The 144,179-nt window shown below is 39.8% G+C and overlaps 4 protein-coding genes across 6 annotated transcripts; 3 read left to right on the top strand and 1 right to left on the bottom strand.

Annotated features, from left to right (window-relative positions):
* Positions 1-13,737: 13,737 nt before the first annotated feature.
* On the top strand, positions 13,738-20,636 carry RND1 (Rho family GTPase 1). Its single transcript, XM_053455570.1, has 5 exons — positions 13,738-13,920; positions 15,271-15,358; positions 18,988-19,097; positions 19,454-19,588; positions 19,799-20,636. Exons 1-5 carry the CDS (start codon positions 13,801-13,803, stop codon positions 20,042-20,044), a joined length of 699 nt encoding a protein of 232 aa, XP_053311545.1. The 5' UTR covers positions 13,738-13,800; the 3' UTR covers positions 20,045-20,636.
* Positions 20,637-36,492: 15,856 nt separating this feature from the next.
* On the top strand, positions 36,493-47,717 carry DDX23 (DEAD-box helicase 23). The gene is made up of 18 exons (XM_053455569.1): positions 36,493-36,610; positions 37,582-37,639; positions 38,149-38,342; positions 38,458-38,523; positions 38,612-38,711; positions 39,065-39,130; positions 39,440-39,578; positions 41,525-41,658; positions 42,359-42,471; positions 42,998-43,141; positions 43,852-44,077; positions 44,340-44,485; positions 44,565-44,742; positions 45,336-45,578; positions 45,664-45,815; positions 45,929-46,037; positions 46,499-46,673; positions 47,112-47,717. The coding sequence occupies exons 3-18, from the start codon at positions 38,149-38,151 to the stop codon at positions 47,333-47,335; spliced, it is 2,409 nt and encodes an 802-aa protein (XP_053311544.1). The 5' UTR covers positions 36,493-36,610; positions 37,582-37,639; the 3' UTR covers positions 47,336-47,717.
* A 1,638-nt stretch (positions 47,718-49,355) lies between these two features.
* LOC128475186 (probable ATP-dependent RNA helicase DDX23) lies at positions 49,356-51,781 on the top strand. Its single transcript, XM_053457658.1, has 5 exons — positions 49,356-49,610; positions 49,696-49,847; positions 49,961-50,069; positions 50,531-50,705; positions 51,143-51,781. The coding sequence occupies exons 1-5, from the start codon at positions 49,467-49,469 to the stop codon at positions 51,364-51,366; spliced, it is 804 nt and encodes a 267-aa protein (XP_053313633.1). The 5' UTR covers positions 49,356-49,466; the 3' UTR covers positions 51,367-51,781.
* Positions 51,782-64,148: 12,367 nt separating this feature from the next.
* CACNB3 (calcium voltage-gated channel auxiliary subunit beta 3) lies at positions 64,149-141,197 on the bottom strand. Of its 3 annotated transcripts, none has more exons than XM_053455565.1 (13): positions 141,130-141,197; positions 84,780-84,902; positions 83,806-83,928; positions 80,140-80,255; positions 79,639-79,712; positions 75,922-75,941; positions 73,955-74,035; positions 71,014-71,072; positions 67,964-68,070; positions 67,489-67,640; positions 66,864-66,959; positions 66,007-66,165; positions 64,149-65,372 (listed from the first exon to the last, which is right to left on the bottom strand). In XM_053455565.1, the coding sequence occupies exons 1-13, from the start codon at positions 141,166-141,168 to the stop codon at positions 65,058-65,060; spliced, it is 1,464 nt and encodes a 487-aa protein (XP_053311540.1). In that variant the 5' UTR covers positions 141,169-141,197; the 3' UTR covers positions 64,149-65,057. The 3 variants fall into 3 exon arrangements, with proteins under 3 accessions (XP_053311540.1, XP_053311539.1, XP_053311538.1); XM_053455564.1 differs by lacking the exon at positions 141,130-141,197 and adding an exon at positions 132,705-132,895; XM_053455563.1 differs by lacking the exon at positions 141,130-141,197 and adding an exon at positions 111,607-111,848.
* Between the last annotated feature and the right edge of the window lie 2,982 nt (positions 141,198-144,179).

Raw genomic sequence — 144,179 nt, 5'->3', positions numbered from 1 at the left:
TCCCTAGCATGCAATCACTCCCAAACCAAAAAAAAATATTTGCCACACTGACTGCGGTCTAGGGGAAGACAGTGAGAGTCAGTGAAGTCTGCCCTCCTTCTGACCCTACCGTGACATTGAGAGGTCCTCTCCCCGTAATCATCCCCAGAGTCCATTTGTCCCTTCATTCACTAAGCCATGCCTCTCCTTTCTTTCCTCTCTGTAGTCCAGATAGAGATCAAATAAACAACACATGCAAACAGCACTTGCATGTATAGATCAACTGAATAAGACAAATCCTGTATTTGCAGGTATGCATAAATAATATATGGAAACATAGCATAGCAGATACAGAATAACACACAAACCCAGGTTTGCAGGTATAAGTCAACTGGAAATCACATGTAAGTGCAGCATTAAAGGTATAGATAAACCCCCTAAATTACAGGCATACATCATAGGTTGCACATCACAAAGGCCAACCCTAGCTTCACATTGCCCACATAGATCCTGACCAGCACCCAGATTACACAAACAGATTACAATCCAGAGTGAGCCAGCTTTGTCCCCAAACAGCCCAGCATGAGCCATCTTTGTCCCCAAACAGCCTGCCCTGACACCAGTACAGGCTCTGCAACATCGACAACCCAAACACACACACCAGGAAAGGCTCTGCCACATCGACACCCAAACACACACCAGGACAGGCTCTGCCACACCGACACCCAAACACACACATCAGGACAGGCTCTGCCACACTGACACCCAAACATACACACCAGGACAGGCTCTGCCATATCGATACCCAAACACACACACCAGGACAGGTTCTGGCACACTAACACCCAAACACACACACCAGGACAGGCTCTGCCACACCGACACCCAGACACACACACACCAGGACAGGCTTTGACACCCAGACACACACACCAGGACAGGCTCTGACACCGACACACAGACAGACACACCAGGAAAGGCTCTGCCACACTGACAACCAGACACACATACACCAGGACAGACTCTGCCACACTGACACCCAGACACACACACCAGGAAAGACTCTGCCACACTGACACCCGCATCAGTACGGGTTAATCTACATAGTTACATAGTTCATAATGTTGAAAAAAGACCTAAATCCATCAAGTTCAATCCTTGTACCTAACCTTCCTATTCTTGATCCAAAAGAAGGCAAAAAAATCCTAATTAAGCTACTTCGAATTCTGCCATCAAGGGAAAAAAATTCCTTCTTGACTCCAAGAGGCAATCGGATTTCTTCTTGGATCAAAAAGCTCTAAAATATTAATGTTATTCTATTTATATCCCTGTATGTCATGCCTTTTTAAGAAAATATCAAGGCCCCTTTTGAAGGTATCTAATGTATTGGATAACACCACCTCTCTTGGAAGTGAATTCCATACCTTTATTGTCCTCACTGTAAAGAATCCCTTCCTTTGTCGTCTATGAAACCTGCGTTCTTCCAGTCTCAGAAGGTGACCTCTTGTTTGTATATTTCTGTTAATGAACAGGTCACAAAGTATAAAAATGCTTTTCACACTGTTTTTTTTTCCTTCGCTTGTTATTTGATGCCCCAGCCAGGCCCCCCTTTGGTTTTAATGTATTCCCCCCCACACCCTTGTGTATTGCCCCATGTGTTGATTTATGTGATGTCCCCAACCAGCCCCCCTCCCTTGTGTATTGATGCCCCCTTTTGTACTGGTTAATGTACCCATGTGTATTGCCCCCAGCCACCCACCCCTCTTTGTGTATTGATTAATGTGATGCCCCAACCACCCTATTGTGTACGGATACCCCCAAGGCACCCCCCCCTTTGAATATGGGTCCCCTTCCACCTATCCCGAGTATTTTTTTTAATATTTACTTTTCTGCCACCTTTCTTCCCTGCAGACGGCTCTCCAACGACATGCTCTTTTAGCTGTCACGAGGAGCTATTCTGTGTGAGCCCCCCCCTTTAGCGGCATGTCATGTCTTCAAAAGGGTGGGATGGTGCAGGCACGCCGGCCGCTTAAGGATTTTAAAGAGGACAGCGTGTCTTTCCGTCACTGTAAAACACGCAGCTGCATCGGCTGCAATGGCATCTTGGTGTGCCAGCCCATGCATTAAAGACGGCCTGGCGCAGCCGAATTGGCCACTTCAGTTGGAGCCCGCCCCTGCTCCTGCAGCAGATTGGGTGTTACAGTGTATGGCCACCGGCCGGATATGCTCAGCCACAAGCTGCACAAGTTTAAAAATGTGGCACATGTGTCGTGAGCGGCTGTAGGCCTTAAAGTGCCAGTGACTCCTTGTCATCCCCAGTCCAGCCCTGGGCACCTCTAAACTGCTATGACAGCATATGGAAGAGGTTGATCTCGAGAGATCTGTGCCACTAGTTATATTGGCTGAAAAAAAGACGTGCGTCCATCAAGTTCAGCCTTTCCTATATCTGTTAATTTGTTGCTGTTGATCCAAAATGTTGAAGTGTTATTATAGTTAATATGTATCAATGGCTCTACAATTGCATACTTACTTGTGAGGACTGAGTTGGCACAGTGGTCCTGTGGATATGAGACAGCTGTGATTCCTAAGGGAGGAGGTGTTCCTTGAATTAAGGCCCTTTTTACTCTCAGAGAACGACAGCCCTAACAGATACAATACACACATGACTTGGGTGACCACATGTCTCGGATTGCCCCAGACAGTCCTGCAATGAGCTTTAAGTTCTGCGTCCCAGGCAGCCTCAATGAATTGTCCCGGAATGTGACTGTGTGTGTATGTGCTGTTTGTGTATGTGACTGTGTTTGTCTGTGTGTGTGATGTCTGGCAATAGATGGGTTAATTCTCTGAAACTGCTCATGCCTGCTAATAGAGGGATTAATTATCTGAAACTGCTCATATCTGGTAAAGACTGTATGTGCTGTATATTATAATATAAATATATTATTAAATCTGAAATCGACATGGTTCCCAAGGCTTCCTAATAATTCATATACAATGCATTTTATGTGTATGTGACTGTATGTGCATGTGAGATATGTATATATATATATATATGTGTGTGTGTGCATGATCTCATCCACTTTATAGTGTGTCCCTGACAGAGACGGCCTTAAGTATTTTGGCGCCCTGTGCGGACTAATCCTCTAACTAATAAAGTTAAAAAAAACTTTATTTAACTTGGAGGATGTTAAATAAAGTAAAAAAAAAACCATGCTTTAATTTAAGTCCCGGGCAGGCGCCCCTGTTGCCATGGCTCCCTGTGCGGCTACACAGGTCGCGCACCCCTAAGGCTGGCCCTGGTCCCTGAAAGGCAGAAATAAAATGTGGTCGCCCTACAATTTGCTGTACACAGAAATCAAAGGATGTGCGTGACATACGTGTGTGATGTCACAGGCTGGAGAAATAATGGGAATAGAGAATTAGAGTGTATGATTTCCTATTAACTTGTTATCAGCACTATTTAAAGTGGTTTCAATTGTCTTACAAACTTGAGTGCTCTTTAGTACTGTGCCCATAACTCACCATAACCAGCTGAATTGCAAAATGCTGGGTTTTTTTCATAAAGAGCTGCCAACTGGCAATAATCTCAGATTTCCATGAACAGTGCCTGGTTGTGGTTGCCTGTATTGCTATCCTGCTGTACCAGCTTTCTTACAAGATCCTGCCTGCCCCCCCAATGGATTTACAAACAAGCAATTAAAACAAAATAAATAAGCATGTTTATCATTGGACCTAAAAATAAAATACGTTACATGCGACTGGCCGCAATACATGCACCCTGCGGCTGAATACATGCAGCTAGAGTTTACACTCTCACACTTGTGCAGCATGCAGCCACGTGTGTCCCTGTCCAGGACAACACATTAATCACTGGATTGTGGTCACAGGAAAAATAGAGGATATATAAACTTTTGTGATCACATCCCTAATAATGATGGCTGTATGCAGTGGGGGATTATTCCTCAGGGATACTAAGCATGTGCCTGGTAGATTCCACAGGCCCCATACTAATAACTGCACTGTGCAGGATACAGTAGCCGACAAGCAGGCAGGCACTCAGGGGGTTGCATTATATGACCTTGGTTACCATGTGTGTCTAGTTATACTAAAAACTGTGACAGTTTCTCCTTATGGAACGTTAAGATTTGGAAGGCCCCTTTCCACTAATAGCTCCAGCTCTCCAGATTCCTCCGGTGCCCAATGTATTATGTCTTACAGTGTCTTGCAGTTTTGGACAATAAAATGGGGCTATCTGCTAAATGGCACACGCTGAAGGTCACACAATGTAAAGGGTGTAAGTTACAGTTTTCAATATAAAAAGAGCTGAGATAAAATACCATAATCTATGTTTCCTAATGATTGGATATTATTTTACTATTTAAACCTGTACTGACATTCCTCTTCTTTAAAACCAATCATATAACACAAAATGTTGCATCCCCAAAGTTGTGGTGATCCTTCCACATCCGCGGCTATGTCTTGGAACATGTGATTGTCCATGTGTGTAAAATCAGTGCTCTCTTATGTGCGGTTATACAAATTGTCAGAGTTGCACAAAAATAAGTGAGTGATATGATACATCCTGTAATAAATAATTACAAGCGCTATAAGCAACCAATGTCATCAGTGTCAGCGTCACAGGGTCTACTTTTACATCAAGAACCTTTGGTAGGCCCTTTAGACTTTAGATGTCCCAATGTACCCCAGAGGCATAAAAGACTTTTTGGGCTGTACCCACCAGTGCTTCCCTATGTGTTTTCAATCTTGTTGTTCTCCTCCCACTAAATCTGAGAAGTCTCATAGAACACAGTTCTATACAGTAAGTATTGAGCTATGTATCCTAGAGAGATCTAACTAAAGAAGTAATAAAGGTCACATTCCAATAGTTAGTGTATATGTGGTTCACTAAATGAATTTATTGTTTGGGCAAAAGGCGCATTATTTTAAATTCATGAATTTAATCCTAACACTGTTCCTTGTCACTCTCCGCCTACCTAGTCTGACCCCCCTCGCAGCCGAAGACACTGAAATAACAGTCTTCATCATTCTGTTTGTCGAATCAAGAGGGGGTATCGGGTTCCACAGAGATAGTGAAGAATTAGCAGCCTGTGTCAACAGCTTGATGGAGTATATAATGTGTGAGCCAGACAGCTCTCTCCGTGGGGGACAGGTGCTCCCTGAGTACCAGCCCATTTCTAACACCTTCCTACATGTGGGAACCCAGAGGCAGATGGACGCTTGCATCTGGATGGGTTGGTAGGTTAAACGTCTTACCAGCTGTGCTAGTCCTCCTCAGCTATTACTACCAAATATATGATTCTGTGACAGAGGACATGCTGGTTAAGAGTAAGATTAACCCCTTAATGACAAACCCCGTACATGCAAAATTCATTGTTTTCCATGGGTTTAGGGACCGCCCATTGTCTTTAAGGGGTTAATAGGACAACCTTATAGTAAATATAACAGCAATGTTTAGGAGATGTGAATAAAGTCTATATCTCCATATGACGGTACAGCAGAGAAAGCTGGTATAGTGTTCTCATTTAGATGGTTAAATGGACTACAGGCTTTTCAAGGACTGTAGGTGAAAGTAGAAAAGAGGAAGGACAAGAGAGGAGAGAGATGATAGGGTTACTGATACAGAATGTGAATACATAAAACAGATATACTGTAGTGTGTGTAGTATCAGAAAAAGACAATCACAAAAAAGCCAAATCTCTGTACAATCCCCATGATGGGGTTTCAAGCACAGAAGAGGGCATTGGGCAATTTTGGTTCATGGACAGCAAAACAGAAATTGTGAAATAACAAATTTTTAGAGATCATGAGTGACACATCATGCAACGTTGACAGTGTGGCTGCAGGTACTTTCTCTGGAGATTGTGTGAGATTACTCATACCCGTTATGCTCGAAATCAATTGTTATGCCCTTACAGGCTACAAAAGATGAACCTTCATGAGAAAACAAGTGTTGCTTTTAAAGGTATTATCATTCAGTGATGCTTGAATCTGCCCTATCTGAGCATTCTGAACACTCTTATTATGTGTTAAGTGTATGTTTCTATCCCGAGACAAAATTAAAACAAACCTGAACTCATGTGTTAATATATTTGCAAAAACACTACAGGTATCCTAATGCATGAAAAAGGTGATAAAAATATTTACCTTTTTAACATATAATTTGCCCTGGCAAGTAACAAAGTGTTCCTTTGCTATAATGCCTCTATTTATAAACAGCTAACTTTCTCCATACAATGACGTGATCTTATGCATAACAAAATGCTGATTTCTATATATCAATATCAAAAGACACAAGGACCCAACTGCAGGGAGCATACGATATAGGGATAGAATTGTACCATATTCAATTTTAATGCCTAATTATTGGATAACTATAAATATAAACTAATGTACTACATTTATGTAAGTTTATCTTTGTTATGTATTTGTTCATCGCTGCAGAATATGTTGGTGCCTAATAATATATATTTACAGAGTAAATACACACAGTATATATATATATATATATATATATATTGCAATTATATCAATATGTCCCCTGGATTTAGGTCCATACAGCATTTTACTCTACTACCTTCACCGGAAGGCTGTTTCCTGTATCTACTAATCTTACCCTCAGCCTTCTACTCTCCACTTTAAATCATGTGCTTAAGCTCTGCTGCTGCTTTTTTTTATTACTAAAAAAAATATATATATATTTCGCTCTTTGACTTTAATCCATATTAAAGACATATTTGAATGTTTCTAATTCTGTCATGTCTCCCTCTCGCTTTGCTCTCCTGGCTTGTAAGTATTAAGGTTTCTAAGACTGAGAGGTGTTCGTACCTCAAATAAATGCGCTTATCATCTATTTTGGAAGAACAATTATTATTTTTTGCCATCACAGCCTTAGTGGAACAAATAAAAACCCTGTGTTCCATCTACAACATATATGCAGATGAGCAATTAAGTTCCAGTCAACCTCCCTTTTTCTATTAAGGAAGCCCTATTTTTTATGTTCAGATCCAGCCAAATCAGTAAATGAAAAGTTATCTGTGACAATAAATATCTTGCCTGCTGGGCCTTTCAATACAAACCATAAATCCAAAATGACTAAAGCATTAAAGAACATAGTTTCCTGGAACATTGGCACAGAATACACTGACATTTACCTTTACCGTAACAATGAAGGGAAACTCCCAGCCAGATGAAATAGTTTTAAATACACTTCGACTTCCCATTATCTTGAAACTCCAAGTGCCCAGAATGTTGCCTTAATCCTTTGGAAAAAAGAAACCACTACAAAGAAAACTCTTTTCCGAGCATAACAGGAAAGTTATGAATGTTTACAGAAACTAATACATACTACAGCAATCAGTGTAATAAGTAAATCATACACTGTTCTTCCCAGCATGCCTGTTTATTCACACACAAATACAGAGAAACACAATCCATGCTTAATACACAACATACACATAAAACATACAAATGCACATATACATACTACTCATGTACATAGGAGGCTGGCAAAAAGGCATGCTTAATAAAGTGAGGAGGCCCCTGGTAGAGGCTTTTTTCCTTGTGTTAAGTTTCGCAATTCACATTTAGTCACCAATGTGTCTAGAATTAGTTCAGTTATAACTTCCACCATGACCAGATCCTTTCTGTGCTGCTGACAACGTTTTTCTGAATGTGTGTGAAAAATAACTAGATGCGTTTGATAGTGTTAGCGGGTTAAAAGTCTTTTTATGTATTCTTCTGTTTTGTTGATTGAAATCAAATTGAAATTGTTCTCCACAATGGGAAGAATAGACTAAAACCAGTATTCTTCTGTGTTGCGGCGTACTAATCAAACAGGGGCAGTACATAAATAGTACGGCACCAGGCTACGTGTGTCAATACACAGAATTCAGTTAATTAGGGCACAATATAAAATGACCATCCTGCACAATGTGTGTTTATGTTAAAAGGTGGTAAATCTCCCTGCCTCATTTTAACCATAGGCTTAGGAGAACTAAGGATGATAATGTCATCTGCGGCTGATTTTAATGAGGAAGCCGCAGTGCCATGCCGGCAGGGGGTAAAGTGAAACTGTATGTTTTGGTTACACTGTGGTGCCGTGGTGGCAGTCTGCATGGGATCACCAAAACCACAGTTCCCCTTTGGCCTAAAGCACCATTGGCCCGGCCAATTAGAAGTAAATAAAAGTTCTTGAATCCATATGGGACGTTATGACAAATTGTTTCTATGGTATTGAGCTGTGACCCTGTGGTCAGTTCCGCAATATTCGTCAGGACTACCTTTTGTGAAGCTTGGAGGTTAGAGGTTCCCATGAACAGGGTCAGAAAGCACCCTATCAGCATTGAAAAGAAGTAATGTTATATTTACATGTGAAAAGCCCAACATAAAAGAAGAATAGCCATTGTTTGTTTGTGGGTTTTTTCTCTCTGGGTGCTCTCTGAGCAACATTTAATATTGTCGCATAGTTTACTGTTCTAGAAAGGTGCCTTATTGCGAAATACAGTGTGCTTTTCTGCTGCACACTCGGTTTACTTAAATGCTTTAAACCCAGCAAGCTAGATAAACACATGAGAACTTTACTTTACTGCATTGTGTAAACAAAACAAAAAAAAAGAAGTCTGGGTCTCTGACACTTGTCGGGGGTCATTTGGCTAATGAAAGCCCTTAATTCAAAAGAAATGTGTGGCTGTTTTGAGAAGAATGTTTAACACAGTATCCTACATTGGGAGCGATGTGTCAGTAAATAAGGGAAAATGTGACAATATGTACAGTTTTTGTTACACATACAATGTGTTCCTTCCCTTGCATGTTTACAGTTGCGTAAACATAAATGGTCTAGCACATATTCCAAAATGAAATACCCTTAAGAAAACCCAGCTTTTGGTAAAATATTATTAATGTTGTGCGTGTGTCCTATATTGTGGATGTAGTAAATCAATTATTTCTGTGAATGTGTGGGCAGAATTACTTAGACACCAGGCATCTGATTGCTTATGCTGGCTTGTGATGAATAATAATCAGAAAGCAGACAATATTCTTGGTTTTGTTGTCAAACAAATATTGTCATGCTCCAAAATGAACAGTTGCTTCTACGCTCTTTCTCCTCAAAATCATCTGAAAAAAATACTATAAAATTACAAAATATTTACAAACACCACAGTTTGCAGCTGTTACTATAGTAACTACAGCCAGGATTTGACGTGCTGCATAGAGTCAGATTGGACACAATGCTCACAGTGTTCACATCATCTAACAGGTTTCTACCACCAAACTGAAGCGGCTCTGACACTAAAGATGTGTTAAGCTAAAATAATATATAGCCGTTTTCAATATCATTTGCAATAAAACAATAAATCTGAATTCACTAACGCAGGGCCGGGCCGGGCCAGGACATTGTGCTGCTTTAATGCCCCCACACAAAAACCAACACCCAGACACACACATGTACCCACACACAGAGACCCAGAGAGATACACACGCATAAGCAGACGCACACAAACCCAGACACATACACACATACCCACATACACAACCAGACATGCACATGTACCCCCCTCAGACACACAAACTCAGACACACACATACATAACCAGACACACACACAGACCTAGACACACATGTACCCACACACATGCAACTTACCTATCCCGTCTTCAGGTTGACTTCCATGCTGCTCGCTGCCAAGCTACTCCCAAGGGGTCACGCAACATTAAGTGACCCCACTCAACCTCGCCTCTTTTTTTAATATAGGGACATAAAACTTAAGAGGTAAGTGCAGGACTCAGGACTTACCTCTTTATCCCTACTTGTGAAGCATGCTGATGGCTTTCTTGGGGGGAGGGCAACCAGATCTGCTGCCTCAGTCTCATGGACCCACTGGGACCCATGTAAGGTTTGGCGCAGCACACACTCACTCGCATTGGGCACTCATCTGAACACACATCAACCTTAAAAAATTGTTAAATGAGCATCCACTCTGGAAGAAGCTATTCAGAGACAAGAGCACACCATTTTCTCAACATTAGAAACAGACGTGCGTGGTATGCGCTATTGAAAAGGTCCCTAATAAGTAAATGCAGCTTAGCGTCATAATGATAGCTTTAAAACATTTTACACATTTAACAATTATTCAAAAAGCGTCCTAGTATCATGTCGATTAATTTCATTTTTTTAATTGTAGGTACTAATGCGTGTCACTTGCAATTTTGTAAATAAATATTTAGCAAAGATTATTTTTCACAATGTTTTCACATTTTTGTGCACCTAGAGCTAAACTATATTAAAAAGGTATATAGCACCAGTTCAGGCCAGTATATTATATTTAAATAAAAACATAGCTGTGGTTCCACTAACAAGCTAGCTCATCAACAATTCTCAACATATTTAGATAATCTAATTAACATTAGTAATGATAGTATTAAAAGTTTAGTTTTAACTATGCAGATTGGGATTCTCGGTACATTTTGTAATATCCACAGTGTCCTACTCTGTTGATGTTTAAAGAGACCTATTTTAAGAGATCTATGTTAATGTCATGTCTGTGCCAGAGACAAAAATGGTTTGAACATAGATCAAATATCTGTTCCACATGAGAAATCCTGACATTATTATTATTATTATTATTATTATTATCTTTTATTTATATAGCACCAACAGTTTACGCGGCGCTTAATACAATACATATATTCAAGGGGTATGACAAGACAAGAATTGACAGACTAAGACAAACCGATACATTAGGTGGAGAGAGCCCGGCTCGCAAGCTTACAATCGGACATCCCTTATCACAGGATTCACAGGCAGTCACGCCTAGATTTTAATATTTCTTAGGTATCAGAAAAATAGAGCTGTTTTGCAGCTGTTTTTGTTTTTTCAGGTTACTTCTATGTATGGACGCACTTTAATTATACCTTACACCGGGAAACCGGATACAGTGCCTGGGGACATGGCTGCCTACATGCATTTAGGCTCGTTTGCATCAAACAAGGAATATTTCAGCACAGAAACGTTTTTGTACAATTATAATTATAACTATATTACACATTTTTATTGTATGCACAGGATGTTTAAATGTAAATAGTCAAATAAAAGTCAATTAGCAGCTCAAGTATTCACTGATCTTGGGACATCTATCCTGCAATGCAACACGTCGGGACATTGCATAAAAGAAAAAACAATATGTTATGTATAAAGTTATAAAATTCAAAAACACACACATAGCTCATGTGAATAAAGTTGTGTACAGATATAAATAAGGTTATACAACTACATACAATCCATATTCCAGATGTATTAGATTATGAATGGAGCATAGAATAGTCGATGTGTAACAAAATAAATAAAGTCATCAGTAACCTTTAAAATGCAGCATATTGATTCCATACAAAAATGAAAAACAGAAATGTTAATCTCTAAATTGCGGCCTGAGGGAAGTTTCCTTGGGTTTCTACCTGATACAGTGTACAACAAATCTGTTCAAAACAAAAGATGGACGGTAAAGAGTTCTATCCGTTCCTCACTATATTTCTAATCGATGCACGACTGAGTGGTTTGCTAAGTAATGGATATTTCAGTATGGTGAAAAACCCTTATGTGGTTACATGGGGCTTCATTTCGAAGCTTGTATGTAGTCTTACCGTGTATCTTGTATAACACGGGACATGGTACGATAAAAGCAGCGTAAGCCACTGCCTATGGCCCTCACTGACCTAAAGGGCCCCCATAATAGAGCATGTACTAGGAATTTGTTTTACACAAGATTTTATGACAAAAGTTTAACAAATATCATCAAGAATAATTTTTTCCTATTTTTGAAATACTGATATTAAATTTGTATTTACATATTGAATGTTAATATTAACATTAATGATTATTAATTGATTTATATATCACCATCATGTAAAGGGTTTTGAACAGGGCCCTCTTTACCTCTTGTTTCTGTAAGTCCTAATTGTTATATTATATACTGCTTGATATGTCCTGTTTACCCATTGTACAGCGCTGTGGAATACGATGGCGCTAAATAAAACAATAAATAATAACAAAAGGTGGAGAGGGCTCTGCTCAAGGGGTTTTACAATCTGTACAGTCTATGCTTTGAAGGGTTAAGGTCGTTTGTGCTTCATATCCCTAAAATGGTCTTGAAGTTAATGCAATATCTGCTTTTCCAAAGAGGAGTAATGCAACACTGTGATGTCATCTTTCAAACTATGCGTTGTCATTTTTTTTTTATGACAGCACATGGAAAATATACATGTCTGAATGACGGCACACGTACATATTTCTGTTCTACCCTTTTCAGACTTATTAAACCTTTAGGTATGTTGCAGTTACGTTTCAGTGCAATACAGGAAGTCTCTTTGGTATTCTGCTTATTCTCAAATAGAAGCCTTCTGCTATTAGACCTCAAAAACGGCATCCCTGTCCAATGTTCCTGTCTGGTTCCTCTCCCTGTCCGGGAGGTGTGAGGCACAGCCATTCTAAAAAATGTACCTGTCATGCAGGCTGGTTCTTCTCCCTGCCATTTCATCATTAGACACAGTTTGCCTGACTACATGGTGAAGATGTAATAATGTTCTCAGCATGGAGACTATTACAGTCAGATTGTATAAATGAATATGGACCTAATGATAATAGTGTCTGGATTCTCTTTTTTTGTTTCAGTTTGTCACCAAAGAAAAGCTCTGCTGAAATCTGATTGAGTTCACAGAATATAGGGAGGGGATCCATGGGGCCACACTACTGCCTATTGCCCCATGCTAAATCGGGGATCTACCATAGACCCACAGCTAGCATTTCAGGGTGTGCATGGTGACTGAAACCCCATAGCGTATGGATGCAGGAATTTGGGCCCCTAAGTAGGGCCTGGAGGCATCTCAGTTGGCTTCTAAAGCAATGACATCATAATTTACATATCATGTAGTAATGGCCACTGGCTTCTGCTTTCCAAACTAATATGCTTATTTGTGACGGTTTGTTACGTTTTATTTTCATTATTTACTATTCAGTGATAACGAATAGTTAGATAAAGAACCTTCCTATGTGGTTATAATACATCTTTATAGGATGAAAAGTGTTGTTGTCATATGTCCCACATGTTACTCAATATCACCATCTATATCTATTCTCAGAAAATATGAATATCTACAAACAGATATATTATATTAGATATCTATAAATAATCCACATTTATACATAGGAACATATGGAGAGAAGCAGACACGGACCACAAGTATTTCTGGGTGAAAAGAGTATTTGGAAAAAAAATATTTTTCAGTATGAGTTCACTGCGATGTCTGTGGATCGGTGTCTGTGGAGGCGCTACCTGCGCATTCTGCCGCTCTCTAAATACGATTAGCGCTAAACAAAAGCTATTACCGAGCCAGTGAATGGACGGGATAATAGAGTTAAGCAGCTGCATATCACAAGCTGCCGCTAATCTAATAAACAGTGAAATTCCTGCATTGCATCAGGCGGCCTGATCGCCTTCCTAGCCAGGGCGGGCAGACACAGACACGGGATCCATGACAATGCACTCAGCACATGCCGAAATAAGCAGCCCTTATTTCAGGAAAAGGGAGGGCTGCGGGACATACAACGCGGGACCGGGCAAAAGAGGCGGGCGCCCACTTCGCTCACACTCTAATTGGTCTCATGGCATGCGGCCCTCGCTCTGTGATTGGCTGATACATTTCAATATAAAAGGACGGACAGCTAGCGCGCTCAGTACTTACACAGACAAGGTATAAGGAACAGGGCTCTTTTGGAAACTAATTGTAACGCCGTGTAATTTAAATCACCATGAAGGAGAGAAGGACCCCCCAACCCGCAGTGGTCAGGTGCAAGTTGGTGTTAGTGGGTGATGTGCACTGTGGCAAGACTGCAATGCTGCAAGTGCTGGCAAAGGATTGCTACCCGGAGGTGAGTTTAAATGGCTACATTCATATATTTCATGATGCGATCCCGTATCTTCCCCTTTAACATATAACTTCCAAAGTACGATGTATATCTGCTTCGAACGCTTATAATAATGCGCTCGTACCATATTTTAAAGTTGTAGATCACTTGATTTCAACCAGAGTTGTTGTGCCTTGAACACCCCGGCGCTCCAAGAGTAAACCCCTATTGCCCCGTTTTCCCATGCCTGGTGACATTTCTGGGATGCCGGTGCGTTGGACTGGAACTGCATTATCTTCCCAGGCTACCTCTCCCCTCCTCCCTGTGTATTGCTGCAGTAGCCAGCCGTGGGCACACTGGCGGTGGTTGAAGCGCACGTTGTGTTCCAAAACGTGAGCCGGACTCCCTCATGTCCTCCCTCTCGGTCCCTGAGAATAGTGAGTGTGGATATAATCGCGTGTGCCAAAGGTCGGCACTGCAACACCTTTTTAGTAACTAACTTGCCATGTGATCGCAGGCTAGTTTTTGTAATCTGTCCATACAAAGCTGAATGGGAAATATATTGTCAGCTGGGAGAACTCTAGAATTTTTGGGGGGTGTCCCTTAACGTTTATTGGGGCTCGATCGTTGGCTTCAAAAACATAGACTAAGGGAACCAATATTTAAATAAATGTGATTTAAATACACTATTTGCATATAATCTGCACCAGGTTTCACCTCTAAATTGCTGCTTTATAAGCTTCTGTTTGCATCATCCCTGATTGCCCCAAACTGCTTCTCATGCAAGTTTGGACTGGCATGTCTGAGATCCCTTAGATGCCTGATCATATACAATAATTGGGAAATATTGCGCATATGATATAGTGCACTGTCTTGACATGCTATCTCATGCCATCCACATTGCCAATAAAAGCATCACAGTTACCAAGTTTGCTTATGTACAATAACATTTATGGTAAAATAATTCTATTAATTGCCATTAATTTTATTACTTCGGGGCTGTTGCTGTAGCATACATAGCCTTGTATGAATAATCCAGGAAATATAGGCTGCTTTTATGGATGTAAGAGACTCCAAAGTCTGACACTGTTTTCTCCTTTGTCTGCCTGTCTGGATTGTCTCATTGTGTGGCGCGTTTGCCCTGCGTGTCAATATCATCTGTATGTTGCAGTGGTGTCATCAAGACACGTGTGCTTGCGTTGGCCGCAGTGATGTTCGATGTGGTGCCTGCAGCTTCTCCCATGTTGCGTAGGTGTCCGCTGTCAGCCAAGGTTCCTCTGTTGTGTTGGCAGTATTGGTGTCGAGCAGTGTTTCATTAAACTGTCTGCAGTGTTGTCAGTAAGTCACAGCTATGTGTGTGTCTCTTGTTTCCAGACTTATGTACCTACTGTATTTGAAAACTACACAGCCAGCCTGGAGACGGAAGATCAGCGTGTGGAGCTCAGCCTATGGGATACATCAGGTGTGTAACTCGGTACATTTGCTGTATGCAAGTAGCTGCTACGTAACAGTCCTAATTGTATTACACGGTCTAACAAGCCTCAGTGTTCCTAAACGTGCTATTTTTGGCGTTTATATTAGAAGTCTGCGGTCTGATAACTGATTCTAAAGTCTTTCCAGGCTTGATGATATGTGTTTATATACTTCTATTAGGTGAAGGCCCATAACGGTAACAAAAAAGTCAGGATCCAGAGCTAAAAAAACTAGTTCATCTAGAGTTTGCATGTTAATAGTGATCTGCCCATGTAATGAAAGCTAGACATGTATGTGTGAGCAAAGGGACTTTTTTGTTATCTTTAAGCACTTTTTTTACTAGCTAAAGTTACCCCTTTAATTTATGCCAAGACTTGCATAACAATGTTATTGCTATGGGTTCAGTGGTGGTACTTCATTGACTGGTCCTTCTTGGTGCACTTCTGTTCAATGGGCTGGGTGATCCTATATCCTCAACCAGTCATTTTCCCGATATGGGGGACACTGGTGTTTCCAGCATTCCTATGTCATGTCCCTGTGTTCACCAGTAAGGGTGGCTCCAGAGGACAGTCCAGTGGCATTTCTGGAGCACTGCCCTAGGTCAGGCATAGTGCCAAAGATAATTAGATCACCAATCATCCAGTAGACTTCTAGATTGGTAACATCCCAGCCATGTCCCCAAATATGAAACTGGTCATCGTTATCTTAATGTGTATAATGGAGTAGAGTTCTTTCACCAGGTTATAAGAGTTGGCCTGGTTTAGTGCAGCGCAGTTGTGTTAAGAGTTGTATTTCAATTTCACTACAAATCTCCTGCTCCTGTTAAAAACATGCATTGGGGATGTGCAGGAGTTTAGCTGTAATATTGGTAAAGCTTATGTTGCTACTGTCTTACTTAGAATTGTGAGTTGTAGTTAACAAGCTAGCACACACAGCCTTATGCCTCGTTTATTCGCTAGTGTATCTTGTATCCTATTAAATTTATCTTCACGTGCAAAAGTAAAAATAGGTGTGAAAATATTGCTAAGTTACACCAATGGGTTTCCAATGCATAGTAACTGTAATTGTTGGGGGTTTTCTTTTTGTCTTGTAAAATATCCAAGTGAGACATGTCTTGTAGTGGTGGTACTGTGTTGCATTGTACAGCTGGTTTTTGCCACTTTTGATATGCCCCCCTCTTAATTTTGTTTAAATGCATGACTGTTGAAAACTGAGGGATTGGCCTTAAAATGTAACATTCCTCTCCCAAGTGTTGTATTGGGTGAAATGGTAATTGGACATGTATTGTGCTTCCTGGTGGGTCTTGCCTTACTGGTCTTTCAGGCCTGAAACTGCCCCGGGACAAACCTGCTATGAAAATTGCTGCAGGTCATCAATTATGTCAACTTCAAAAAGAATGCTGCAGCTGGTCATTAAAGGCAAACGGCTAATCCTAATGGGACTGCGTCCGTTCCTAATCTTGTTCCATAGCTAGTTTCTCCCAAAACAGCAATGTTTATTAGGGTCAGTTCCATGCTGCCTAATGCCACATTGGCAACACCTTATTCTGAACAATATCTTATAAAGAGTTAAACCCAGGTTATTCTTGCTAAAGTCAGGGTAGTGGGTAGATGTGCATTGGAATGGAAAAATGAAAAACATTAGGGGGTGTGCATTGAGCCAGTGTTGCTATTTGCTGTTCTAGTTTAAGAGTTAAGATTGAATTCCTAATTAGTATGTTGGGTGTCCTCTTTGCTTTTAGCTTTGCTGGCCATTGAATAGTATGTGGTGATTCTGTTGGCCACTAGCTGTGTAGGAATGACTGCAGACATACAGTAAAAATGCAGAGCCAGTGCGTGCCTCAGACTTCGGCCATCTACGCAGTAAAATGACAAACCCATGGGAAGGGATGCAGCACGCCAGAGTTGGTCCTTGCAGGGCAGCTATGCCATCCAGTTGGTCTGGGTTATGAGACTTGCATTGGAATTGCTCCCACCTGTGACTAGACTAGAATTATGCTGTAACTTAGGCATTCTATTAACATTTTGAAGCCCTTGGCTGGCTTGTTCACTGAAAACCCATAAAAAAGTGGCTGCAGCTCAATGGATACTATTGAATCCTTCATTTGGCATTAGATTGATACAGCTGGGAATCCGCCAGCATCCTTCTTGATTTTGAAATGCTGATTCTATTGCACTGAAGTATTTTGGCAGCCTCCGAAGGGAGTTTTGTGTGCATGCTTTTGAAAGAAGCCCTACAGCCGCCCTGATGGTGAAGCAAGATGTATCTCCAGCATTGCAGTGTCTTCGGTACACGTCTAACCAGTTAACCCCCTGTTCACTTTTTTCATATAATGTCTTGATAAATTCTGCAGTCTCCTGTCCCTTCCCATGATTGGCCTGGCTCTGTTACCATGGAAACTATTCTCCTAGTCAGGGAGGGGTTATTTGCTATTCTAAGCACGGAGCTGCTGAGCTGAAACCAGAAGGGGGAGGATTATGGGCATTTGCTGCAGTAGCTCCCCCAGTCTGAGTCCTGGGGTGGGGGAGAAGGTTGATCTATTCATGGTCCTAATAAATTTGCCCCAGTATTTTATGCATACCAACCACTTAGCTCCCTGCTGTATTGTGCAAGAGGCTGGAGTTGGGAAGGCACTAGTGTCTTCCGATGTTATACTGTCTGAACCTATGTGATTACACAACTGCTGCTAACTAAATTGAGATGCTGTCCCAAATCTTGCACAAGTAGGTTGCAGTGTTTATGTAAGGTCCAAACTGCTAATTGCTTCCTAGGGGACAGGATACCTACAGCGTTGGAAGGCATGTTAACAGGGGTCTGAGTGGCTAATTTCTCCCCAGGGTTATGCACTCCAAGGCTTCGACAGTGCAGCTGTTTCATTGAGATAGGAGTACTTCATACAGATCTACCTGAGCTCCTCGGGCTCATGAGTGTTTAGTGTGTGCGTGTAATATTTTCTAGAGCAACCTTCCCTTGCATTCAGTTTTATAAATCGGTTAAGTGGAGAGGGGTTGCCTGGCTAACATATGGGTTCAAATGGATATGTTATGCACTGCAGGTCTTGTGCTGGTCTAAAGATACTTTTAATGTGCAATAATGGAACACGGTTACCACCAGTGACATTGACTGCAACCTTTCCCGCACTGGCAAAGTGCAGGAGCATTAAAAGATGGTAATCTGAATTGTGCAAACCTGGAATGCAACATCACTGCCCCATAAATAGTGATCACTTAGTTGCTATGCTTCTATGAACTGAAGTCTTCAAATTACTGTCCTGGGGCAGGCAACAAGTTAATGGCTTAAAAGCTGCACTAAAGACTCTAATAAGGTCTTAAGTAGTGTTTAGATCGTTAAACTGATTTTGAAAAGGCTGTTGTCTTTAAACTTTCCATGCTTTAAAAAAAAAAAAAAAAAAAAAAACATGAAACCTTATTAGTTTTGTCACAGCGTAACTTCTGGAATTCCAGCAGAAGGTTGTGGGTTTTTTTGTTTTTTTTTTTTTTAATTCGGCTTTTTATTTGTAAAATGAGTCATTTTGTAAACCATTTATATGCAATATTGGGTAAGTTGCTATGCATACCACATTCCATAACTGAACTTTTTTTTCTCTCTCCACCACAGGGTCCCCCTACTATGACAATGTCAGACCTCTTTGCTACAGCGACTCTGATGCAGTGTTGCTTTGCTTTGATGTTAGCCGGCCAGAAAGTTTAGACAGTGCTTTGAAAAAGGTAAGTGCTAATTTCAAGGTTCTAGGCTATGCTTAAAAGGAATGCTAAGATTAAGGGCTGATCATTCGCCTATTGACCCAATATTGTGTCTCCATCTAGCTTCATTCAATGTTTAATTGCCCTGTGGTATCCTAATATCTACGCTTGGGCATGTAGCTCCAGCCATGCTATAATCTGCTCAGATGTTTGTTGTAATATGAAATTCATATGGCATATGTTATTGTATCTTAATGTTGTGTGTCATATGTAAAGTAGGAGTAAATATGAATGTCCTCCATTTATATTACAATGTGTGGCTCTGGTAAAAAAAGGTCTTAGTTTGAATCCTGTTTACAACTGTCCTTCTCTCCCACCAGTGGAAGACGGAGGTCATGGACTACTGCCCCAGCACAAGAATACTTCTCATTGGCTGTAAAACAGATCTGCGCACTGATCTCAGCACAATCATGGAGCTCTCTCACCAGAAGCAAACACCTGTATCATATGAACAGGTTTGTAAACTTATTAGTGAGACAATGTTTGCCTTGATCTGATGTATGTGTGAGAACATGTATCTATATACCTATTCTAACTCAATCATTTGGACATATAATTTACCCCATCGCAACAGATGGGTGGAGGATAACCATTGCCAAAGTTTGAGGGCTACATGACTGCTTAAGACTATATAGAATATATGTTTAATCTGTTTCTGTTTACAGGGTTGTGCTGCAGCCAAACAACTCGGAGCAGAGAGCTACTTAGAGTGTTCAGCTTTCACATCAGAAAAAAGTGTGCACAGCATATTTCGTGCTGCTTCCTCAGTGTGTCTGAACAAGCCTTCTCCACAGAGTCGCAAAAGTCCAGTCCGGAGCTTATCAAAGAGACTGCTAAATATGCCAAGTCGTTCTGAGCTAATTTCTTCAACATTCAAGAAAGAGAAGGCCAAAAGCTGCTGTCTGATGTAGGACCTTAGCTTGGTGTACAGCTCATGGACTCATTTATCAGACTCCGGACATTTCCCCTGCATTCTAGATCACCACTGGAAAAAGGCCTGGGCCCTGGGGGTGAAGCTTCTGGAGTTGGTAACCTCTTCCCCAGGATTGCGCTGGCACGGAGGCTTTGACGAGAAGGGCTGAAGAGATTTGCACAAAAGACTGACTGCACATGAAGGAAATGTAAACCTAGAAGTGGGTGGGGTTTAGTGACCACTTTAAAAAAAAAAAGAGAAGCTGCTTTTAATAGAATTATCCCATAACATATCTCCTGGTAAGTCTCTAGACTTACCAATAAAATATCATTGCAGTGTTAATCCTGTGGTACTCTTGCCTGTACTCCGATGTACGGGTCGCAGCTGCAGCGGAAGCTAACCGGTAAAGTAGCGTCTACCCCTTCCCTGCGTTGCAAGGACTTTAAGTTATATCTGACTTTTTTTTTTTTTTTAAATCAAATGTCTGTATGTGCTTGATCTGTGATACTAAACTTATTTATTGAACATGGAGGAAAAAACTATTTCAGAGACTCTTGGTATTAGGATATCAATAAACCAGTTTTACAAAATTAGTTTTTTTTTTTTTTTTTTCATCCTTCTGTCTCATTGAATGTTGGTTTTGCTATATGGGTGTAAACCTGTTTAACTAGTTGGTCACATTTGTTGACTTGCATATAATAGTCAATGTTCTCTGTTAACTAGTCAAACTGGCTTTGTGCTGGGCTTGGACTTAAGCTTCTGTTTCCATTCCAGGTAATCTGTCCTCTTAGAGTGACTGTAATGCGTTATCAAGCACATGGTGCCGTTTACATGGGAAAATTGCAATAGTAATATTGCAACCTTGCAAAAGGCTTTTCACTAAATTCACTACATTTTGCGCTCATCTTAACACCATGGACAAGGTAGCAAAGCCAGACTCTGTCCTGAACTCAATGCTGCCTCATCTCAGCATATGTGGCTTGTTGGAATGTTCTTCCTTCAACTTTTTTATTTAATTATATGTAAAATGCATTGTCTGTTTCTGCTGAATCAATACCCTTCACTAATCAAGGGTTATTTTCTTTGTTTTTCTAATGTTTGACTCCAAGTGCTTCCAGAAGCTGACTATACATGCAAGTGTAAGAATTGTTGGTGTATGCCTTCTGTGTTAATATTGAGGCAGTTTCTTCTATATCTATGGCTTGGCCTCATTTTAACATGACCAAGCCAACATTCCCATGGTGAATGCAATAAAGCGTGATGCAACTGAATGTCTAATTTCTGGTTTATTAGAAGGGGTTTTGATAACTTTAGATCTGCCTCGGAGGTCACTTTGCAAGCACTAGTCACCAACATACTCTGAACAATTAGGTGGGAACTGTAACACATGAACTTCTGCTCTGGTCTAAGATATCTGGGACGAAGTGTCCAACCTGATAATGTGGCACCCAGATTGCTACAAGTTTGCTTGATTGCGGTAAATGTTCCTTTGAAGTTGGAACGCTGACATTACCCAAAGCGAAAAATGCTTCACCCTAGAGCAAGGAGCTTTTTGAGAAGTTGAGATTCCTGAATAGTGTAAAAATAGCTATTTTGTTTGTACGAACACTCTCCTAACCATAAGATCTTTCCTCTGAGCCAAGACAGGTTTGAAGATTTAAATGCTACGTATGTGACCTTTGGAGCGTTATTATATTTCCAAAAAATTAGGCCGCAAAGTCTTTAGCAAGGAATTTTCAGAATTCTGTTCCCGTAGTTACCAAAGCAGTGTTTTTTTTTTTTTTTGTTTTGTTTTTTCTCCAGCATAATGGCAATATACTTACAGAACCTGTCATAACGATAACCTCTGAACTGATTAATTGAAGTGTTTTGATATTAGATGGCGATCATGGGTATTTTCACAATTTTTCCTGTGGATGCTGCAGATTGTGGTGCCTACAACTTTTTAGTACTTCTATAGAAACTGTGCCATTAGTTTTTAATAACTATTGCCCTGGTTTATGAATTCTCTGTTAATGGCATGCCTGTCTTATAATCCACCCCCCCAGGAGTTCTTAACAATTAGGGGGGTTGTGGGCAGCAAAGATTTTTCTCATATTTGCTATTAGAAAAAGCCCTTTATCCTTTGCAGCACTTCTTTCCGGTTCCACCTTGTGTGAGATACAGCAGGGACCCTAGCAGGGTCTGTACAGTGCCATAGCGTGGCCTCATCCGATGGAAATAGTGCGATCTGCTGAACCCTGTTGGGTCACGCTTACCACAGGCGCAGTGAATGTTAAAATGGAGGACATTCAATGCCATCTTCATTGGACTGCTGTTTTGAGGAAAGCATAGTACATCCTTTGTTAAAAACACGTTCCTTGCACTCGTGTTTCACCCAAACCTAATATGAACATGTGCCTATGGAACAAATTAAATATGGACTTCTTACGGTGAATACATCCCATTGTTTTTGCCCAGGCATATGCTGCTGCAGAAAATTCCTACTCTGTTCAGCTGCAAATCCATGTAAATGCACACAGTCATCATATGCAACAGCATGCTGGGGCGATAAGGAAAGTAATACCCCATTACCCTACACATCCCACCCTGAACGCCATCACAAAGTATATACTACATAGCACTGGGGCTGTAATAGAACTGTGGGGCAATTAATATTTCAGCGTCCCATAGTTTTAACACTGGGCAAACCCTTTAATATACAATTTTATTGTCCTTTCAAGGGACTAAGCCTCACAAAATATACAAAAGTCTCCTATAACAAAAAATGTCAAGATGTCACCATACACTGAGCTGGTGAGTTTAATTCATTGTCCCTCTTGTCTTTTGAGCCATTTCAGCTCATCAACAGACTCTTCTACATCACAGCTAAACTGTTACAACCTTCATACGTATACCAGTTATTTTATTCTATTTTCCATTAGCCTTAATCAGTCAAACAATTGTGATGACGACAGCCTCATAACCGCCTAATCATAAATACGAGATTACGAATGGCAATTAACCGTAGCAAGCTAAAAAAAAAAAAAAAAACACAACTATTTGGGTGGTTTAGGATGATGGGCAGTGGGATCATCCCTTATTTGGCTAGGATTGATGAAGAGTGTAATCTAACAGCTGGAATGTCACAGATTGTTAAATCATAAACCAAATCCATATGTATCAATGTATGATTGTCGAAAGATTCACTTTAATGTATTCTAATTCTTTGCAATTGTTAATTACTACCTTATATTTGGTTACTACAAGAGGGAGGTTAGCCAGATAAGGAAAATTATATGTATGTAGTCAGTGATTTTGCTAAAATGTATCGGAAACCTGCCATTATATTGGAATTTTCTGTCTGTGAGACAAGTTTGGAGAAGATTATGGTTGTGACATATTTGGGCTGAGCTGAGTTGAGTTGCCACTGGGCAGCTGTCCACATCCATTAAGTTCACGACAAGGACCAGGGATTGCAAATGAAAGTTAACACTTGTGGTTCAGGACATCAGGATAAAAAGAAAGGAAAGAAGGAAGGGAAAGGAAGAAAAAACAAACATTATTTGCACACTTCCAACACAGGAAACAATACATTTTCTTTGACATTCCACAATCTTTTATATTGAACACCAAAAAAATAGTGTTAGAGAATTCAAGAGAATTAAATCTGTTTTAACATAATTGACCTCATGCAATATTGTAATTGTAAAATATTTTTTTTTAAAAAAACATTAATTCTGCATTGTTATCCCAATGTGCAGATCACGTTTGGATAGTCTATTTTGTATTACGAATTAAAATTGCAAAACTGGTTTTGGTTACTACAACCTAGGCCCTTATGGAATTTACAGATTTTAAAGTTTGGGGTCACAGCTGTTTTCATGGAAAACAATGCAATTTCTAGCGGTGCTAATATAATTGCAAATGGATTTCTAGTGATCAATTAGCCTTTTAAACTTAGATTAGCAAACACAATGTGCCACAGGAGTGCTGGGAGTGATAAAGGGTACGTCTATGAAGATATTCCATCAAAAAATGAACCATCTCCAGCGACAATAGTCATTTACAACTTCTACACTGTATTTGTAATCCATTTCATATTATTTCAATGAACAAAATGTGCTTTTCTTTCAAAAAGGACATTTCTAAGTGTCCCCAAACAGTAGTGTGTGTGTGTGTGTATACAGATATATATAGATAGATAGATAGATAGATAGATAGATAGATAGATAGATAGATAGATAGATAGATAGATAGATAGATAACAGGCTGAATCACTCACTGTTGTTCTGCAGGATACCCGTTAAGACTCACTAATTAAAAGGGAGCATTCTGCTGCCAGTGAAACTGGAAGACTGATTTGTGAATGTATACCCAAAACTACAGTAATTTGATTAGTCTACAAACTTTCTTTAGTTTGATGTGATAATGATTCTATTCATCTGCATTCCATTATACCTGAAGTGTTAATCATTAAGCAAACTTGTCTGTGAGTGATGAAACAGCCAAGAGTTAAGCCTTCTGCGAGTTTCCATATGGCCAGGTGGGCACTGGTGAGCGAAAGCACACACACACGCTTTTGTATTATTCACGGTGATGGCTGCTATTAACACCCACTTACGATAGACACAATTATGCAATTTAAATTAAAACGATACCAGCAGCAACGCAAGTTGATACAACAGAAATAAGCAGTGGGTTTCATTCATAAATGTAAATAAAAACTCTAGTGGGTTTTCCATAGTTTTACAGAACATGTAAAGTGCCATCCAGAAGTATGTAGGATGTAATTTATACTCTTTAGTGAACATACTGCACAACAGCACTTTTTACACGAGGGTCAGCAATATGTGTAATGATGTTTTCAGGAAAGAATGGCCTATGTGATCACTCAAGTTTTCTGGATTTTCCTGAGATGTTAAATTATCGGGGGCTTATTTAATTACAACTTGTGAGACCCAGGGTAATAATCCGAGGATGGTGAATTCCCCGAGAAACAGCTTAGGTAGCACAAGGCCCCTATGATTACTCTTCAAAACCCACTCAGATGAAGAACACCATCACAGGCAGTTGTCTGCATTATCAGTCATAAACCCGCCATAAATTCCCACTTCAAAGACCTTTTGTCAGTCAAAGCAGGACAAGGAATTTGATAAATATGTACTCCCCCACCTTTTTTTTTAGGAAATAACATCCAAGGATCTTTGGACCTAATAAACCTGGATTTTAAAGAATGTACACATCAATTCCCACAGTGTTTCCACAATGTGATATTTTTCTGGTAACCTAGATCCTTGGAGCTTATGTGTTTAACGGAACAGTATAAAACGTTATAAATTCCATAGACTAATTCTTGTTAATTGAATGGGCTTTTTTGTTCGGGTTTAAAACTGGACCAGGGGGTTAGATATTTGACCCTGGTAAGCTATGCGAAGTAAAAACTGATAATGGTGTATAGGAAATTATCAAATCCATTGGTTAATGCCAGGAATGGAAATTCTTTTATATGCCATTGTAGAAATCAATAAAACCGGCAAGGAATAATTTGCACTAATAATAATTTGGAATAATGTAACATATAATTAACCTATCCATTTCCCCCTTTAGAAGAAACACTCCTATAATAGACAAGAGCACTTTATGAAAGTATTATAAAGTGCAAAAATTCTGTGAAACAGAAGCTTCACATAGAGAATATAAGGTTTAAATTAGTAATTATAGGGAAAGTACTCACTTCTCTACATACGCCTAGATCTCTGAAGTGAAGGTGCCAGATTTTGATTAAAGAATGAAATTTATTAGAATCTCTTAGTTCATATCAGGATTTTGATTTAATGCTGTTTTTAGTTTTTTTTTGTTATTTGGGTTTATTGTGCAATAACATTGTGATTTGTAAAATATTCCATGCAGGGTAAAATGATAATAATGTCTGGGTGTTAATTCATAACGTAAGATGACCCAATGGCCTCTTTAACCATATATATTATATGACTGCCTTAATATCAGTGCTTAATGGTCACTAGAACCATCTGGTCAAATCAGTTTAAAGAACAACTCGTCCCTTCTCATTGGGGTTTCATTCTCTGACCCTAGCACCATTCATGCACTGTTCAACTGGCACCTTGGACACAGTGACTTTATTCCTGACCTCCAAAATGTGCTTCCTAAGAAATCAAGGAAACTGAATGCTGAATTGACACTTGTGAGATGTCCTCAGGTTTTAGTGACTCCCAAACTGTGATTATTATTTTTTTTTTTATCTTTGATTTATATAGTACCACCTTTTACAGTACATGCATTCAAAAGGTATGACAAAATTACAATTGACAGAATATAAACAGAAGGTAAAAAGGGCAAGTTTAAAATCTTGACTTCTGTATCATTTATCTTTTTCTTCTCCGTTTTTTTTGTAATTCAGTTTCTCACTTTAAATACCCCCTCCTTCATTAGAATTGGCAAATCTGATTTCACAGGAAAAGAAAAAAATGCTGCTGCTTATGGCCCACATTTCCAGGCCCCTGTCCAAATTGCCAGAATGTCTCTGTTGTTTATTGCTTTTGAATTGTCAGCTGAAAAGGACCTTGTAACCTTTCATCTGCAATTGTTTTCTGGCTTTCAAGACAAGTCCCACAAAAAAAAACTCTCCAATCCCTTTCAGACAAAAAAACCTAAAACACTCTGTTCCATTTTCCCTTTTAATGGGTTATTTAATGCAATTTTACGATCTCTCCAACCAATTTTTAAAGCAAATTTTCACTTTTTCCAATTTGCTACAAATAAACCTATGTAAAATATTACAGATTAAAAATAAGCAATAGCACCAGTCATACCGGCCTAGGCTAACACAGCAGATCCAGGTAGTAGCAGCTCTTGCGCCACATAACTGAGGGCAGATCGTCCTCCTACTGGGGTATCAGGCTCCCTGCGGTGACACTTTCTACCGGTCAGATGGGGAAACCAGAGATCTCCCTTGTAACTGCCCCATTAACACTATGGAGCCCATAGGGCCATAGGGATCTTACTCCATGCCGTCAATGCAGTGTGACGACATATGATGTCATATTCTGGCACTCAGCAAAGAGTGCAATGGCTATAGAGGTAAGCGGTAATGGGGCGCGGCTCAAGGTCAAGCCTAGGACAACACCCAGCCAACATACATCTCTAGAGAGAAGCCATCTTAAACTCATGTTCTCAGATATCTCTCCCCTAAGAGGCTGACTTAGGGGAGAGATATCTGAGAACATGAGTTTAGATGGCGGACTTGTTGATTGGTTCAAGCAGCTTATGGTATGCTAGGTTTCTCATGTTTCCATAAATCTAAGCTTACCTGAGATAAAATAGTCCCATATTTTTAAATGAAATATCTCCAAACCAAAAGGGGCAAACAAGGGCCACAGTTTATTTGAGAAATTATGCTAGATCCCTTACCATCAGTCTGACTTCTCTAGTGCAGTGAATGCATCTAGTAAGTCGAGAGGACTGACTTTAATATATATATATATATATATATATATATATATATATATATATATATATATATATATATATATACATATATACATTTAAAAGCACTGAATGCACTGGCCCTATCCAACAACATAGAAACACGTACAACAAGCCGTGCTGTTGGTGTCAGGAAGCAGTGCTATAGTGCTAGAGATATCATTCTCCTAGACATGTCTACAGTACCTCACAAAATGGATAATTAAACTTAGTTCTGGTTTGAAAAAGTTTAATAAAAAAGCGCAACAGAGCAAAGTTCCGTGTTGACACTGTTAAAAAAGTACAGGGCTTATTGAACGATCACAGCTCATGTTGAGTAAAGTGTCAAATAAAGGACTCATCCAGTCATTGTTTCTGCCGAACCAAGTAATTAGGGTTTAAATCCCTCAGCTTTTGTCAATTATTGACCCTGGTGGGGGTGAGAAGATTTAGGCATTCACATCTCAGCTTGTGGTTAGTAGCTTTTCTGTAGAGAGGTTCAAAGAGCTAAAATAAAGTGGAGAAAAACTCTCGTGAAACAAAAGTGCAGTGACATGTTTACTTTAACCATTTGCATGCCAAAAAATGTGAACAACAGATGTGTAAACATTGTCACTGTCTCTCGATAGTCTTACCTTTGCCTCTTATGTGTATGTATATAAATATATATATATATATATATATATATATATATATTCGCATGCTTACGCAAGGATAATAAACAAACCAGGACGGACAGTCATATCTGCCGTCAATGTTTTGATTCTCACTATTGTAAGCTTGGACAAGCAGGGCCCTCTTCTCTTTCTGTACCATTATATATTGATGTGTGTTAGTGTTATTGCTGCATTGTATGCTAAAGTGTTATTGTTAGCTGTACTATTGTTGTTCTGTCAATGCGCAATCTAAGGAGCTCTATAATTAAATGTAATGTAGTGAGAGCTACATACCTCTTCATCTATGCATTTGACTAATATAGGACAAATTGTCATCTCTAACCCTTTGGTTAAATAGTGATAACAATCTAGACTTTATAGGCTACATTCTGGCACGGAACATTCTACATTATATTTTATATACAGAGCACAATCTTACATATCTGGTGTCAGTAGGGCTCTACAAGGCGGCTACTGCTGATGGTAAATAAGTACGCCTTTATATGATGCAACACAATGTTTATTAAGTTACAAGATTGTTATGACACAATAGCAGTACAGTTCTGTATCACATACCACCTGGTACATTTCCACCAGTTAATAGAGTTGGTCAAGATGGACAAGCTCTGCTGGGCTGGGGAGACCCTATTAGCCAGTGAACAAATTCCCAGTTGTCTTTTTATTTTCAGATCTGTGTTCCTTAGCCCTCTGGCACAAAAAGTAAATTGAATTCACTGTTTCTTTCAGATTAAAGTAGCAATGATTTTCATAGAAAAATATATTTTACTGTATGATTTACAAATTACAAATATGGAAGTTTATATTTCATTGTAATTATTATAGACGCTACGTCCAGGGTCTCTTCTCTTTTCAGATGGGAAAGGAACATTGTAGTTTCAGATTTCATATTTTATAATGATGCAATGTTTGGAAATTAGAATGGAATATAGAAAGAGTCACATAACCAGTTCAGGAACACAGAGGGTTTTCTTTTATACTTAGAACCCAAAGCTGACACCGGAAAAAGGAAATAAAAACAAAATATTTCATCAAATGATGAAATAATAATAACAATAATAATACTTTTATTAGCAGGTTTAGAAGAATACAATTAATTGTCAGAGTAACAAAAAAATCTAGTGCGCTCAAATTTATGTATTTGGAACGTCTGGTAAAAAACAAGTTTTATCTTGCTGGTTGAATTTCCATACTGGGAACAAGCATTCAATCCACTCTGACCCCACACAGAAACTCCAACAAACTACCTATTTCCACACAAACTGTGGGAGACACCCTCTGCCTAAACGAAATATGTGGTAACCCTGCACGGGAAGAGTATTTCCTTCTTTAGTTTTGCATGAGATTGGCCCATTTGGCTACAAACACAGTAAATCACAGTTTAATTAGATGACTGGGGATAAAAAATTTGGAGGAGACACTGGGTCTGTAATGTGCTAATTTACCCGCCATTTTCTCAGCTGAGTCTGTTTCCATTTCAGAAACAGACCTCTTTTTGCACTTCAAAAGACATCATAGACAATTGCGAGCCAGCAAGGTCTAGATGAGCGAGAATCCTCTTAGGAGAGAAGGATAAATCCACAGTCCCTGATTAGAGACTAATAGGAGAGATAATGTGGGGCTATTAACACTACAAGAACAAGATCATTCTCTCCGTGAGAGTCAGGAAGAAGAGAGTGGAAACATAATACTGGAAGTGATTGAGAGGTAGTCTTCCTTTTTTGTGTTTGTGTACAATTGTGTTTAAACAATGCTGCAACTCAGAAAGCCAATTAGCAGAAGCCAGTGTCCAGAACAACTCAAAAACTACTATATAACATCACTAGATTTATTGCAGTCATTCATTTTGTTAACACTACTTAAAGCGGAGATCTGTGGCTGCATATGGCAGAACCAGCATTATCTAAATTAGGGTGAATGCAGAAATTTCACACAGCTAGATTCTAAAATTGTTAAAAAATTCTATTTTTTTATTATATAGTAAAAAAAAAGTCATCCAAATCAATGGGGAAACAATGGTTTCAAAATTACAGTGTGGGCATCTATAGAGAGGACCAGCTCCACTGAGGATGAGCAGCAGGTCCAGCCAAGTTGGCCAGTGATAAAGCAGCCCAAAACTACGTTGGCAGACAACACTCCCAATGTGTGCGATACACACAGAAACGCACTGCAAAGAAAACCACAAAAGGTGCACAAAAAAGGATCCGACAGAGATGTACATGCTGCTTAAAGGCCTTCTTGATCTAAATACCCTGGTGGTTATATTTGGAATTACAAGCAAAACAATTGAAAAAGGCTACATGATTGGGGGTGGGGAAAGGCTAGGCAAGTGCCCCATGTGCCAGTACCAGAGGACACAAGTCACTTAACTGCACTGCTGCAACAGATCTGATCATTTAGAGTGTGTGCATGTGTGCGTGTGTGCGTGTGTGTGCAGTGACTGCAAGTAAGTGCGTAGCATGCGGATGTTTATATATCACTTACTGGCTGCTGACCTTCAAGTGCCAGGGACAATTTAAATGGCTAGTGAAGAGCCTTGAAAGAGCAACATACATAACAAGCAAAACTCAAGGAATGTTATTTTGGTTGGAAGGAATCAAACTACAAACTTGCTGTTCTTAATGATATAACATACCTCCCAACTTGTAGATTGGGAGGTATCGCTACTGTGCATGCGCACAATTATGTGCATGCGCACTATGCCTTCTCCCGTGTCCCAGACACCGGATAATGAAATCGGGATGGTGGAATTGCGGTCCTCCTTAGAAAGGGTATTCTAGGATCCAAGTCCCCCTGCCCCTCCTTGTTAGGAGCTCTAAATGTTTGCTAGGCAAAGTGTCCTACAGCCCTAAAGGTCACAAATTGTGTATGTAAACACAATAATTGTGTAGACTCTTCAAAATACTTGATACTTGATTACATAAAATAGCTATCAGTAAAGTCCTACAAAAAGTCTTGATAAAGCGGTGTCTCCTAACCTCACCTTTAATCTCACCCACTATATGTAAGCGATCCTCTTTAGCGATCTGAACTATTGGAAGGAATGATGGCATAAGAGCCAGCCAAAGGAAGTCATGGGTTCTTGGGAAAAGATTTCCGTCTGATCACAGTGAAATTTAGCGTACTCGCCATGTTAAGGAATATTGGTGGAAGTGCATACCTGGGAACTTTCTAAATGAGCTGACCCTGAGACAATTGAAATATTAACCCTTTAGGACCCCATCGAGAAGATTCTTTGTAGTTACTCACCAAATTAATTAACCAAAAGGCTCTAATACAGGCCCTCAAGGAAACCTTGACTTGCCATTATGTAAAGACACACTTAATTGAGTCAACTGCACTCAAGCAGGATTATCAGCTATAACATACTGGTACTAAAAGCACCAGTTGGGAGTCTTAAATATGATAATAGCAGAGTGGAATAGGAAAGACTCAGCTAGAGACTATGTGACCCTGAGGGGCTGCCCCTTCCCCCCCCGGGACTGGGTCAAAAACCCCGAGAACTCCCAGGTATGTACCATATTGTAATGTAATTGTATTGTACTAGAGGTAGTTAGAAATGAAAAGCTTTCACGAACAGGACCCTCTTCTCAACATGTCTCAACATGTGTTATGGAGGATTTTGTATCACTTCAGTGTCACAGATACCCCTAAATAATGCCCGCCTATTATAGTTATTATGTAAATACTTTATACTTATATATTTATCATTAATAAGCATTTCAAACCATTATTTTAATATTTTAATTCACAATATTCTTCTTTTTAAACCCAACCAGGGAACATGTTTTTACCAGCAATGTAACATATTTGTCAATACTGTTAATCTTTATGTGAACTAGAGTATTTTGTATGATATTACCAAGATAAACCCCATTGCTTGTTATGCATATCAGTGCACATGGATAACTCCCATGTTTGCCCGAGTTACACAAAAGATGATTCTGATAGAGATATGGGGAAGAGCAGTCTAAAAATGATTAACTGAGGAAAGAGTAACGTCAGTACCTTGTACCAGTGAGTGAGCATTAGGCTCCAGCTTCTGGCATTGGAACTTTACTCCACCTAGTGTCTATTTCAGCAAAAGAAGCCATGCCACATCATAGCAAACCAAAATTAGGAGCTGAAAGACAAGTTAACCTGTTAAAACTAATCAGCACATCTCATGTGCTTGATTGTTATATGTATTTGTTTCATTTTTAATCTCTTTAAGTTATTGGTAATATGGCAAAATCAGAGGAATGGAGGGGTTTTCGATGGGTGCATTTTCATAATGAGATTCGTGGATGCTATAGTTACAACTTTTATCAAATATATCTTAAAATGTGATGTTCCTCTTGGACCTGCTAAGGCTTATTGGCACACTGGATGTGTCTTGCATCTTTTATTCTTTGAGCATTAGTATCTACGTTTGAGTCACATGGCAATTAAGTGTTCCAAAGCAAAAAAATATGCAAAATATTACATAATTAAATAATTACTTCAGACAATGGCTAAGGTTAATTTTGCTTCTAACTCTGTATTTTGTTACAAAAGTTTTACGTTTAGGAAAGGTAGGGGGTACAACATCTTAATTGATTAACATTTTTTTGTAATCCCACCACTTTCTAGAAATGTGTCTTATAGTTTACTATAGTTTATGGTGTAATTATCTTTCATTCTGTGAAGTTATTTATACCACTACATTCTCCATAGCGGAGAAATGACACTCTGCTATAATGTAAAGTAGTGAGTGTATAGCTTGTATAACAGTGTAAATTTGCCAGCCATTAATGTCTAAACCTTGGCAACAAAAAAACCTCTAAGAGGAAATGTCCAAATTGGGCCAAAGTGTCAATATTTTGTGTGGCCACCATTATTTTCCAGCACTGATTTAACCCCCTTTGACATGGAGTTCACCAGAGCTTCACCCACTGGAGTCCTCTTCCACTCCTCCATGACGACATCACGTAGCTGGTGAATGTTAGAGACCTTGCGCTCCCCCACCTTCCGTTTGAGGATGTCCAACAGATGCTCAATAGGGTTTAGGTCTGGAGACATGATTGGCCAGTCCATCGCCTTTACCCTCAGCTTCTATGGCAAGGCAGGGGTTGTCTTAGAGGGGATCATGCTCTGCTTCAGTATGTCACAGTACATGTTGTCATTCATGGTTCCCTCAATGAACTGTAGCTCCCCAGTGCCGGCAGCACTCATGCAGGCCCAGACTATGACACTCCCACCACCATCCTTGACTGTAGACTCATCACCAGGTTGCCGCCACACACGCTTGACACCATCTGAACCAAATAAGTCTATATTGGTCTCATCGGACCACAGGACATGGTTCCAGTAATCCATGTCCTTAGTCTGCTTGTCTTCAAACTGTTTGCGGGCTTTCTTTGCATCATCTTTAGAAGAGGCTTCCTTCTGGGACAACAGCCATGCATACCAATTTGATGCAGTGTGCGGCGTATGGTCTGAGCGCTGACAGGCTGACCCCCCACACCTTCAACTTCTGCAGCAGTGCTGGCAGCACTCATATGTATTTCCCAAAAACAACCTCTGGATATGACACTGAGCGAGGCCTGTTCTGAGTGGAACCTGTCCTGTGAAACCACTGTATGATCTTGCCCACCGTGCTGCAGCTCAGTTTCAGGGTCTTGGCAATGTTCTTATAGCCTCGGCCATATTTATGTAGAGCAGCAATTCTTTTTTTTAGATCCTCAGAGAGTTCTTTGCCATGAGGTGCCATGTTGAACTTCCAGTGACTAGAATGAGAAAGTGTGAAATCAATAACACCAAATTTAACACACCTGCTCCCCATTCACACCTGAGACGAGTCACATGACACCGGGGAAAAGAAATGGCTAACTGGGCCCAATTTGGACATTTCCACTCAGGGGTGTAATCACTTTTGTTGCCAAGGTTTAGACACTAATGGCTGTGTGTTGAGTTATTTTGAGGGGACAGCAAATTTACACTGTTATACAGGCTGTACACTCACTAACGTAGCAGAGTGTAATTTCTTCAGTGTTGTCACATGAAAAGATATACCGTAATGAAATATTTTATTTCTTAAAAGGGGTGCGGCATGGCCATTGGGCGGTGCGGTGCGCGCACGCCGGCCGCTTTAATTTCATTAGGTGCCGCTTTCAATCTCGCTTGCATCCACTCAAGGGCTGTCAAGAGTTCCTCGTGACAGGGAAAAGATCGTCACGTCGGAGGAGAGCAGGAAAAAAAAACACAAAATTGTATTACCAAAAAATAGGGGGTTAAAGGAAAGCAGACCCATATACAAGGGAGGAGGGATTCCCTTGGGACATCATTAAAAATGTAATAATACAAAAGGGAGGGTGGCTGGGTTGTGGCATCACAAAATCAATATAAACAGGGGGTGTGTGGCTGGGGGTAATACACATGGCAGTGGTGGCATCAACAATAGACAAGAGTGTGCTTGGGCATCACATTAACCAATACCAAAGTGGTGGGGGCATCAATACACAAGGAAGGGGTTAGTTGGGGCATCACATAAATCAATGCTGGGGGGCAATACACAAGGGTGTGGGAGAATCAATGGACAAAGGGGGCAATACACAAGGTTGTGTTGTGGGGGGAAGACAGTAATCAATAATAAAGGTGGGGTCCTGGCTGGGGCATCAATACACAAGGGGACCAAAAATACAATAGGGGGAATGACAAAACAGTGTAGAAAATACATTTTTTATGCTTCAGTGTGGCAGAGCTTATCCTGGTGTGTGTCTGGGTGTCAGTGTGGCAGAGCCTTTCCTGGTGTGTATTTGGGTGTCTGTGTGGCAGAGCCTGTCCTGGTATAAGTGCGTCTGGGTGTCAGTGTGGCAAAGCCTTTCCTGGTATGTATTTGGATGTGTCGGTGTGGCCGAGCCTGTCCTGGTGTGTGTGTTGGGTGTGTCGGCGTGATAGAGCCTGTCCTGGAGTGTGTTTGGTTGTGTCGGTGTGGTAGAGCCTGTCCTGGTGTGTGTGTGTTTGGATGTTTCGTTGTGGTAGAGCCTGTCCTGGTGTGTGTGTTTGGGCGTCGGTGGGGCAGAGCCTTTCCTGATGTGTATTTGGGTGTCTGCGTGGCAGAGCCTGTCCTGGTGTGTGTGTTGGTGTCGGTGTGGTAGAGCCTGTCCTGGTGTGTGTGTCTCGGTGTCGGTGTGGCAGAGCCTGTCCTGGTATGTGTCTGGGTGTCGGTGTGGCAGAGCCTGTCCTGGTGTGTATTTGGGTGTCAGTGTGGCAGAGCCTGTCCTGGTGTGTGTTTGGGTGTCGGTGTGGCAGAGCCTGTCCTGGTGTGTGTTTGGGTGTTGGTGTGGCAGAGCCTGTCCTGGTGTGTGTTTGGGTGTGTCTGTGTGACAGTGTCTGTCCTGGTGTGTCTGTGTGGTAGAGCCTGTCCTGGTGTCTGTGTGTGTTTGGGTGTCGGTGTGGCAGAGCATGTCCTGGTGTGTGTTTGGGTGGCAGAGCCTGTCCTGGTGCGTGTGTCGGTGTGGAAGAGCCTGTACTGGTGTGTGTGACTGGGTGTCGGTGTGGCAGACGCTGTCTTGGCGTGTGTGTGTCTGGGTTTAAGTGTGTGCACTGTACTCAGGGCCGGCGCCACCTATAGGCAGAGTAGGCGCCTGCCTGGCTGGCTAAGCATCATGGGAATTGTAATTCACAGCTAACATCTGCAGCTTTATCTACTGTTAACTGCACTTCCCATGATGCTCAGCCAGCATCATGGAAGTAGTATGTCTGACTGAGCCTCATGGGAATTCAATTCAATGTGTTGGTTATTTTTAATATGCATGACAAAAATAAAGTGTGGCAATGCAAGCGTGCAATTGCTTATATTGGTGAGTTCCGCGAGAGCGATTAAAAAAAAAACTGTCCTTCTTTCACATTTTGAAATGTTGGGAGGTATGATATAGTAAAAATAGGGATAGGCCAATTCCAAGCTTTGCACCAGCCACTTTTTATATAAGTTGTGAACCTGAAAAATTACCAAATGTGTGTGCTTTAGCCTAAGCAAATACTGGAAATATATACTGTCACAGCAGGTGGGGGAAACAAATGAGTGGAACTATGGAGATTTTTTTTATTTGTAACATAGGTTAATGGGCGTAGGGTCCAAGTCCCGAAAACTATATTGCTTTCAGGAAACAAACACGCGTGTAAATAAAACAGACTGTTGCAAATAAAATATATTCCCACGCTCAAATATGTGCAATAGTGCAAATAAATTGTTATGCAAATAAATAAGTTATTTGCCAAACTTATGTATACTGTCGCTCGAATGACGTCACTGCCCCATGTCGCAGCACGTCGGGAGATTCAGTCGCGCCGCGCATGAATCATTACGTCAGCTTACCCGGCATGCAACTGTGTTAGTTAACATGGCGGCGTAGATGAAACGGAACCATAACGTACAAAACTGAGAAAAACGAAGCGATTGGTTGGTAAACGGGTTCAGAACGGGAACGGGTCAGGTATGTTAGTTTACGGGCGGCGTGTAATTAGAATGTGTAGTGTAGCCTGATAAGTAAATACTAATGTGACGCATTATGAGGGGAGTTTGTAGCTTTGGAACAAGAGCTGAAATGACCCCCTTTCCGTGCGCGTTTAACTGCTTGGAAGCAGGTGTTCTTTAGCATCTTAATATCGATCAGCTTTGGCGTATTGGGCTGTCACATAGTTTTAAATGTACTCAACAACCAAAATACACGATTAGCAGGACTGGTATTATAAGCAGCAGTGTGCGTGTCATCATGGGCACGAAGCCCACTTACTAGATTGCTCTTTTTGAAATGCAGTAGGTGGGTGCAATTTATATCTAGGGCAATAAAACAGTGAATGAACATCAGTGTGGATATGCAGAGTTGGTAAAGTTCTATGTAGAACTTTTATTACCTCGTATTACACATTTGTATTATTTGAGCCTGAGACTAGCACCGACACTTTTTCTTTTCCCAAAGTTCTATGTAGAGCCCAGCTTTATGGTTCAACTATCACTTTCTATATCTATAGGTAAGCAGGTAGAAAACATCTGTGATGCTAAAGCACACCTTTAACTTAGTTGATCTGTATTAACCGTAGTTCTTGGGTAGATTTACAGCTGTTGGGATAATGCGACATCTCTGTGGCTCAGTCGGCCATAGATTGGCCAAGCGCCTTGGAGGCTTTACCTGTGCTGTATAGCTACCTGTTTGCCCCTGGCCTGTAGTATGTTTGTGTTATGTACAATCACTGGATCTAAGTGACTTTAGTTCTTTGAGAGCAGTTCAAGCATGTATCTAAAAGTTATGGAGCTTGCCATTTATTCGTCCAAGAGCAAACAACTTTTATATGGGTTGCACATAGAAGACAGGAGAATTAAAGTTGGGTCCTAATTTGGTGATCTTCCTTGAACCTTATTCTTTCTCCTTCTCAGGTCTGTACTTTTGAGTTTGGGATTTAGAAAACACTGAAAAAGGCCAACCTTTTACAAAGTAAGTCCATGATCGTAGCTCTGTTTTACACTTTAATAATCGGTTTATTTTTTTTATTATGGGAATCTTGGTGAATTTAAAGTGGTTCCCAGAACAAAACTAAACATTTAACTAGAACTTAAAACAATAACCCCCATATAATATAAGCATATAAATGGTAGTACAGTTTCAAATGAAATTATCCAGAGTATTTAAAATGACATAATAAAAGAGGAACACTAAGGAGGAAAATGTTTACTTTCACCTTGAAATTCTGAAGCATACAGTAGAGTTGTTTAAATGCCTTTAAAAAGTCAATTTTGTTTCACAAATATTCCAGTAAATCACTATGCTGGAGATGTCAGTTGCAGTTTGTCAGTGTAGACAAATAACGGGGAGTAAGAGAAATGTGACAAGCAATTTTTAAGGACAAAAATAACACTGAAATTGATGAAAACTTCTACTATCTTCAGTAGGAACATGGTATGAAAGAAACATACATAGATATATAAAAACAAGTTTACTTTCAGATGGCAGGAGAACTGACTGATAAGAGGGACCGTGATGGGTCACCATCCAAAGAGCGCAAGCGTTCGCGTTCCAGATCTCCGGAAAGAGACCGTGATAGGAAATCTTCACCCTCTAAGGACAGGAAGCGACATCGATCTCGGGAGCGAAGGAGATCTCGCAGCCATTCCCGTTCACGCTCCAAATCCAATGAAAGGTAGTGTTTATACATTATATATGAACTCGCATAAAACATACTAATGACCTCTTTTCATGGTGAGTTCTACTTTAAGTTCTGGTTGACATTGTTAATAATGGTGTTCAATCCTTAGGGACAGAAGAAATAAAGACCGAAAAAAGGAAACTCATCGGCGAGACAAAGACAGAAAGAGGTCTAAGTGAAATTTAAATATTTGTACCATATATGATGAAATGTTTTATACGTATCACCCTATAACATGTGCATTCCCAAACTTCCTTGTTCAGGACCCCATCACCCAGCCGAGGGAAAGATTCCAAAGTGAAAAAGGATAAAGAGGTAAAGAAAGAAGGGGATGAGGAGAACCAAACTGAGAAAAAGTCAAAGGTAAATTCAACTTTTAGTGCGATGGTGGTAGATTAGTGGAATAGCCTTTTGGAAGTGAGGGATTCTTAAACACACCTGGGATAGGCATATGGCCATTCCCAGACGAGACCTAGAAAAAACGAGCAGGCTGGTTGTGCCGAATGGTTCTTATTTGACGTTTATTTTCTACTTTAGATGTTCTTGCTTGTGATTTATTCCTTGTGCTCAATTCTTCCTGTTCTATAGTAAAAGATCGGAAATTTGTACATAATAAAGGACATTGGCAAAAAAAAATACATTTTTGTACCTGTACTGCGAATGTTGCTTTCCAGACTGCGGTGATCATAACTTTTTGATGTTTTTATTCTTGTCAGGCGCAGCCCCTTTCACTGGAAGAGTTGTTGGCAAAGAAGAAAAAAGAGGAGGAAGCAGAGGCTAAGGTACTATTAATTACGCACAAAAACTCAAATCTAACATCGTGTGTTTCGTTTTCAGGATTGGTACATTGTAAACATCCACAGCTTATAAAAAATCCTTATAAATAGATGCAAAACATTAAACTTGCTAATGTATTTGAGGTAAAATGTTCACAAAATGTAATAAAGATGCTGTCATCCAAAGCAGTGGTTAGTGTCCCATGTTTATATTATAACTCATCCCTATTGGTGACATATTTCAGTACTCCTGCACAAAATGTCAGTAAAACATCTGTGGAATTTGTAGAGATTTCAATTTTAAATATTTTGCAGCCTAAATTCCTTTCTAAAGCTGAGAGGGAGGCTGAAGCTCTGAAACGTAGACATTTGGAAGTGGAAGAGCGGCAGAAGCATGTGGAAGAGGAACGAAAGAAAAGAAAACAATTCCAGGATATGGGGAGGAGGATGATGGGTAAGAACTAACAGGACAGGACTTAGTAGTTATTCCATTGTGTTCCTAGAGGGAGACATACAATTCATGGACCGTTGGTCTACATTGAGGCTTGAGCATGACGCTTCTGCTTTAGAGAGATGCAGAGCAACTAATTTTGCCCGTTGAAGGCTGGTCATCTCTGTCTGTTAGTATTTAAATATGTTATGTAAAGAATGGGGAAAGGTCTTCATTACATCATGTTTGCCTTCTTGCTGTTTAAAATTCCATTCCATGCTGATATGGTGTGTGTTTGCATTCAACTTGTAGAAAGTTTAAGCCCAGCAGGCACTCAAAGTTTTCATTAAAAATAAAACTAGGACACATGACTGTGTTTGGAGCAGCCACCAAACTTAACCAACATGGTCAACCTAACCAATTTTATTCCTATCATCTCCAACCATAAACTCCCTCCAGTCCTTAACTGTTCCCTAACAAAGGCTCTCCTCCTCGCTTATCACCTCTTCCTTTTCCTGTCTACAAGATTTCACTCGAGCTGCCCCATATCTCTGGAATCTACTTCTACTGAACTTTCAGCTTTCACCCTCCCTCACAACAGTCAACAAAAATCCCAAAACCCACTTCTTCAGAGAAGCATTCCACCTTAGCTGCTAGAACTTCCTTGTCATTGAGACAACCACCACACTACCTCTCACCCTTTCTCTGTACCTTATACCCCCCACCCGTCACTGATACCCCCGCACTACCTCTCTCACCCTTTCTCTGTGCCTTATGTTTGTCACCCCATTCCCTCAAGATTCTAAGCTTGCGAGCAGGGCTCTCTCCACCTAATGTATCGGTTTGTCTTAGTCTGTCAATTCTCGTCTTGTCAGACCCCTTGAACTTATGTATTGTATCAAGCGCTGCGTAAATTGTTGGCGCTATATAAATAAAAGATAATAATAATAAAATGACATCTTGATTGCAGCCAGACACTTCTAGTAAGTATGACAGAAGGTCATCTGATTCTAAACAACCATCGCTTTCTCCTCGCTTACCCACTGAGGTTAAGGACTGATGCAGGCCATGGAGCACATGTGAATCTCAGTATGGGCTATAGTGAAAGACTAAAACGTCATTCAACTGCAGCTTTTGTCAGGCTTTCAGTTTGGGTTGTCAACAAGGTGTGACCCTCATTAAAATAACCACTGGCCACAACTAAAAATGTGTTTTCTTATTAAAAATGGACTGTCCATCTTTAATATTTATTTGTATTCATCTGTTCCCAGAGTGCATATTTCCCTTTGTATTATCTGACATTTAATATTGGGCAAATGTATTATACTCCTGGGATCCATCTTAAGAATTGGCGCTGAACAATTGTCTCCTCTGCAAAAAAAAAAAAAAAAAGATTTGTATCACAGGTATCTGGATATGATATGTTAATTAACTAAATCGTTTTTTCCACATTGGTGTCCTAATTTAAGTGCAGAACACTTAATTTATATATAGGAAATTAGTTTAATGAAGCTCAATATCTATGATAAATTAAAGTTTTTCAGTCTGTCTCCCTTTGCCGAGCTTTTACAGAACTGAGCTCTGGGGTTCCCTATCAGCACTACTCCCAAGTGCTATTTGTTGTATTCACTAAAGTGGGAGTTTCCACGAGGCTTGTTAGGACTGATCTGTCCCTGTGTAATGTATAGTTAAGCCAATGAGAAATCTTCCCACATTTACTGTACATTGTGCTATTCCATCTCCGCTCTTCTTGCAGGACAATCCCACTAGGGTTCGCCCTTCATAATGCATATTGAACCTGCATGTCGGAATTTTAATTGCAAACTTTATTAAGTTCACCTGTGTGTGATCTCCTTATAAACTGGCTCAGAGAGAAGACCCACTTTCTCAAGGTGTTTTGGCAGCACTTTGTTTTCCTGTATTGTTTGTTTTATGTAATTCTATTGTGCTTTCCTCATCTCATGTGACAGAGGATCCACAAGAGAGAGAGCGAAGAGAGCGCAGAGAGAGGATGGATCGGGAGAACAATGGCAATGAGGAGGATGAGGGAAGGTTAAAAGTCCGTGAGGAGAAAGACAAAACTAAAGAACTCCAAGCAATAAAGGCAAGACTCATTGTATAGCTTCTGTTTGCGTTTCTTAATGTTTTTTTTTCTTTCGTTTGCTTGTGTTCTGTTAATGTGTTTTGAGGAGTAAATAATTTTCTTTCATAATACATTTTATATATTATTTTTTCCTTTAAAATGTATCCTTGAGCTTAACCCATTTGTGACAAAAGATGTACCAGTTACATCATCACCGAATGTCTCTTGAGGACAAATTACATACCTGGTACGTCATGGTTAATAACCCACGTTGGGACAATTGTGGCAATCTCAGGGGCAGCAGTGCACGACTTTCATATTTAAGCCCTGTAACCACAAATTTGATGAAAATACAAGGCATATGAGGTGTTTCCAAAATCAGCACATACTTAAAATATATATATATTTTTTTCATTTGCACTGGCTGTGTATAGTTTTTATACATGAATTTTCCCCCACAATTTTAGACCCCCCCCATACTAAATGATGGATTATATACAATTCTTTTAAAAGAAAGCCCTACTTTTCCTGGGGGGGGAGACAAAATATAATTTGTGGGGGTGCACTAAATGAGTCGAACATGTGAGTTGAACATAAAGACATAGCAAACACACAAACTATGCTCTAGTTTTTGGAAAACATTGTATAATAACCATGGTTCCAAGGGGTTTTAAACGATAATGTTATAGTTCATTAAAACAGTCTCTCCTTCCATGTGCAGGAACGTTATCTGGGAGGTATAAAGAAGAGAAGACGAACTCGGCATTTAAACGACAGGAAGTTTGTGTTTGAATGGGATGCGTCAGAAGACACCTCTATTGACTATAATCCACTGTGAGTAAAAAAAAAACCCAGGGCTCCCTTTTTGGTTGATTTGAGATTTATGACCTACAGTAATCCAGCAGTTGAACTACTGTTCCTCATATAAGCCAGACTGCATTTTCACAGTGTCACGGCAAATGACTAAACAACTGAGAATGTTTTATGTGAATCAAAAAGTACATTAATATTTTTTATTAAATATTATGAAGATAGACTAACCTCCAAATTGTGCTGGTGTTGTGGACAGGGGTGCACTGGAGTCATTGTTTAATTCAGCTACAAGGGAGAAACGGGGTCATTCACAGAACGTGTGAGGCCAGTTAATCCTGGCTTATTGTCGGAGACACATTACACACTGAATAATTGCCTTAACTGACCCCTAGAAAAAACCTTTGTATTTGACATCCCTTATCTTGTAACCAATTCCTCTTGCAAAACTAAATTTTATTTATTCCTACAAATTCTAACAACACTAACGATGCCCAGCAGGTAAAAAAAAAAAAAATTCGCAAAATCTTTTGGCAATCTGTGTTCTTAGGTACAAAGAGAGACACCATGTTCAGCTTCTCGGCCGTGGATTCATTGCTGGCATAGACCTGAAACAACAAAAGCGCGAACAGTCCCGGTTCTATGGTGACCTCATGGAGAAGAGGAGGACACTTGAAGAAAAGGAGCAGGAAGAGTAAGTGGAAATCTAATCTTATGTTTTTAGCTGACGCGTGTTGCCTACTTTTATTTTTATTAATTGACACAGATGTTTTCGTTGAGCCTCAGTCATTATTTATAAATAGCTGCAGATGCTCTTTCTAAAAAAACGTAGCCTGAAACAGGCCACAGTTTTGGAATCTCCCAACTTGAGCACAAGCATCTAAAATACAAAAAATCATAAAATTTCTTCTTTTCCTTCAGGAATATAGAATTATATGCCTATTTATGGCCCTTTTAATTACATTAAAATATTCTGCTGCTATTAAAGTCACGACAACACTGACAATAAGACGAAATGCCACATCTGCTTGTAACTATTTCATGGCCCAAGCTGAAAACATAGATTGTATTTAGTTGTTCAACTTTGCAAGACAATTTATCACAGGGTGGACAGAGAACCATAGGAACATACATTTAGGTTGAAAATCTACAAGTCCATCAAATGTAACCATAATAAGTTAGTGATTTAATACTGTACCGGAAATCTGATTTCAGAATCTCCAGTACGTTATATTCTAGGTGAAACCTACTGTTTATCATAGCATTTGCATGGGTTCAATACATGAAATGACTGGTGGTGTGTGATTGCCAGATGCTACTGCATCTGTAGGACATCTGTGTCCTACAGTAGGACACAATATTTAAATTACAAGCAATACAATTTGAGCTTTTTTTCTGCAACAGAGTGAGACTTCGCAAGCTGAGGAAGAAAGAAGCCAAGCAGCGCTGGGACGACCGGCATTGGTCTCAGAAAAAGCTGGATGAAATGACAGACAGAGACTGGCGTATCTTCCGTGAGGACTACAGCATTACCACAAAGGGTGGCAAAATTCCTAATCCTATACGCTCTTGGATTGACTCCTCTCTGCCCCCTCATATCCTGGAAGTCATTGATAAATGCGGATACAAGGTGCGTCTTAATGCTTGACTTTCCTGCCGTTTTGGCGAAGGAATAGTATTTGCAATGGATTTTTATTTCTGTAAATTAAGTACTGCAATGATAAATAATGAAGTTGCGTAATGGTGCTGCTATGGGATGTCTTAAACACGGCCAGATCAGCGTGTGTATTCTTATGCTTTAGATTTAACATGATTCTGGTTAACAATGTTTCTTTCAATCATTTTATTTTTCTTTTGATGTAAAGCACCTTTCTTTCTGTTCTCACCTTTAGGAACCAACTCCCATCCAGAGACAAGCCATTCCTATTGGTTTGCAGAACCGTGACATCATTGGTGTGGCAGAGACTGGCAGTGGTAAGACTGCTGCTTTCCTCATTCCTTTACTGGTCTGGATCACAACCTTGCCTAAGATTGACAGGTAAGAGAATGCTTATTGGTTTGGATGCTCAAAGGTGTTTTTTCTGAATTACATAGTTACTGTATGTTCTTTCTCTCAGAATCGAAGACTCTGACCAAGGACCATATGCAATCATTCTGGCTCCTACAAGAGAGTTGGCACAGCAGATTGAGGAGGAAACAATTAAGTTTGGAAAGCCACTGGGAATACGTACTGTGGCTGTCATTGGAGGCATCTCTCGTGAGGATCAGGGATTCAAACTGAGAATGGGCTGTGAGGTACCTAAGTCATTTTTGTCTGTCAGCATAAATCAATTTAACAGTGTAACACTGAATTTCCTCTGATTTGTGGGATTCCTTATGTCACATTAAAGTTTAGTTTTTTCTTCAGCAAACAAGTTTATCAGCTTGTACTAGCGAGCTTGGTAGAACATTGTATCAGGGGACAAGTGTCAGAGAAGGAGAAATACAGTGCTCTGTAGCTTATCCTTTAGTTTCACTCCTTAATAGCTTTTTGAATTGAGATGTGTTACACTTGTCATGGAAACGAAGTCTAATATGTGGTAAATTGAACTTAAACTTGTCAGCGATACCTCTGTGTATATACGTTTTTAGTCATTTTACTTTATCACTCTCAGGGCAGTCATCATTTCAAAAATGTAGCTCTTTCACTTAAGACAATTTACCTTTTTACGTAAATAAACACATATTTCAGTCTTAAAACTGGAATTCAGGGTCATCTATAAACAAAGAACCTGACAATAAAAAGTTCCAACTGTAAAAAGAAATCAATGGTTCAAGCATGCTTTCGCCTTGCATATTTGAAATACTTACTCTTACTTGAAAATAACTTATTTTAATCTTTCTGTAAGATTGTGATTGCCACTCCTGGACGTCTGATAGATGTACTTGAAAATCGTTACTTAGTCCTGAGTCGTTGTACTTATGTGGTACTGGACGAGGCTGACCGCATGATTGACATGGGTTTTGAGCCTGATGTCCAGAAGATCCTGGAGCACGTGCCAGTTACCAACCAGAAGCCAGATACTGATGAGGCGGAGGATCCTGAAAAAATGATTGCCAATTTTGAATCTGGAAAGCACAAGTATAGACAGGTAACTGTGTGTCCAGGCTCTAACATTTTTGTACATATTCAGTAAACAAGAGTAATAATATGCAAATTATTTCTGTCTTGGGCAGACTGTTATGTTTACAGCAACCATGCCACCTGCTGTAGAGCGATTGGCGAGAAGCTATCTCCGTCGTCCAGCTGTGGTTTACATTGGCTCAGCAGGCAAACCTCATGAGAGAGTTGAGCAGAAGGTGTTCCTCATGTCCGAAGGCGAGAAGAGGTAAGTTTGCGTGTTTTGCTGATCTAGCCAGTCCCCCTTGATTTACTTTCACCTCCTTCTCCAACCTCTCACAAGCTTGTGTTTAAATATCTGCTTGATTTTCCATTTTATAGGAAGAAGTTGCTCAACATCCTTGAGAAAGGCTTTGATCCACCAATCATTATCTTTGTCAACCAAAAGAAGGGTTGTGATGTTCTGGCCAAGTCATTGGAGAAGATGGGAGTAAGTAGACTGTGTCTTGTACCGATTTATTTTAACAATTCATTCTGGGTCTTACGTTTTCTTCTGTTTGTGTGACCTGTTACATGTAAGTTATTTTGTAGCAGTGGTATAATTTATAGACAATAATAAACAATGTTTTTTGTGTCCGTGATGATGTTTGTGCTATGTCTCACCTTGAATATTAGTAACATTGAAATTAATGTTTCCAATAATTTTTGGGCTGCTTGAACACTGGTATTGTATGGACACAGCTGGATTGAAGTAGCAAACACATTGGGTTTGCAAATTGTATTAAGAAAACAGTTTAAAGTGAAAACGTCACATACTTACAATATGTTTATAAAAATAATTTTATAAATGCATGAAATCCTCCACTATTGTCATACTTAGAAGTAAAATATTTGATTATTCTGCCTATTCTAGATTGTACACTTAACATGCTTTTTATTTTCTACCCGCAGTACAATGCCTGTACACTTCATGGTGGTAAAGGACAGGAGCAGAGAGAGTTTGCTCTGTCTAACCTCAAGGCTGGCGCTAAGGATATCTTGGTTGCCACTGATGTTGCTGGTAGAGGTATTGATATTCACGATGTCTCCATGGTTATCAACTATGACATGGCCAAGAACATTGAAGGTAGGTCCCTGGAGGGGAAGCGGGTAATTTGATGCTTTGGGAAACATAAGGCTGTTTCGAGGCAGTAGCAATATAAACCAAAGAGAATAAAAAAATGTGTGCCATCAGCATCAGAAAGCTTAATCAGATGCTAATTTTTTTTTATTTTTTTTAATAAGAATGTGTTACATTTTACATGATCAGTGACTTATTCCTCCAGTATTGTATACAGAGTTTTTATTTATTTATTTATATATATATAGAGCGAGAGAGAGAATGACAATTTGCAGCTCATCAGTAAATAACTGGCACACAGTTCCTAGCGTTTGCATAACTATTCATACGTATATCGTATAAAATCTGTATGGTTTTGTTTTTCCTTTTTACTGATTAAAACCGGAAGTTACATTATGCATTCCTATTACTTTGTGCTAAAATGTGCCTATTTTCTTTTTCTAGACTATATCCATCGTATTGGAAGAACCGGCAGAGCTGGTAAGAGTGGTGTTGCCATCACTTTCCTGACCAAGGAAGATTCCTCAGTGTTCTACGATCTCAAGCAGGCAATCCTGGAAAGCCCAGTGTCGTCCTGTCCTCCTGAGCTGGCCAACCATCCGGAAGCACAGCACAAACCTGGCACCATCCTTACCAAAAAGAGGAGAGAGGAGACTATCTTTGCATGAGCTCTTCTGTTCAGGGTCTTGAAGGGTTTTGTATTTGTAGTATTGTATGTGCTGCCATTGCCATCACTGCGTCACATTGGTACAATGCAATGTATGGTAAGGTTTCATTGGGATGGAAGGACTGTAGTTACAGTAACTGCAAATGTCCCACTTAATTGAATGGAGTGGCTGGAATAGATAATTCTTTGAACACAAGAAATCTAAATTGTGCAGGTAAGATTTTTCTGATGTATCTCTAACTACAGAAGAACAGCTTTCAGATTATTTATAAAAATATGGGTAACAAGATTTGTCAGCAGTGTTTGTCATCAGTATAAACCAAACTTTCCTCTGTGGACAGCATCATTTGTGCCAGCTAAAGTTTTTTTTTAAAAAAGAATTTCTTCCCTTTTTATTTTATTTTTTTTATACCGTGAACTGCAAAAAAAACTGTAATACTTGGGTATAGAGAGATTGTCTGTTCAAAAGTTGCTTTTATAAGAGTATAGTCTCAGTTCACTGGAGTATTCCTGTATTTTCAAGGTATGTCCCCATAATGTACTCCTGTATTTAGCACTGGAGGCTAATTATCACTTTGCAGAGCTGTGTTTTGAGCAGGCAGCCCTCCTGGTTTACAAAGCCAGTATAGCGGATTGTGAGATTTGCAGTTTGGATGCTCAGAATATATAGTCACAGAATCGGGATCCTTTTTACAGTCATACTTCAGTCAGGAAGCCAAGACATATTAAAAATGCTTACATTGTGGATTATTCACTAACAGTTGAGTTGTGGTGGGATGGTTTAAAGTGTGGCCCATTCTTCCAGAAAAAAGCTTGTTTGGGTTTTGCTTACAACTGTACCGAATCTAACACACAGTTGCAAAGTAAGTAAAGTTTTAAGAAAGTCACGTCTGATACCGAGACCGGCATGCCGCTGTGAGCATTTAAACTGAAACCAGTCTCGAGGTGGAATACAGCGAGGGCACATTCCCAAAAGCAGTGCGTGCATTTGTAGCATCCCATGAGCAAGCACAAAGCACTGCTCTCAGAACCATGGCTGATAATTCTGCCTGGTTAGTGATCACAAACTGGAAGGAAGGGAAAACAAACTATCTCCACCTCTAAGATCTGCAAAGTTGAAAAGCGTTTTTTTTTTGTTTTTTTTTATATATAATTTCCACATCAAACTGCAAGTTGTATGAAGGTGATTTATTTGTGGCTGTAAATAAATTTGTTGAAATTTGTGTTTTGTAGTTTTTTTATGTCAAAGATCTACTTAAATTTGGTGTCAAGCAAAGTGTTTAACAAACACTGATTTACATTCGCGGGCTGATGCAACCTGTTTTTCAGCTGCTTGATAGCGCATTAATTAGCTTTTATTAACCCCTTAACGACAATTGCCGGTCCTGGCACGACACGGAAAAGCATGTGCTTTACGACAATTGACGTGCCAGGACCGGCACGTCTTTAAACGGGTGCAGAAAGCGATCTGTTTTCGCTTTCTGCACCCAAAAAACGTTGCTGAATGCCTCGACCTCGAGGCATTCAGCAACGCCGCGATCGGAACGAAGGGGCCATCTCTTTATCAGCTTGTACTAGCGAGCTTGGTAGAACATTGTATCAGGGGACAAGTGTCAGAGAAGGAGAAATACAGTGCTCTGTAGCTTATCCTTTAGTTTCACTCCTTAATAGCTTTTTGAATTGAGATGTGTTACACTTGTCATGGAAACGAAGTCTAATATGTGGTAAATTGAACTTAAACTTGTCAGCGATACCTCTGTGTATATACGTTTTTAGTCATTTTACTTTATCACTCTCAGGGCAGTCATCATTTCAAAAATGTAGCTCTTTCACTTAAGACAATTTACCTTTTTACGTAAATAAACACATATTTCAGTCTTAAAACTGGAATTCAGGGTCATCTATAAACAAAGAACCTGACAATAAAAAGTTCCAACTGTAAAAAGAAATCAATGGTTCAAGCATGCTTTCGCCTTGCATATTTGAAATACTTACTCTTACTTGAAAATAACTTATTTTAATCTTTCTGTAAGATTGTGATTGCCACTCCTGGACGTCTGATAGATGTACTTGAAAATCGTTACTTAGTCCTGAGTCGTTGTACTTATGTGGTACTGGACGAGGCTGACCGCATGATTGACATGGGTTTTGAGCCTGATGTCCAGAAGATCCTGGAGCACGTGCCAGTTACCAACCAGAAGCCAGATACTGATGAGGCGGAGGATCCTGAAAAAATGATTGCCAATTTTGAATCTGGAAAGCACAAGTATAGACAGGTAACTGTGTGTCCAGGCTCTAACATTTTTGTACATATTCAGTAAACAAGAGTAATAATATGCAAATTATTTCTGTCTTGGGCAGACTGTTATGTTTACAGCAACCATGCCACCTGCTGTAGAGCGATTGGCGAGAAGCTATCTCCGTCGTCCAGCTGTGGTTTACATTGGCTCAGCAGGCAAACCTCATGAGAGAGTTGAGCAGAAGGTGTTCCTCATGTCCGAAGGCGAGAAGAGGTAAGTTTGCGTGTTTTGCTGATCTAGCCAGTCCCCCTTGATTTACTTTCACCTCCTTCTCCAACCTCTCACAAGCTTGTGTTTAAATATCTGCTTGATTTTCCATTTTATAGGAAGAAGTTGCTCAACATCCTTGAGAAAGGCTTTGATCCACCAATCATTATCTTTGTCAACCAAAAGAAGGGTTGTGATGTTCTGGCCAAGTCATTGGAGAAGATGGGAGTAAGTAGACTGTGTCTTGTACCGATTTATTTTAACAATTCATTCTGGGTCTTACGTTTTCTTCTGTTTGTGTGACCTGTTACATGTAAGTTATTTTGTAGCAGTGGTATAATTTATAGACAATAATAAACAATGTTTTTTGTGTCCGTGATGATGTTTGTGCTATGTCTCACCTTGAATATTAGTAACATTGAAATTAATGTTTCCAATAATTTTTGGGCTGCTTGAACACTGGTATTGTATGGACACAGCTGGATTGAAGTAGCAAACACATTGGGTTTGCAAATTGTATTAAGAAAACAGTTTAAAGTGAAAACGTCACATACTTACAATATGTTTATAAAAATAATTTTATAAATGCATGAAATCCTCCACTATTGTCATACTTAGAAGTAAAATATTTGATTATTCTGCCTATTCTAGATTGTACACTTAACATGCTTTTTATTTTCTACCCGCAGTACAATGCCTGTACACTTCATGGTGGTAAAGGACAGGAGCAGAGAGAGTTTGCTCTGTCTAACCTCAAGGCTGGCGCTAAGGATATCTTGGTTGCCACTGATGTTGCTGGTAGAGGTATTGATATTCACGATGTCTCCATGGTTATCAACTATGACATGGCCAAGAACATTGAAGGTAGGTCCCTGGAGGGGAAGCGGGTAATTTGATGCTTTGGGAAACATAAGGCTGTTTCGAGGCAGTAGCAATATAAACCAAAGAGAATAAAAAAATGTGTGCCATCAGCATCAGAAAGCTTAATCAGATGCTAATTTTTTTTTATTTTTTTAATAAGAATGTGTTACATTTTACATGATCAGTGACTTATTCCTCCAGTATTGTATACAGAGTTTTTATTTATTTATTTATATATATATAGAGCGAGAGAGAGAATGACAATTTGCAGCTCATCAGTAAATAACTGGCACACAGTTCCTAGCGTTTGCATAACTATTCATACGTATATCGTATAAAATCTGTATGGTTTTGTTTTTCCTTTTTACTGATTAAAACCGGAAGTTACATTATGCATTCCTATTACTTTGTGCTAAAATGTGCCTATTTTCTTTTTCTAGACTATATCCATCGTATTGGAAGAACCGGCAGAGCTGGTAAGAGTGGTGTTGCCATCACTTTCCTGACCAAGGAAGATTCCTCAGTGTTCTACGATCTCAAGCAGGCAATCCTGGAAAGCCCAGTGTCGTCCTGTCCTCCTGAGCTGGCCAACCATCCGGAAGCACAGCACAAACCTGGCACCATCCTTACCAAAAAGAGGAGAGAGGAGACTATCTTTGCATGAGCTCTTCTGTTCAGGGTCTTGAAGGGTTTTGTATTTGTAGTATTGTATGTGCTGCCATTGCCATCACTGCGTCACATTGGTACAATGCAATGTATGGTAAGGTTTCATTGGGATGGAAGGACTGTAGTTACAGTAACTGCAAATGTCCCACTTAATTGAATGGAGTGGCTGGAATAGATAATTCTTTGAACACAAGAAATCTAAATTGTGCAGGTAAGATTTTTCTGATGTATCTCTAACTACAGAAGAACAGCTTTCAGATTATTTATAAAAATATGGGTAACAAGATTTGTCAGCAGTGTTTGTCATCAGTATAAACCAAACTTTCCTCTGTGGACAGCATCATTTGTGCCAGCTAAAGTTTTTTTTTAAAAAAGAATTTCTTCCCTTTTTATTTTATTTTTTTTATACCGTGAACTGCAAAAAAAACTGTAATACTTGGGTATAGAGAGATTGTCTGTTCAAAAGTTGCTTTTATAAGAGTATAGTCTCAGTTCACTGGAGTATTCCTGTATTTTCAAGGTATGTCCCCATAATGTACTCCTGTATTTAGCACTGGAGGCTAATTATCACTTTGCAGAGCTGTGTTTTGAGCAGGCAGCCCTCCTGGTTTACAAAGCCAGTATAGCGGATTGTGAGATTTGCAGTTTGGATGCTCAGAATATATAGTCACAGAATCGGGATCCTTTTTACAGTCATACTTCAGTCAGGAAGCCAAGACATATTAAAAATGCTTACATTGTGGATTATTCACTAACAGTTGAGTTGTGGTGGGATGGTTTAAAGTGTGGCCCATTCTTCCAGAAAAAAGCTTGTTTGGGTTTTGCTTACAACTGTACCGAATCTAACACACAGTTGCAAAGTAAGTAAAGTTTTAAGAAAGTCACGTCTGATACCGAGACCGGCATGCCGCTGTGAGCATTTAAACTGAAACCAGTCTCGAGGTGGAATACAGCGAGGGCACATTCCCAAAAGCAGTGCGTGCATTTGTAGCATCCCATGAGCAAGCACAAAGCACTGCTCTCAGAACCATGGCTGATAATTCTGCCTGGTTAGTGATCACAAACTGGAAGGAAGGGAAAACAAACTATCTCCACCTCTAAGATCTGCAAAGTTGAAAAGCGTTTTTTTTTTGTTTTTTTTTATATATAATTTCCACATCAAACTGCAAGTTGTATGAAGGTGATTTATTTGTGGCTGTAAATAAATTTGTTGAAATTTGTGTTTTGTAGTTTTTTTATGTCAAAGATCTACTTAAATTTGGTGTCAAGCAAAGTGTTTAACAAACACTGATTTACATTCGCGGGCTGATGCAACCTGTTTTTCAGCTGCTTGATAGCGCATTAATTAGCTTTTATTAACCCCTTAACGACAATTGCCGGTCCTGGCACGACACGGAAAAGCATGTGCTTTACGACAATTGACGTGCCAGGACCGGCACGTCTTTAAACGGGTGCAGAAAGCGATCTGTTTTCGCTTTCTGCACCCAAAAAACGTTGCTGAATGCCTCGACCTCGAGGCATTCAGCAACGCCGCGATCGGAACGAAGGGGCCATCTCTGGCCCCTCCACGGGGCGTCAGCATCCGCCATACTTTGTATGGCGGCGGACGTCCGTTTTAAAAGCGTTTAGGAGGCGATCAACGATCGCCTCCTAAACTTAAATGGTGTCGCTGGAATGCCTCGATCAGGAGGCATCCAGCGACACCAAACACTTACCTTTCGATGGGCTGTGACCGCTCCGGAGAGCGGTCACAGCCGCAGCTGCCGATGATCTTCGCCATCAAGCAAGATGGCCGCTGCCCTGTAACAGGAACCAACAAATTTTAAAATTTCGCTAGATGGTCCAGACCATCTAGAGAACTTTGGCTCCACTTGCAGGTTGAATACAGGTACTGCATTCACCATGCAAGTCAATGGAGCCCAGCTTTCTAATCACAGTGTGATTAGTAAAAATAAATTAAAAAATAAAAAAATTAATAATAATTAGAAAAAAATAGTAAAATGTAAAAATCATTTCCCACTGATGTCACTATCAGGGGAACCTCCAAGTTGAAAAAAAATGTAAAAAAAAATAAAATATATATATATATATAAAAAATATATTTTTGTGAGCAAGTCCTAAAATTAGCATATTAGCTTAAAACAATTCTCGCATGGAAAGAGTTAAAATACTGGCATATTAAATGCCCGTGGGGTGTCTACTTTTAAAAAAGGTATGATTTGATGGGGTAAATTAAATTGGCCAGGTTCAACAACGTCCCAATTAACACCGGGGGAAGGATGGCCACACATCTAATTTCCAATTAGAAAAATGCACACGTACCAAATGTGGCCTTTTAGTTCCCACAAAAATGACAAACCCATGCATGTGGGGTATCACTGCACTCAGGAGATGTTGCTGAACACATTATGGGGTGTCGTGTGATAGCGGCATATACCAGGAGCTGTAAATTCATACATAAAGTAGGTGTGTGTGGGAAAAATACACACACAAAAATACTACTGCAAACTTTGAAAAAATGCTGGTGGTAAAATGTGTGCATGCAACGAGTTAAAATACCAGCATTTAAAATACCCTGTGGTGTCTAGTTTTGAAAAATATATGGTTTTGTTGGGCACACTGAAATGGCCCGGCTCAAAGATGTACCAAATAGGGCATGGGCAGTGGATCCCCAAATGCCAAAGTTCAACATTGAAAAATGCGCATGCCCCAAATGTGGCCCTTTTGGCCCCAAACAGCCAGGCAAAATCATTCATGTGAGGTATCGCTGTACTCAGGAGATGTTGCTGAACACATATTGGGGTGTTTTGTCATAGTGACATATACGAGAACTTTTTAATTCATACCTGAAGTAAAATGTGTGTGGAAAACCAAATGCAAAAAAATGACTACCACAAAGTTTGACAAAGACTGGTGGTAGATATGGTGCATGGAAAGAGTTAAAATACTAGCATTTGAAATACCCTGGGGTGTCTAGTTTTCAAAAATATATGGGTTTATTGGGCACACTGAAATGGCCCGGCTCAAAGATGTACCAAATAGGGCATGGGCAGTGGATCCCCAAATGCCAAAGTTCAACATTGAAAAATGCGCATGCCCCAAATGTGGCCCTTTTGCCCCCAAACAGCCAGGCAAAATCATTCATGTGGGGTATCGCTGCGCTCAGGAGATGTTGCTGAACACATATTGGGGTGTTTTGTGATAGTGACATAAACGAGAACATTTTAATTCATACCTGAAGTAAAATGTGTGTGGAAAACCAAATGCAAAAAAATGACTACCACAAAGTTTGACAAAGACTGGTGGTAGATATGGTGCATGGAAAGAGTTAAAATACTAGCATTTGAAATACCCTGGGCTGTCTAGTTTTCAAAAATATATGACTTGATGGGGTAAATTGCATTGGCCAGGTTCAAAGATACCCGAAATGGCACATGGGGGGAAGACTTACCAGATTTGGAAAAAATGGCTTTGAAATAGCAAAACGCTACCTGTACTTATTGCCCCATAATGGGTAGAAAAAAGCAAAAAAACATAAAAACATTGGGTATTTCTAAACTCAGGACAAATAGTAGAATCTATTTAGCAGGTTTTTTCATTACCTTTTATAGATGAGTAAAAGATTTTTCAACTAAAAGTTAGAAACAGTCATTTTTTTCTCAATTTTTCACCATATTTTATACTTTTTTAGTAGTAAATAATATGATACAATCAAAACAATGTCATCTAAAGAAAGCCCTTCTTGTCCTGAAAAAAACAATATCTAATGTGTGTGGGTTCAGTAAACGGGAAAGAAGAAAATTACAGCTAAACACAAGCAGCGCAGAAATGTTAAAACGGCCATTGTCACGAAGGGTACAAAAAGTAAAATCAGCCTTTGTCACGAAGGGGTTAATCATCTCTTTTATACACCAAGAGAAGTCACATGTACTGTATGTACGCTTTGTGTGTTGGTACTCGACATCATTGCCTTGAGAGTGTCCTGTATGAAAAACAGCTAGCTGGTACCTTGCAGACTGGACCTTGACCTGTAGGAAATTCTCAAATTATATAAGTTAAACATTTCTAGTGTGGCGGCCACCTAATGTCATAGGTGCGGTCAAAAGTTGGATATGACTGGCCACGGTACCAGCAGCCCCCAATCTGCCACCGTTGGTTAATATAGGGCACTATTGCTAGCAATTTTAATTTACCTCAGCTGGTGTTTCTGCAATATTGAGGCATTAAAACAAACAAACAAACAAAAAATATATATAAATAAATATATATATATATATTTAGCACTTTCAAAAGGTGGTCAGCCCTCCAGGTCTTTAACAATTTCTCTTTATTCAAACAATATATATAAAATGTTTTTTGTGGGTTTTTTTTTGCTTACTACACTGTTTTTACCTAAAGCTTCTCTAAGCTTTAGTATAATGCAGTGTGCAAGTATAGTGCTGCTGCCTTCTTGGCCCACATTTTGAACTCATTCAGTTCAGATACATCTAGTGATGTACAGTGCATTTCACCAATATTGGCATCCCTGGTAAATATGAGCACAGAAGGCTGTGAAACATTCTTTAAAGTTTAAACATTTGATCTTCTCTCATGTATCTCAAACTATTGCAAACACAACAGGTTTATCCAACATAAAACTTGTTTTGTTAAATATGTGTGGGACACTTGAACAGTCAAGTGTTCATTTAATATCTATTGATATTTATTGGAGTCCCTGATGCCATGTACCATAACAAAATGTTCAGGTCCGCTGGCAGAAAAATAGTCCCAAAACATTATAGAGCCACCACCATATTTAACCCTGGGCATGAGTTATTTCCCATATGGCTCCTTCTCTGTGCACCAAACACACCTCTGGTGTTTGTTGACAAAAAAACTTTTTTGGGTTCATCTGACCATAGAATCTGGCAAACCAAAGCCTGTTTTTTTTTTTGTTTGTTTTTTTTATTTATTTATTTTTTTTGGACGGGAGTAGAGGCTTTTTCTTGAAACAACTTGTGATGTAGGATTGTAGTTTTGGGGGACATTCTGACCCCAAGACAAAACTAAATTCTGCAATTCTCCAGCTGTGATCAACACTCAAACCATCAAACTTCACAGTGTGCTGAGACGATATAGGCACACGATGATTCGTAACCTGGAAAGTTGAGTGGAATTTCTAAATTTTTTTGCCCTGATGGTGGAAATGGGCATTTTCAATGCCTTTGCTATTTTCCTATAGCCGCTTCCCATGTTATGAAGCTCAACAGCTGCACATCACAGCTATATTCCTTGGTCTTACCCATTGTGATGAATGACTAAGGGAATCTGGCCTATATGTTACCTAATAATTATTTCCCTGTGAAACAGGAAGTCACATGCCCCAGGGTGCTGGCATTGCTGCTGAGTGCGTAGAGCCTAATCATAGGCCAACTACCATATTGGCTCGATTATAAGACCACCCTAAATTTGAATATTAATTTAGAAAAAAGAAGAGACTAAATATCAGACTACCCTACAAGAAAGTTTTACTAGTAAATATTCACGTGTAAACTATTTTTTCATATTTAATAAAAACTATGATTGAGAAAAATGCTTTTTTTGTTTTTATTTCCTTTTATTTGCCAACCTGTCCACCAGTTATGCACATCTGCCCCATGGCTTGCTACTCTGCCCCCAGATATGCCTTATACCCCCCTATATGCCACTCTGCCCCCCTCATATGCCTTATACCCCCTATATTCACATCTGCCCCCCCCCCGATATGCCTTATCCCCCCGACTTACTGATGTATCTTTTGACTTGTCCCCCCATGCTCCAGACTCCCTGGTGTCAAGCGGGGGCAGCCAGTGGACCTCTGTGTGATGCGTGGAGACAACCTCTGCTGCTACCCGGCACTTCTGCTGGGGCTTCTAATACGGGGCACCGGAAGGTCACGTTACGCCGGTGCTCCGTCACAGAAGCCCCGGCAGAAGTGCCGCCAGCAGCGGAGGTTGAGGATCCAGGTCCCCTGCACTGCTCTATTCGAGGTCTGATTATAAGATGACCTTGAATATAAAAGGAGAGGTGTTTTTCAGAGCATTTGCTCTGAAAAAATACCTAGTCTTATAATTGAGCAAATACGGTATATATTTTTATATTTACATATATATATATATATATAATTAATAAACACTCGCTTTCTCCTTTTTGCATAAAGCATTTGCAGGCAGCTGCATATTAGCCATTTGTATGTTTTCTAGCTCTGATATCTTAGCCTAATCACCTTGGCATACACTTTGACATACTATCGTACTGCCTGCGGTAAACAAAGGTAGATTACATATACACTGATTAATGAAAGTCTTTGCAGGCATGGATTAAATCACATTGCCATAAAGAAGCTCAGTGTGGTGGTTGTGCAGCAAACATGATTAACAACAATGGCTGCCTCCAGGTGTGCAGGTAAGGGACATTTATTGGAACACATGGAAAAAAACAAGGTTTTTGTCAATGCCAACCTTCATTACTGTTTGCTCAGGTTGAAAAATTTTTTTTTTCATGGGAGTCCCCTTTGAGACCCCCGTTTAGTTTATGATTTCCTTTAGCTGTATGCATGCATGGAACATGCTGACCGTACACAGCCTGGCCTTTTAGGGTAATTCTACACCATTTCTCAATAAATCACACCATTTTCTATATTATTTATTTATAACTCAACTGTAAAAGATTGAAGAGTTTTCTCTTGAGAAAAAGACAAAAGTAGCTGTGTTTTCTATGGTCCTTTGAACACCTCGTGAATGAGGCTTCATAGAATAACATACACGATTTCACCTGCTTGCAACTTGTCCACCTTATATTTTTATCATTATTATTATTATCTTGTATTTATATAGCGCCAACAGTTTACGCAGAGCTTAATGCACTACATATATCTAGGGGTATGACAAGATGAGAATTGGCAGACTAAGAGAAACCGATACATTCGGTGGCGAGGGTCCTGCTCGCAAGCTATATTTCCTTGCGATTATCAAAAAGGAAACCCAAGGTGGTCTTTCAAAATATAATTTCAATAAAGTTTTTGAATCTACATTCATAGTCGCTGTCAAAAGGTAGTTCAGTCATTTGTAAGGAGCAGATTATTTATTAATATAGTGCCATCATATTCTGTAGTGCTGTAGTTCCCCCCAGACAACTGTTCGGTGGGAAAGTAGTGTGTGAACATATGTTCAAAGGGTATATGTGAAAAAGATGGGTTATAAAGATCAAGAATAAAGAATATTTAGTTGCGTGTGCAAAATCATACCTTTCCTTTACTTCTCATGTGGTATTTTCTTTATATTTAGAAAGTTGTTTTTTTTTTTTTTACCAGGAATAGGAGTTTGTAATTTAATACGTGGTACATTCTGATTCTACAAGTTGGGAGACACTCATTTTAGACTATTGGCTATTGAGAAGCTCTGAAAGAGAATGCACCTTGAGCTGCTTCCATTTTGAAGTGAGGGACAGTAAGTAAGAGGCTGGTGCTGGATCTGAGATTGTAGGACGCGCAGGGAGTAAGAGTGAGCTTGCTTCTCAGGTAGTAGGGCGGCTTTCTGGGGAAGGCCAGTTCAGCTCTTTTATCATTTCGCAGTTATGTGTGTTATAATTACCTTTAGAATTAAATTTAATATCCTGGTACTGACATATAAGGCCATCCATAACACTGCTCCTCCATACATTTCTGCCCTCATTAGGAAATACTCTCCTACTCGATCCCTACGTTCTTCCCATGGGCTAAGGCTCTCCTCCTCACTTATCACCTTTTCCTTTTCCCGTCTACAAGATTTCACTCGAGCTGCCCCATATCTCTGGAATCTACTTCCACCGAACCTTCAGCATTCACCCTCCCTCCTGACATTCAAGAAACAGCTCAAAACCCACTTCTTCGGAGAAGCATACCATCTTAGCTGCTAGAACTTGGCATTGATACAACCACCACACTACCTCTCAGCTTTCTCTGTGCCTTATGTTTGTCACCCCATTCCCTCAAGATTGTAAGCTTGCGAGCCGGGCTCTCTCCACCGAATGTCTCGGTTTTTCTTAGTCTGTCAATTCTTGTCCTATCATACCCCTTGAATTTATGTATCGTATTAAGCGCTGCGTAAACTGTTGGCGCTATATAAATAAAAGATAATAATAATAACTTGACGACAAATCGATACACCGCGTTGTACAGAGTCAAGTTTACCGAGATGGGTCTGCGGTGTGGAAAGGTAAACTATGCCCCCAAAGTGTAAGACCGACACGAACATTTGCTGCACGACGCATTTCCTTAGGCTCGATTTGTTCCGGTATAGAGAGACAATCGTGGGATACAACTTTGATGATAGTTTGTTAACATGCAGCTCAAAAGATAAGTTAGGATCTAGCCACATACTGAGATATGTGTAAGAATCTCCCTGGGTCAGGTTATAACATTATATGGTATTAATGTTTGTTTAAGGATTGTTTAAGTAGTTTTGTCCCAAACAACACGGACAGAGTTTTATCAGTGTTAAGGAATAGTTTGTTGCTAGCTTTCTACTTTTCAACCTTAGAAAATTGATCCTGTAGCACAGTCAGAGCCGGCCTTAAGTGTTATGGCGCCCTGTGCGGACTACTCCTCTGGCGCCCCCCCTCCCAAAAAAATAGAAAGGAAAAAAATCTCCCCCCTCTGCCCCTTCTCACTATCTACCACCTCTGCCCCTTCTCACTGCCTTCCCCCCTCTGCCCCTTCTCACTATCTACCCCCTATCCTTACTTACCTTTTTACCGGAGTCCTGCGGTGGGAGCGGGAGGCGTCCGTCTTTCCCCTCTGCCGCGGTGTACGCTTCACAGCTGGGCGCCAGAATAATTCTGCCGCTCAGCATGAAACGCCGGCACCGCAACTGAGTCACGGAGAATGAGGGATGCTGAGCGGTTGCTGAAAAATTCAGGAGCGACCGCTCGGCGCCCATGCCTGGGACTTAAATTAAAACACCGGGGTTTTTTTTTGTTTTAACTTTAACATCCTCCGTGTTAAATAAAGTAAAAAAAAAAACTTTATTTAACATGAAGGATGCTAAATAAAGTAAAAAAACAAACAAACAAAAAAAACCCCAATGTTTTAATTTAAGTCCCGGGCAGGCGCCCCTGTTGCCATGCGGCCGCACAGGTCGCACACCCCTAAGGCCGGCCCTGACCACAGTTACCCCGTGTGATAGTTTTGTCCTGCCCATATAAGTGATGGTATTATCAGCATATGAGCGCACACCGCGGGTAGGTCCTTTATCAATAGCGAGAATAGCGGGGGGCCGAGGATGGATCTTTGAGGTACTCCAATGGCAACAAATTTGTCGAAGCTTCAACAACTGACACATACTGAGTTCTATCAGATAGGGAGGAACGAAACCTACCAGAGCATGTAAAGCAGTTTGCCACAAATTGTACTTTTATCCCGAGTCTCTGTAATTTACATTAACTTTTTTCCACTTCTTAAAAGAAAAGTACCAAACGTGATTTTTTTTTTTTAATCAAAAAAAAAACATGAAAGTTTTTACACTGATTTTGTAGAAAATAAAAGGGCTTTCCAAAAGTGAAGTGTAAACGCAGATCTATTATTTACAGAGTTAACCCTGTGAAAGCCAGGTAGGAGAAAATGAGCAGATCACCTCTCTAGCCTTCTAAGGGTTAATGGCAGAGAGGAGCTAACATAATCCTATAAAGCAATTTTTTTGTGTTTTTTTTTTTTTGCATTTGTTGCGTGCAGGCTCTGGTACATTAAGTGCAATTTATTTCTCACGATCGCATAGTGTGCAAATTGTTCAAAACATTCAAACATGCCATAAAAAGGAGGGATTTCTACAATGGTGTAAGATGATTTTTAAAAGCATTGTGTAAATCAGACAAAAATGCATTCATTTTCTAACTTCCAACCATTCTCTACAAAAAAAACACACAGTTCATCAAACATTAAAACGTGCTGCTGCCTGATCGTGTTATGTGTACACAAAGGATCATCATCGTACGGAGGAAATTAAACATGCGCAGAAGGAAAAATGACAACATGAAGAATATCTCACAATGTACGCTGGGCCTTATTAACACTTGTTAATGATACACAGGGATGAACAAACCACTTCAAACAGATATGGTGTACGCAACATTGGCATAAGCCAAATGGCAAAAAAGTAGCATCCCCAGATTTAATTGTATGGAAATACTTCTTTCCTGTATACATCAATTACTTTATATGCCGAGGGGGGTTATGTATAAAGTGGTAAAGGTGGATCGACCAGTATGAACATTCTATTGATTGCTATTGTGATTATCACATGTATAAATGGGCAATAAAGTTGCTTTTCATACACAACCCCCAATCTGTAATGTATAGCTCCTTCCCTCTAAACATAATTTCCTAGAGTAGACATTTGATAATATATTTGGGGAAATAGGGCATCTATGGCCTATGTAATGGATGACTGCACTAGGATATGTGAGTCTATCATATTCCTTCATTTAGTTGGCTTATTTTTCACTTTACATTTTTTTACAGCAATAAGTAACACGTGAATGTCCACCTCAAGAAAAATGTATACATGGGGGATGCTAAATACTTGTGCACACCTTACCCTACATTACTGTAATCACTTATCAAATATACTACCTTAAGTGCTAGGCTTCTAGCCCTTCCTAACACACAGCACCTTGTGCTCGTTAGCTGCAATTAGTATAGGGCCAGTGGTCATAACCATAACCTGTGCTGCAGGACCTTGTAATATCAGGTACCTGTTAACTACTATAGGGGAGTTCTTCATTTTGAACACAGTAATGGGTTAAGCCAAAGCGTATTCACTGGTTTACTTGTGTTAATTCATTATAAAAATATATATATTACCTCTGGTGTCAGTCCTTACTGCAATAATTTACCTTGTCTCAAGTAGGTAAAGAGGCATATTTAAGCCTAGGCTGGCCCATTGGGATTGTATGAAAGGACGCTGCTGGATGCTGCCAAGTAGTTTCCATGAGCTCTATTAGAGAGGAAGGAAATTCCAAGAGTTCTAAGTGATAGCGTTCCAGGAATGAGTGCTGAGACTGTACAATATGTTACCAGGAAGCCATAACACGTTCTGTCTCGCGAGTGAACATTGTGCATAAATAAAATGCAAAAACATCTACCGCATTTGAATAGTGACTGCACCAGCTTCCTTCTGACAAGGATTCCCTGTAATTCCTTCAACTCCCAGTCTTCGCTATACATTACTGCCCCAGTAAGCATCTCCTACTCACTGATGTTAACTATATACATGATGGAAGGCAAATTTCTGTAGACGTTCCTTGAGGTTTCCTCTTCGTATGGCATAGTGATATGTGTTCACATATGTATATTTATTATGTAAAATGTGTTTTCTGCTGAATTCCTATAGCATCAGGAAAAGTTTAGATGTTCAGATCTTGTGCTGAGCTGGAGAATGCCAAAATGTTGACCAAAGCAAGTAGCAGCATATAGCCGTAGATTATGAATTACCTTGACCAGTAAAATGGCATTCACAATTGTTACATTTTCTAAGGATTAAAAAAACCCATGATTTATTCTTTACCTAGGCTCAATGACTTTTTAGCAAAAAAGAATATACAGGAACATAAATGGCTATAAGGACAGTATTAGCTATACCTTGTTTATCCAGTGAGATACCAAATTGCAATTTGGAGTTCAGAACAACTTGATGCACTTGTCTAAGTTACTATGTTATCATTCTTACCTATATACTTTACATCTAATGTTCTCATACCACGGTGGATGGGCTACTGTGAGAGTAGCCATACCGTAGTTTAATAGCATGCTGTATTACTGAACAGCATTTTTGGCCATGAACATTTGTCTTAAGTTAGACCTCATCTTAGGGTATTCGCTAATACCTTAACCATTTTAAAGTATGTTTGGATCACTTGATATAGATTTCAGGGCATCCTGTTCAAACTGCATGTGAAGCTTCCCTAGTTGATTAGATTAGGTAGCGCAAGTTCCCCAAGCTGGGCCTGGATCAGGGAAACCTACGGAAGCTCAGAGATGGTTATATCAACAGGCACTTCATAGGTAACCTTATAGCCATCCCAACATCCATATATAAGGTCATGTGGTCCTAATGTAGCAAATTTAGTCGATCCAAATATGTTCTGTTTTAAAGCTGTAAAGGGAAACTCACTGTGAATTTATATAACTACTCATTATTCCTGTCTCCTCTCTCGCAGCTCCGCTTCTTCTCTTGCCACATCTTAAACTTGTCTTTTTTTCTTCATCCACTTCTCCTCGTTTTGTGTTTTCTCCTTCTGCTTCTCCGTGAAACCAGGCCTCCTGTAGCATTTCTGCTTTTTTGAGGAAGCACTCCAAGTGGGTAGAATAATGAAAACGCATTTGTGGAATTAGAGAAGCGTTTGGGTACCTCTCTTTCTCTGTGACTCTGTCTGCATTATTCTGGCCTCTCAGAATACTTCCGAAGAAGTGGTCTGGGAGGTCTGGTTCACCAAGTAGCAGACGATGAAAGGAGACACTGGAAGAAGCAGAAGAAGACAGAGGAACAAGAGCCAAGAGAAGAAGCATAGCTCCAGGAAAGGAGACAGGGACGCAGTAGCAGTTGGCAGAGAAGGTAGGGAGACATTGAGGGAACCCTGTGTGCCAGTGTAGCACCCCTCTGATAAGTGGGACCTGGGGCACACCACCCCCTCCGCCCAACCCTATGTATGCGACTGACTACGTCTATATTTAACATTGTATCTTGTACATTTAAAAATGCACTATATGTATCACATTCTAATTACATGTTTATATTTTTTTTCTCTGATCTTCACTGTCTGCAAAATGCCTATAGATTAATTTTGATGTCTGTAAAACTTGTGGAAACTGAGAAACTGAAACAAGGACACATCTTTTTTTCACAGTAGTTTCACTTCAACTAACAATTCTCATGGACCCATTGCAAGTATTTCCAAATGTGTTTGCTTCTTTGTTCTTAGGACCTGGACTTATTGATTCCATTAATCCCAGACTCTGTGACTCTAGAGGGACTGCTGTCTGCGGATCAGTACTACACAACAAAACTGTTGCCAGCAAACAAGCTTAATGCCTGAGGATGGAGCAGCATCATGGAATGCCCTCGACGAGCCAACCTGTATTAGGAGGACACAGAATGGCATCAGCCCAGAGCCTTCTGTCACTTTGGCAGACTGCACCTCTAGTCCACAACATCGATTCTTTTAGGACTTTCTTTGTAAACTTACGTGTATTGTATAGGTTTTAAAAATAAAATCCGAGAGACTAACATATGTAACACAGCATTAACAGAATAACATCTTTCACGTTAAAAACCATTGTGGATGTTTACGAATTGTTGCTTGTATCTTGCACCAAGTTGCCTTTAAATGTAAACCACAGGAAAAAACGAGTACCCTGGTTCTGCTACTTTGCTCATTTATTTTAAAGGCCAGGTGCTGTAGAGGTGCAACTACTCTTAAACTGCCTTATGATGCTATCTGTAGCCTGTATTGCAGCCGGTTGTTACCAAGCACATGGTAAATGATAACTGGGTTGCTTGCTTGCCCCTGACCGTGCATTTCTGCACCTGAAAGCTACCCTTAAAATTTACACTCATTGGTTCAGCCCCCTGACATGCACTGCCATGCAGGAGGAGTGTATCTATGTGTGTAGGACGGGTGGGTGCACAGGGGTCTCCATCAGTAGCTGTCCTTGGGCCATGGACGGTTACGCTGCCAGTTCCTGTCATTGTGGTTCTGCTCTGAGTCACGCTCCAGGAGTCGGTCCTGAGAGTCATGTCCATTCGTGCTGTTCAGTCCACTGTTGTGGTGCCGATGGGGCTGATACAGGTCTGGGTAGGTATCGGAGTACTCATCCTCCAAGTGGCGGGAACTCCTCTGCGAAGAGGCTGTCCAAGTCTTGCGGGAAGTCTCACTAGCCTCATCAGATTGCATCAAACTGTCGCGTTCCAAGGGTGAGTGCTCACTAGCTCGATCTGTAAGAAGCTGCTGGTTCTATGTAGGAGGGCAAAAAATACTTTTAGTAACCAACCTAAAGAAGAAACAAATTGTTGTAGAATAGCATAAGCCAATACAGAGGTTAGATTTTCTAAAATATTTATTGAAATTTACAAACTCTTCAACCCCTTGGAAAAATCCCCACACATAAATGTAATAATTATAACATTTTGCAGACAAAAATACCTTTTCAAGACCCATTATAAGCACTTTATAAAGTGGTTATAAAGAGGAAACTTCAATGTAAAACATGTATATGAATGTGCAAAAAAGTATAATATACACTATGTGGACAACCCTACCGAACACCTTTGGGAAGAACTGGAATGGAGAGTGTGAGCCAGGCCTTCTTGTCCAGCCTGACCTCACAAATGCTCTACATGATGAATCTTCCACAGAAACACTCCAAAATCTTGTGGAAAAGTGGAAGCTATTAGAGCTGCAAAGGAGCTTCATATTAATGTCTACGTATTTAGAATGCAATGTCATCAAAGTCTCTGTCAGGACACTTTTGTCCATATAGTGTATGTGTATAGATGACCTACGGCCCTGATAATAAAAATACTGTGCCATGAAATTATGACAGTGGAGTCATTGCATAATCTACATAATCTGTGTGTCAAGAGTCTACCTGTAATCCTGGAATGGCAGTGGGTGGTGTCATGAGGTTCTGGCCAGCATGTGGGTGCAGTGGATGGTGTGTGGCCCTCCAGTAAACCTCCATGTACTCTGCAAGGTGTTCACAAGCATCTTCCAGCTGATTCTCATCCAGTATCACATCAAACATTTCCTAAAGACACAAAGATCGATCGCATGGAGAGAGCCTCTCATACATCAGGCACAAGGGTAATGACCACAATCTATGACAAGGGGACAAAACTGTAATACAGAGATCAATATGTGCCGCCATATATCAATATGACATTATGTTTTATTGAGCAAATACTAGCCATGCAGTTAGGTTCCCCTAAACATCAATGTCTAGGAACTGTCACTTGAATGTATGGCAGGCAGATTCAGCTCATCATTAATGTAAAGTTATATTGGAAGAAAACTAACTGATAAGAGCTTTAAGCATTACAGAAACGGAAACTAACCTCATGTTAATCCGTGGTGACAGGTCTTCTTCATCAGAGCTGTCACCACACATTAACATGAGTTTACTTACGTTTTAACACCCTTTGTAATACAAGGCTCCAGCCTACCTGGTGTGAAGCTGAATATATAATGGGGATATTGGATCATTGATCTAAATTTTCTCAAATTTCCTGTATTCTGCCCCAGTTAAAAAATGAAAGCAATAACTGATTTTATTTAAAAAAAAATGCAATGAGTATAGTCATTAATACTTCATTATTGGCGATGAAAGCTGTCTTTCCACACTTTACATAATGAAGGTCTAACCCAAGTGAGGTTCTTTTAGCTTAATTTGGAATGTCTAGTGTTTTCTCATGTACCTCATGGTATAAGCTGTTACAGGGCTCTTACCGGAGGACACTGTATCAGTTTGTCAGCAGCCAGCATCTGGACATTAAGGTGTTTCACTTGAGATTTTCCCCTGGATTTTATTAGTCTCTGTAGCACCTGGAAAAATACCCAGATATCATTGCTGACATTGTCACTACATACTCTACACTTAAATCAGACACACACATCAGTGGATACACCCAACACAGGGGTTAAATCTGCTCTGGTATCTGCAGCACACCACGTATGGTGAAAGCTCCCATCAGAAATTATCAGTATTATCTTGGGGTCTGAAACCCCAGCCTGTCACAGTCTATCACATTAATTCTCTAAGATGCACTCTATGTTAGACAAAAAGACAACTGCTTAGACAATAAAATTCCACAATTTATTCATTGTAGTTTCTAATTTCAGAGAGCAAAGTGACAAAAGAAGAAATACAGGTCAATGGTGCACAATTTTTGATTCCTAGGAGATTTTTTCTACAGACATAGCTGTAAATTGTAAAATGAGTTTTAAAACATATAAGATCAAATAAGCTGTTCAAGGGTAAAAAGGGCTCCCCAAGTTAGCCGATTTGCAACATCAACTTAACTGATAAAGATTTGGTGGGTAGCATAGACAACATTGCCTTGACATTGCTCACCTTGGGAGAGGAAACTTTGACATACACAATGATGGGGGCCAAGGAGGTTTTGGAAAGCTGAGCAGGGTGATTGATTGTGTCGGCATCCAAAATAACCAGCTGAAGAGTCTTTGCCAACTCGAAGATTCTCTCTATCTCACTTTGTACCTCAGCTGAAACACATGAAAAAAAATCTTATTTCTCTATGTACAATGAAAGCCTATGTAAGTCCCAAACCTGCATACAGTAAGGTCCACAGAACATTTGTTTGTTGAGAAACACTTGGGGCCTTAAATTTACACAGATGAGGTGAAAGGAAATTCTTACTATATAAACTATGTTTGTATATTTGTGGGATAGTGAAATGTAAATGTTGTGTGAGGGGAATATCTGGGGTAACATTGATGTGTCACCCTCTTAGACAGCAATCTATTTGATTTTCCAATGCCCTGGAGCAATCTTCCAATCTTTGGTTCTAAGCAGATTGTAGACTCACCAATGTTTGAGCGGGTGGAACGCTCAATGATGGCTCTCTTGCCTGGGTTGTTAAGTACTGAGCGCTTCGCAAGCGATAAATCAGCTGTTACCCGAGTGATGGAGATCCTGGAAATCAATGGATACCACAACATTGTTATATCTAAAGGGACATGCTCAGGGTCACAACAGAATACCAGAAAACTACTGTCTGAACTTTATTAACATGACATAGGTATGTAGCACCTATTGATGTATAATTGTATAATTGGCAAAATTGGTTTTGAAATGTACTAAAAACAGACACCTTTCAAAACACAAGCAATATCTGAGCCAAGCAAACACTGCAATGGAATATCAGCATTACATGTTATCCAGTTGTCATCACAGCTATTGCTTTAAGTCCAAATGTATAAGTCTCTTTTGAACAAAATATTTAATTGGTTTTATTGTCTAACTACCTGTTGAATATTTCCCCCCCTATTCTGTTCAACATGATACAAACTTTTATTGTGATAGGAGCTGTAGTCAACAGCATTTACAATGCATATGTCCCCTAATACAGTTTTCTTTTTTTTTAAAAAAAAGGGATTACTACATACCAGAGAAGGTATTGCAAATACTATATTTGCTCAATTATAAGATGACCCAGGAGAAAAAGAAAAAGCCTAAATATAAGACTACCCTATAGGAAACAAGTTTTACTAGTAAATATTAATTCACATGTAAACTAATTTTTCATATTTAATAAAAACTGATTGGGAAAAAATGTTTTTTTATTTTTTTTTTATTTCCCTTTATTTGCCACTGTGCCCCAGTTCTGCACATATGCCCCACATATACAGGGCTCTCTCCACCTAATGTATCGGTTTTCCCTTAGTCTGTCAATTCTCGTCTTGTCAAACCCCTTGAATATATGTATTGTATTAAGAGCTGCATAAATTGTTGGTGCTATATAAATAAAAGATAATAATAATAATGATCATATATGCCTTATACCCCCTTATATGTGACTCTGCTCCCCAGAAATGCCTTATACCCCTGTAAATGCCACTCTGCCCCCCAGATATACCTTATACACCCTATATGCCACTCTGCCTCCATGACATGCCTTTTAACCCACTATTTGCCACTCTGACCCCCAGATATTCCTTACACCCCTATATGCCACTCTGCCTCCCTGCTGTGCCTTTACCCCCCTATATGTCACTCTAACCCCCCCCCCGACTTACCAGTGCATCCCTAGACTTGTCCCCCGTGCTTCAGACTCCCTGGTGTCTAGTGGGGGCAGCCGGTGGAGGTTTGTGTGATGCGCGTAGATAACCTCCGCTGCTGCTGGCCAGTACTTCCGCCGGGGCATCTATGACTGAGCACTGGAAGGTCATGTCATGCCGGAGCTCTGTCATAGAAGTCCTGGCGGAAGTGCCGACTGCAGCAGAGGTTGTCTGGGCGCATCCCGCAGCCAGTCAATGTTTGCGGGATGCGCCTCGGCACTTCCGCCGAGGCTTCTATGGTGGAGCACCGGAAGGTCATGTGATGCCGGTGCTCCGCCATTGAAGCCCTGGCTAGGGTCTTCCATTAGATCTTCTCTGAAAGCTGATTTATGTGTGGTTTTGTTTTGTTTTTCCTACTTTATTACCAGTAATAAGAAAAACACTTAATGTTGATTGCAGCCAGGGAAGTCACAAAAGAAGGCTGTTTTAGAGAGGAGAATGCCTAAAGTTCCTAAAGATGGATTTCTAGGTTGCAGGTTTAATAAGTTTACTGTTATGCTGTGTGTTATTTTAGATGCCACATGCTAGGGAGACAAGTACAGTTTATATGGCATTTCAACTCCCTAATTTCATATGGATTATCAAGAGTCAATTCCAGCACACTTCTCCTCCAAGAAAGCTTGAGATGACTCCATTTATGTCCCCACATTCTCAGCAATTCTTACAAATGCTCCATGGATTGATCACTCATAATAATGAAGACTGAAGTAAGGAAGCTGAAAAGCCCAACTGACATGACAATTCTTAGGTTAGTGAATAGACCCTATCACAGAATTAATACTGTATGGTAAAAATGTGCAAATGTTGCTTTGCATTTTAATTAGAATTCGGGGAATAGAATACAATTAACAGTCAATATTAAATACTGCACGGCAAACACTTTTCAAGGGATTCATGCATGTATTGCAGATTATGTCATTACTAAACCTGATCCATTATAATTAGCATTTGTGTTTGCTCTACTACCTAGAAGCATTAATTCGTGGAAGAAGCGTCTTGTGATCTGACTTTCCTGCCCTAGACACCACAATCCATAAAAGAGGTCTGTTATGTTATACATAAATGATGCTTTGGAAACCAAAGGTAGGCAGGTGGTACCAAAAACTTTAGGCATCTACATAATGATCAGGGGAGGCATGGCACCTGGCTGTAGGACTTCATCTCACATGGATACAAAGAAGCCCAGTGTTTACCCTTGTCACTTCTAAAAGTATGTAGACCATATATTCTTGCAGTAGGAGTAGGAACAGTTACCTGGTTCTTAAACGGGCATCTAAACATCCTTACTTTAACACATCTTTTGGGGTTTTGTCAGGAGAGTTCACACAAGAGTTGTGGCTTCAGCTCCATCACATACCTATTCATTGTGAAATGCTAAAACTAGAAACGGTCTCCAATGTCAAGGGTTTAGCTGGCCTGTATGATATATAAATCAATGGGTGATTTGGTGAACATTCAATGATTTAACTATACATTATACTTGGTCAGCCAAGCTCTTCTTGAAGCAGAAGCTCACTAGGGGCGAACCTTCTTAATGTCAATGAGATTAAATAGCAATTCTTCTGCTGGCCTATAGTATAGTATAGCATAGTAGGTTGAAAAAAGGCTTCAGTCCATCAAGTTCAACCCTTTACACATAACTAGTTCTAAAGTTGATCCAAAAGAAGGCAAAAAACGTACTTGGGGCAATTACCAATTATGCCACAAACTGTACACAGGCAGTACAATCTACAAACATCAATGTCTTGGTTGTTTCATTTAAAATGATCTTACTTTTTTCTACCCACAAGCATCTCACCTGCCATCAAATCTGTGCTTCAAGAAGTCAAACAGTGCTTTCTGCATCATGTCTGTCACCTGATGTTAAGACACATGAAAAAAACAGAGAAAGAGGACAGGAAATAAAGACTTTTTGAGAAAGACAAAATCGCTTAAGGATAGCATTCTGGAAATGAAACAGCAGTCAGAAATGTAGTAATTCCACCCAGCAAGCAGAAGTCCCCTTACTGGATAAAAAATGTTGAGAAGGCACTGGATGTATTTATGGGGGCTGCATTGAAGCTTGATATTAGTTAAGACCATATCCAACTTTGTGTGGTTTTTGGATAATTGTCAGGGTTTTGATAGAATTAATTATAATGCTGCAGACTACATGTGCCATTTGGCTTGGGAAAGGCTCGAACATTTGGAACAGTCTGGAACATTTCTTCTGCTTCAATATGTTAAGATTTAATTTACTTATAATAAAACAATATCGGGAACAGCTTTGTTGCCAACAGGCTACTCATAGACCAGCGTAACTCCTTCATTGTCTGAGTTACACATCAGAATATATCGTTGCTGGTTAGAGTGACCATATAAAAATTCTAACCCAAAATACCGTACATTGTAGACTGATTGTAGATTGCTGCTTTGTCCAATGGACACACTAGGCGAATACACTAAGCAACTGGACCCATACCCCACATACTTTGGAGGGTGTCCTGGGGACCTGCCTGAGATGTACACTACAACGAGGGACCAAGTCTTTGCAAACTTTTTGTTCTGCTCTTAAATTTTTCCAAACATGGTTAGGATCTGAGGTGGCTCACTGATAAAAGCTTTGCTAAGGGTTTAAAGAGCCCGGTAAAGAAATGTATTCTCTACAGGCATCACAGACTAAAATACAACCAGACCTCTGGGAGGCTGTTTCTTATGGACATTGTTTTACTCATGAAGCTGTGATTGCAGTGCGTCCTGGTATACAGCTTGTATAATCAGATGCTAACTTGAAGGAACACAGTCGTGCAATTTTAGCCATGATTACTTTCCCAGTGGCTAAGATGTAGTTACAAGATCTGACTCAGCACACGTGTCTGTAATATCCAATTGCTTATTGAACTTTTTGAGAACCCAGGGCTGAGTAAGTGCTGTATGATGGATAGACTTCAATTAGATAATTAAAGGAGGTCTGAAACAATTCTAGTATCATGATCAAGACAGCTCAATGCATATCCACTGAGAATAACCACAATGCCACCTACGAGGGTCCTTGACTGGTCCAGCTGTGAGCCAGCGCAAGCAGTGTTAGTGTTAAAGAGGACAGTGGCCAAGGATTAACCTTTCAACTAAAGCATACAAAAGGGAAATGTAAAAAAACATCCAAAATAGTCAAATGTATTCTTCAAACATACAAAGCTGTGATATACCAACTTAGCATAACACTAATAGATAATGAAGTGCAGTCACATAAAGATATATACTTAAAAAGCAGTCAGCTGATCTGCTCATACCAATTTACTTGTGTGGGTAGCTGGCTGCTCATGTGGATCCAGCTAAGAAGAACTATAAGTCCGTATGGGAGCGGCACTGATAAGAGAGCCTCCAATGTCTTGAGTGCCTAATTTTCTATCTGGTTTTGTTATCTAGCTTCCTGATTTTTTAACTGTTTTCTTTATTGAAGCCCCAAGGTTTAGTGGCTTCATTATTGGGAAAAAAACAAATAAAGTGAACGGTGCCAGTTGTGCCAAATAAATACCGGTACTCATGTGATAAAACTTTTATGCAAACCGCACACCGAGCATAAAAGGCTGGGGCTAGTGTACATAAAAATAAAAAGTGCATGGACGGGTCAGAGTGCTCAGTGCGCTTACCGACAGTGATCAGCATAAAAGGTGGTGTGCTAACCTCACACTCCCAATCAAACCCAAACACACGCCCCGGCTAGACTATAGGGCTCTAATAGAACATCGGGGCTCCATGCTTAGGCCAGAGAACCAAGCTTTTCCTCTTTCACAGGTACTCACTTGATCTTAAAGGCAGAGAACAAAAACTGATGGGATATAATATAGTAGCCTGCTTGAAATCTTAATTTTCCTCATACCAGTAAATTTAATTAGCGCTATTGTAGTTTCATCATTAAAGAGAGAGTTGGTAGGAAAGATGTGGTTTGAACTCCCTAAAGCATTTATAGAGTTGTCCCTGGCTAATTTCTCCTGAAGGATAGCTGATCTGCCTTGTATAATGCATACTGTACTTCAGATGATGTTATAGAGCTCTCACTGATTTGAATATGCTTTATACAGGGCCACCAAGCTATTCTTGGATTTGAAGCTCCCTAGGATTGTCCCTTTATAAAAAGTCAGGAAGACTACCAGATCATTCTTTAGTGAGTAAACACAATTGTGCATCTTATGGGGACAATAGAAAAAAGCAGAAGCCTTTTTAATTGAACATTCTACATATTACAATACACCCCCAGATTATTGCAGTAAGGCTGTTCCGGCTTATCTTTAAACAATAAATAAGTGATACATAAAATGGAACTGTGTCTTACTTACAGTCAGCAGTGTATTATGGCCTAGGCCATCTTGGACTAGGGTGGGGGGATCTGAGTGGGCCTTCCGCCATGAACCTGGAGCAGATCGTCCACTTGGGCGACGAGGCTCTTTAGTGTACCGTTGTTGAGTTGGTCAGTTGGGGAGGTCAGAGACTTCCCCTGTAACCTAGTTATTTATATTGTGGAGATCTGTGGCTGGCCTCATTGCGCACATCCTTCTGAAATGGAGCACTGGTTCTTGACAACATATCCAACACTTGGCAGAAAGGATGGCAGTAGCAAAGGTAATCCCTGAGGGTATTACCCTGGGTCAGGCCTAGACAATACCCAACCTACATACATCACAGGTTACAGCAGCTGACAAAAAAACAAAAGGTGTATCTATTAAAGATTACAAACCCATGTCAACCCATGAGTTTACCTCATATCCTTTCAGGGAAGGGCCAACCAGGACCACAGGTCTCATAGAAGGAACCACGTCGTAAGGTGCCACGTTCTCTGTCTGCAACAAAAATACTTTAGCAAAAAGAATAAACCACCAAGAAAAGGGGAACAGGATTTACAGGTCAGACAAGATGCCACTATATGCTTTCTGAAGACTTACAAACAAAACCAAAGCATTATTTTTTGTTTACTAGCCGTGGTTTCATTCTGCACCAATGATACTTAGAATGTTATATGATATGAAATGGTTAATTGCACTTATTAAGAGGCCCGGGCTGGTCGTTGGGTTCTCAGTGGGCCTACATCCAACATTGTCTCTGATCTACTTTTATTGCATAATGCTTGTGGTTTATCTGCGTGACAGGGTCGATTTTACTGCTCCAGTCTGGCAGAGAGTAGTAACCCCTTCCCTATCGTGGTCTTTATGTTTACTCTACTTGTGAAGATTATTAATATGAAGTATGCTCAGTATTAATGGTCACATTTATGTGTCACGTATAAAAATGTTCAGTGGAACTCATAATGTTTTTCAAATGAAATAATCAAATACTGTATGCTAGCTTACCAATGGTGCAATACAAGGAGTGTGCAAGTGGTATATTTATCACATATGGACAAACCTCATTATCTGTATAGCACACAATCCCCTGTGGTAATAGCCCTACTCAGTCAGCACTGGTAAGGGCACGGGATAATAGCTCAGCTAAGTAATATAGCATTATACTGTTCAGACTGGATGCCAGTGCAATTAACACAATACAATTTTCCGCCTGCCATTTTATTTACTCAGCCTCCCAAGGGTTACACCAGGCTGATACTATGTATTGTCTGTTTATCTTTTCAGCACCACAAGTATATCATGACAATAAACTATAACAAAAGGTTATATGGCTATGGTTATATGTGAAGGTAAGAGCCCCCCCCGCGGGATTGATATGAAAATGATCCCATTTGAGTAATTTTTTGTATATTGCTAGAAGTATGACAGTAATAACAGAGCGATATTAACACAAAGTGTAAATGCATAAAACGTTTAAGTGAGCTCTACAGTGTGCTAAGCAAATACACTCTAGAGAGAGATCACTTAAAAACACCAAGACTTTTAAGAAGCTTCCTCTGTTTCTATGGCAACAACCTATCACTGCCTGCTTTTGCGTTATGAGGACAGGCAAACGTACAGTGTTTGTGTATGAGGTGTGCAGTGTGTGAGTTGTCTTTGCATTAAGGCTTGAAATACCCATACCAAGGAAAGACGGACGTACCTACAATCCTTTAGACTACAGATGGGCACCAGAGGGCCAAAGTAAAGTGAAGAATTGGGAGTGGAAATTGACACCTCACACACATGTGTATGTTACACCAAAGAAAAAGTGACACGTGATTAGGTGTGTGTTTTACCTCCACTGGCCAAAAGGCTACCAGGATTCTGTTCTCCTCCGATACCAACATCCAAAATATTTACAATTGGTTTGGAGTAAAAAGGTATGCACATTATTATCACTCCAATGGGCTTTTTAAATCCTGAACTCCGTGCTAGCTCCAGAAGCAGTCTTTTTGGAGCAGATACCTTTCCTGGCAGTCATTTAACTTAAAGCAGCAAAATTCACCACAAAATAGCTCCCTGATGGGAGGCACCATGTTGACTAAATCTGAACCTGAACCAGGGAGGACTTCTGAAACAAAAGCTAGTTATTAGCGTTTCCATGCCATACGCTGCTAATTCCAGTTTGCCTCATAAAGAAAAAGAGCCCCTTGTATTTGGTTGTGCTTTTCTCTTAATAGTGCAGTTTGCTGCTTTATTTCCTTAACAGTTAGACTTGCAGGGGCATGGAGAACATATTTATGTGTTTGATAAAAGTGATGACAGATCTGCTTTCATTCACACTTGGGTGGTTACATGTAATGCTTCACCATGGCATTCTTACTTTTAACAAGAACACGTACCTGCTTTTGCTTCTGTTTAGCTTTAGAGAAAAAGAAACAGATTTTAAGATCATAGCATAGACATATGATTGATTAGGTTAGCTGACATTTACAGTACATTATTGTTGATAGCTGGACACTGGCTGTAGAAGGCGCGGAGTTGATGCAGTTTTATAAGCAGTTTTATAAGCACAATCACCTCCATCAGTACTATGAATATATTGAACATAATCATACTGACCTGGATTTGCTGAATTATGTTTTTTGTACAATAGAATCGTCATTTCTTTAGTTGCTGCAAAAGGCACTGCTGTGAAGCGTCCCAATTCATTACAAGATATATGTGTATATTGGGAAGCTGTCCCTGGATTGCGCTAATGGTTTTGGCCTACCTGCAGTTACTATTACTGCAGTTCTGCATATGGAACGCAAAGGACATTTCATAAAAACCCAATCAGGCCTTGTAGTGAGAACTTTTATCATGACTGGATCCATTTCCTGCAGCCCAGGAAAAGACTGACAACACCCCACTCAATGTCAAGCCATGTCTGACCCAAGACAATGATCATTCGGGATGCATAGGGCAAGTGGCCAAGCTGTTACCATACATGCAGTTGTTACTCCGGGCACTGTCCTAGGTGTAACCCAAGGCAGCACCCCAGCGGCTACCACTTTAGCCTCACTGTGGCGCATTGGGACAGGACATCATATGCCTGCGTTCTGTGTCTAAAAGGTACATGGCATCAAAGCATAAACACAAAACAATGTCCTTTGATACAGTTTATTTCCTGTAAAACATGAATGTAATCTTACTCCTAGTACTGATAAAATGGGGCAAAGTAAAATAGCCAGCAAATATGGCTGATAAAAGAACACATATCAGCGCACATGCTGTCCGGCATTGACCTATACACAAACACACTTACAGCCTTGGCTCTCCAGCTGTTTTTAGTGCACAATGTAATTAATGAGATGACACACTTACAGTACATGTGTGCGCCGTGCAAACTGCATAGCTCCATAGCTCCTGGAGACAGCAAACTAGTGAAATGTGTTTTTGTCAGCAAACACAGAAAAGAGGTCATGAACACAGAGAAGCCATCAGCTTAAAGGAACAGGCACATAGCATAGGGTCAGGCTTATCCAGCCAGTGGCCACACACTGAAGGACTCGAGCTTATACATCTCACTTCTGACAATAACTATGGGATGCCTGCACCAGGTCCCTCTTCTTATCAGATATCACTGCTCTAATTTCTGTCTCTCATGTATATATATATATATATATAAACAACGTTTCAAGACAAGCCCTTGGAATACCCTACCCTGGGGTTATCGGACTCTTCCCTTACTGTCAGTCTATACTTTTGTCCAATATTATTATTATTAATTTAGATACTCTTGGCTGTTCCACATCACACATTTGCCTTCTCAACTCATGTGTAATATACTACCACCTCCTTCTCAATTCTAAGATCGTTTGATCGTTTAAGGTCCTCCTTACTTTTTGTTCTGTAAGACCAAATTGTTATGTGACATGCTACTTGATTTGTTCTATTTACCCATGGTACAGTGGTGCAGAACATGATGGCTCAATAAAAATAAAATTCTAGTAATATTGGGTGCTGTTATAACATTGTCAGATTTATTACCATACCTGAGAACTTTTGGGCTCCGGCTACCTGGATCCTACCCTTGTGGGACATGGCTAGGACTGCCCACTGATGTCAGTGGGCATTCACTCTCACGTTGCAGGAAACACCCCCATTGTCAAGACCATGCGACCCGGAGGATTCGGGTGCTGACCCAGAGAACCGGAGAAGCTGGAGAGTTCCCAGGTATGGTTATGACAATGGGGAGTAAGAGGTACAAAATGAACATTAAATAGACATAATACTGTTATAGAAGGGCCCTGCTTTTGTGAGCCTATATTCTATTAGAATTATGAATTATTTCACTCTACATGTCTACAAACTTGGATGCATAAAAACTGCTTTTTACACACAACGTGAAATATGTTCAATCTTTATATCTAGCTTTGATGGATTCTGAGGCTTTGGCGTCTTCCCTGATATATCATGTACTTTAAGGCCATGCACTATTTAGCACCCCATCTTTGACTTTTAATTAAGAGAGGCAATGATATTTATAATGTTTTGGGAACACCAACTTCCTCTTATTGCTAATACCAAGGTAACTTGGTGTTAACTTGGCATCTTGAAGTTTCGGTTATAACTTATTTTATCCTTATTTATTATAACTAATTTATTTCTCAGTATAACATTACTATTTGTAATAAAGATGACTATGTGCCATGCCATGGTTTATCCACTAAAGAGAGTTGTGTTTTAGCTTCACTGTACGTTATGAAGAGCCAACGCCAATGAGCTTCTGCTGCAGGTAGAGCTTGGCTGGCCAAGTATAATGTAAAGTAAATCAGCATGATTTCTTCCTTACACATGACCAACTAAGTCCTTCTTGCTGGAGGAACTTATCAATGTTGGCCCTTCATAATAAATATTATGTTTAATTGTCAAAACAAGTCATTAGTTAAAAATAATTAAAAAAAATACAGAAAAGGGTTGCTATACCTAGTAGTGCTGCACTGATTAGGTTCTAAATTGTAGAATTATCACATCTTACTCATATTTTTTTTAAGAAAACACAACATATACTATAACATATGATGTTTGTAAAAAAAAAACAATATGGGTTTTGATAACAATTACTCATCTCATTTTCGGTCTACAGAGGTATACATTGTAGGTCATTTTTAGTCAAGCGTCCATTGGTTAGAATGAACACAGTTACAAGAGCTGCAGGTTGAATTTTGCAATGGCCAACATGAATTATTGTTGCATAAATATTCAGCTGTGTAAGTCAGTACTTGGCAGGGACAGTTTATGCAGCAAATGACTGCAGCGAACCATCTAGCGTAAGTCAGCACTAACTACTATATAAGCATATATTTTACAATTAAAATTTAAGATTGTGAAAATCCTTAGCATAACCATATATTTTACGTGGATAGCTAATTATCTAAATTGCTGCTGCTGCTTCCTGCATGTTGTATCTAACCCTTAGAATATTATGTTTCCTTGAATACAATTGTGTGACTGGTTATGTCCCTTAATTTACATTGAATTGGTCATTTGTTTAAAATGCCTAGGAACAGAGTGCTTCTGGTGCTTGAGCTGCAGTGGACTGACTCCTGTTATACATTTTGATTCACCTGATGTTAAAATTAATATCAGTTCTAATATCAGTGCCTCTCGCAAATATACTTCTGCAGTATAAATATATGCAGGACCTAAATACTAAGTACTCAAAGTACAACACTGGCTATGAACATGAACGATAACTAGGAGGACTTTGGAATTTGGTGGTCCACGTTCAACAATGGAGAAAACATTAAGTCATACCCTCTGCCTCCTGTGGCAGTCTGGGACAATCAGCTCAAAGTTGTGATTGAAGAAGGATATAGGGTTTTGAACCTCTAAGCACAGAAAAAACACCACCTTTAAGATAAGCAATGGATTTTTATAACGTACAAATTAGATAGGTGCTTCTCACCTTACCATCCTCTGAGCACAACCTCAAAAAACTTTGTGGAGCCCTAAGCAGCTGCTTCATTTGTTTATGGTTGTGTCACCACTGGCTGAGATGCATGAGTAAGCTTTGGCCATATCCGAACAGCTTTTATGGATGATACAAAACAGTGAGTCTCACTCTTACTTACCCATAGATGGGGGAGGTGAACGCCGATTTCCTGAGACCATGTCTCCCAAACCAGAGGTGTTGCCACCCATCCTCCTGCATGAACACATTGTTAATTATTTACTGGGAAACAAGCTTGTGTAGTAGGTTCACCAATGTGAAATGTTATACAACATGGCTGATTGTTAACTTTAACAATACACAATACACGGTTGGCAACATAAAATGGTTGCACTGATTCACTGTAAACATGTGTAGCCACTTACTGGCACAAGTAAAAGAAGCAATGTCAATTATTATTACACCTCAATGGTTCTTTGAATGGTACCCTAGTTCCAATAGGATATAACAATTTTAAGTAGCGGTCATGCAATCTATCCTGCTAACCACAGCATGGGGGCAGGGGGTGTGATGTTCAAGAAGAAGAAGGTAATAAGTGCATCTGTGCATCTGCTCCTTATACAGGGAAGCATCAGCTATCTCAACATGATAAAAGTACTTTATATTTCCAGTGATCTTTTACCTTGCCTTCTGCTCTTGTTTGAGTCGAATGGCCTCTAGCCTCTGGGGGCTTGGGATAAAGGTGATATCCCCCCCCTCTTTTACTAGCCGCCCGATCCACCAGTCATTGTTGTATTTCTGAAATACATGTGTTGAGAGAAAACACCAATATCACTTTTTTTCACTTTGCTTTCTAATTGGGCTAAATCTAATGTATCCTTCAAGTCCATAAATAACAGACATCCCTCCGCAACAGTGTAACTCCTCCATTAACACATACGATTCCAAACTGGACCTACCTTCTTCTATTGCTGTCTGACCATAACAATAGGAGATGCATTGACATACATTTAAATATGTGTGTACAATCTTCTGAAGCTGCAGAGCTTGGGATATCAAGAATATATATATATTTTGTATTTTAGTTCGAAGACAGTATTTTTTTTTCCAAAACTTTACTAATTGTATACTGATATAATGTCCATTAATGAGGTTAGTGCATGCAAACCTCAGAGATTAGCAGAGGAGAGCTGGAACCTTCTGGCCTGGGGCAGGTAAAGCCAAGTGGCCCCATCATCCATCTTACCTCGGTGGTAACTCACTCACTACGCACTGGCACAGGTCTGACAGGCACTTTGTAAACAATCCTGGACAGGCCCAAAGGGCAATTCAAAACAGCAATGGTACGTGGAACAAGCGCTCGATCATAATCTATGTTCCCTAACCATGGTTGTACACTATCATCTCCCCACAAGCACGTTTTGCTTCCTTGGTGTCACATACAAGTAGTAGGAGACACAGTAGTCAGGTAGGACTCCAGGACAGAATGAGTTCAGACAATCCGATGTCAGGATTCCGGAGAGCAGGATAAACAATAAACGAGCCAAGGCCATGATTCGGGAGATCAACGTAGTCAGGCAAGCCAAGGTCAAAACACGGGAAACAGGAATGTAAAACGCTATCTGAGCACTAGCACAAGGCAAAGACAACCATCAGAAGGCAAGGTATAGCAGGTCTGAGGAGCTTAAATAGAGCACCGCAGAGGAAGTCCAAATCTCCCACCAAAATGGTCATGACGTTACCTCCGGTGTCTAGGGATCGCGACCATCTTGAGTGTGGCGTAATCTGCCTTCATAAAGACCTGCAGTGCCAAAGCGGAATGCCGTGCGCTGTAGGTCTGCCTCTCCTGCGCGGCTCCTCGGAAGATGGAGGCAGATGTGGCCATGTGGTGGAGGGGGGTCTCCCTCTCCTTCGTGGCGGCTGCTGCGGAGGTGGCTGTGAGGTGGAGGGGGTCTCCCTCTCCTTCGTGGCGGCTGCTGCGGAGGTGGCTGTGCGGTGGAGGGGGGTCTCCCTCTCCTTCGTGGTGGCTGCTGCAGCGGCGTGGGAACCGGCGACAGGTGAGTAACACTTAGAACCTTTATGAAGTGTTGTTGTTGTGCAAATGTGTCTGTTTTTAAATCCTATGCCCTCCTGGATACCTGTAAGTGGTGACGTCACCTCTAGAATAAAGAGAACCCACTACAGAAACTATCGCTCTCACAGGTGGTTTTGTTGTACCCCAACTAGTTTCACACATACCCGTTCATCACTAAGTTGTCGGTAAATTTCTTCTAGATAATATTGGACATAATAACTAATCCTCCACCTTTATCAGCTGGCTTAATTACTATTCGTTCATCCTTTCTTAGATCTTCTACTTAATACTTTTCTTTCCTTTCAAGTCAGATTATTTAAATCATATTTGAATCTCTTAATATTATCCACATCTTTCATTATCATTTTCTCCAAGACCTCCAAAAGGCCTGACCTTTATGTCATTGGATAGAATGTGGAAGATTTTTGAAAAAAATGTGTCTTTATTATTTGGTTATTATTGTTTTGTTTGATGTTATTAGTCACCTGACTATCTTCATTAGTTGTATGCCTTCCCATAAAGTACCTTTTTAGAGTGGCTTTCCTCAAAAACATATTGATATCTATATATATATGTATTACATTTATTTAGGGTCTGTGTGGGGGCATATTATAAAGCTTTACTAAGAACTTGTTCCTGTAGATCATCCAATATGATGCCTCAGATATTAAAGATACCAGCTAAATCTATTTTTGTCTATCCTTCCTCTTTTTATTACAGATCTCTGCTGTTTTCCCCTAAACTTTGGATTCTTTTGTCCTCTCTTTCTCTTCCCTTTCCCTTTTCTTTCTCTAATATTCTGTAATCCTTCCATCTCCGTGGTCCCCATGGGGACATCTGGGCATTGTAGTCCTGGCCTAAAAACAATGGCAAGAAAGAGCATTCTTCTTCTATATTATAACTATTGGATCCATACTGCTCCCACAGGAGATTTATATCTATCCATCTTTTGTTTCCACTGGTTACTTTTTCTGTCTGTTCTAAATCTTGCCCCTTGGTTAACCTCCACCTTTTCATTCCTAACCCCATTTCTTTGAGATGTTATATTGTCTGAAATCCCCCTATTATACATTCTCTCCACCTAATGCAATATGTTGGCTGTACCAAAAGAAAATGTATGTGTATATATATATATATATATATATATATATATATATATATATATATATATAAGAAACGTTTAACTCATAGTGTTTCAAAACATGATAACAATCTTAAGGGACTAACCTTTATGGCTATTGCCAGATATTAAAACAAATGGAGGGGAGGAAATACCCTAAAAGAATTAATAGAACTAGAAATGAAATTGTTATATGAATTCAAAACAAGAGGTTAAATGCTCCGTTTGAATTATGATTTTTTTTTATAATATATTAGGATTTAAAAACGGAGACGGATCATCAGAGGAACGACACCTGATAAAGCTTCTAAGGAACCAAAACGTTTTTTGGGAGATGATAGTGTACAACAACGGTTTGGGACTTTAAACATCGACAATGATGGAGGACGTTTTGCGCATACCGGTGCTGTTGTTTTATGTAAGATACTTTATACTTTTTATAATATAAAACATATTTTTTTTTACTGATATCTTCTGTTATTCTGCCAGGTGGTGAAAAATATTACCTTTCAAGCATACACTGATCCTTTGGGTGTTTCCTGAGATGGATATATTGAGCAATATTGAGCAATATCTGCTCAAAAAATGTTAGTATGTTGGGTGTGGGTTAGCGCACGATTTCACTTTTTTTTTTTTTTGGTTAAGACATTGGTGATAGTAGTGAGACACCAAAAGATTTGGAGCAGCTTTCCAAAAAACACTAGAGGTGCAGCTTACTGTTTTCTTTTTGTTATTTTAAAAATTTCGAGAGTACCACATTATATTCCAATAGAGATGTTAAAAAACTTAGATTATGAGCCTTGTGAACATGGTTGGGAATTAATTCTTTACAGAACAGCTGCGAGTCCAAACACATAAGAAAACATGAGAATAATGTTAGCCAGACCAATAAGAAATTGTTAATCATTCCAGACTTATGCCATAGCATAGACAACATAGACTTTCTTCAAAGATCACCTCAGAGTCAAGACCCAGGTGAATCTATTGTCCCTAATGCGGTCAGGCTTCACCAATACCTTAGTACTGAATGTCAAAGCAGTTCCACTCTTTCTTTGAAATCCCATCTTAACTGTATAACTAATAATTCATATTTTGACACTGCAAAAGGGATTATATAAAGCATGGAGGTCACAGAGTTCGTCTTTCTCTCTCACCTCTTTGATATGTAGAAAATCTTTGGCTTCAAAGTTAATAGCAGCTCCCTGAACCGGACACTCCTCATCCAATGCTCCGCAGTAACTGACATTAGTCCGCACAGCAAATGCTACCGGCTTGAGCTGTGGGAAAAGTTTTAAAAATTGTTAGTAGAACTTAAAGACAGAAAGAGATTGTTCGACAATTTTATGTGGATACTGGGATTCATCAGTGCATATGAGACTGAGAACGCAGCATAGATCTATACATGCCACTGGCCCACTGGAAGGACAGCTAATGTGAACTACTCTGAAAAGTACAGGACAATACAGAGGTTGAATGGACATTAGAATGATCATATCAATGTTCCAGTGTTAAGATGCATTCATGTTTACTCACAAGTGTATGTTAGAATGGACGATCTAACCAGTAGGTCTGTCACCGCAAGGAAGAAATACAAACCCATTTAAAATTCCCTGAATTCCCATTTACGTTTTATATGATATCAATTATAGTGTGCGCTACTGGGTTTTGGGCTAGGATGTGCCAACTGCCACTATATTGCTGGTCATATAAAATATATTTGAAGTGTCCTTTTGTTATTAGGTTGGCAATAGCTCTATAAATGAATCACATACATACTTTATAAGGTTTACTTGCACGGATTTGGATGTTTTGTTTTAGTGGCATTCTTTGTTTTAATATCCAAAATTATTCCAAAGTGCAGATTATGTCATTTTCAGCTCTGGAGAGTAGTTTAAGTGAATTGTTGTAACCAACAATATTCACAGATATCCATACATTTAGGCATGTTGCCCAGTAAAATTCAGCATTTATTAGAATACATCAAACCAGGTAATATAGAAATCTATACATCTAAACATATATATCACATTATCCAGCAGAGTAACGCTTAGTCTAGTAGTGAATGAATACCCCAACAACAGGATTTAGTAAATAGACTGCAATATGGAAAAACTTCATATTAAGTTACCCTGGCTCTCTCGAGCTGTTCCTGGGCCTGCCTCTCCACCTCGCGGCGGGCAGTCTCCCGATCCTCCTCCAGGGACACGTCTGAGTCTAACGATGGACGGCTCGTGTAGGAATCAGCTGAACCCTGTAAAATAAAGGTTCTGAATTTAGATGCCTACTATTTTACACGTCATATGACATTAGTGGTGCTAGGAGAAAAGTTACAAAACAGAAAAGTGAGAGAACCAAAGAGATGTCTGGAAAAATAAACCTAAATTCCTAAAGTCAGTAGTATGAACCTAGCAAGAAAGCAACAGAAGGAAACTGTACCCTGAGGATTAAAGACCGTTCAAGCAATGATTTACTATTCCTCTTATCATTCCTAGAGGTTCCCATTCTAAGAATTTGTCTTCATGTCCTAGCAGCAGAAATGCAGGGGTCAGTTTAGGCTTTGGATACCCTACACCCCTTACACTACCTGGTTGCGGAGACTTGCCCATAGTATAATTACAGACACTTTATACAGTGTAATGTTTAGTGCTGTGATATTACATTCTATTTACAGCACATTCTATAGCACTACTACAATAGAGTAGAATAAAATTAACAGAACACAAAATTTACAATAATATTAACACACATTACGACTAATACTTCGATGTTGGCACAAAAAAAGAGGGTCTCGCTCCTTTAAGGTTTTCATGTTTTAGTTACATTTGTAACTAATCTCCTCTTCAGTCATTCTTCCTTTGCCTCTTTGTCCAGTTCTTATATTTCTTTTCTTTGACTCTCCCATCCTTCCCATGTCTATCTGTTACTTCACGCTTGTACCCTTCTTGACTGATCAACATCACATACAGTTCCTAAACTGTACCGCATATTATATTCCAAAAAATACAATTTTGTTGCGTCTTTATACTAAAGCAGATTACCCCAATTACACTAAAGTCCAACACCATGTCTATTTGTAGTGATTATATTCAGCTTCTTGCAAACAAATAGGAACATAAACTATTACACTAGGATGCTTCAAATTAATGAATACTTATATGTACTTATCAGATTAAATGGTTAAAATCATTGCAACCAGCCAGCTCATCCATCTCTAGTAATCACAGTTATAAAAGGAGCCAGATTTGACATACATGGCCTTTTTACCATAGCAACCAACAAAATGCTAACAGTTAAGGTTATACATTGGTTTATTACTTTTCAAACTGAAACGTTTTTTTTATATATATCACCTCCAATGTTTTATCTATATATATGGGCAAATGCCTTTAAAATGTGTGCACTGATTGACATGCCCACGATTCCTTTTGGAACAAATAAAAAAAAACATGAAATTTTTTAAAAATCACCAGTACGGCAACAGCATCATAACAGAAAAGTGAAATAATATTTTTTTTTTGTAAGCAATGTAGAAATAAAATAAAATCCATTAACTTTTTTTTTGACACTTCAATGTGGTTTTGTGCCGTGGACAAAAAATATTCAATATGAGAACAAAAAGTTTCCATGGTGGCTTTGTGATTTTTCTGGCACAGATGTATCTATTCTAATGTTTCTATACTCCACGACTGAAATGACAAAGACTAAGGATAACTTATTTTGTTTTATAAACAGCACCTTCCATTTATCATGCTTTCTTAAAAAGATACATTTCCCATTGGTATCTATGAAATTCACTTTTGTCCCATTTTTTCAGGACAGCAGCAGGTGAGTTCGACCTGATCTCATGTGCAGCGGGAGATGTCCCTGCCTCTTCAAAAAATTACAGGTACAAAAGGGGGGTCTCTCAGCACATCTTTTAAGGTCGTACTGGACAGTCCATAGGGGAATTAAGGGGTTAATATATAGGAAAAGTAATATGTTCTAGGGATCATCACATGATGCCACTCACTGCAGTTAACTGTAATGGACTTGTTAACTAGTTGATCAACTGTTCATCTAATAGACAGTAAGCTTGTAAGCGCAGGGCCCTCTTCTACTTCAGCACCAGTAAGTCTTAACCCGGGTTAATACTACAGTCAATTTTATTTGTCATAAATTTTAATGTTATTGTTAAGTTTTCGCCTCTCCTATAATAAAAAGCACTATGGACTACCAGCACAATGCTGGTGTATTGTAATGTAACTATGGGTGGGTGGTTGCATGCTTTTACCAAGCAAAAAGAAAACCATAAAAACATCCATTCAATTCAATTTTGGAATTTTTCAGTGTTGACACCTTTGCAGGAGCTACATAAATGCAGTGAAGAATCTAGGTCGGCATTTACAGCAAGCATTGCCTGCTGACACCGTCCAGCCAATTAAAGTCTCCTGCATCACAGTAAGAGGGGGCATTGTTTCCCCAGAGAACAGGGGGCGAATGTGTGTGGCTTTATACCATAGACGCTAAACAGCTGTGCTTGAGCTTGCTGTATTCATGCATTAACTCTCGCAGTAAGCACCAAATGAATGTGCATGGATACACATAGCCATGAATGTAGAAATGGAGTCATTATAATACATGTGTGAACATACCTATGTTTTATAAATTTGCAGTACTGGAATATTTAGAGCCAAATAGCACAACAGGGTCCCACAGGAAGGAATCAGTTTGATGATGTATTTCTTCACATGATCCGTACTGTCATTTTACCCAAGCAATACATAAATAATGCCCCCAACCTTTTTATGAAACATATAAAGGGAAAATATAAAACAGTATGTATGGATAAGACATAGATCAAATTATATTTCCTGGAAAAGTTTGGCCATTTGTATACAGATATACAAAGAGGAACTGTTTTACACAGCTCCTAAACAGGCCCAGGGGCTAAGTCAACTCACACACGGTAGAGGCCAAAGCATGGCTTCCTAATCACAGGCCCAATGGAAAAAAATCACGCTCTTCTTTGATCCAGGTCTACTTCTAACTCTTAACAATCTCAGAGAGTCACAATTTTAGGACACTGCAGTCAAGCAGTGGGGCCATAAGCCAACTGAGGAGATCCTCTGATCTCCCCTAACTTGGTTCAGGGTGCTGTAAAAATTGCAAAACAGACCTCACATCTCTCTTGTAGCCAGCTTGTGAGGCTATGAAGTTGGGCACTTCAAGGTGGCCCTTTGTGAAAGTTCAGTGGCCTAACCAACTGCCTCCAACCCTTTTGCACCTCTGGCCACACCAGAGTACCTTACCCAACAAAGTTGTCCTGGTGTGGATAGATGTTATAGATGGAATATTTGTGACCACCAATGTAACACATACACATATGCATACACATACAGGAAAAAATATCCTTGCAAATCACCAAATACAAAAAAATCTTGGGTATCTTCCTACAGGCAAATAATTAGATTAAATAAATTATACACATATTGAAAGTTCCTTCAAAAGGTATAAAACCAAACATGGGTTGAATGCTTTAGTTCCATTAAAGGGGTCCTGTAAACACACGTAATCTGCAAAATTCCAAAGCCAATGCAGATTCTGCAAGTACGGTATATACACAGCCAAAAGTAATGCATTGGCATAGCAGAAATATGATGAGCTTGAAATAGGTTCTTCAGCTTCAATCATCTTCCTAAGACGTCAGAAATGCATTTGGCAGATATATAAAAATAATTTTTTTAGAGCAATTTTTACTTTACAGTGTTTCTTTCCAACGCAACTGGCAAATTATACACCCAAGCACTGTGTGTATCTTCTCTAGAAATACATAAAATGCAGAACATACATTCTCTAACAACTGTGTGTTTGTACAAAGGGAAAAGCCAGGGCTATTTAAAATTAATAACTAAATAAATAAATGGAGACTGTACTATTGACAAAATATTGTATTTTTTTATCTTAATGAACCAAAACTGAGTCTTAGCTGGCCGAACCTGGGTTCATCCACTGCATAAAGAAAATCTCCATGTGCAAATTACTAAAGGAGAAGATACTTCAGGCTAGGCGACATCCCCAGATATTTATATATGTCATATAGTTAAATAAGAAATGTAAAGCATGCATTGTAAACTGAACTGCTCTTTGTACATAACGCCATAACTTTACATAAACTTTTACTATGGGCAACATTGAGAAACACTAAGCTTTGTACCTCTTTTGTACCAGCACAAGGCGGCTACCGCTGGATAACTAACATACGTAAAGGAATGCTTGATTATTTTTATCCCTGGGGGTGTCATGCTTCAGTGGGAGTGAATCAATTTCCATTTGGAAAGCTGTATCTGGATATTGGAAACAATGCCTTGTGCTTTCAGTTCATCAAAGTGCTACAAGGTGTAGGTACACAGTACCAGGTCATTAATCTTTGTCTTCTGGAGCCTGCACTCCTCATCAGGGAACATGCAGCCCCTTTCTTCCCTGCTAGACTTAAGTCTTAGGAGGGCTGGATCTTCTAGGGTCCTCCTGAAGAGGTATCCACTGAAGTCTTCAAGGGGGGATGGCGGCTAAAAGATTCAGCCCACCCCTCACCACAAACCAGATGTTTGAGGACCTGGATCCACCATGGCATTTGGCAGTGACCAAAAATCAAGTGTCAAATATCAATTCAAAACCATATGTGCACATAAACATGCTCTATAAAACACGTGGAGCATCTCTCTTTTCCTAAGCACATGGCTTTTAATGAATACAAAAACCAAATTGTGAATTGAAAGGTGCAAAGTGCTGGACAGTGCACTTACGCTCATAGTGAACAGTGCAAAAAAGGTTCCGTACCACTGTGCTTCTGGAACCAATGCTTGTATTGCAGTAACATCATTTGGTTCACTCATCTAAAAAATGAATTGTTACTGACGAGTATAAAATGAATTGTTACTAACATGTCAGTTGTGCTTGTTTGATCATCATCAATGCTTGTTTGATCATCGATGATTTATTGAAGTCATTGCTTTATAGCAAGCCAACTAATGCCCTTTTATTTAATCCACTAATGTGTATTTTTATTACAAATTTAGCACACCAAGTAAATTCAGGGAAAGCAGACTCGAGTGGTAAAGGAACCCCTGGTTTGAATATGGCCACAGTAAGGTATAAGCGGACAGACACAGTATAATGATTTCCCTAGCTGGTGTGCTCACTCTGCTTTCAGAGTTATTTTGACATCTGCTCGTTTATCACTTTAACTTAATGGCTACAAAAGTGTTTTGTCTCTAATTCTCTGCATTGCTGTGATGCTGAAGCAAGCCTGTAATCCTCCAGAGAGCCCACCACCTCAGGAGGAATGGTTGTAAGTAATGGGGGAGGGGCAGATACAATGTAGCTTTTCTTCGAGAAGTATCTTTAGAATACTGTGCGTTAAAGAAATAGCTGTCTGAAAAGCCAAATATATGTTGTTCATATACCTCAATTAAACTGTGTAAGAAAATATGTGTTGGACATATATGGTTTAATTAAAGACAGCTTCTTCTTGCATGAGAGTACACAGGACCATGTGTTATAGCTTGCAATCCAGGGACTCTATTAAAGACCCATAAAAAAGAAGACATCAAAACATTAAGATTGCATACTAAATAATACTGAAATGTAAGCAACTCAACTCCTAGGACACAAATCCATATATCAATCTGTTGTATTCATATACACTATTAGTAAGCGTATCACGTAATCACGGCACGGTGGGTGCTTGTTTCCACATCCTAGCCAATGTGAAAAATATCTAATAGATGTTACACCAAGTCACTGCTGCAGCAGAAGCTCATTACAAGCAATGTAATAGAGCCATTATATATATAAATGTGCTAATACCATTTTAACTTGTCAGTAGCAGCAGTTACAGACTGATGAAAGCTGGAGCATGAGACAGTGACAGCTTAGCAGAAGCCGAGATTCATGCTTACTTATCATATAGAATTGTGCAAGTTAATTATCAGTTTATTGTAGTGCCATTTTTTACCAATTTATTTTAGGGCAAAATAAAATATTGTGTATTATCTTTCTATCTTATTATATATTCTTAATTCATAAATATGGGTGACAACTAGACATATTACTACTGGCCTTGCGCAAAGTGTGACTTTCAGCTGTTTAAAATGTAAAGACAGTTGCCCGTTTACACTACCAGCCAAATCTCTAGTTTGTGGACAAGTTAGTTTTTTTCACATTATCTTTGTATCATATTGATTATTTTTGGTGCAGTGCTGCTGTTGCTGGTGGTCCTGCAGTGCAAAACGAGTGTGGATCTCTTTCTTACGCTTGGGATGGTGCTGCTGTAGGTGCAAGGTGAGTCAAGAAGGTTCCCGAATTAAAAAAAGCCCCTGAATTTTTTCCGAGCCAAGCGGCCGGAAAACAAAATTTGTTGCCCAAAAACAAATGTGGCAAAAAAATACATTTCGTCTGAATCTATTTAGCTTGCTATGCACAAGTGTAGGAAAGAGTCTTTTGATACAACCTATGCAAAATACATATGAAACTAAAGCAGTTAGAAGTATAATAAAGTATGTTTTACACAATTTTAACTTATATATGTTGTGACTTTTAGGGCCACAGAACACTTTCTACACCTATAACCACCAAACATTATGATTTGCCAGAAAAGGGTAACATCCAGGAGTGGATCCAGAGCCTGATCTCCCAGGGGCGCAATTCACACTAATAGACACATTAACACAACCAGACACTCACACTAACATACCCAGACATACTAACTCACATGCACACAGACACTCATACAACCAGACACTCAACATTAACACAAATGCACACAGCCATTGCTTCTTGGCATTTTGGCTAATATCAAGCTAGTACCTGTGACACAGGGAAAGCTTGGTCCTCTGGCCTCAGACCGAGGAGGCTTATTGCCCGTGATGAGTTGTAACGAGCCCCTTGGATTAGGCACCCAGGAAGGTCTCCACGTGTTTATGTGATGTGAAGGAGAGGACACATTCACTTACATGGGAGCCGCTTGCACATTTAAACCACCTGCTTTCTCGTTTGAGCCTCCACCATACCAAGGGCTGCCATTGGGCGTAATGTGCGTGTATAGCTAAGCACGTTAACAAACCATCAAGTCAAGACGCAATGATAAGTGGCTCTGCAAAGTGGTTCACACAGAAACAGAGCAAGGAGAGCCTAAGTGAACTAGCAGACATCATGCAAAAGAACATTCATGTCAAATACAGATTATAAACTAGCAAGACCATTCTCTGTCTGTACCAGTATGTCTTAACATGTGTTAATGTTATTCATTTTAATATTACATTCCAATCCCCCTATAGTAACAGTGCCATGGAATTTGCTACTTCTGTATAAATAAATGTAACATAAAAAGATAATGGTCAAAAATGTAAATGTAAAAAAAATCCTTAAATTATAGAACTTCCACACTAAAATAATCCTCCAGGAAACCTGACACTATCTCACTTGTCCAATTGTGTATTATTCTTAATGACTTAGCACCATTTTATTTTACATTTCTTTCCTAGCAATTTATGACCCAATTAGAGCACAAATGATTTGCTGAATCCACATGTTTATGTGGCTTACGGCTCTTCTTTCTCTCAAAGTTGTAATTTGCAGAATATTTTTACCGCAATGAGGTCAATAAAGTATAAGTATAAACTTAAAAAAATCACAGAGTGTGTTTCTGTTACCATTTCATGGCATACCTGCTATTTTCTGGGGGGGTATTTGACTTCCCCAGTAAACTTTAAATAAGCTATGGCCTAAGTGGAGACAAGAGCACATGTTTCAGACTTCTTCCACTCTACAGAATTGTAAAGAAATCATTGATTTGAAGGAAATTGAACCATATGATGTCACATGTCTATTTATTAGAAGGGGGCTGCACACAGGATCTTTTCCATGTTATTCTTCAGATCCTACAATTACAATGCTGCCATATTATTATCCAATATATCTTGGTGTTTTTGGTCACTGAATGGTTATATTAATACTAAGCCCAAGGCTTATAATTGGAGTGGTATTCAACATATCAAGGTAGGTGAAAGCCAAGCAGTCAAAAACATAAAGGCAAGTATCACAACTCTGTAAGCCCACCTAAACATGACATATATCTTAACAAAGATAGGTGCATTTACTGGGGAAGTAGGACCAAGGAGGATGAGCAACCCTAATGCGTATTGTGTATTTAATCTATCGTGTCAACAAAAAAAACATAATTGACACCACAATTATCAGATATAAGGTTCTTATTTGTGGGGACTGGTTAAGGTGGAGCACCCTTGTTAAATGTTGGTGGCAGAAAAACCTTTTTTGGCTCCTTCCACATGATCCATAAACCTTCACGGAGCCCATTAGGCAGTTTATGTCTAGGGTGTAATTAGGAAGGTCCTGACTGTGGGATGGGAAGAGCATAAACATTGAGTGCTATTTATTATTCATAAGCTCCTGCTGAAAGCTGCTAACATTAGTGCACACCACATCCTCATCTCCCAGCAAGCTCCCGGCCTCCACCGCTGCCACGCACAACCCTCACCTCAAAGAAAAGAGCTGACAGCTAAATGTCTTCTGCGCTTTCATCTCTGTCCTTTCCACTCTTATTAGAAGAGATAATTGCATTAACCATTGATGTTCGGTCATACCACTCAACTGCAAAGTTAGACATTTCAATCTATACCCTTATACAGAAGGCCTTTGTATAAATATTTTAAAGCTGCCGTACACCACATGGCTTTTTTGCACCGAAGCATAGAAGCCAGAACCAAATTCGTGTAGAGACCCACCTTGATTAATTACGCTTTTTTTTGGCCTGGTTGTCACCAATGAAATCCATTTATAATGACGTCAGACAATTAATTCATCCACCCATTGTCAGGCTCCATATGTGTTTATGCTCACTATGACATACCTCCCAACATTTCAAAATCTGAAAGAAGGACACTTTTTTTTTTTTTTTTTTTAATCTCATGGAACTCACCAATACAAGCAACTATACTTTAAAATGTCCCGCTTGCATCACCACCACTTAAAACACGCTTTATTTGTGTCAGCACAGTCATGCATATTAAAAATAACCAACACATTGAATTGAATTCCCATAAGGCTCAGCCAGACATACTACTTCCTTGATGCTGGCTGAGCGTCATGGGAAGTGCAGCAACAGTAAAGCTGCAGATGCTAGCTGTGAACAAAAATTCCTATGATTCTCAGCCAGCCAGGTGTCCAACCATAATGCTGGCTGAGCATCATTGGAAGAGTAGTCCACAGCAGCAGAGATTTTTTTTTATTAAAAAAGGCTAATGTTAGCCTCGCTCCCAGGACCCTTACATACTGCCTTTACACACACCTGCCCATAAACACACATATACACATACACTGCCTTTACACACACATATACACATACACTGCCTTTACACACACACATATACACTGCCCTTAAACACACCTGCCCATAAACACATGTATACACATTCACTGCCTTTACACACACATATACACATACACTGCCCTTACACACACTTATACACGTACATTACCCTTACACACACATATACACATACACTGCCCTTACACACACACACACATATACATGTACACTGCCCTTACAGACACATATACACTGCCCTTACACACACACACATATACAATGCCCTTACACACACATTTACATGTACACTGCCCTTACACACATGTACACTGCCCTTACACATATACATGTACACTGCCCTTACACACACATATATATACATTGCCCTTACACACAGACAGACACACACAGATACATGTACACTGCCCTTACACACACGCACATATACATGTACACTGCCCTTACAGACACATATACACTGCCCTTACACACACACATATACACTGCCCTTACACACACATTTACATGTACACTGCCCTTACACACACACATATACACTGCCCTTACACACATATTTACATGTACACTGCCCTTACACACACACACATATATGTACACTGCACTTACACATATACATGTACACTGCCCTTACACACACATATACATTGCCCTTACACACACACATATACATTGCCCTCACACACACACATATACATGTACACTGCCCTTACACGTATGCATGTATACTGCCCTTACTCATACATATATACACAGCCCTTACACACCAGCTAACAAATAACTATACTGCTCTTACACACACTAGCCCATACACATTCACAAAATTACAAACACATACACTGCCCTTACAACTCTTTCACCCCATCTCTTACCTTTTCCTCCAGCCTCCAGCCTCTATCCTGTATCCTGCATACTGTGGTGGAAGCGCGAGGTCGCTTTACTGCTCCCTCATCACTACGCGCCGGCTATTGCTGCAGAGCACAGGGATGATGTCATATCCCCACGCTCGGCATTATTTGCCGGCGCATAGTGATGAGGGAGCAGTAAAGCGAGGTCTGAAGAGACAGACCTTGGGCTCCATAATGTTGAGCCGACTAGAGGGAGATCGTGATCTCCCAACTAGTCCTGCAGGCTGCATCTGCTGATCCCCCCCCCCACAGCTGCACCTAAGGTGAGTATTGCTCTCGCCCTGCTCCCCGCCCATTTTTTCCTCTAAATGGGGGTGTTTCCCGCTGCGTTGATTAGGCCCCAACCAGCACAAAATGTGAATAAATCACTGGGTTTGGGGAATTTTTTTCACTTTTTTTTATTACCTCTGTAATAAAATTCACCTGCCTGATACAGATGCTGTGCTGCAAATGTACCAATACAACGATGGAAAAAAATTGCACCATAAAAACCATACATAGGGAGCACTGAAGCAGAGGTCTGAAGGAATACACCTCGTGATCTCCCTATCCTGCCCAGCACCCAATTTCTCCATGTCTTGGGACACTGAAGTATCGGGACAGGTGCCAAAATCCCAGGACTGTCCCGGGAAAATCAGGAGAGATAAAAAGAAAGGAGAGAGACAGTGAGACATGGAGGATATAATGAGAAACAAGAGATGAGGATAAAGGAAGGAGATAATAAGAAAATGGAAGAGATATTTTTGTGGGTTGCAAATGTTGCTGACTAGCACAAGTGCTGCTGTACAATACGTGGGATGTATAAACTCACAGAACGTAGTCACTTTTAACTTGCAAATGGCAACCCTGTGCTGGAAACGAGGGACCTATTCACATGAGATAAAGATTTATCACAGTTTTGCATCACATATTTTTTAGTGTTTTTTAAATGTGCGTAGATCATTCTAGATGTTACAATGGGCTACAGAATACCAATATTACTGCCTCTAAGGTGGGCAGGGTGTGTGATAGCAAACATGTGAGACATAACCAGAAATTATAAGGCTCTAGTGTATAGTTTCAAACCCTCAACAAACATGTATCACACATCCCTGCGTCTCACAATGAACACAGAAAGTGATTCAGAGCTGGCCAATTGTTTATCAGCTTCAAACGGGCAATAGGCCTCAGAAACTACAGTTGGACAATTGCAGTTTGTTCACCCCTGGCTTGATATTCCTCCAATGGGTTAATACTCCATTTTCCCCTTCACTACAGGGACCAGAGTCGTCAAACAACACTCACAACGTCTCCACAGAGAACAGAAAAAGAAAGGCTGGCATTATTAGTACTTATTTATTTACAGACTGCAATTGCTTCTTGTGGCCTGCAGAGCAAGCAAAAAATAGTGCATACTAATGCGCAGCAAATTTCATATATTTAGTTTTTTCTAGATTTCCATTCCACGTGCATTTCAGATTTTTTCAGTATCGCTATTCCAGTTAGGTCTTAACATAATGTTATGGTACACAACATTACATTTTGCATAATAATAATAAATAATAAAACAATAACATATTTACAGAGGGAAAGAACTTAACTCTATCAGAACCGATACAAAAACAATGTTGCTATCTTTGCTTTGTCTTTCCTTCTTTCTCATAGTACGAAAGGGAATCCTATCATAAAATAATTTCTAAAACTTACTTTATGTATAGATATACCGTATTTGCTCGATTATAAGACGACCCTGATTATAAGACAACCCCCCCAAAATCTGAATATTAATTTAGGAAAAAAAGAAAAAGCCTGAATATAAGACGACCCTATAGGAAAAAAGTTTTACCAGTAAATGTTAATTCATGTAAACTATGTGAACAATTGTTTGTTAATAAAAGCTATGATTGAGAAAAATATTTTGTTTTTATTTCCTTTTTTTACAACCTGCCCCCCCAGTTATACACATCTGCCCCCAGGCTTGCCACTCTGCCCCAGAAATGCCTTATACCCCCTATATGCCACTGTGCCCCATGATATGCCTTTTAACCCTCTAATTGTCACTGTGCCCCATGATACGCCTTTTAACCCTCTATCTGCCACTGTGCCCCATGATATGCCCTTTGACCCCATATGTGCCACTCTGCCTCCAGAATTGCCTTATACCCCTATATGCCACTCTGGCATTTAGGGGGTTAAAAGGCATATTATGGGGCAGAGTGGCATATAGGGAGGTATAAGGCGTTTCAGGAGGCAGAGTGGCGTATAGAGGGTTAAAATGCATTTCTGGAGGCAGAGTGGCATTAAGGGGGTTAAAAGGCATTTCACAGAGCACTCTGCCTCCAGAAATGCCTCTTCCCCCTCCCTCCTCCAAACTTACCGGTGCTTCTGAGTCCCCGGTTCTGCCCGGACTAAGCACCGGGGACTAAGAAGCACCGGTAAGTTGGGGGGGCATAACACAGGAGGATCCAGGTCCCCTGCATCTGAGTCCCCGGTGCTTAGTCTGAGCTGCAGCGGAAGTTGTCTACGCGCCAGACTAGGCACCGGGGACTCGGATGCACCGGTAAGTTGGGGGGGGCGCATACACAGGAGGATCCAGGTCCCCTGCATCGCTGCGGGGGATATGGCTCTTAGTCTCATAGTCAGACCTATTTGTGGTCTGATTATAAGACGAGGGGTATTTTTCAGAGCATTTGCTCTGGAAAAAACCTCGTCTTATAATCGAGCAAATACGGTAATAAACCATTTTCACCACCAGGAGTTTTTCACTACAGTACTTAATCATAAGGAGTCATAAGTCTCGTCTACTGACGTCGGTGGGCGATCCGCTGATGTTGCGTACGGAGCTAGCCCCACATGCTGAAAACAGATGTACATCAAAATAGAAATTGGTATATATTATTGGCCTCACTGAAGCCTACATGACCGAAACCCAAATATGAAATGTAGTATATAAAGAAAGGCCAATTTGTTTTATGGAGTATAGTTGGAGGCGCATATCTTCCAACAGTCCCAGTTTTCGTGGGACAGTGATGATTTTTGTGGCCTGTCCAGGGTAGCTGTCCCACTCTTCTGCTTTTGTGAGTAGTGGAGCGCATGGGCTGTGATCCTGTGATCTCCCATGTGTGGCTCAGGGAGAAGAAAAATTGATGAGGCAGCCCCTTTACCGCCTCGCCATGCTAGTGTTGCTAAGTGGCACCTCCTGCCCTGCCCATATCCACTCTTTACCCCTTTAGGGCTGATAAACTGATACACTCATACCAGCAACCATATTTAGCTCCTAGAGGGAGGAAAGAAGGAGAGAGGCTTTTGGGTGGCAAAGAGAGACTGGCCCTGCTAGCGAGGGGCACTTGGGAGGTATGATGATAGCTTCAAAAAAAACCTAAGCCCACAGTTTACTCCATCAGACACAATTAGAATTTTAGGCACACTTCCATTCTTATATAGCGATTCGCGTGGTAAGAGTATATATAAATTCCCCTTTAGCACTGTGCTTCTTATCTTTAAAAAAATGTATTTAGAATGTCATTACAGAAATTAGGGAGGCTTTGAAGTGTTGCCTGCCTTCACATCATAACCAGACTATTTAACTGGTGCTCAGCCTTGTAGGAAAATTATCACATAATTACAAGTTATGTCAGTTAAATGGAGCATGGCTTGAATATTTCAGTAATATGTGATAAAAAAAAAGAAAAAGAATAGATACAAAGATTACTTGAAATTCAAAGCGTGTGTATGTTTTTTATTTTTTTTGCTGGGAGCAAGTGGCTCTCTGCCGGTGAACACCTCTAGTCAGGCCCGGACTGGCCATCGGGCACACCGGGCATTTGCCCGGTGGGCCGGGCCACGGCAGGGCCGCACTGACTTAGGGGCTGATGGAGCTGCAGCTCCAGGCCCCTACCCTACCTACGGCCGCATTAACGCAGGGCATAAGGGGCACCTGCCCCTTAAGCCCGCCGCAACTGCGACCGGGTCCGCCACTCTAAGGGGCCGGGAAGTCCCCAGCAAGGCCGGCCTTACGGGTCTGCGGCCGCACAGGGTTTAAATTAAAACATCGGGGTTTTTTTTTTTTTAACTTTATTTAACATCCTCCATGTTAAATAAAGTTTTTTTTAAGTTGAAAAAAAAAACCCCGATGTTTTAATTTAAACCAAGTACGGCCGCAGACCCCTAAGGCCGGCCCTGGTGGGGGCTTCCCGGCCCCTTAGGGCAGGGCCGACCTTTGGGGTGTGCGACCGCACAGGGCGGCGGCGGGCGGTCCGCACCGAGTGCCGCTCGTCAGGGGGTGCCAACTTGCGGCACCCGGCACCCCTCCAGAGACGGACAGTAATGTCCACCGCTGGAGGAGCAGGCTCGCAAGGGAGCGGTATCGGAGGTCTGTTAAAGACCTCCGATACCGCTCCCTTGTGAAACGCGCGGCAACAGCTGCTGTGCGCCGGGGTTTGTTGTCAGATCCCGGCGCACAGCACTGAAGCCGCGCCCACCGCTGTCCGTGCCCTCTGACCCGGAAGAAGACAGAGAAGACAGAAGAACTGAAGAAGAGGAAAAGAAGCTGAAAGAAGAAAGGAAAGGTAGGAAAGCATTAAGTGAGAGTGGATTGGTATATGTGTGTGGATTGGTATATGTGTGTGGATTGGTATATGTGTGTGGATTGGTATATATGTGTGGATTGGTATATGTGTGTGGATTGGTGTATACGTGTGTGGATTGGTGTATATGTGTGTGGATTAGTATATATGTGTGGATTGGTATATATGTGTGGATTGGTATATATGTGTGGATTGGTGTATATGTGTGGATTGGTATATGTGTGTGGATTGGTGTATATATGTGTGGATTGGTGTATATATGTGTGGATTGGTGTATATATGTGTGGATTGGTATATGTGTGTGGATTGGTATATGTGTGTGGATTGGTATATATGTGTGGATTGGTATATGTGTGTGGATTGGTATATGTTGGGATTGGTGTATATGTGTGTGGATTGGTGTATATGTGTGGTTTGGTATATATGTGTGGATTGGTATATATGTGTGGATTGGTATATATGTGTGGATTGGTATATATGTGTGGATAGGTGTATATGTGTGGATAGGTGTATATGTGTGGATTGGTGTATATGTGTGGATTGGTGTATATGTGTGGATTGGTGTATATGTGTGGATTGGTATACGTGTGGATTGGTATATGTGTGGATTGGTATATATGTGTGGATTGGTATACGTGTGGATTGGTAAGTGTGTGAGAGTGATGGGTGTTATGCTGTACCATTTCCAATGTCTTTTTCATGATCTAATTATGCTCTAAAAGTACATCATAACTCCCATCACTCTATACTGTTCCATACAGTGGCAGAGCTGGGAGGCAGAGGCCTTGCACCCCCACCGCAGGACTCCTGAAAGGTAAGTGAACTTCAAAGAGGGAGAGGGTAGATAGTTAGGAGGGGGTAGTTGCGGCAGGCTTAAGGGGCTCTGCGTTAATGCGGCCATATAGTACCAGTCAGTCCGGTCCTGAGTGGGCCTATTTTAAGGTGGGGGCCTGGAGCTGCAGCTCCATCAGCCCCTAAGTCAATCCTGCCCTGCCACAGGCGCGGTCGCAGTTGCTGCTTGCTTCGGCAACAAGGTAAGTAGGGTGAGGGAGGGGGGTGCAGTGAGAAGGGGCAGAGGGGGGTTAGATAGTGAGAAAGGGGGAGGGGATAGATAGAGGCGGTACATATTGAGAAGTGGGGAAGGGGGTTACATAGTGAAAAGGGGCAGATAAGATGAAGAGAGGGGGTACTGTGAATGCGTATGAGAATGAATGAATAAATGTGTGGATGAATTGTGTGAATGCGTATGACAATTAATGAACTCATGTGTGGATGAATTGCTTGAATGATTTGTGAGACTGCATTAATGAACGTGTTAATGATTTGTGTGAATGATTAAATGCAAAGGTGGTACATGAAGGGTGGGCTTTAACAATAAATAAATAAATAAATATGGGCTGCTCAGGCTTAAATGCCCGGGCCTATTTTTTGTCCCAGTCCGGGCCTGCCTCTAGTTATTCTAATTGTGTTTGACAAAATGATAAAACTGCGTGCCTCTTTACCTAACTGCCACTATGTAAGGGGTGGTGTTTAAGAGACACACAGGTTTTTCATATAAAGGAAAAAGAATATTTTAAAAAAATGAACCTGGCACCCAGAAATACAGAAAAAATACATAAAAGTGGAAAAAAGAAAAATATATATTTAATTATCTTTAATAGCCTAATATTCCATATCTCCCATCAGCATCAATGCAACCAAAGTGCTATTATTTAGCCAAAATTACATTATTGAGCTTTTTTCCATGTTGATTCTCCTTTAAATTAAGTTAGCAAGTGTTAGAGTGTTCCCTAGAGGAATAAACGTACCAGTGTGAAGATAACTAGCTCCACTGAATCCCTCTGGAACAACTGCATTTCTATGACAGAGCAGAATTGTTCCTACAATGTGGGCTATAGGCTAATTTATCTACCATATCTTCATACATGGGAAATTCCCAGGGTAAATGACCCAGACCTTACCCTGGAAGGGTTAGTGGTGTACAGGGATGGGGCTAGCCATATGTAGGGCGGGGAGAAGGAGGGGAAGTGGGTGGGGAGTAGGCTGGGGCTGAATGGTCAAATGTTGCTGTTCTGCCCAGAAAAAGACGAAGTTGACCTGGAGACCAAGAAAGCAGATATTTATCTGGTAAGTTCCCTGGTATGCACATATATGGTGGATTTACATGAGCAGTGACCTATGAACTCTTCTACCTGAGACAGGGGCGTAAATAGAAACCAAAGGGCCCTGGTGCAAAAATTGCCCCGGGGCCTCCCAACTTCAACAGCTGGTCTGTGCCATCATTGCTCTCAAATAACTTGTCTGTGCCCTCTTTGCCCCCCTTCCAACATACACTCTGACACACATACATAAACACACTGAAACATACACAAATTACACACACTCCATCTCACACTCCCTCTCACCCCACTTACAGAATCATTCTAACACACACTCCATCTCACCCCACTTACACATCCATGCTTACACACACAATTACACAGTCATGCTCACATACATATATACAAACACATATACATACATCCCACCTCCTGCCCGTCCTACTTACCTCTCACCGCTCCTACAGCTTTCTGTCTGGCTGCTTTCACCGCAGGGTCACATCATTTAACGTGACCTCAAAACGCTCCTGTCTCCCCTTGCCGTGTGGTCCTGGTCAGAAGGGCCCTTTCTAAACTATTTTGAACTGGTACAAGGAGACAGGAATAAGGGGTCGCCAACGACTTGAGAATATAGGTTGTGTTGGTTTTAGACCATATGAAACAAGGTACAAGATTTCTGTGTATCTTCCCCCCTCCTCTTGTGTGTATTTGTAATGCACTAGTTAGCAAAGAACCATGCGGAAAAAACACCATTATGCATCTGTTCTCCTGCACCATGCACAAAATACTTACAGTGTCTGTTGCCATGATATGCATTAACAGTATATAACTATTTGGTATCATCATTCAACAAAGTGGGATACCTGCTAAAGATATTATAATTGTAAAATCATGACAGAATAAAAAGGACGAGGCCCGTGAGGCCAGTGTAAGCATTATTGCAAGGTAAAGATGCAGTGATTTAGCACCATAGTTCACAATTTTTGAAATGGCCAAAGAAAATCATTATGGGTAGGTGGTGCTGCCTATGGCGTAACCTCTGGATGGTGGAGTATTTACAGATTACCACATGACACAGATTTTTATTTAACTACAGAGTAAACACTGCAGAAACCCCCCCCCTCTCAATATTTAAAAATTATACCGCAAAAGATACTTTCAAGATCTGGCACATTTGCTGAGCCAATTCTTTTGTGTTCTTGGTCATAAATGATTCAAGCTCTGAAAACTTCATCTTTTCATTTTATGACAAACTGTGAAGAAAAAATGCTCATCTCAGCTGCTGTGACATTAAAACTCTTGGAAGGGAAATTCACTGACAGTAACAAACACAATTTATATCTTGTGTTGACTATTTTACCCTACAGTCCCATTACTAAAGGTGCAACACGAGAAATATTGTTAAAGCTGCAGTTTAAAGCAGATCTGTAAACCTATATATTGTCAAGAAAAATACATGCATTTAAATTAGTTGCAACACTTTCTGCACATGGGGCTCTCATTATACTTTCTCTCTCAAGCCAGCAACAGAGCTGGATAATGGTGAATATATAGGGCATGCACAGGGGAAAACAGGATAGATGGCAAGTGAGGGCAGGAAAAGAGACAAAATGCATGGGGGGATTCTGCTGACTCCCTCCATGCATTTTTAAGGGACAGTCAGGTATTACAGGCATTAATGCAATGCATATATGTATTAGAAATACACCTTCCATTTCTAAGCATGTGCATAATTATTTCTAACAATTATTTTGCCCTTTTGATAAACTATTTCACCTATTTTTTAATCTGATTGATTTGCAGCCTTTGTACATTGTCTTCCAAAGTGCAAAGATAAAAAATTACCTGACCTAGAAACTGCTGTGTTTGTGGAGCTAGTGGTGGAGCTCACTGGTAGCGAGTATCGGGTCCGCACTTGGAATTACAACCAGCCCTGCTTACGCAGCAGTGTCACGTTACGTCACTTATGAATGAGTATGTGTGAATAAGTACATTTTAACGGAAACCAAGTGCACCACTATTCCCTAGCCATTGTTACCAAAGTCCTCCACTGCTCCTTGGATTAACCCCTTAAGGACCGGGCTCATTTTTTCTTTTTGTACCCTGTGGGACCGAGGCTGTTTTAAATTTTAATACTTTTGTGGTGCTTGTGTTCAGCTGTAATTTTCTCCTCACCCATTTAGTGTACCCACATAAGTTATATATTGTTTTTTTCAGGACAAGATGGGCTTTCTTCAGATACCATTATTTTGATCGTTTCATCTTATTTACTATAAAAAAAAAAACATGGTGAAAAATTGAAAAAAAAAACACATTTTATGACTTTTATTTGAAAAATCTTTTACTCACCTAAAAAAGCAAGTAAAAAAACTAGCTAAATAGATTCTACTACTTGTCCTGAGTTTAGAAATACCCAATGTTTTTATGTTTTTTTGCTGTTTTTTGTAAGTTATAGGGCAATAAGTACAAGCAGTGTTTTATGATTTCCAAACCTTTTTTAACAAATCTGGTCAGTCTGCCTCCATCTCCTCTTTGGAACATCTTTGAAGCCGGTTAACTAAATTTAACCCATTCAAACCATATATTTTTGAAAACTACCCCAGGGTATTTCAAATGCTGTTATTTTAACCCTTTCCATGCAACAGTTATACAACCACACTTTGTCAAACTTTGTAATAGTAATTTTTTTTATTTTTTTTTCCACACAAATTGTACTTTAGTTATAGATATACAGGTTCTGGTATATGTCACTGTCAAACAACACCCCAATGTGTGTTCAGGAACATCTCCTGAGTGCAGTGATACCCGACATGCATGGGTTTGTCGTGTTGTTTGAGATTTAAAATGCCACATTTGGGAAGTGCGCTTTTTTTCTCCATTTTGGTCAGTCTGTACCTATGCCCTATCTTTGAGCTCGGCCACTCCAATTTACCCCATCAGCCATTTTTTTTATATTAGACACCCCTTGGGTATTTGAAGTGCTTTTATTTTAACTCTTTGTTGAGATTTTTGAGAAATTTTAGCACTTGCTCAAAATAATAAACTTTATTTTTTTATTTTATTTTATTTTTTTAATACTTTTTTTTATATTTTTTTTACACATTTTGCTGGTACTGGATGTGTACCACTGCATAATTATTTTTAAATGTTAGCACATTTTTCCATTTTTTTTTTATTATTATTTTTTGAATATTTTACTAATCACATTGTGATTAGAAAGCTGGGCTCCATTGACTTGCATGGTTGAATGCAGTACCTGTATTCAACCTGCAAGTGGAGCCAGAGTTCTCTAGAGGGTCTGGAGACCATCTTGCTGATGGCGAAGATCACCGGCAGCTGCGGCTGTGACCGCTCTCCGGAGCGGTCACAGTCCATCCTCAGGTAAGTGTTTGGTGTCGCTGGATGCCTTCTGATGGAGGCATTCCAGCGACACCATTTAAGTTTAGGAGGCGATCGCTTTTAAAACGTTTGTTGGCTGTTGACACCCCGGGGAGGGGCCAGACATGGCCCCCGATGCCGATCTCGGCCTTGCTGTAATGCCTCGACATCGAGGCATTACAGCAACGCCGTTTAAGCGAAGAAAGTGATCGTTGATCACTTTCTAAGCTTATTTAATTTTTTGACGGTTCAGGACCGTCAAAGGTCATTAAGTGACCGTTTTTCCATGACGGTCCTGAACCGGCAAAGGTCGTTAAGGGGTTAATAGCTCTTTTTGGTCTCAATCAGTATACATTAGTGGCAAGAGGCAACTAATCAGCTTGCCATGAAAGCAGCTGGGTGCCCCCTTGAATCCCTTTTATCAGAAGGGGAGTTACCAGACCCTTCATATACAGTTGTGTGAAAAAAGTACACTCTCTTCGAGTTCTATGGCTTTACCTATTAGGACATAATAACAACCATCTGTTTCTTAGTAGGTCCACAAATTAGTTAAGTACAACCTCAGATGAACAACACATGACATATTACACCGTTTCATGACTTATTCAACAAAAATAAAGCCAAAGTGGAGAAGCCATGTGTGAAAAACTAAGAACACCCTTACAGCTTCCATAGCAATTCAGATTCTAAGTAGATAGCCGGTGCTGGTAATCAAATGACCTTGATTAATTGATCATCAACAAGTGTGGCCACCTCTATAAAAGCCGAAGTTTTAGCCATTTGCTGGTCTGGAGCATTTGAGTGTGTAAACACAATGCCAAGGAGGAAAGACATTAACAATGACGGGTTATAACACCATTACCAAACCATTTAAAGTCCATCATGAGAAAGATTATTCAAACGCAGAAAACATTCAGTCTAAAAAGAACATGGCAGCACAGCTTAGTTTTGCAAAGTTGCATCTAAAACCACAAGACTTCTGGAGCAATGTCCTTTGGACAGACAAACCATAGCCGAGATGTTTGGCCATAATGCACAGAGCCACGTTTGGGCTGAAATGCTATGCTTGGTTTTCATATGAACGCCTCTGTATACCAAAGTATTCTAGAGTCAAACGTGAGGCCATCTGTCCGACAGCTAAATATTGGCCGAAATTGGGTCATGCAACGGGACACTGATCACAAGTGCTCCAGCAAATCTACAACAGAATGGTTGAAAAAAAATAGAATCAAGGTGTTGCAATGGACCAGTCAAAGCCCAGACCTCAAACCAATTGACATGCTGTGGCGGGACCTTAAGAGAGCTGTGCATAAACAAATGCCCATAAACATCAATGAACTGAAGCAACTGATAAAGTCATGCAGGAGACGATTACTTCAAGTTATTGCTGCTAACCGTGGGTTTACAAGCTATTGAATCATAAGGTGCACTTAGTTTTTCACACATGTCAGTTACCCAACTAGTCCCAAGATCACATCACTAACAGTAACATAATTAGACAGTAATGGTTTACTTTTTTGTGGAAAGAAATTATGATTTTCAGAAACATTACACCAGGGTTCCCTAGCCAAGAGAACTAGGAGTGTGCATAAATATAGGATCATTATTTATGATTTGCCTTTTTCTGGCAAAGCATCATGGATGGATAAGTAAGCAGCAATATTATTGTTTCTCTTTGTTCTCAGTTGGAACCACATTCCCAATTCCTGTTGGTGTTTCATATTAATTAATGTATTTGCATTCATTCAGCTAGTTTAATAAAAATGATTGGACCACTTGTTATGCCAGTTTGGTGATTAACCTGGTTGTCATGGTAGCCAGTAAGTGGGTTTTACAACAAGATTTTCATCTAGATCAACATACCTACCCTCATTCCAAGAACAACTGGTTGCCATTACCTACACCCCACATATTTACACAACTGGCTTTATCACTGGTCCACATTGTAGGTCTCCATTGTAGTGCCATTGTGACACTTGGTTTGTACAAAAGAAGGTTTTTGGCAGTATGTACTGCTTCTGATTTTACAAAAACACACTACTTTTACCTCTCATAATTATGTTGTTAAAAAATTATGGCATGTTCAGTACAAAATGTTAAAAGGTCTTATTACATTACTGCCTGCTCTTTCGTGTAAATGGGTTGAGAGACATAGCTCAGCAGTGTCAAATCATGACGCATAAAAACACTTAAAGGAACATTCCATCCACATATGGTAGCTGTGTTTCCTTTTAATTTAATGTTTTTCTCTCCTTTGCAAATACATGGAAGGATTCTGCAGATTTGGCCTCACCTAATGCATTTTATTCTTTTCCTGCCCCACCCCCATCTGCAAGTCTAGCAACAGATTAATTTGGCACAATACAAGCGCTGGCTTGAATTAGAGTACCAAGGAGTCTAGCAAGACACCCCCACATGCATGCACAGAGAGTGTTAACATTCAGGACCGCCATCAGGGGGTACAACTGGTGCTCACCTGAAAGAGCAGGGAGGCCAGGCCCTCCTGCTTGGCCACAGGGAAGTGAGGCCCCTGCAGGCCCCTATGTCCAGCTTCCTCCAAACCTATGACATACAGCTAGGAATATGACATCATCTCCAGGCGCTCAGACATAGCATGTGAGGATCTTATGGGAGTAAAAGAGCAGGCAGCGGCCTACTGCCTCCTGTGCCAACAAAGGTATGTTGTGTGTGTAAATAAATGTAAATATGTTGCTGTATGTATGTATGTTACTGTATGTGTGTGTGAGTAGGGATGTTGCTCTGTGTAAGTATGTTACTATATGTGTACGTTAGTATATGTGTGTAGTAAGTTACTGTGTGCAGGCAGGCCCGGTCTTAGGGGTTTGCGACTGCAGAGGACGCAACACCTAAGAGTGGTTGGACTTGCCCTTTGTGAACGCTAGGGGTCATAAAATGTGAAGTTACGTGACCCCTCAGTGAAAGCTAGTCAAAACAGTGTGTAATTCTGGCTAGATGGTTTTTGTTCTTTAGGGGTTCTTTCAGTTCAGGTATAGTGCCAATAGAATGGTGTAAAGCAGATGTGGTGTCCATGTTTAAAAAAAGAGATCAAAATCTTAGCTGGGCAACTACAGGTCAGTGAGCTTGACATCCGTAGTAAGGAAATAATTATTAAGGGTCGCTAAAAGCATATATTCAAGAATACATCTTGAATCAGAATATAATTAGAAGTAGTCAGCATGGTTTTATGAAAGACAGGTCTTTTCAAACCAACCTAATAGCATTCTACTGAAGAAATCAGTAAGATGATAGATCTAGGAGTGGCATGAGACGTAAGACGTAATCTATTTGGACTTTGCAAAGGCATTTGATACCACACAAAAGGTTACTGTACAAATTGTCAGAAATAGGTTTAAGAATAAAAGTATGTGTATGTATGTAACTATGAGTAGCCAGAGAGAAAGCTGTCAGTTCGGTAAAGGGGGTGCGAGAAGGAGGGAGGAAGTGAGAGGGTAAGAGAGGGAGTATGTATGAATGTATGAATGTATGTATGTATATTAGCATGAGAATGTATGTATAAGTATGTGTGTTAACATGAATGTGGATGTGAGCAGGAATGTGTATGTGTAAGTGTTAGTGAGCTTGAATGTGTAAGTGTATTTGTGTGTTAGCATGGATATGGATGTGTACGAGTTTGTGTGTTATGGATGTGTGTATGTGTGTTAACATGGGTGTATGTATGTGTGTTAGCGTTAATGTGTATGTCTAAGTGATGTGATAGGGAGAGTGTGTGTGAGTATCAGTGTGTATATGTTAGTGTAAGCATGTTTAAGCATGTGTATTAGCATGAGTGTGTAAGTATGTGTAAGTGTGTGCCAGTGTGTATGCTGGGGCGCATGGAGCCGATGGGGCCACATGACTTTATTTGCCCCCAGGCCAGAAGGCCAAACTGAAAGATCTCCCCTCACTAGCCCTGTCTCAGACAGTCCTCCCGCTTGAGAAAGAGGCCCAGTTGAGGAGATCATGGATCTCCCTCTAACTGGTCCAAAATAAAGAGAACAAGAGGTCTGTTCATACAGACCTCTGTTTCGCTGCTCCCTTGCAATACGTGCCAGCTATTGATGCTACAGAATATGATGTCATATCCTGGTTCTCAGCACTAAAGCCTTGTGCACCCTGATGAAGCACTAAAACAGAGACTTATATGAACAGACCTCACTCACCTATCACAGGACTTCAGAAAGGTAAGTGATAAGGAGAAAGGCAAAAGATATTGAGGAGGAAGAGAAAGGGGAGAAATAACGAGAAGAAGGTGGAGAGATAATGAGGAGAAACCAGAACAAAGGTTTTTATTGATCTATGTCACAAAGAAAAAAAATATTCATATGATCATATAATACCCTCCTGCCACACCAACATGTGTTTATTTCATGAGTGATAAGCAAAGGGAGGATTTTTTTATACAGGCAATATTGGACGTCTACATGCAAAGGATCCAGATAAATGCACGTTTCAATTGGACAAAACCCGCCATTTTTATTTACTAAAATGGATAATATGTCACAACAGTTGCATTGGGATCATTCATTTAGCACAAAGAAGAGTGATGGACTTGATGGGAAAGGGCAATTGTGAATTTCATAAAGACCCTATATTTAAAGGGGGAAAATATATTTTAAATCCCCTTGCCTATTATCACAAAAATAAGAAAATGTTGTTTTGTGTTTCATTTCTTTTGTTTGCTTTCTAAAAGTTCAGTGCATCTTAAAATCATAAATCTACAGAATCATATGATATCAATACTATGTCACGTGAGCAGTATTAGGCCTTTCGCTTTTGTAATTGCATGTTAATGTTACAAGCAACATTGTGTTATTAAGGACTCAGACCACATTTGGGGCGGAAAGTTAGTGCTTTTTTCTTGGTCAGTATCACTATTTTACATGAGGAAAAAGTTACTGTCTCCGGCAAAATGTCATATTGAAAAGAAGGGATCTATCTTTAATCAACAAGATGTCTTGAGTACTAAAAACTATTTAAAAAACAAACAAAAAAAAATATTACCCATAAATTAATTAGGATTTCACTGACAGCCCTAGTTAAGCACTTATTTAATTGCATATGGATTCAGTTTGGAGACTAACAGCATGTACAGTCAGCAGATGTTCAGGAAAATGGATAAAAAAGCAAAGGGTTGTGAGCGATCACTGGTTTTCCAAGAAACTGTGCTCTATGAATAGCAGGAAGCTTTATAGAAAATTCAGTTCATCTCCCTATATGTTTGGAATGAACAAGGGTATACACAAGCATTAACAATCTGATGTGTTTGGTTCCAGAATGTTAAGCTGCCATGAATTTCAAGCCTTTTGAAAATCAAGTGCAATAACAGCTGGCAACTATCCTGATTTGGTCAAGACAGTCGTGCCAGGAGCACAGCATACACAGGCAAGAATCACAGCGAACCAAGGTGGGACATGACAAAGCCATTGGATGTGAGGTTACTAGAAACCATTTCCGTTAGAAATGCTGCCACATATCCCACCTCATTCTTACGTTTTGATCTTAAAGAATGAAATTTGCTATTCAGCAAAAAAAAAAAAAACGTGGTTTGCAAGATGCTCCAACTCCCGTTACATTTGGCCCTGAATCATTGGCTCAGGAAATAGATCCACTGAGGCATAATGGCAATTCTAGCTTTAGACACTATCTCAAATAAAAATGAGCAATAAAGTAAAATAAAGCCAATCGGTTATTTGCATCAGGTTCACAATATAAAAAAAAATATGTTCCTTTAAGGCTTGTTAGAAAGAGGTAGATGATAATATAAAGAGGGAATTTATATTCATGGGATAGAAGCATGGAGATAGATGGGCCATAACCGCCCTATTGGTCATAATAGTCTATGCATTGATGAAATCTCTTTAAAATCTCTTTAAAATGTGTAAATTTCCCAGCATTAATATCTGAATACTAGAAGAAAAGCCAATGTCCCAATGGTAATAAAAATATAATGCGCTGCCATACAAAATCAGGTGGCGATCGATAAGGCACACATGAAAAATTAATAATTTAAGACCCCCTTATTAACCTGACATATGATACCCTTAAATGCTGTTTGATATTCTAATGCAATACTGAGCTGCACTACACACCAATGTGTCTAATATGTATCTATAGCATACAAAACACTCTCACCTGCAACAATAAAAGAAATACAAATATTTTTAATGTGAAAGTCCTGATTTTTTTTAAAAAACTTTACCAAACATTATTTATCACTTAATAAACTGGTGTTTGTGTTAAAAATGGAAATCTGTACATTTGGGGGAAATTATTACATTTATAAAGCCTCCAAAAAGCTTAGTCTTCAGCCCAAGATAGATTCCGATTTAAAAATATATACTATTTGGAATCAAAACACACAAAACTGAATTCCCAAAACTCCTCTACCCAGCCTCTGAGCTGCTGTTCATCCCAAGAGGATCGATGAAATCGTGTATCCCATATACCCCCAGTAACATTTCATTGAAATAACACATGCATTTCAGTGATCCACACTGTGATACTAGAATTATGGAGCACTAAGGATGCAGAAGAACACACTATATGCATACAAAGACATTATACAGCAAATACAACCATTGGAGAGTCAATTAGAACTTACCACCTCCGAGTCCTCAAAGCCATGGAGATACAAGTCGTCGTACATAAGGATTCCAGTGTGGGGAATAAGGAGAGGCAGATGTGGTAATAGATCCCAGGAAATCCCCTCTGGTTTGAGGACTTGGGGGAATCAGACACACAGGGATGAGGAGTGGCAGATTCTGCCTGCTCTTATTTGGTCCCACCCTAGATGCTGGAATAAGGAAGCCAGGCTGATGCTCTTACCCTAACAATCAGGCGAGGAACAATAGCACCCACCCACCATCCCTTCCCCGTCACACACACACACACTCACACACACACTCACACACGGATGGATCGCTCCTCTGATTGGCAGAAGCCCGTCCCTGGAGCATGAGGCTCTACAGCTGGGAGGCTGATGCAGACAGGAGATAAGCACCTGCCCACAGACTCACACACACTAACACACATACACACCCACAATCACATACACACAATCACACATACATACACACAATTACACATTTCCACACACATATACATACCCACACAATCACATAGACACACATCCACAAATATATACATACACACAATCACATACACACAATCACATACACACACATACATACACACAATTACACACTCAATCACACACACACACAATCACACACATGCACAATCACAAACAAATACATACAAACACACACATATATACACACACTTGCACACACAAAAACACACATATATACACATACACACATATATACACAATCACACACACATACACACATGACTTCCAGATGCATTAATGCATGTAGAAGAAACTGCAGAGGGAAGCTTGCCAAAGAGCTTACAGTCTACTTGGTGGTGAAGGCAGTGGTTGTATGTATTGACCATTTTTCTGCTATATTTAATATGACATTAGTTGGTGCAGATAATGTTCATGAGCAGGTAGAACATCTGACTAATGAATCTGAGCGCAAGCCAGTCTACCTTTAACCCTTTCCATCTCCCATGTTTAATTCAACAGGTTTGAACCAAATGCAACATTAAAAACATAATCCCCGGCACCGTTTAATTCCCAAACACTTATAACGTAACAATTTTTAATCATATGCAACTTTCAGTTTTGCTGAGGACACTTTCACGCGACACAATAGCAGACGCTGATAGACTGTTGCCATAGAAACTGAAAAAGCTTAAAAGTCTGCAGACTGCTTTTATGTGATTAAACCTTAACAGAAATGAATAAAATGACAAGTCTGCATAGGTTTATGTCCGATGCATACTGGAGACTGCAGGTAAAGAGGGTCAGCACCTTTAAGTGCCAGGTGGGTGATGTCCTATTATTATTATTATTACTACCGTATTTGCTCGATTATAAGACGACCCCCCAAAATCTGAATATTAATTTAGGAAAAAAAGAAAAAGCCTGAATATAAGACGACCCTATAGGAAAAAAGGTTTTACCAGTAAATGTTAATTCATGTAAACTATTACATTTTTTAATAAAAGCTATGATTGAGAAAAATATGTTTTTGTTTTTATTTCCTTGTATTTTCCAACCTGCCCCCCAGTTACGCACATCTGCCCCCAGGCTTGCCACTCCAATATGGCACTGTGGCCCATGATATGCCTTTTAACCCTCTATATGCCTCTGTGCCCCATGATATGCCTTTTAATCCCCTATATGCCACTCTGCCTCCAGAAATGCCTTATACCCCTATATCCCATTCTGGCATTTAGGGGGTTAAAAGGCATATTATGGGGCAGAGTGGCATATAGGGAGGTATAAGGCATTTCAGGAGGAAGAGTGGCGTATAGAGGGTTAAAAGGCATTTCTGGAGGCAGAGTGGCATTTAGGGGGTTAAAAGGCATTGTATAGAGCACTCTGCCTCCAGAAATGCCTTATACCCCTATATGCCACTCTGGCATTTAGGGGATTAAAAGGCATATTATGGGGCAGAGTGGCATATAGGGAGGTATAAGGCATTTCAGGAGGCAGAGTGGCGTTAAGGGGGTTAAAAGGCATTTTTTTACAGAGCGCTCTGCCTCCAGAAATGCCCTATGCCCCCATTTAACACCCCCCCTCACCCCCACACACACACACACACTTACAGGTGCTTCCAATTTCCTGTTGTATTGCCGGGGCAGCGGGTTGACGTCTACGCGATTCGCTGCAGCCGGAAGGAGGTGGAGTTGGAAGCGGGGGTTTGAGATCAGAGTTCCCCGCACCAGTGCGGCATCGGCACCGGTGCGGGGAACTCTGATCTCTGACAGTCGGCGAAGGTCTGCTAGCCACACCTCCTTCCGGCTGCAACGTAAATTGTCTACGCGGATCGAGCAGATACGGTATTATTACTACCTCTAGATTGTAAGCTTGGTTCAGCAGGGCCCTCCTCACCAGTTGTTTCTGTAAGTTTAATTGTTATGTTATAATATATGCTACTTGTCATGTCCTGTTTATCAATCGTGTAGCGCTGCGAAAAACAATGAATATTAAAATAGTTTTTAATAATAATATTATTTAAGTGTTAAAATAGGTTTTTATCATTATTATTATTATCATCGTTTATTGATTTATATAGCTCCAACATATTTTTCAGGGTATTGGCTTAAGCAGGAGTGTTATGGGTTAGGGTTGTCATATAAATGCTACTGTGTACAACAAGCATCATTTGTTTTCATAATTATTTCCCTTTAAATATTTCTAAAACTGAAAAAAAAAAACATGATCAACGTCAGTTTACAAAATTCAATAAAGGACGGAAATGTTTCATGTTAGAATTCATTTCCTTTATTATCTGGTTTTGCGCCAGTAGCTTTGCTGAGAATGGATTATTATGCCAAAAATGGCACAACAAATAACATAAAAGTGGAATCATAGCGTACAATGATTACAAATTTTGTTTTAGTAATTTCTGAGGATGATTAACCTTCATAGCTTTAGAGACAAAATAAATCATTCCCTAGAACTGAAGGGTTAGAATAAAATATGCATGAATTAATGTATATTTTTTATCTATTTAGAACTCATAGATGTGGTTAGTGCTTTCGAATTCACAGTATAATAAAGGAGATGTACAATAAGTATAGTAGTAGTATTATTATTACCGTATTGGCTCGATTATAGGTCGCACCGGAATATAGGCCGCACCCTAAAAGTTAGGTGCTTTTTTAAAAAAAAATTTAGATTCTTAGAAAAAAAAACAAATTAGTGGAATAGATATGCTGCCACTCTGCTCCCCCAGATATGCTGCCACTCTGTCCACCCCAGATATGCTGCCACTCGGCCCCCCCGAGATATGCTGCCACTCTGTCCTCCCCCCGAGATATGCTGCCATTCTGCCCCCCCGACATATGCTGCCACTCTGCCCCCTAGATATGTCCCCCCTAGACTTACCAATGCAGACTCCCAGGTGTCTAGCGGGGCTGGCAGGGGACATATGCGCTACGCATAGACAACTTCCGGTGCCGGCACTTCCGCCGTGGGAAGTCCTGGCAAGGGATATTGTTAAAGCACATCGAGGAGACGTGCCGGCAGCGGAGGTTGTTTATGCTCACATCGCCGCAGCCGGTGAACGTCTGCGCGATGCGCTTAGACAATCCCCGTGGAAAGTGCTGGCATGGGAGGCTGTCTCAGCGTATCGGAGAGTAGGATCCAGGTCCCCTGCAGTGCTGCAGAGGATCTGTATCCTAACCCTGCTGCCTGCCCGGCGCCCAGAACTGCATGTCCCGGGCGTCAGGCTCTATGGATTGCGCACTCCTGCGCTAAACCCTGATTATAGGGATTATATTCGGGCAAATACGGTATTTTTTGTTTTATATAGCGCCATCAAATTCTGTAGCACTGTACAATGGGTAGACAGGACATAACAAGCAGCATGTAACAACAATTTGACTTACAGAGACAACAGGTGAGGAGGGCCCTGCTCAAACAAGTTTACAATCTAGAGTAGTATAAGCAGCTGTGTGTTCTGTATTCTGTATTAGGTCTTGGGGGTGGTAGTCCCTCAAAAACGGTGTAAATTGCTCTACTGGCCCATTAGGCTCCCAAGTGCTCAGTGGCCTGGTTACAAGAGAGACCTGTGATCTCCTCAGCAGGCCTATTTATATTATGGAGGATTGTGCCAAACCAGAGCAGCCTCCATAGCATGCTGTCCCTGTGCTTCTTGTTATCTGCTTTTTATGTGCAGGCCTTGAAACCATTTTTAATATATCAACAACACTTAAACACCCCTTTATGGAGTAAATAAACCTAGTTTTGCATGATGCTTTTCATAACTAAATGTTTCTACTCTCATTGTTAATTGTGCAGTTGACTTAACAAGTAGAGCATCTAGAATTATACCCTATAGTACCCCTTTTTTGTTTAATGTGACACTTTTCCTCTTTAAAGACTAAATTCTGTTCCCAGAGATACAGTTATCCCTGGTAATATGATAACGATGTTTCAATGGACTGCAATAGACAAATGTAAAATTAAAAAAATCTAACTTCTTATGTCATGAAATAGAAGTGTCAGTTTGATTGACTGGTCAACATTTTGGCGATCATAGTGTTAAAAAAATAAGTGTGCGTGTGTCAATCACAGAAAGAAAGACTATAAAATATAAATGTATTTTACATTCTTACCGTTTGTATTAAAGCATCAAAAGTCTCTTTACATTAGTAAAATATCATCCAAACCACCTAACACATTTGAAGTTTACGGAGAAATATCAAAAGAACTTGCTAATGTGTTTGAGAATGTTAATTGCTGGGTACTTGAAGTTGCTATGGAAATGCTCAATTCACAGAATAAAGTTAACCATTACCTCAACACAATTTCAACATGTTCATTTTACTGGAACTCTACCCCACCTTGGTCCTACAGAACTGCCCTGGTTTACCACATTTGCTGGAGAAAATGGGGAGAGCTACAAAAGAATGTTTATGCATGTGACCAAATGAGACAGAATGGCGATGAGACATCTGCATGCACTTTAACATACAGGTGGACTCCATGCCTCCCAAAAGGATGAAATATAGTTTTAATTCCCCATCCCACTGTATATATCCCAACCAACATGCTTAAATAATATCACTTTACTTCCAACGCATTCAAGTTATGAATATAATATTCATGCATATAATATTCTTTTATTATAATATATATCATGCATATAATATTCTTTTATTCCTGGAAAATTGCATAATGTCAATAATGTCAATATCATTATAAAAATGAGAAACCATAATAACCAAGAGCAACCCTGAACACAGAGAAACAACTTAATAACATTGGGGTTTACTTAAACGATGAGGCCTTGCAAGAACATGACCAGATATTCTATACATCGCAACAATGTGGTTACCAACAACAGTACAGTGGGTTGCAGTATCTAAAGCACGGAGCACATATGTGTATACCCCCTGATGTGCTAGTTACTGCGTTAGATGTGTTATCCACATATACAGACTTTTGTGTCTACCCTACACTCGAGCTCTGTCTATTCTCCACACACATGATAATTGGCCAATAAAAGCAATGAGTGTTAGAGTGAGTGTGTGTGTTTTAGTGTAATGGTGCTTAATTGAATGTATGTTAGAGCACCCAAGCATCAGTAACCCTAGGCTCATCCTCAATTAACTGGGTAATGTTATATTTAGGATTTATGAGTGTCAGGAGTAACTTGAATTTTGTAAATGCATTGAGCATTAAGGGTTAGTTTAAACAAGTTTAAATGCTGTTGTAACCAATACAGAGTCATCTGCTGTTAGGCCAGTACAATCTGGAAGTGCTGCTAAAGAGATACACTACAACACCTGCATGATATATTGTACTCTAAGTACAGTAATGCAGATCACTGCATAACTAGGCACAATTGTGCTGATAGACAGATTTTTTCGGGAAGTGCTAAATTGTACCACCGCCACTGGTATTCAAACTAAAGGTAAATGTAAATTACAAAAATAACTGGGCATTTTTGTATGGGTTTGTGTTCCAGTGTGAAATCAGTCAAAATGCGTCATAATGTGCTTTTATTTCACAGGAGGGAAATTACTGCCTACCACATAATGCACATTGACATTAATCAGTAAAACCAGGAAGGACAGGACATATGAGACAAAACAAAGAAGTATTTCATTAATATAATACCACAATTAAGTATTTTATGCTGATCTATTTCTGCTAGCGTACAAACAGAAGACTGGTTGAACTACTGAATAAAGTAAGCAAGAATCTGTGTATGGATGCTAAATTAAAATTAGCCAGTATAATGTACATTTTATAATTGTACAACACCATCTACTGGAAATATGTGATATTGCAAGACTCTAATGTAGTTGCAAGAAGCATTACAGAGTAGAGCCCTGCGCAGGACTAATATTTAAATACCATTCCCGCTGAATTTCTGACCATTACCGCCCGCTCCCGCAATATATGTGTTCCACTCCCGCCCACTCCCGCAACATATGTGTCGAATCCCGCCCACTCCTGCAAATCTATGTGTCCAATCCCGCCCACCCCCTTACCTAAACTGCAGATTTCCTGCTTACTCCCGCAAGGCTGCCATCGTGTTGCTCCCTCACAGCGTCTCTTCACTTGTTCCGCCCAGGAACACAGTGGAGTCACGGGAAGTAACATAAATTCACGTGACTCCGCTGGGTTCCTGGGCGAAACAAGAGAAGAGACGCGCTGTGCGAGCCACGCGAAGGCAGCCTTGCAGGAGTGAGCGGGATTACTGGGACCTGCAGGTCAACAACACCCGAAAACCAACCGCACCTGCAAGAAATCTTAACAGGAGGTGGTGATCGTCTAAAACTAGAGAGTCAGAGGCTTAGATGTAATGTAAGAAATAAGTAGAACAGACTACCAGCAGTTGTGATAGAGGATAATACAGGGATGGAATTAAAACTCACATGAGGTTGGCATAAGCCTAACAAAAGAAAAACTAAGTAGACTAGGCGGAGTAGCTGAAATTTTCCCCCAAAATTATATTTCTGTTTTTGACAATCTGAAATTTACTTAACGATACAGTTCTGTAAATTCTCAAATTTCCAAAACACTGGGATAAATGAGTCCTTGATTGTACAGTTAGACAAGGTAAGATCCCATTAGCAACATCTTTGATTGTGGGAGGTATCGCCTAACTCACCAGACTGTGTGTCCATATGTCCATAACTGGGAACTCTCTGTGTTTCACCTGGAAGCTCTAGTTCTCTTTCTCCGGGACAGGGGTGAGATACGTTGCCACGTTTACTCCTGGCCCAATCCCCTCCTACTTCTAATTCATTTAATACAATGTGAGGCTAGACCATCGTACGGCATACCGTGCTCCTTGAATGAATAACTCTACCCTCGTGAATGACTAGATTTGCCCCTAAGACCTCTGTCCCAGAAGACAGCCTGCCAGGGATGCGTACCTCCCAACGTTTCAATTTTCCAAAAGGGAAACCTTTGTGTTAGTGTCAGTGGTGTGGCAAAGGAGCAGGGCCTTACCAAGGCATTTTATTTGACTTCTGATGTACTAATAATCATTTTAGATGATGAATAATGATCTACACAATTTTATTTGTAAACACATTTGCTGTGTTTTCTATACACATTAATGCTACCCTTTAGGATGCAGAACACCGTGATAAGACATAAGGAGAGGATTGACCCATTTCCTACCGGTACACTCCAGTCCTCATATTTGAATGAATTAGGTGCTGTTACCAAATGTTGTCTTGCTTTATGCTGGAATAAACCATCATTTCCACTGGAGAAGTGACCATTTAGAGCAGTAAATTGCCTAAGGGCTGTACAAAAGAAGGCATGATTGACAACCAACTGTATGCCAATGAAGTGAAATGGTTAGGTGTTCTGATGAAGAGATCCACAGCCTCTCTATACAAGACCTTAAAATGGTCTCAAACCTTAATGGAGTTTCTCCTCTGCAGAGCACATGGCAAATCAGTTAAGGCCTTTGATCACCTTCCACTCCCTCTCCCTGCGCCTTTCCCTTTTCTATCACCTTGGTCTCTAAGGGTCACTGGAGAAGATAGGTTACCAGGGGAGTGTCCAGCAGAAGGAGGACTTATCGTGTTTATAAAGTCCTGCTAACTCTCTCTCTGAGATGAACACAAGGGAGTAGTAATTGTATCACATGTAACAGCATATACTAATTTATAGCTTGTTTAGCCTCTCTTAATAAATATTGTTAATTGCAGAAAACAAGGAGTGTGGACTTTACACTCAATAGTTAGTGGTTATTGATAGCATAACAGTGTGTATGTATGTATGTATATATATATATATATATATATATATATATATATATATATACAGTAAGTGTTATTCAATAATTACAGTAAGATTCACAAAACACAGACACTGTTTTATAACAAGGGCAATTTAAGGACCAGGGGATTGATGCAGCCTATTTAGAAATGTTTTTGCAACGGTGCTCAACATTATTTTTGACTGTAAATCGAAGCACACATGTCATTTCATGGATTTAGCATCTCAAATAAGCAACATGTTTTATTAATTATAAATGACTAGATCAAAATATTCCAAATATTGTTTTAAATGCTAATGGCTTACTCAAATATGCCTATATATCCCCATCCCTGGCATTCTAAACTCGACAAAGCTGAGCATTTCCATTAAAGTTCTATGTCTGGAACTGTGTCTAGATTTACTGGAAGATATGGACTTAGAAGAGTAAGTCAAATATTGATCACTATATTTCAGTGACAATCAGATCACATTACCTACTATGCAGCAAAATCTATTTTAATTGATTAGCAAACAATCCCGATTAGTACTTAACTGTACTGGTTCATTGCAGATCAAACTGAATCAAATTAGAAGTATCTTTGTACATTGTGTCATCAGACTGCCATCTTGATAGTTTTATGTCAATGCTGGTGCTGATGTCATCAATTAGGTCATAATGGCGAAACAAAAAATGATTAAAACAAGATGTTTAACTTTGATGATATCATAATTCATGAAGCCATCACTGATGACACCATGAATTATATCATGAAGAAGTTTAATGTGGTACTGTGTGTTTCCTTTAAGGTAGTTTTTGCAGCTAGTATAACAATCAGCATTGTTTGAACGTTAGAGTTTCTACCTCTTCAGAAAAAGGAAAGGATACAAACAAGCAGGGCCGGCCTTTGGGGTGTGCGACCTGTGCGACCGCACAGGGCGCCACACTCCAGGGGGCGCCGCCGCGGGGTCCGCCGCCGCCGCGGGGTCCGCCGCAGCCAGTAGCGTACCTAGCGGGGGGGGCGGTCCGCACTGGGTGCCGCTCATCAGGGGGGCACCCGGCACCCCTCCAGAGACGGACAGTAATGTCCGCCGCTGGAGGAGCAGGCTTGCAAGGGAGCGGTATCGGAGGTCTTTAACAGACCTCCGGCTCCCTTGAGTGATTTTAAGCCGGTTCAAGGATCTCCCTTGAACCCAGCTTAAAATCACTCAAGGGAGCCGGAGGTCTGTTAAAGACCTCCGATACCGCTCCCTTGTGATCCGCGTGGCAACAGCTGCTGTGCGCCGGGGTTTGTTGTCAGATCCCGGCGCACAACACTGAAGCCGCGCCCACCGCTGTCCGTGCCCTCTGACCCGGAAGAAGATAGAAGAACTGAAGAAGAGGAGCGAAGAGAAGGAAAAGGAGCTGTAAGGAGAAAAGAGGAAAGGTAGGAAAGCATTCAGTGAGAGTGAGAGTGGATTGGTATATGTGTGGATTAGTGTATGTGTGGATTGGTATATGTGTGGATTAGTGTATGTGTGGATTGGTATATGTGTGGATTAGTGTATGTGTGGATTGGTATATGTGTGGATTAGTGTATGTGTGGATTGGTATATATGTGTGGATTGGTATATGTGTGGATTAGTGTGTGTGTGGATTGGTGTGTGTGTGTGGATTGGTATGTGTGTGGATTGGTATATGTGTGGATTAGTGTATGTGTGGATTGGTATATGTGTGGATTAGTATGTGTGTGGATTGGTATATATGTGTGGATTAGTGGATTGGTGTATACTTGTGGATTAGTGTATACGTGTGGATTGGTATACGTGTGGATTGGTATACGAGTGGATTGGTATATGTGTGGATTGGTATACGTGTGGATTAGTATATGTGTGGATTGGTAAGTGTGTGAGAGTGATGGGTGTTATGCTGTACCATTCCCAATGTCTTTTTCATTATCTAATTATGCTCTAAAAGTACATCATAACTCCCATCACTCTATACTGTTCCATACAGTGGCAGAGCTGGGAGGCAGAGGCCTTGCACCCCCACCGCAGGACTCCTGAAAGGTAAGTGAACTTCAAAGAGGGAATGGGTAGATAGTTAGGAGGGGGTAGATAGGGAGAAGGGAGTGAGACAGGGGAAAGGGGGTAGATAGGGAGAAGGGTGTGAGAAGGGGTAGATAGGGCAGAAGGGAGTGAGAAGGGGTAGATAGGGCAATCATACTCCTATCATGCCAAGTCTGCGAGTACATCCTGGAATCTGGGTATGCCTGGGCATGATAGGAATGTGATTGCTGTTAATCATATATATATATATATATATATATATATATATATATATATATATATATAATATTGTTATTTAATTGTTTTGTCCTATTTTGGTGTGTTACTTACTTTAAATAAAAGTGTTAGATATTTTTATGGTGTGAGGGGGTCATATTCGGTTTTGGCCAGGTAAATGCTGCACTTTCGGTTTCAGTCCAGAATTCGTTTCGGTGCATCCCTACTACTAAGCCAGACAATGAAGTGGTAGGCCTACACCACATCAATGTTTGGCGTAGTATATAGTGATTGGGGTTTTGTTACAAGTTTTTATTCCTTTCTTTTTTTGGGATGGGGGGGCGCCAGAGGAGTAGTCCGCACAGGGCACCAGAACACCTAAGGCCGGCTCTGCAAACAAGACTAATGTTTACTAGTGAGTGCCAGGTAAATGTTTACCAGCAAGGTGTCAATCCTGGATGGTAAATAAATGAGCAAACAGAAACATGCTGAGATGCATCAGGGTTTGAAATTTTCAATATGACATATCTTCTCCTGCAGACTGTAACTTTCATCATGCTAACCAAGACGCGGAAAGGACTGGCTCCTCTGCAGTACTGATTTCAGCAGGATTGTGTCAAGTTGATAACCCAGTTCCTTGCTAAACGACACTTTCATTCTTTACAACCCTGTAATAAATGTACAGTATGTGCGCTCATCTGCGTGCATTAAATCTTAGTACATACATGTGAGCAAACGTGGAAGCTAAACTTATGCAAAACTCAGTGAAGGCTGAAAATCTGGTAACTTGGTTTTGGAAAACCAGTCTTAAATACCCAGTACGTCTGCTGCTGTTGGCTACATCTTACAGCATTTATGGATGCCAACGTAAAATGCAGATGTGATTACGCATTCAAATTCTTTTACTGAATAACCATCATTATCCACCTTGAGTACCAATGTGCAGCACCAAATATATCCAGCAAAACGCTTGTTTTCAGCAAGGTCCCACCAGTTCAACAAGCTTCTTCTGTTTAGAGACAACATTATAATGGTTGAAATCAAATGATTTGAGTCTTCTCTGCATGTCAGAAGGATTGAAATGTACTCTTAAGGACGGATTCGATATTCACGCACATGTGACAATGAAAGAAGTGGACAATGAAATAAGAGCTGTGTCATAACGTGTTGTATTATCACTGATTTTGCTTGTGCATCAAGTTGTTCAGGTTTGTGCCTGTTATGACCATTTCATATAGGAAACGAGAAATAAATAATAATTTCTAAGTGACAATTGTCACATATAAGTGACAATTGTCACATATAAGTGACAATTGCTTCGACCAGAAATCTGCTGACAAGGCTACCCTATTTTGATTACATTTTGCCAACCAACCCCTCTACAAATGCAGAAATGGACAATTTTCCTTCTGCTACCTAGTAAGGTTTAGGAGTTGGTCAACCTAATAATGAGTCCACTTTACAGAAGAATTTAGCAACTAGGGGAATTCTCATAGTGCTCATTATATTACATTTATTTATAGAGCACCAGCAGATTATGTAGGGCTACTACAATTGTGGGACGGTTGACAATAGCATTAACATAGACTATATACAGTACAATGTGACAGTAAGATTAACGCACATTAAGATGTACTGGTACAAAAAGAGAGGGCTCTGCTCTTGCCATGACAGCCAAGTCCGCTTGATCTTTATTGAAGACACATAAAGGTGTCTTCAGTTTAATGAATTCGATTGTACATTTATAAGTATTAATTTCATATATTTTATTTATTTTTTTGAAATAATGTATTCATTTGCTTAAGTGAATACAGTGTTTATCATATCTCAGTCTTCATCACTTATCTATGTAAGGACCCATAGAATATTGACCTGCACATTCAGAATACCTTGTTTTTCGTGTGTCCCAGCATGCATGAGAACCTTAGGCAAACACCGAGCTGCCTTGGTAGATAGTTTAACCCCAGCTACACCTTGAAGGATACATCCTCCAATGTTGTCCAGTTGCAATTTTGAAAGCTAATCTTTTAAAGCCTTACCTAAATCTTAAAGTGCAAAACAAACCCAGAAATTGAATATTAACCCCTTAACGGCCGATGACGGTTCAGGGCCGTCACGCAAAAACGGTCTGAGAATGACCTTTGACGGTCCTGAACCGTCATGGGGTTAAATCAGTTCAGAAGGCAATCAAAGATTGCTTTCTTCACTTAGATTGTGTTGCTGTAATGCATCGACATAGAGGCATTCAGTCACACAGAAAAAAAACGTCAGGAAGCAGTTAGATCGCGTCCTTCACTCAGTTGGTGTTACTGAAATGCCTCGATATCGAGGCATTTCAAGAACAGCAACTGAGTGGAAAAAAACGACCTATGATAGTTTCTTAAACGGAGCTTCTAGCGGCAGGGCGCCGCCATGGTTAATTTACCTTCCAAGATGGCACTGCCCTTCTCCTGGCAATAGCCCTAGAAGCAATTACAAATCACTTTCATCATTCAGGGGATGTTGCTGGATGCCTTCAGCATCCAGAGATTGACACCCCAAACCTGAAGATCACTCTTGATTTGCCCAGTCAAAGGCAATGTTTATAAACATTTACTGGTCAAAGGTAAATATCTGCCTCATTTCATAACTTGCTTTTAGTGAGGGAGAGAGAGAGATCGTAATAAAGTAGGTATACTTTTATAAAATATTACAAAAAATAAAAAAAAATCCCCACAAAGGCTCTTATAAGAGCCCCTCTTTTCATTTTAACCCCTTCCTTAGGTTGATCACTGCCTAGGCAGTGATATTGCACATCGGCACTTTTTTGCTGTTTGTGCACTTTTATTTTTATCCACATTTTATTATACTTTATATTTTATATTGTTTTATGTTGTTTTTAGGTACCATTAACTGCTCCTTTCCTGTAGATCAGTCCTTAGGGATTGATCCCATAGCAGCAGCACCTTTTTGCTGTTTTTTTTAGCCTTTTACCAGCCAAACAATCTGACAAACCCATGCATGTGCAATGTACTCAGGAGATGTTCCTGAACACATATTGGGGTGTTGTTTGACAGTTACACATACCAGAACCTGTATATGTATAACTAAAGTACAATTTGTGTGGGAAAAAATACTATTACAAAGTTTGACAAAGTGTGGTTGTATAATTAGTGAATGGAAATGGTTAAAATACCAGAATTTGAAATACCCTGGGGTGTCTAGTTTGATGGGGATACATTGAGTAAACCGGCTTCAAAGATGTTCCAAAGAGGAGATGGACGCAGAAAGACCAGATTTGGAAAAAAAGGTTTGGAAATCATAAAACGCTACTTGTACTTATTGCCCAATAACTTACAAAAACCAGCAAAAAAACATTAAAACATTGAGTATTTCTAAACTCAGGACAAATAGAATCTATTTAGCTTTCTCCGAAAGAGACTTAATTCCTGTTCCATCATTACCTGTTAAACTTTATGTCAGCATCACTCAAGGATAAGTTCCTAGCAGGTGATGCCCAAATCTACCTGTCTTCCCTGGATCTTCCTCATTCTCTCACGTCACATATTACTGTCTGCTATTTCTACTTGGACTTCACAATGCTACCTGAAATTTAATCTATGAAAACTGAGATCACCATCTTCCCTCCCTCCACTTCCACTCCAGAAACTGAATTCTCAATCCCAATTAACAACATGACTATCTCGCCTATTTTTGACTCAACCTTCTCCTTTATCCCTCACATTCAATCACTCACCAGATCCAAATATTTTTCACATCAGCCTTTCTTTCACTCAAGAAGCCCCCAAAAAATTTGTGCAGCTAATACAACTCCAAGATTCATCTATGGCACTATCTCTCCCTCTTTCTCTATACCTTCTGTCTTTCTACACCAAATCCCTTCACCATTGTAAACTTGCATGCAGGGCCCTCTTTACCTAATGTACCAGATAGTCTTAGTATCTCAATTCTAATTTTTCTAATATTGTAGCATTGCATGTACTGTAAGAAGTGCTGTATAAATTGTTGGTGCTATATAAAATACAGTAATAATAATAATTCTTTTGACTGTTAATCCATATATATCAAGTAGTACTATGGAACAGAAGCGTTACCAGTCAAGAGAATTGAAACATCAGCTCCAGAGCTAGTGTGAAAGTAGAAGATGAGCTCCTGGGACTTATGAAATTGATGGATGATGTCCCAGGGATAGGCAGTTTTCAGATGAGTAAAACTAGCTTTTTTGCCATGAGCGTGGCACTGAACTTGGGAGAGGACAATCACTCCATTGAAAACCTCAAAATGGTTGTAGCTATAGCTGAAGACTTAGTTACATCCAGACATAGCCGTACTTTTGGTAGCTGGTGGCACTTAATTTTGCATTTCAAATTGTTGATTAACGCACTTTGCGTGAAAAAGTTGTGAGTAGTCTCAATAAATATATTTGCCTGGGCAGTGGACATGAGCCCAGCTGTGTGGCTAGAGAGAAGGGCTTTACCAAGTGATTTTATGCTACTAATAGCTTTATGTATATTCAGTAACAAATTTAAAATACTGTAATTACCAGTATATGAGGATTTAAGGCATCATCTATACACATTACACTCCAGCAAACCAAGATCCTACGAAAGATGGACATCAGCTGAAGAAAGAGTGACAGGAGGATTAGGGTCTCAAAGGGGGAATGGCCCATTTAAATAATTGGAACATTTTGGAAGGTATAAAACAAAGGTGACAAAATGTATGTGTACAAACTCATTGATTAGCAATCAATATAATATATATATATATAGAGAGATGTAAACACATGTATATAATGCATTTTCTCTAAGTAATCCGTTGTTTATTTTAAACGTTTGTTTTAAATAATCACCATATAACTCCTATGGTCTCGTTGAGTTTTACTGCATGATAGCTGGTGTTAATTAGGAGAGAAAACATCAATAACTAGATAATGATAAGATCACAAGCACATGAATTATCTCTCTAAGAAAGGAAATCTAGTTACAGGCTTAATAGCTTATCTTCTTATTTGCAAAGACCATGCATTCATCATACAGACAACAATAATAATGAGAGCTCAGCTGGCTTAAACAAATGTCCTCTCCTACTTTTTTTATCTTGCAGAAATCACTGGTATCATCTGCCAGCCCTTGACTAGGGATAATGTGAAATGAGCTCCAACCAGTGGCAGGTTGAGCAAGGAAGATTAGACCCTTGTGATCTGTGGGCTGCCATAGTATTTCAATGTGGGATAATGAGCGTTATCCTCTGCAAGCTTCTCAGATCAAATTCCAGTTTAGTTAGAGTTTCCAATGGCCAATTTGGGCTAGACCCCAGCAAAAGCTGGAGATTCAAGGGCTGGCAGCTTTCAGCCTAGTGGGTACGAGTATGTCCAAATGGCCCAAAAATACTAAAAGGTGTACGCTTGTTATTTAATTCAAGAAACAAATCACTCCTCCCTTTAATTTTACTTGGAATAAGGTACTATGTGCTGCAAAAACATATACAGTCAATAAATATGGGTCAGCAATACCTAGATACCTATGTTCAGAGCACGAATGGAAAATACAGCCTCGGTACAGGTTTATTTAACCATGTTGTCCAGCGAACTGGCCCCATCAGCATTCCATTTTGAAAACTTTGTACTACATCAGCTTTAATAACCCCTATATTACATAAAACATTACATAAAACAAGCTCAAGCACATAAACAAATAAATCAGTCTATAAATGTTGCCTAAATACTAGTGTGCATTTCTACTTTAGATATACTGTGGCCTTACGTGGATTTTTTGGTTCAAAAACAGCTGTGGCCTTTAATCCAGTTTCCAAAAAATAAGAGGGGATGGTGTTTACAATGATGTTTACATGTGAAAAGGCACTTTTTATCTGGCTTTAGTGGGAAGAATTTCTGTCACAGTTCTACACATCATTAGCTTGAAGAATTTTATGGCCAACAGCCAAAAAAATCACTGGTATTTGCCAGTGAAACGCCTGGATTTCTTTAATGAGGTGTGTGGGGCCATTTTTAATGATAATGATAATTAACTCACTCGACTCTTTAATGATAATGGGGCCCTGGGCAAGCTTCATTTATTGCTTCTGCCACACCTCAACCCAACTACATCTGCTTCAAGCAACCCTTGGCAAAGTTTAATCCTTCATCACAAAGCACTGGGCCCTGGGCAGCTACCCATTTTGCCCTGGATTAAGGATGGCACTGGAACTGGAGTACCATCTTTGTTTCCATGGTGTTCCAGTTTCTTCGTAATGCAAGGGACATTTTAAACATTTTGCTCCATCAGCATTATGTAATTTCATATGAATGTAAACGGTTTCTGTCACTTACTAACAATCTTTCAATTCTTTAGACATTAGTACATTTCAAAAATGTACTTCAGTTCAATCTTTGAATCAATTATTCAACAAGCCTGTAAGCATGTACTGAAACTACTCTTCTAGATTGTTCCAAAAAACATAAGATAACTCTTAACGGGAAACCTATAGGGCAGATTGTATGCATACCAATGTCACCTCAGGTCAAGAACAATTCAAAATGTCTGTATTTTAATGATATGAGACAAAAACAAGCTTTATAAACTGCTACACTGCTTTGTTTAGTTTTTTGTTGCTTTCTCCCTTATAGTTGAGGTAACAGTTAAATAAGATTCTCCATCATTCAGATACTCTTGCAAAAGTCTTAAGTGGATGTGCGTATTTCCCTGCAGGAAATCTCAGTACTCGAAATGGTGGTTCACATAAAGGAGTCTGTATATCTTAATATCTTCTAGAAATATTTTCCAGGAAGTTTTCATTGAACCCCATGAAAGGAAAAAAAAAACACTTTGGATTCTTGACATTCGAAAAAGTATGCTTCGAGACACCTCATGTTTACCAAGTCGTCTAAGAGCTGTGACAATTTGAAAGACGTCCGTGTTAAATGGATTGTAATTGACACTACAATGACCTTGTCCCTCTAATAACCAAACCATCCAAGTTCATAAGAAAAAGGGCAGATAACTGATGGATTGTGCCAAGCATACGCCAGCTTGGAATCTCCTGTGTTTTCTCCATTTACAGTCTTATGAGTTTTGGATAGGCAAGGTCACTTAAAACGCAGCTTTTTGCCATAGTGATATTTACAGTAAGTAAGAGCAAAAAGCCAATTAATCCATTAATAATACCCCCATACTATTCAGCTCAGTTTCTGTTATTGCAAATGCCGGTGCCAGAGTGAATGTTTTTATAATTTTTAAATTGTCATTGTCCCACGATCATTAACTCATCCCAAATATTTTTTAAACTAGAGTAAATATTCAAATATATATTGTATTTTAAGTTTTTATGCATAAAAAAAAGAAAGTACCAAATAATATATACTCTTGCAAATAAAATAAATCAAGTAGCACCTGTGCCAAAATAATAGGCAAATATTGCAATTGACCGATACCCAACAAGGCCCCCCTATGCTAAAAAAAAGAAAAAGAAGCTCCAGCAACAAAGCAACTTTCAACTAAAATTAATTGTATTGCTTAACCTTTTATTACTCAGAGGATAGAGAAATACATTGGAAATCAGGGGCTTCAGCCTATCATAATATACAGCAAAAGCATATACTGTAAATTACAAATGATGGCAGGCATTTTCCTGTATAAGAGCACATATCTTTCTTTATTTTTAGTACATCTAATGAAAACACAAACTTTGTATGTAGTTACTTATTTATATATTTGCTTTGTCAACATTTTCACACTAAATTTAATTCCAGAACTAAAAGGTATTGCATAACAGTTAGAATGGTTATTATTAGTCTATCAATGCTGGAGACCAGGCTTTTTGCTCAATTTAATAAAACAATAAATTTTTTGTCATCTTTATTTTACTAAAGTAAGCCGAAGCATGTCCTCTTTCCAATATGACATTTCATTTTTCTCTCCCAGAAGGATTTTTAAAATTATTTTGTGAAATTTAGTTTAATTAAAATGCCTAAATAACCTGTAATCAGGCTTAAAAAAAACCTTTAACATTTCAGATGTGATGTTATCTTGCTAATAACCAGAATTTTAAATGTTGTCATTGCCTGCATAAGAAAATGACATTGTTAAGGCTAAATTCACGTATCATCACAATTATTTCAGTCAGATTCATATATGACAGCTGATGGTTTGTGTTCTACAAATGTTTTTCTTACTTTCAGAATGAAATTAAATTACACAAAAATTATTTTTTTTCATGCCTATACACTTGCGTAAATGTAGAGTCTATAATATTTTTTTATATATATACCTTAATATCACTGAGCAGTGCTCAATAAAATAACATGACTGGTGGGGGGTTTTATAATGCAATGTTCCTTGGTAAATACTTAATAGCATTTGAAATAGTCTGTTTTGCCCTTTGGTGATGTCACAGCTACACAGCTATGAGGGCATCCATAACCATTGGCATAAATACCATGTGACAGGGGCAAAAGCTCACTGGAACCATTTTGAAGACAGACTTAACCTTAAAATTGTCGAGATCATTATTTGTAAACAAGTACATTTCAGAGGCACGGAAGAATAGAAGATGATGCCTCACATGGCCTCCACATAGGCCTCACTGAGTAACTAGATTGTAAGCTTGTATGTAGTTTTTCATAAAATACCCCTCATTGTCTTTTCTTTATCACAAGTCTACATTTCTGCTTTGTGTCCAACGCTAACTCACATTTTTGGTTTCCATAAATTGCATTTTACAGGTCATGTAGCATAAGATGTTTTTCAAATATACAATATGGTACGCTACTCATTACAAAGTAAGTAGGATTCCATTTGTAAGACAAAAATTGCAGTTCACGCAGGTTGAGACTTTTGAGACATATTTGGGAAACCTCACAGATCAGCTTTTTCATGAAAGAACATATGAAATCAGCTAAAACCTTATGTAGTAACAAATGATTAATATAACATTTCAAATCTATGGCGAAATTATTGTAACATCACGGTTAATAAGACTGAATATTTGAAATAGATCATAAATATTATTATTTATGAATAATTTTGCATTTTTCACATTAATAGTAATATTAACAAAAACGGAAATGTTAGCATAATCTGCAATTTCAACGGAATTTTCTCACAACTGCTATAAACAAACATCACAGGATATATATTAGGTCCTCACATTGACTATGCATTATTCAGGGAGTTACAATGTGTGAAATACCCTTTAGTATTAGGTTTTTTTACAAAGATTCTACAAAACTAGTTGGCGTGTGGCAGTGTGTATGTAATTTTAAACATGGATTAGTAACATGGAGGATGACCCTGGAAAAGTCGGGTGTGGTTTGATAGGGACCATAGGAAACGCATGGGCCTTATTTTGGGAATTAAGTTTTATAATGCAATCATGATCACTCCTAATTTTATATGCTGTCTGGGGCCTGGTGGCAATTTAGTTCAGATTTACTCCATCTTCGGCTTTAAATCTACTGGCCCCGTCTTCAGTAGATTACTAATTTCCAAGTAGGACATCTGTTTCAAATCACATGTGATGTGTAATTGGCATTCCTATCACCCAAGTGCAAATTAATTGGCAAGGAACAAGTCAACCTATAATATGATGAAGGTGCGAGCCAGTTAAACTACTTATTATTATTATTTTTAAATCGCCAACATATTTAGTCTTGTACTACATGTCTCAAAGAAATAGACATGCCATAAAATGACTGATGATTGCAATTGAGAGCTCATAATTTGGGAAAACTATTAATATGAAACATTGTGGAACCATTCATCGCCATGGTAGGAATGAAAACAAAATAGCGGCAGGCAAGCATAGAATTCTTCATTTGGTTCTCTTTGGGAAACACAAAGGGGATATCATGGTAGTTACTGTAAAGGAGTCAACAAAATAAATCTGACATAAGCATATATAACTGATTCTGTCCTCGAAAGCTGCTCAGCCAGAGTCAGTCATGCCTGCTAATATTTCCCTGCATTCTCCATCAATCCTGCGCTCAGGCTAAATCATGTTCATTTGTTTTTCATCACTGCTTTTCTCAGTTGCCTCATTATCGCCTTTTTACATGTGTTAAAAAATGTTAAAAACCACACACAAACAACAATATACTACATACGCCCATAAAAAGGCCCGTAATTAATCACATTCTGTCCATCAAATGTAATATTTTTTTATTTTATACTCAGAATTCCTTATGCTCCTAATTATTTAGCCTTTCACCTACATTTCAGACTTCCTGAGTGCTTATTAACCCATTAATTCTCATAAAGGCATAATCATATCAGCGCCCTAACAGTAAATGGTTTAACTGTTTCAGTGCCACATGATGTGGTAAGCAACATATTGCAATGTGTTGCACAACAACTGCCCACATACATTTTTGCTGGTTACCTCGATTTTTTAATAGTTCGCCCTTTGTATACGTACGTTATCTTTCCATAGGGCTCTATGTATCCTAGCTTATTTCTTTTATTTTGTTGTTTGCATGAAATCGAATAGCTTTTTGTAAAGCACTCAGCATTGTATGGTTTAGTGCACAGCCTGAAAAGGATGCTTCATTTCTTGAGCTAAAAAAGCCCTCTGTTCAAATAAACCCCATAAACATTCTCATTGAGACAGTGACAAAAGACAATGGTTACCTCGTTCAGGAGAAATGTTGCACTGGAGTCAGAAAAAGACATAGAAGGGGCATGTATAGCCCAAAGCTGCACTCTCAAAATCTCTTTTCACACTGAAGATGGACTTTGCATGCTCTGTTGATGTGCCTCCCTCTGTTCATCATCCTCCGTCTTTCTCTCCATTACACACAGTCTAATTTTCCCTTCCCTCCCTCTCTTCGGCTCACTCCTCCTTCCATCTCCCTGGTTTCAGTTCCACCTCTCATTGCTATAGTGTGGTTGAAAATATGGATCCAAGAACATCTAAGTACCAAATAATTGTATTAATGGCTCGTGGCAACAAACATGAAAGCTTCTCGCTGTATATGTACAAAAATGGATTTCATTTTTTATTTAACAATACAAAGCCCCTGGCCATATAGCTGTTCTTGTCCTTCGATGCCAATGAAAACAATCTTACAAACCTTTCTAGAGCCCTTTTTCATATTTTTTTAATAGTTAGTGATACATTGGACTGCATGAAAACTATGTAAAATAGACATATATCAACACATGTTAGGACATGCGCAGCATGTACATGAAAACAGTACAATAAAATTCTTACAGAATTTGGCTTGGATTGATATATTGACTGCTTCAGCCATGCTATTTTTGTATTATTTGCACCAACCAACACAGTCTTTATGTTGGAGGAATGTGACCATCATCACCATCAACTACCCTCTCAAAAACATAATTACCACTAGAATTAGATTGTTTAATTGTTTTTGTATATTTGTGTTTTGATTATTTGATTCTGATTTGTGGTGACTACAAAAATGGATGGGAAAAAGGGTGAAACAGGGTCTATATCGAACAAGACAATAATATCATGTAGACTAATTGTGCTCTTTGGCTTTAGAAGAGCCATGTTGTTAATTCTCATAAGTAATTTTAAAAATGAGAGGAACATACACATGAATAGAGGTGATGTATGAAGAACAAGGGAATCCATCTGTTTGAGCAATCATCATAGTACCAAATGGAATTTTCCTGCTGATTGCTCCATTTTTACCACTGTGCACAAATTACTCCTTATATATAAACCAAACTACACCCATGATCGCATCATTTCACCCCCTTTTGAGTTTTCAAAAACGATTGATGCATATTTAAAAAAAAACACAACAAAATAATATGCTACATAGTTGCTATGCTAAAATTGTAATCAGCCAAAAATGAATATTCAAATTGCACCGAATAATCATTGCTGCCATAACTACCACCACATCACAGTCTTCATAATTTACAGGGCGCAGTATAGCGAAGATTCCATTTTCACATCTTTCACATTTTTCCCTTATTATTAATGCATAAGCTGAAGATCTGATGAAATTTAAAGGAGTGGTACCTCAAGCTCACTGCTTGTTTACCAGTAAAGGAAATTATCTGAAAGCAATATCTGACTACCAGGGTTCCAAAATAATTGAGAAATCACTAACTTCACATGATGGGTGCAATTTTTAAATGGTCAATAAATGATCATGTTACAGTAAAACACAGACAAAGAGACGTGGAGACAAAAGACCAAAGCGTTATTGAACACTGTGGCAATTCATTTGAAGGCAAACTAATAAAATAGATTAGCAACTTCTCAAACTTGCTAACTGATGCAATCTTGATGAATGGCTGGGGTCCCTGAGAGCACTGACAAATGCATAGCACCGATACACCCAGTGACTCTGTTTCTTAAAGAATTCCCAGGTACTGAAACAGACCTGTTAGGTGGCAACTCCTGGGCTGTGAAATCACAATATACAGCAAGTTCTAAGTACCCTGACACATTAAATGTATCTTTAAATTGTAAACAAGTATGTGTGATTGAGTGAATAAATGAGTATTTGTGAATGCATATGTGTGAATGAGTGAATGAGCACTTATTTGTGAATGAGTATCTGTGAATGAGTGAATGAATGTGTATATGTGAACGAGTATCTGTGAATGAATACTTGTGAACGAGTTAATGAATGAGTATGTGTGTAATAGCATGAATGTGTAAGGGGAGCAAGGATGGCACATGCAGGCTGTTTGGGGCAAGCATGGCACAGGGAGGCTGTATGGCGCATAAATGGCACAGGGAGGCTGTTTGGCGCATATATGGCATGCTTTTTGGGGAAAGCATGGCACAGGGAGGCTGTTTGGTGCAGAGATGACACAGGGAGGCTGTTTGGTGCAGAGATGACACAGGGAGGCTGTTTGGGGCAGAGATGACACAGGGAGACTGTTTGGGGACAAAGATGGCAAATGCCATGCATCCAATCTGGGTGCTAGGCAGGTCCTGTGGAAGCAATCTGGGGGGCCACTGCTGGTCTTTGGGGTGTGTGACCTGTGATCTATATCTGCAATTTAGGATTTCAATGCATTATTTGATATATACCTTCAATGCTGAGTTTGCTTGTGATTTTTCACTTGATCTTGTAAGGATGGGTTTGTGTGTTATTTAGTTGCTTTGGGTTTCATGTGTTATTTATTAATATCTGAAAATACAGCGTTTGTATGTCTTATTAATTTGATCTATACCTGCAATGCTGTGTTTCCATCTCTTTATTTGATCTATTCCTGAACTACATGAGGGTGGAAAATTTGTGTGGCACAGTGAAGGAGGGGACAAAGGAACATTGGGGTAATAACAGTGGAGGGGGCACAATAGGGGTGGTCCACACAGGTGTGTGAACAACTAAAGCCGGACCGGGTTACGACTCACGCGTCCGTTTCAGGTCACTCACTGTACCCGCACTATTCATTTGCTATGCAATCGGCATAGTATTGTGCTTGTCCCCTGCCCTGCTTGTGTGATGTCTCACGCAGAGTCACATTATGGTCATAAGGAGGGATGGCCGCACTGACTCAGACAGTCTCCTCCTAATCTGTAGAGTCAGCGCGGCAACAACTTTTGTCTTTTTGTGGGTTATTTTGGTGTTGTAGTGGAGGGTGTGATTGCATGCCAGGGAATGGGGGGGGGTGGCAAGCAAATATTTGCCTAGGGTCCAATCAATATTAAAGGTGGCCCTGAGACTTAGCACTGTATCCATCCTTTTATTGTTGTTTTGTATTGACAATGTTTTTGTCGACTATCTGCCTTTTCTAGCACTGAATGAGCAGGTACAGAATGAATGCATTTACCTCTACCTTTTTAATAATTATGTCTATATTGTGTAATGATTTAGTCACATACTTATCTTACTACTTGCACATGGCGGACACCCTTCACACATCTTCCACAGTTGGTCGCATCTTCATCGTTTACAATCAGGGCCGCCATCGGGGGTACAACTATTACTGTTGTAAGGGGCCTGGCTGTCCCAGGAGTCCCGCTCAGAGAGGCAAAGTCAGCAGCAGTATACACCTGACTGCTGAAGTCATATCCCCTCCTCCAAGCACTACACACAGTATGGAGCAGAGAATCGGGGGCAGATCTGTGCTGAGCATCATAGAAACTGTACTTCACAACAAATATGCCATTTCATCTACTGTTGACTACCTGTCCTATGATTCTCAGCCATCATAATGTGAGATATTTGTCTACTGAGCTTCATGGTAACTGTAGTTTACACCAGGTGAATTGACAAGCAACTGTGAACTACTGTTCTTATCATGTGCTTGTCAGTGACCCCAAACAGCTTATCTGCACCATCTTTGTCCCCAGTTGGTCGGTACCCCGAAACAGCTTCTCTGTGCCATATGTGCCATCGTCATCTCCAAACAGCTTGTTTGTGTCATCTGTGATCCCAAACAGCTTGTCTGCGCCCTCTTTGTCCCCAGTTGGTCAGTACCCCGAAACAACTTGTCTGTGCCATTGTTGTCCCCAAACAGCTTGTCTGTGCATCTTTGTCCCCAAACAGCTTGTCAGTGCCATTTTTGTCACCAGCTTGCCTGTGCCATATTTATCCCCAAACAGCTTGTCTGTGCTATCTCTGACTGTAAACAGCTTGTCAGTGCCGCCAGCTTGTCTGTGTCATCTGTGCCCCAAACAGCTTGTCTCTGCCATCTTTGTTCCCAAACAGCTTGTCTGTGCCATCTTTGTCCCCAATCAGCTTGTCAGTTCCCCTAAACAACATGCCTGAGAAAATCATGGTGGTGTTGGGGGTCATCTGGGGAGGGGGGCCCATACCATTTGTTTTGTAAGGGGCCTCAAAATTTCTGATAGCGGCCCTGTTAACAATACACATTTAGTTAATAATGTATATGCCATACACATTTGGCATCTTCACGCTATTGTGCTCTAAAGAGACACACCATATCCCATAAATGTACCTTGTGACAGACCAACATTGTCTATTCATTGAGCCAATTCTGTCTGTGATTGAGTGTGATTTACTTAGTGTTTAATTTCTCAGATTCCTGACTCGGCTTGCCTACTAACCATGTCTGCTATCGCCCTTGTCAAACTTGGCCTGTAGCTGTATAAATTTCTGGACTTTTCCATGGTACTGCGAGATCTCCTTGGGCTTTATAGCACCAACTAACCAGGAAAAAATTGTATGACAAAACTTGTGAATATTTTAAATGTAGCCAGGAAAAAAATACGGTAATGTCCTCAATATAATTCCCTATTTTATACTTTGCCATACTAATGTAGTACTTACATAGAAAATATCAAATACTATGTTTTCTAAGCCATTTAGTACATTTGTATGTAAACATGCTGATTAAATTTTATTTTCTTGCACCAACAGTTACCATAGAACTAATATGCACAAACACACATACACATAAAAAAAAAATAATAAGATAAAATTTATGTATCCAAACAACATGAGAAAATGATATGAATATCACATTTATTAGATTATTGTATTTGGCATTTAATGCATACTGGGAGTTAATTTTGCTTTCTTTAGGGTTACTTGTGTCCCTATTTATATTTTTTATTTTTAAGATGAATATCTCCATTAAAAAAATATCCTTCTAGAAATATGAATGAGAACTCTTCTTAAAGAAAACAAAACACACTAGGATATGGTAACTAAAACCATATAAGAACATTAAAATAGAAAACATACAGTACAGTACAATTTGGATTTCACAATGTATACACCAGATTATAGGAGCAAGGGTGTTCAGGGCATATACGCAATGAAGTGGAGTAAGAATGTTATAGCTTTTATATATATATATATATATATATAATATAAGATGCATTTTGCATTTACAGATGCTTCACAGTTCTCCATATACCAAGGGGGGTAAAATAAGGGCAGTCATATACTAAGTACAGTAGTCTTTGGACATTTTGATCGGGGTACAATAGGTAGGAATACATTAGGAACAATGTTTCCTGCCCTGTGCAGCTAAGGTGATATAGCTGGTATAATATACTAAAATATAATATACACATTTTCTGGCCTAAAATATCTAAAAAATAAAAATAGTGTAAAATACCTTTATAGAGAAGTTTGTTTGCTGATGTCACAGCTAAATAATTTACTTAGAGATCAGCTATGTAAGGATGTAAAATCCCTCACAAGGTGTATACTGATAGCATACTTCCCAAGCGCCCCTGATCACTCTTTTATTGGTGCTCAGAATGTTTGGCTGGGAATTAGTATTTTACAGTGTTCTACATGTAGAGTAAAAGTAGTAAGTTGTTTGTAAATGGAATTACCTAAATAAAACACATTCTTCTTTTAAATACTTTGCTCAGATACATTAATATAAATAAATACAAATAGCCCATTTTTGGGACAGCATTACAATTGAGATTTTGTATACACACACAAATACAGCATCATTAAAATGTGTATACAGTTGAGTGATGATTTGTAAGCCCAACATTAAATGTGTACTTTAATACAACATTGGGTTTTGTCTTAGTTTTTCCTTATTCATCTCAGGTTGCAGTTTTTTCCTCCCCATCAACATTTCTTCATTAGCATCCATAGAACATTATATTGCTCTCAAGAGTTTTTTTATTTTTTAATTTTGACTTATTTACATACTTGTGAATTCAACTTGTGACTACAATGGCACAAATACCGGTACATAGTTATGGTAGATGAAATACATCATAGATCTATTTCAGTGTACAAAACTATAACTTTCCATTTAAGACAGGATTTCCACTTGTTCCCATCAATCAATTGGAATTAAAAATTCATATTCTCTTTAATGCATCCAATACTACCAGTAAAGGATACTTCTTGCATCACCACACTTCCCCTAGTTTCTACAAAGAAATGTTTATGACACCTAAAAGCTTTCCTTACTGCAGAATCCCAGGATAATATACTCCATTTGCACCAATTCCCAGCAAAGATCCATTTTAAGGATGATGTCAGACAACTAGATAAAGGCTAGATTTCAGAGGGATTGCGAGGGATTGTAATATACAGGATTGATGCCAGAGATGACAATACCATATAAACTAATACCGCTAGGTAGTTGTATATTACAGGGCTCTCTTCAAACGATTGTCATTGTGCATGATGCTTTTTCATAATAATTAAAAGGACTACCTGTTCACCATATTGTTACAGTGCGTGTGCGTCTTGGAGATGTTCCTGCAGAACATGCCGTCTAAGGTCAAGTGTAGTACCTGAGAGTGAGGGAAACACTTGGTCCTCTGGCATTGAGAAGGAGGCAGATTGAAGCCTGAGTTCCTCCATTGTATTATTTGGTAAGAAGTACACCTGCCATTACACTGGGTATGTTGCTACATGTATTTTTCTTTTTTCATCTACCCTAGCCTTTTGGTTGATAGGTTAAAGCAACATTTTTTATAATGCCAACTTAAAAGCTGGGTCCGTAATGGCACTTTTTTGATTTTTGGTAGCATGCGTATTTTGTAATTCGTTTTAAGCAGTGCAATATTATTGCAGTACACTTGCACTGAAGTGATTGCACTGAAGACCCATCTTTATGGTAGGTAGAATTGTTTTTTTTTTGGTCTGCCAATTCTCCTTGAAGACTTCATTGTTTTCCTTCTCCAGAGGTGAATCATAAAGATCGGTCTTTCCTGTAGTCCTTTTGGCTCGGGAATAAAGGACGGTGTCACCTGTCCCTTTGTTGAGTGCAAACCCAGAAGAGGAAGACTATTTATCTATTATGTCTTGGGACTAGGATTTCCACCTCATGTTCTTCACTACAACACACCAGGCTTCAATCAAAATGGGAAAACAGTATAGGGAGTTTCCCCAGCCATGACAGATGATATCACAAAAGCCTGGGGATAACGGGAAGCCACTGCTCCCAAGCAAAGTACCGCAAAAAACACAAAGATATTAACATGGCACCTCCGAGAGATATGACATTGGAAAAAAAAACATTTTCTATCAATGTCATAATGAGGAGCCTAAACACAAAGGTGTAGTAGTAGTACTAAGTAAAAAAGCTAAACATTTTATATCCTATTTAGTTATGGCTATACTGGATTCTAATATGTTTAAACATAAGTCCGTGTCACCAAATGCCATCAGATCTTTTTGACATCAGTCTTCTGCTTACGAACGAAGGAATACATTATTTATAAAATATAGCTATGCTTGTGTACAAAAAAAGAAAAAACATTTAAATAATTGAAACTTCTTTATAACAGTAAATTCTGTGTACAGAAAGCAGAAGCATTTTCTGGACATGTAATAAATGGCTGGCTCACCTACCTTTGTGCATAACCTAGCATCCTGTTTGCATTTTACTTGTTTCTAAATGGGAATAAATGTACAGAGGATGGTGATGATGCAGACACTTATTGGAGTTTGCACATGTACTACTTGAATGGAATATGTAGTTTTGTTGGGCATTCATTAATGTCAAGGTAAAGAATGACCTGCAAGTGTAAGGGAATAGCAAAGGGGTTAAATGTTTGAAGCTCATTTTATTACAGTGGGTAGCTAATTGTATTACTTTGAGCTGAGCTACTGATAGCACATAAAAGACACCTCTAGCATTCCAGTTGTTGCAGGCTACCACTCCTATCATGCCAAGTCAGTGGTAAACTCTAGCACCCCAATATCCATGCATTCTTACTATGATGAGAGGGGATGCCATAATAAGCTGTACCAGACCCTTTGTAACACTTCCATATTATAGATTTTACTGGGATGCTACTCCCATGACCCTCTTCCAACACAACATAACAAGAATGCAACATAACATTCCATCATTACAAAGCTAACCGTACAACCCAAACACTTATAAAAATAAATACTATCATTTTATGTGGACAAATGTTTAATGAGATCACTACTTATTTATCAAACAAGGCGGGAGCACCAAGATAAACCCAAGGTTATTTTCAAATGATTTTCAATTTTTTTTTTCTTTAAATTCCCACCAGACTCTTGTAATTACAGTAGTATTTTTCTGTCCCCGAAACTTGTGTTATTTTTCTCAGCAGGTATTGCTCCACATACCCTACATGGAGCTGCCAGACAATAAGAAAAAACCCCCATATGGTGACAAGAGTTACCTCGTTTAACAGGAACACACTAGAGTTGGACAGCGACATGCATGTAGAAAGCTTCTCTGGCAGGCGGATAGCAGGGGAGAAGAAGCCCAGTCTGGAAGCAGAGTATGATTGCTCGGAAGGACAGCAGGCTTGTGGAAACCCAGCCTACTGGGTTTTTTTTGTCTTTGTAAAGTGCTTAGTGAAGCCCCAGCCCACAAAAGCATCATCACTTCACATTTCCCTCTAGGCTGATCTAGAGAAATTGAAAGTTTTAATTAACCCTTTGAAAGACACTACAGCTTGATTACTGAATTCCTTCCAGGAGTAGGATGTATCAGTGATGTATTTTTGGCCCTGGACCTACCTTGCCAAGGGGTCACCTCTTGCAATAGCATGTCTTCTTTGTGCAAATCGCTGCTTTATGATGTTGTATCCCAGGGATCCATCTCCGAAAGTTGCATGCTTTGAAGGTCGGTGCTTGACAATTGTCCCCTGGACCTGCTGCCCAGAATATGCCACTAACAGGGAGAGTTCCTTGGAACCCACACTTCTGTCCTAATATAGGAGCTCAGAATGCTTGCTGGCAGAAATTTTGGAATGTTGGCATTGATTTTGAAAATATGACTGATCGTGCAAAAAAAATGTCTTTTATATGAAGCCATTTTTTATTACATAGTCGTTTGGCTCCTTTTTAAATTATAATCATAACAGGTATCACCCAAATGGCCCTGATCAAAAGTTTACATACCCTTGAATGTTTGACCTTGTTACAGACACATAAAGCAGTTACAAGGTTAATTTGCCACACCTGTGTTTTTTAAATTGCAAGTAGTGTCTGAGTATAAATAGTAATGAGTTTGCTCGCTCTCACATGGATTCACCGAGCAGGCTAGATACTGAGCCAAGGGGAGCAGAAAAGAACTGTCAAAAGACCTGCGTAACAAGGTAATGGAACTTAATAAAGATGGAAAAGGATACAAAAAGATATCCAAAGCCTTTAAAATGCCAGTCAATACTGTTCAATCACTTATTGAGAAGTGGAAAATTCAGGGATCTCTTGATACCAAGCCAAGGTCAGGTAGACCAAGAAAGATTTCAGCCACAACTACCATAAAAAATCCACTGGTAACCTCAGGAGAAATACAGGCTGTTCTGAAAAAAGACAGTTCCAAGGAGCACAATACGACAATACGATTAAATGAGCTGCATGGTCGAGTTGCCAAAAACAAGCCTTTTCTGAGCAAATGCCACACAAAAGTATGGTTCCAATATGCCCGACAATACTTTAACACGCCTCATAGCTTCTGGCACTGGTCTCGTAATTTGGAGTCACAAGACCAAAATAGAGCTTTATGGTCACAACCATAAGAGCTATGCTTGGAGAAGAGTTAACAAGGCCTATAGCAAAAAGAATACCCTTTTGGGAGTGCGTGAGCTCTAAGGGCACAGGAAATCTTGTGAAAATTGATGGCAAGATGGACGCAGCGTGTTATCAGGAAATACTGGCAGACAATTTGCATTCTTCCGCACGAAAGCTGCGCATGGGAGGCTCTTAGACTTTCCAGCACGATAGTAACCCTAAGCCTAATGCCAAGTTGACCCTCCAAGGGTTACAACAGAAAAAGGTGAAGGTTCTGTAGTGGCCATCCCAGTTTCCTGACCTTAATATCATCAAACCACTCTGGGGAGATCTCAAATGTGCGGTTCATGTAAGACAACCAAAGACTTTGCATGACCTGGAGGCATTTTGCAGGCTATACCACCTTCACGAATTTGGGGCCTCATAGACAACTATTACAAAAGACTGCCATTGATGCTAAAGGGCGCAATACAGAATATGATTGTGCCATTCTGTTATAACCTAAAATTGAATATGAATCCCCAAAGAAATGAAAGAAATGTATTTTGCCTGCTCACTCATGTTTTGTTTAAAAATGGTACATATATTACCAATTCTCTAAGGGTGTGCAAACTTTTGAGCACAACTGTATATATCAAATTACAGGCTCTAGTGGTTTTCTCTTCCAGAGACAATTAAACAATGTCTTCAAACAATGTATGAGCCTTGGGGCCAAGATTTTACAGAATATCTTAATATATTTTTTTAACAAAGATATAGGTCTATAACATTTGCAATGCAGAGGATCCTTATCTGGCTCCAGCAAGACCTTTATCATAGCTTCATACAGTCTGGTGGGCCAGATGCGTGCCAGAGGTTTGACCATTTTTATGAAATGCTCACATGGCTCAATATTTTATAATACATTACAAACCATCTGGGCCTGGGCTCATGTGGCCAATTGCTTAATAGCTCAGTCATACTCCTTGACCAAGGTGGGATTATACAGCACCTGGGTATCATCCTCCCTCTGCCCAGGCATATGCCTTCACCTAAGGTAATCGCTAATCTTCTGTCCCAGTACTTCCAGAGGTTGTTCCCCCTTGGAATGCAAGATTATCCAATCCTTTGTAGAAGTTATACATTTGCTCCTTGGAGTCCTTAATCAAAGCAATATATATAACTGCCTGTGGTCCTACTCGAGAGCCCTCTCCAGGTCATCGGCTTTTACTCATAATTTTCTTTTTTTTCCTATACCCTCTAGATGCTTTTCCTTACTCTTCCACCCTCTTGCTTCCTATTGTACTTACCTTTTTTACTCCCTTACAGCTCTCTTTCTAATCAGTAGCATACCTAAAGGGGGTGGGGAGGGCCTTCTGCCCCGGGTGCTGCTTCAGGGGCAGAGGTGACACAGGCAGGCTGCTTCAAGAGCAGAGAAGGCACAGGCAGGCTGCTTCAGGGTCAGAATTTACACAGGCAGGCTTTTTCAGGGGCAGAGTTTGCACAGGCAGGCTGTTTCAGGGGCAGAGGTGGCACAGGCAGGCTTTTTCAGGGGCAGCAGAGGCACGGGCAGGCTGCTTTAAGATCAGCGGTGGCACAGGCAGGCTGCTTCAGGGGCAGAGGTGGCAGAGGCAGGCTGTTTTAGGGGCAGTGGTGGCACAGGGAGGCTGTTTTAGGGGCAGAGGCCTACCACATCAATGTCTGGCTTAGCGTATAGTGCAGGGGAGGGCTG

Source organism: Spea bombifrons, chromosome 2 (genome assembly GCF_027358695.1).
Source record: "Spea bombifrons isolate aSpeBom1 chromosome 2, aSpeBom1.2.pri, whole genome shotgun sequence".
Classification (NCBI taxonomy): Eukaryota; Metazoa; Chordata; class Amphibia; order Anura; family Pelobatidae; genus Spea; species Spea bombifrons.
This window is presented reverse-complemented; position numbering and strand designations above follow the sequence as displayed.

What these genes read in the sequence shown, in the direction of transcription:
- RND1 (XM_053455570.1), top strand. Translation starts at nt 13,801, where the DNA reads ATGAAGGAGAGAAGGACCCCCCAACCCGCAGTGGTCAGGTGCAAGTTG. An exon ending in CAGCCTATGGGATACATCAG is followed by an intron (nt 15,359 to 18,987) that starts GTGTGTAACTCG and finishes TCTCCACCACAG; the next exon opens with GGTCCCCCTACTATGACAAT. An exon ending in TAGACAGTGCTTTGAAAAAG is followed by an intron (nt 19,098 to 19,453) that starts GTAAGTGCTAAT and finishes CTCTCCCACCAG; the next exon opens with TGGAAGACGGAGGTCATGGA.
- DDX23 (XM_053455569.1), top strand. Translation starts at nt 38,149, where the DNA reads ATGGCAGGAGAACTGACTGATAAGAGGGACCGTGATGGGTCACCATCC. An exon ending in AAGAACTCCAAGCAATAAAG is followed by an intron (nt 41,659 to 42,358) that starts GCAAGACTCATT and finishes TTCCATGTGCAG; the next exon opens with GAACGTTATCTGGGAGGTAT. An exon ending in AGTCATTGGAGAAGATGGGA is followed by an intron (nt 46,038 to 46,498) that starts GTAAGTAGACTG and finishes TTCTACCCGCAG; the next exon opens with TACAATGCCTGTACACTTCA.
- LOC128475186 (XM_053457658.1), top strand. Translation starts at nt 49,467, where the DNA reads ATGATTGACATGGGTTTTGAGCCTGATGTCCAGAAGATCCTGGAGCAC. An exon ending in AGTCATTGGAGAAGATGGGA is followed by an intron (nt 50,070 to 50,530) that starts GTAAGTAGACTG and finishes TTCTACCCGCAG; the next exon opens with TACAATGCCTGTACACTTCA. An exon ending in CATGGCCAAGAACATTGAAG is followed by an intron (nt 50,706 to 51,142) that starts GTAGGTCCCTGG and finishes TTCTTTTTCTAG; the next exon opens with ACTATATCCATCGTATTGGA.
- CACNB3 (XM_053455563.1), bottom strand. Translation starts at nt 111,651, where the DNA reads ATGTACGACGACTTGTATCTCCATGGCTTTGAGGACTCGGAGGTG. An exon ending in AACAGCTCGAGAGAGCCAGG is followed by an intron (nt 83,929 to 84,779) that starts GTAACTTAATAT and finishes CTTTTCCCACAG; the next exon opens with CTCAAGCCGGTAGCATTTGC. An exon ending in ATTTTCTACATATCAAAGAG is followed by an intron (nt 80,256 to 83,805) that starts GTGAGAGAGAAA and finishes CATGTATTTCAG; the next exon opens with AAATACAACAATGACTGGTG.